This window comes from Nicotiana tomentosiformis, chromosome 8, assembly GCF_000390325.3.
Source record: "Nicotiana tomentosiformis chromosome 8, ASM39032v3, whole genome shotgun sequence".
Lineage (NCBI taxonomy): Eukaryota > Viridiplantae > Streptophyta > Magnoliopsida > Solanales > Solanaceae > Nicotiana > Nicotiana tomentosiformis.
The window spans coordinates 4,248,462-4,392,640 of NC_090819.1; the positions used below are offsets into that span (position 1 = coordinate 4,248,462).

The 144,179-nt window shown below is 36.8% G+C and overlaps 11 protein-coding genes across 12 annotated transcripts in view; 4 read left to right on the forward strand and 7 right to left on the reverse strand.

Annotated features, from left to right (window-relative positions):
• Window positions 1–12,401: 12,401 nt before the first annotated feature.
• Window positions 12,402–16,973, reverse strand: LOC104099499 (TPR repeat-containing thioredoxin TTL1). The gene is made up of 7 exons (XM_009606512.4): window positions 15,732–16,973; window positions 14,617–14,812; window positions 14,345–14,526; window positions 13,928–14,261; window positions 13,394–13,598; window positions 13,206–13,312; window positions 12,402–13,105 (listed from the first exon to the last, which is right to left on the reverse strand). Exons 1-7 carry the CDS (start codon window positions 16,658–16,660, stop codon window positions 12,953–12,955), a joined length of 2,106 nt encoding a protein of 701 aa, XP_009604807.1. The 5' UTR covers window positions 16,661–16,973; the 3' UTR covers window positions 12,402–12,952.
• Window positions 16,974–34,265: 17,292 nt separating this feature from the next.
• On the reverse strand, window positions 34,266–39,715 carry LOC104099500 (probable beta-1,3-galactosyltransferase 14). Its single transcript, XM_009606513.3, has 7 exons — window positions 39,265–39,715; window positions 37,936–38,088; window positions 37,781–37,863; window positions 37,584–37,683; window positions 36,018–36,131; window positions 35,236–35,378; window positions 34,266–34,647 (listed from the first exon to the last, which is right to left on the reverse strand). Exons 1-7 carry the CDS (start codon window positions 39,618–39,620, stop codon window positions 34,559–34,561), a joined length of 1,038 nt encoding a protein of 345 aa, XP_009604808.1. The 5' UTR covers window positions 39,621–39,715; the 3' UTR covers window positions 34,266–34,558.
• A 7,756-nt stretch (window positions 39,716–47,471) lies between these two features.
• On the forward strand, window positions 47,472–50,201 carry LOC104094472 (uncharacterized). Its single transcript, XM_009600409.4, has 2 exons — window positions 47,472–47,788; window positions 49,048–50,201. Exons 1-2 carry the CDS (start codon window positions 47,567–47,569, stop codon window positions 49,891–49,893), a joined length of 1,068 nt encoding a protein of 355 aa, XP_009598704.1. The 5' UTR covers window positions 47,472–47,566; the 3' UTR covers window positions 49,894–50,201.
• Window positions 50,202–56,469: 6,268 nt separating this feature from the next.
• LOC104105820 (extensin-2-like) lies at window positions 56,470–60,034 on the forward strand. The gene is made up of 3 exons (XM_070181972.1): window positions 56,470–57,898; window positions 58,172–59,601; window positions 59,709–60,034. The coding sequence occupies exons 1-2, from the start codon at window positions 56,512–56,514 to the stop codon at window positions 59,560–59,562; spliced, it is 2,778 nt and encodes a 925-aa protein (XP_070038073.1). The 5' UTR covers window positions 56,470–56,511; the 3' UTR covers window positions 59,563–59,601; window positions 59,709–60,034.
• Window positions 60,035–72,034: 12,000 nt separating this feature from the next.
• Window positions 72,035–75,431, reverse strand: LOC104096933 (extensin-2-like). The gene is made up of 3 exons (XM_070181973.1): window positions 74,123–75,431; window positions 72,468–73,846; window positions 72,035–72,360 (listed from the first exon to the last, which is right to left on the reverse strand). Exons 1-2 carry the CDS (start codon window positions 75,411–75,413, stop codon window positions 72,507–72,509), a joined length of 2,631 nt encoding a protein of 876 aa, XP_070038074.1. The 5' UTR covers window positions 75,414–75,431; the 3' UTR covers window positions 72,035–72,360; window positions 72,468–72,506.
• Window positions 75,432–78,077: 2,646 nt separating this feature from the next.
• On the reverse strand, window positions 78,078–81,544 carry LOC104094473 (extensin-2-like). Its single transcript, XM_070181974.1, has 3 exons — window positions 80,152–81,544; window positions 78,511–79,877; window positions 78,078–78,403 (listed from the first exon to the last, which is right to left on the reverse strand). The coding sequence occupies exons 1-2, from the start codon at window positions 81,446–81,448 to the stop codon at window positions 78,550–78,552; spliced, it is 2,625 nt and encodes an 874-aa protein (XP_070038075.1). The 5' UTR covers window positions 81,449–81,544; the 3' UTR covers window positions 78,078–78,403; window positions 78,511–78,549.
• Window positions 81,545–87,103: 5,559 nt separating this feature from the next.
• LOC138897003 (uncharacterized) lies at window positions 87,104–90,612 on the reverse strand. The gene is made up of 2 exons (XM_070182954.1): window positions 89,965–90,612; window positions 87,104–87,163 (listed from the first exon to the last, which is right to left on the reverse strand). Exons 1-2 carry the CDS (start codon window positions 90,610–90,612, stop codon window positions 87,104–87,106), a joined length of 708 nt encoding a protein of 235 aa, XP_070039055.1.
• Window positions 90,613–91,399: 787 nt separating this feature from the next.
• LOC138897004 (uncharacterized) lies at window positions 91,400–96,008 on the reverse strand. The gene is made up of 5 exons (XM_070182955.1): window positions 95,735–96,008; window positions 95,206–95,575; window positions 92,419–94,743; window positions 91,980–92,230; window positions 91,400–91,536 (listed from the first exon to the last, which is right to left on the reverse strand). Exons 1-5 carry the CDS (start codon window positions 96,006–96,008, stop codon window positions 91,400–91,402), a joined length of 3,357 nt encoding a protein of 1,118 aa, XP_070039056.1.
• Window positions 96,009–127,928: 31,920 nt separating this feature from the next.
• LOC104090175 (multiple organellar RNA editing factor 8, chloroplastic/mitochondrial) lies at window positions 127,929–131,219 on the forward strand. Its single transcript, XM_009595230.4, has 4 exons — window positions 127,929–128,420; window positions 129,311–129,408; window positions 129,529–129,594; window positions 130,463–131,219. Exons 1-4 carry the CDS (start codon window positions 128,038–128,040, stop codon window positions 131,059–131,061), a joined length of 1,146 nt encoding a protein of 381 aa, XP_009593525.1. The 5' UTR covers window positions 127,929–128,037; the 3' UTR covers window positions 131,062–131,219.
• A 6,464-nt stretch (window positions 131,220–137,683) lies between these two features.
• On the forward strand, window positions 137,684–141,944 carry LOC104090176 (malate dehydrogenase, mitochondrial). The gene is made up of 7 exons (XM_009595231.4): window positions 137,684–138,012; window positions 139,180–139,353; window positions 139,469–139,637; window positions 139,746–139,807; window positions 139,936–140,057; window positions 140,604–140,721; window positions 141,589–141,944. The coding sequence occupies exons 1-7, from the start codon at window positions 137,758–137,760 to the stop codon at window positions 141,727–141,729; spliced, it is 1,041 nt and encodes a 346-aa protein (XP_009593526.1). The 5' UTR covers window positions 137,684–137,757; the 3' UTR covers window positions 141,730–141,944.
• A 1,279-nt stretch (window positions 141,945–143,223) lies between these two features.
• The window catches only part of LOC104090177 (transcription factor GTE4-like), a 4,684-nt gene continuing 3,728 nt past the window's right edge, over window positions 143,224–144,179 (reverse strand). Inside the window, exon 5 of one of the 2 annotated variants that reach the window (XM_009595232.4) lies at window positions 143,224–143,672. The gene's annotated coding sequence lies outside the window, so the exon portion shown is untranslated. The remainder of the gene's footprint in view (window positions 143,673–144,179) is intronic. The other variant, XM_009595233.4, reaches the window with a different exon arrangement.

Genomic DNA, 144,179 nt, shown 5'->3' on the forward strand with positions numbered 1-144,179 from the left:
TTACTGAATCATCTTGTAAGTATCCTTACTGTTAATGGAATTTCAGCATAAGATGAGTGTTCTTCACGCATAAAAATAATTCAAGATAAAAGGACACATCTACTCAATTTTTTATTTTAGTTTAAATTTGCGATCAAAGATAAAAACGAGACTTTTTTAATGGGTAATATTAGATCAAAAGTTTAACGATTATCAAAAATATTCAATTTCAAATAGTAGAATGACAATTTTGACATTTTTCTTTTTCTTTATGTGGGCTGATAAGGTTTCTGAGGCCCATTTAAGCAGTATCAGTATCCGAAGTATACTATGGTACGAAAAATTTTAGAATCGCTTTTATGCTTTAACTTCACTGATTTGGTCAAACATCTTTGTCCTATAGGCCTAAACCAATAATGCACATCTAATTCCTAGTGCAGTTACTCCTCTTACTTGTCTTCCTCAACTCATTGTGCTTCTTAATTCTTTTGATGATAAGCCACTACATAATTATTCTAAGCTTCAAGTAATTTACCATATTAAGAAAGTCTTACGGTCCGTTGTTTGTTTCGAATATTTTTGAATGTTATAGCGAAATATTGTTATATAGAACATATATTATAATATAACATAAAAAATAATTCCGAAAAAATTTAGTTTTTATAGAGAAATGTTGTTATATAGGGATATTATATAGAGGTCTGACTGTACAACGAAATGACTAGTTGTATTCCCTTTGTGACTCATGATCTTTCCCCTAGGTCATACATCAAGTTTAGGTTCATTTTCAACAGCATACCCAGTACAATCTCACGAGTACGATCTTGGGAGGTAGGGGTGTATGCACCTTATACTATGCGGTGTCACGGGACACCACTTGGTTGAAATTTTTCAGTAGATATTTATAGAAAAAATAAAAATATTGGGGATATATATAGAAAATGACACTTGTTATTACAGTGATTTTTTCATTTGTCCATCTTTTCAAATTATGATACCGTTATGTAAAATCCTACGTACGCCACTATTGGAAGGGTAGTGTGTGCGCAGACCTACCTTCTAAAGGTAGAGAGACTGTTTTCGATAGACCCTTAACTCAAGAAAATCATAATCACAGCAGTTTTGGAAAAGAAATACAGTATTAGAGATGCCATGAGAAAAAAAGCAGTGACAATAGCAAGATAATAAGTTAAGCGAAGTAATAAAAATAACATGTAGTAATAGAAATCTAAAAAACTACGAGGATAATACTAATACAGTAATACTATTTGGAAAAGAAATACTCTCGACTACTTACTAATTTTTTTTACCCTAATTCTCTACTTTCACACCCTCCTATTAAGGTTTATGAAGATATGTCATGTCCTGCCTAATCTAACTACAGTCAAACCTTTCTATAATAGTATCGTTTGTTCCGAATATTTTTGGATGTTATAGCGAAGTGCTGTTATAGAGAATATATATTATAACTGTTAGCATAAATTTTAATTGCATACCAGGATCTTGAACATGATAATCTTACACAAAATCGTACAGAAAATATACCTAAATCGTAAGTCATCTTCGTGAAGCGGAAGCGTTAATTTAAATCGGTTTCTCGCCCATTGCCCTAGCTTTCGTTACCGCCGACTTTAGTGATGGAAGAGAGAAAATAAAATATGGTAACCCTATTGGGTGGGGAGAGGACCAATTTATAGAGGTTCTCATTTAATCCGGTACGTCCATCAAGTAATCGATCGGACAGATGAGATTTGCTCATTAATTAAATATTAATTATGGACCTTAAACTTATTGGGCTACCAAAACATAAGAAAATCTTACATTCTCCCACTTGCCCCAATAATCACATAATATTAATATTTAATATAGGAACATTAGTTGCGCATAAACAAATCTCTTCTATAATGTCCACCATAAATACCACAATACGATAAACTAGTAAATGTGAGTTATGGCGGTTATATATAATTTGTCTACATACTCCCTTCCATATACTACAACATTAGTAATTTATCGTATCAGGTTCATAAGCTATAAAATATTAAGGTCCACAATAATGTCCCATTGAGACTTATCCTGTAACATCTCAAAACAATAATGTGTACACCATTATGAGAAACATGAAATCATTAATGTATATCAGAAACACGTAAATGAGCTTAGAGTGTCAAAAATCATAAATACATCCAAGACCCATTCTATGTACATATTCCTTAAATGTATTTGGCTGTAAACCTTTCGTTAACGGATCTGCAATCATGAGATTAGTTCTAATATGCTCAAGTGACACTCTTTGTTTCTGAACTTCCTCCTTGACGGTAAAGTACTTTAATTCCATATGCTTGGCACTTTAGGAGTACTTATCATTCTTGGAGAAGAATACTACTGCAAAATTATCACAGTAAATTTTTAGCGGCTTGGTAATGGTGTCGACAACCCCAAGTCCTGAAATAAAGTTTCGCAACCATAATGCATGAATTGTGGCTTCAAAACATGCCACAAATTCTGCTTCCATCGTGGATGTAGCAATGACAGACTATTTGGCACTCTTCCACGATATTGCTCCTTCAGCTAATTGGAACAAATAACAAAATGTGGATTTTTTAGTGTCAATATATCCAGCGAAATCTGAATCCGAGTATCCAACAACTTCCAAATGCTTGGATCTCCTATACATGAGCATGTAATCCTTTGTTCCTTTCAGGTACCTCAAAACTTTCTTTGCAGCTTTCCAGTAATCAATTCCTGAGTTACTATGATATCTTCCTAGCATTTTGACCGCAAAACTAATATCCGATCTTGTGCAAGTATGAGCATACATCAGACTACCAACAATTGAAGAGTAAGGAATTGATTCTATTTCCTTTCGTTCTACATCATTCTTAGGGCATTGCATGAGACTAAATTTGTCCCCTATTTAAATTGGAATAATTCCTGCTGAACAATTGTTCATATTAAATCTCTCTAGAATTCTTTCGATATAGCCTTTCTGAGACAATCCCAATAATCCTTGTGATCTATCACGGAATATTTCTATTCCTATCATATAGGATGCCTCACCTATATCTTTCATTTCAAAATTCTTAGAGAGAAAATCTTTAGTCTTAAGAAATATGCCTAAATCATTAGCAGCAAGTAGAATATCATCAACATATAGGACTAAAAATATAAACTTACTCCCACTGATCTTTTGGTACATACACTGATCAACGGTATTTTTCACAAATTCAAAAGATGTTATGGTATTATTAAACTTTATATACCATTTTCGTGAGGCTTGTTTAAGTCCATATATTGACTTCTTCAGTTTACACACCATTTGACCTTTTTCTTTAGTTTCGAAACCCTCTGGTTGGTCCATATAAACTTCCTCCTCGAGGTCTCCATTAAGAAAAATAGTTTTTACATCCATTTGGTGTAACTCTAAATCATAATGAGCCACCAAAACCATAATAATTCTTAAGGAGTCTTTCTTTGAGACCGGTCAAAAGATCTCTTTATAATCAATGCCTCCTTTTTGAGTATAACCCTTGGCTACAAGTCTGGCTTTGTATCGTTCAATATTGCCATTTCAATCACGTTTGGTCTCAAAGACCCATCTGCACCCGATTCTCTTAGAACTTTCTGGCAATTCAACGAGATCCCAGACTTTATTGTATTCCATGGATTTTAGCTCTTCCTTCATGGAATCAATCCATTTGCCAGACTCATTACTTTCTATGGCTTGTAAAAATAAAACCGGATCCTTATTAAGACCAATGTCAAAATCTGACTCTTGCAAATAAACCATGTAATCATCCGAAATAGCCAATTTTTTAACTCTTAGAGATTTTCTTAATGGAATTTCTTGTGATTCATTTGTGTCAGATATTTGTGAGTCAGTTTCTTCAAGAAGTGTTTCATTCAAATATTGCTCAGTGTTATCAAAGTGTTCTTCAACAACTGGAACAATATTTGGTATTTGTGTGGAAGTAGGCACATTCGTGGGTAATAGAATATTGGCCCTCACCTATTTTATTTCCACACTTTGCTTTTCAACACTCCCACTAACTTCATCATTCTCAATGAATCTTGCATTACCGGTTTCAACAATTCTCGAACTATGATTTGGACAGTAAAACACATACCCTTTAGATTTCTCTGGGTAACCAATAAAGTAACCACTTACTATTCGAGAATCTAATTTCTTTTATTGTGGATTATAAACTCTAGCTTCCGCTGGGCAACCCCAAACATGCAAGTGTCTTAAACTAGGTTTCCTTCTTGTCCATAGTTAAAAAAGGGGTCTTTGGAACTGCCTTACTAGGAACTCTGTTTAATAAATATACAGTGATTTTAAGAGCATACATCCACAATAATTTGGATAATGAGAAATTACTCATCATACTCCTAACCATATCCATAAGTATTCGATTACGCCTTTCTGCAATACCATTTTGTTGAGGTGTTCCTAGCATAGTATATTGTGCACATATGCCGTGTTCCCCGAGGAACTTTGCAAATGGACCTGGACATTGTCCCGATTTATTATATTTTTCATAACATTCACCACCTCTATCTTGCCTAATAATTTTCACCTTTTTATCTAATTACTTTTCAACCTCATTAACAAACACCTTGAGAGCATCTGTTGCTTGAGATTTTTCTTTTAGCAAATAGATGTATCCATAACGTGAAAAATCATCGATAAAAGTGATAAAATATTTTTCTTCACCAAAAGATGGAACATCAAAGGGTCCACAAATATCTGTGTGTATAATTTCAAGAAGTTGGGTGCTTCTTGTGGCACCTTTCTTACTATGCTTGGTTTGTTTTCCCTTAATGCAATCCAAACATATAGTAAAATAAGTAAAATTTAGATTCGGAAAAATCTCATTCTTTACTAATCTTTCTAACCTTTCTTTGGATATATGACCCCAAATGTATATGCCACAAGTAAGCAGAACTTTCATCTAGTGAACTACATTTAATTCCAACATTATGTTGAACATTAAGAATGGATTCAGAAAAACCAATATCGAGTTTCAATTTATATAAACCATCACTAAGAAAACCATAACCATAAAAAATAGCATTCTTATATAAATTAAAACATCCATTTCCAAACTTTAAATCAAATCCAGAAACATCAAGTCTTGAAAAAAAAATCAAATTCCTAGAAACTGAAGGTACATAAAGAGTTTGTAATAGATCAAGGTCACGTCCAGTCTCCATGATCAAACAATAAGTCCCTATGCCTTCAATTGGATCCTTCATGCAATTTTCCATGAACAAGAAATCATTATTTGAATTTATAGTTTGGATCGTAAAGAATCCCTACAAAGTAGTAGATACATGAGCAGTTGTACCAGAATCAAGCCACCAAGTATTATTAGGAACTTCTATTAAATTTGATTTGAAACATACAAAAGCACTAATTGTACCTTTCTTTTCGAACCAAGCTTTACGTTTCAGGCAATCTTTCTGATAGTGTCCTTTCTTGTTACAGAAATGACACGTATCTGCCTTATATTCCTTCTTAGCATCCTGTGGAGCTTTAAGTCCTTTACCAGCTCCTTGACCCATGAAGTTAATTGAATGACTTCCTTGTTTCTTAAGTCTTGACTCCTCCTGAGTAAGCATACCGGACAATTCACTAGCATTCCACTTATTCTTAATAGTGTTATAGTTAATTTGAAAAGGTCCATACTCATGAAGCAACGAGTTCAGAATAAACTGAACCAAGAAGGAATAATCCACTTTCATCCCCGAGGTCTGAAGTCTTGCTACAATGTTAGTCATCTCGATGATATGGTTTTGCATACTACGCGACCCATCAAACTTCATGGTCGTGAGTTCAGCCATTAGTGTACCAGCGAGAGACTTATCTGCAGAACGAAAATATTCTTCCACAAACTTTATGTATTCCCTGGCACTTTCTGTTTGTGGAATAGTACTCTTAATGTTGTTGGCAATATTCATTCGCATAAACATAAGGCTTAGTCTGTTAGAGCGTTCCCATGCTTTATGGAAAGACTTCTCATCCGCACTGCTCGAATCAGTAATGGCAGTGGGCTTATCATTCAGCAGAGCCAAGACAAGATCCATCATACCTAAATGGAACTAGACTTGTTTACGCCATTCAGAGAAGTTCAATCTGTTGAACACAGTAACAGACGAATAAGCGAATGAAAAGGAATAGATGCAAAATAGATAATACATGCTCACAAATCAATATGGATTCAACAAAACAGTTAAAGCATATCACAATTCTCCTTTGGGTAAATACTACGATACACTATCATAATTTAAATACCATTTAGTCTTTAATAGGTAGTTAAATATTTTTAACCAAATATATATATCATCTTTGGACAGACAATATATATTTGACTAAGAATATTAATTTACCTCATCATATTCACTATTCATAGAATAATTGATTCACCTTTGGGTAAATCCTCAAGTTCTAGCAATAGTGAAAATTAATTTATCCACTAATTTTTAATTATAGGCATTTCGTTAATTTCATGAATAAATTATAATTTTATGTATGCATATTTTCATAAACAAACTAGTTTAGCTACTTTGGTGACTAACAAACTATATAGCATAAGTGCACACACAAAATAGAGATCGTAAGATTTTATGCATGTGAATACTTTAAACAATATAGTTTGATCACTTTGGTGACTAACAAACTATATACACATTAATCACATACATAAAATAAACAATAAATAGTTTCACCAACCTAATAGTACATAACAGATTACTATACGGCCCAAAAAATAAATAACTAGTTTCAAATCAACTTATGACATTAAGGCATCATTAACGTTACTCCTGAATCATCAAATTCTTGCACATCATTATAACTGTAACTTCTAATATCACAATTTATATAATACAAAAATCTATTCAAGTACAGAGAAATACTTTTGTCATATTCTTACACAGAAATCAGTACTTAAATAAGTTAAATCAATAAACTGTTACAAATAATCATGGTTTGGCCTTTACTATTATTAGAATAAATAATAATATTAAATAATAGAGACTGCTAGCCTAAAAAATGATTATAAGGCAAACATAATTGAATAATTCTAGTCTCAAGTTAAACATAATGAAACCAGTAAAATTGTTAATTTTAACTGATGCATAGAGCTAATGGGGTCGAACACCAACCTAATTTAGTAAGACCCTCACAATCTTTCTGTTCCCGACTTTAATAATGTCTTTGGACTTAACTAAAATGGCAGATGATTCATGTTGTCATCCCAATTGATTGTATTTTGCCCATTATAACTTATTCATACCAAACATAATAACCAGAAGGCTTGCTTTCGAGATTGAATCTCAATTTTCTAGATCTGCTAGAAATTAAAATCTAATTATGTTGGTTTTCAGAAAACTTAAGGCTCAATTTTCTGAAGCGGAAGAGGCAATAAATATTTTCATAGAAGAAGATTATCAGTTCTAGTTCCAGACTCATAATACCACATGTTAGCATAAACTTTAATTGCATATCAGGATCTTGAACATGATAATTTACACAAAATCGTACAGAAAGCATACCTGAATCATAAGCCATCATCGTGAAGCGGAAGCGTTAATTTAAATTGGTTTCTCGCCCCTTGCCCTAGCTTTCGTTATCGACGACTTTAGTGATGGAAGAGAGAAAATAAAATACGGTAACCCTAATGGGTGGGGAGATGACCAATTTATAGAGGTTCTCATTTAATCTAGTACGTCCATCAAGTAACCGATCGGACGGATGAGATTTGCTTATTAATTAAATATTAATTATGGGCCTTAAACTTATTGGGCCACCAAAACATAAAAAAAATTTACAATAACATAACATAAAAATTGGTTCCGAAAAAGTTTGACTTTTATAAAGAAGTGTTATTATATAGGGATGTTATACAGAAGTTAAATTGTATTTTCAATACTTTTTTCGTTAATGAAAATGGATGGTTGATATGCCATCAAAAATGTGTTGGATGATTGAAATCATTCTAGCCGCAACTCTATCTTTAACTAGATGTTCTGAGTCCGAGTTTAGGAAATGAGCTTTTCGATAGATAATGTTTTATTTGTCATGAATTTTAATTAATTAAGTCATTAAATTTCAAATATTGTATAATTAATTAAATCGAAAGAATACAATGCAATGCACCAGTCAAAATATAAAAGCTAGACAGTCAAAATCTTAGTGATATATGCAAGTCATGCCACGTCAAGAATTACAGTGGCCAATGTGACCTTGAAAATTGCCATTGCTCGCAATAGGAGGAAATAGAAATGACCAAAGAGTTAAAAAGAATAAGGCATTGGGATTTGTAGCACTAGTCACAATTGACATGACTATTGGAAAAAGTGTATACGAAATTCAGGACAAGACGATTGATAAATATATGGATCTTTGTCTTTTTTTTATAATCGTAATATCCGAGCTAGCTTGCAATATAGATATTGAATAACCCGATCTACTAAAATTTGAACGTATAAAAAGAGATATAATATTTTTGTCTTCGCTGTAATTTTGAACCCAATTGTTTGTCTTCGTTGTGTTTTTCAAATCAATATTATTATTATTATCATTGTATTATCTTAGCCTTCGATCTCTATTAGTACTAAATTACTAGATGGAGAGAATATGTTACTACTGAAAAGTAGAGAATTAAAATTTTTAGATCAAAACATTATGTATGGAAGGTATGAACTGCCTAAATAAAAAATTTTGAACAACACAAAACAAGTTCAGATATTCACAACCAAGAAGCAGTGGATTCTCTTTCGAATAGGCCCCGAAAGGAGAAAAAAGACTGGAATGCTAATAGACGTCTATTATATTGAATTTATCTAATAGTCTCTATTATGAAATGCCCAGTGCTAAAGTCACTGAATGGATAAACCGTCAATCTCTGGATTATGTAATGTACTTTATATGTTGGTTTCCTTGTTTCACCTTTCTTATTGCGTTATTATTTTGTTATTGTTACTGTTCTTGCCATTATTATTTTCAGCATGACTTCTTCATTACTGTTTTTCTTTTTCAAATCTAATATGAATTGCTTTTCTTATGCATAGAGTTGACTGAAAACAGCTCATCTACCTTCACAACATAAGGATAAGGTCTGCATACACATTACCTTCTCAGATCCTACATTATGAAAATACACTAAATATATTATTATTATTTAAATCCGAAATCTCATGATTCTGAACCTAATTCATTGATCACAAAGCCACAATTTTTAGTGCAATAGATAGATAGATAGATCTATAACGGCTACAATATTGAATGATGATCTGATTCCATTGACTGATCATATATTTCCTTTTGAAGTGTTCATTACACATCAATCTCGAAAATCTTTTCCCCCTATTCTCTGTAACGTAATTCGTACGGCAAACACTGCTACGCTATGAGTTGTGAGTGGTAACAATGACTTGAAGTGTCATTTAGCAACGTATCTTTATTCTTTTATATCCAAAACCCAATTTTTTCTTCTAACTTTATTAGATTCCTTTAATTTCGCTGCCTGTGTATTTTGGACTTTCTAGCGTTTAGTCCTTTTCCATACATTGTCGTCTTCTTCATTCTCACTCATTTCGACTCCAATTTTACTTAAGTGGGGTTTGTTTCTTTAGAGTTTGAAGTTTGTCCATAAAGTTTTAGGGTTTGTTTGTCACTTGAAAAATATTTTCTTAATTTTCTTACTTATTTTTTTTTTTGTGTTTGGTTAGATATCAGTAAATATCTTTTAAAAATATATAGTACAATTTATGCAGACAGACGAAATGAATAAGAGGAAGGGAAGGTGGTAGGCCGGGGTTTAGGGGCCGAGATGACGAAGACACTGTTCGGGGTGGGGGTGGCCGAGGGTTAGCGGGGGCGAGGGGAGAGGAATGGGAGGTTGGGGTGGTTGGGGAGTGTGGTGGGTGGAGTGGAGAATAGGGTGGGAAAGGTTGAGAAAGAGTTTTGGAAAATATTCTCCTTTTGGTAAGGAAGTCACTTTCCGCCAATTGGAGTAAAATGAGTTCATAAGGAAAAAGTTTTCGAAAATATTTAAGCTAATCAAACATGAAAAAATTAAAAAATATTTTTCAAAATATATTTTCCTTTGTACCAAACACACCCTTAGATTTGAAATTTGAATTTAAGTAATTAGTTGAAGGTGTATATTTCAAGTGAAAGTTATTCAAATCTTAGAATTAGTAGCCTGTTTGGCCAGACCGGAGAAAATAACTTATTTTGAGAAATGTTTTTTTTAAAAGTACTTTTGAAAAAAATACTTTTGCAGAAAAGCAGTTTGTGTTTGGCTAATCACTCTGAAAAGCACTTTTGAACAATAATTTGTATTTGGCCAAACTTTTAAGAAAGTGCTTTTAAGTATCAAATTACGAATAAGGACATGAATAGATTTGCTTAATAGTTAATATTATAAGTAAATAAATAATCTTAAAAATTTGTTATTACAGGCAATAATTAAATCTTTTTATTTTATTTAAGTAAATTATGAAAATAAAATTTAAAAGTACTTAATTCTTTTAATATAAGTTAAATATATTAAAAATTATTCAACAAATATAAAAGTATTCACCCCTAAAGTCATTATATACTAGAAAGTTATCCTAAAAATAATAAGAAATATTTATACATTAATATCCTAAGTATTAGGTTTAACGATTATCTTGGTATATACTATATTTTGGTAAAAGTATTTTTGGTAAGAAGAAAAGTCAAAACCTTATGCTTTTGGGAAGAAGTGATTTTTTTTTGCTTATCAGAAAATGATTCTGCTTCTTCCCAAAAGTATTTTTTTTCCCAAAAAGCTTGGCCAAATACCTCAAGTGAGAAAAAAAAAATGCTTATGAGATGAAAAACACTTTCTCTCTCTTGAAAACTTGGCAAAACAGGCTATAGGCCGCATTGTTTGCCACAATCAAAGAAATGATGTTTCCAATGAAAAGACCAGGCACAATAGGGCTCTTTTTTGAAAAAACAGAGGGAGTATAAAAAGATACATAAAGATAATCAATTATTTTGAAACGAATGGAGTATTATTTATTAGTCATTATTTTAAAAGTTTGTTAGGTTAATATTTCATCTTATCTTTCTGTATCTTTGGTGTATCTTTTCTGTTGTAACTTATAGCTCTATATAAAGAGCTATTCTTCATAAATAATATTCCGCTCCTTTAATTCATTCTGCAACATATGTTCTTAATGGTATTAAAGAAAGGGTCAAAAGTAAGTTACGTGCCTATAGTCATTCCTCTCTCTGGTAGCAATCCGGTCTCCAATCGATGGTACTATTTAAACGAGAATGTCGTGTCGTCCAGCGCACTTGACCACTGCGATCGATCCGATAAACCAAAAGCATCCTGGCCAACCGACTAACCATTGAAAATGGAACAAATAGGGGAGATTGAATACTTCTCTCTTGTCTTTCAACCCTTGCTCTTGCCCCGGCTTCGCCTTCCACCTTATTAAGCTTTGGACTTCCACCTTCACTAACCCGTGGGACGGGACCAACCTTCTCTTTTATTTGCTATACTCTTTATGGTATAGCATGTAGACTCACTATTCGACCCGTCTTGAAACAAAACAACCATTCCGGTATTTCTTCTACCGAACTTAAGACGAAAGCCCTCCACCCCACCAAAAAGTATAGAACCCGCAGTGCCTGCTTGCAACAATAGCTGCCTAAGAGATATACCAGTTTGCTGTAAAACTAAGATAGAAATGAGAAACTCACCCCAAAACAACTGACCTTCTCCCTCTTTAAAGTTAAGAGCAATCATGTTACTCATTTTGCCACATTCAAGATATATTAGGTTTGAGGGACCATAGCATATACACACACAATGAATGTGCACAGGTACCATATCACCAAATGGTCCATAATATTGGTAAATTAATGAGAAAAAGTTTGGAGAGGAGTGACAAGTTAAGAAAGGGACAGCTACAATCATATACTTATGAAATTTACCAAAGTACAAAACCCAAATATCAAGCGGTCCACATAACCAGCCATCTATTAAGAACCAAACATCAATTATAAACTTGAGGGGGCGACCAATTATCTGCCTGAGTTTCGAACAGTGCGTCAATTCACACGCAGAGATTTCTCAACAACACAAAAAAAAACTAGTGAGTTCCACAAGTGGGGTATGGGGACGTTAATGTGTACGCAGACCTTACCCCTACCCTGGGAGGGTAGAGAGGCTATTTCCCATAGACCCTTGGCTAGACAATACACTCAGAGATTTCTCTATCGGAAAAAAATACACATCCCTTATAATTGAGATTGAAATGGCAAGATTATCCCTACTCAAATCAACAGTACACAGCCTACCATTCAGAAGGCATTCAAACTAGAAATGCAACTTATAGATCATGAATGAGTTAAATGTTACCAAGACAGAAAGAGGGAAAAGAAATGGAATTTTATTGATAGAATGCTAGAGCTAAGAAACATAATCATATTCATCTTTTTTTCACTAAACCAATAACTACCCACTAGACATCGAATATCCCTTCCTCGGCCTCCAACGGTTTGTGTATGATCGTATATGTACACATTGTGATCCTCATCTAACACCATCCAGCCAGCGGCTTCTATTCTCTCTAAAAATCAATTCTACATGGATTATCCTAGGGGAGGCAAGGCTAAAAATTTTAAAAATACAAATGGAAGAGAATGCCGGAGACGGGAAAAGAAGTTAAACAGAAATGAGGAATGAATGAATGAATAAACAAGGGTAAAAATAAGGAGACTAAATTTTCCCTCTGCAGGCAATAGGCACAGCTGAATTGGCTCATAAAAGCATTTTGTGGTAGCTCTGATTATGTCACATGTATATATGGAATCCTTCTATGTGGGAGTGGAGACGGTTTTCAGAGTGATCAGGCAATTGGAATTGCAAGAGAATGCAAGGCAATAGGCAAAAAAGCACAATGAAAAATGGCAATCGCACTCTTAAATGCTGTAATGCCTCACCGATGACTCCAACACCTCTGGACTTGGGCAAACCATCTCCTTCACGCGGCTACCATTTTTGTAAATCTTAAATGTAGGTACTATTCTAATATTCTCTGCTGTAGCGATTGTTGGGCTCTCTTCCACATCCACCTTAAGTAGAAAACAGAAGACAAATGTAAGTTAATATGAGTTCTCTTCGTTCCTCTGTTGTACATGTAAAAGTTCTGAATTCGGGCCTATGACTGTTTACCTTGAGAAAACTTATTGAAGGGAATTTGGTGCTTAAGGTGTCCAAGAAAGAGGATATCTGCTTGCATTGTAGGTTGGATGCCGCTTTAAAATGGACCACAGATGCACCTACAGTTTCCAACTGCAGTTGTTGAGTTATATAGTAAATGATAGAAGGAAGGTTAAGATAATAGATGCAGGAAAACTTACCAGATGATGAAATCGCAGCCCGGAACTGCTGGAGACCCGACACCAGCTCCACCTCCCCACCAAATTTCATATTGTAAACATCTTCTCCATGTGACTTCTTTAATGCAACTTGGGCATGGAACAATGATTCCGCAACCTCATTGTCATTTGGAAGTTCCCTCCTCAAAACCTCGTAATCTCTCACAGCTTCCGCCCATCTTTCCAGCTATAATTAATTGTATTAGGTCAAATTTATGATTTTTTTTTTTCTCAAACAGCATATTCTAGGAAAACAGAGTAGTGGACCCAAAGGTGTGGCCTATTGGTCGATAAAGTGGGTTGAGAACCATAATGATGCCTCAGGTTCAAATCTCAGCGGAGACAAAATACACTAGGTTTCTTCCCATCTGTCCATGCCTTGGTGGACAGAATTACCCGATTCCTATTGGGAGGTAATAACAAGCATCCTGTGGCGCGCAAGCTGGCCCGGACACCACGGTTATCAAAAAAAGAACATAGAGTAGTACTAACTAAGATTTGAAGGTGGCATGTCACCTTAGCATTTGAGGCAGCTCGTCGAAGTAGAGCTTTAGTATAATTTGGCTGGATAATGAGAGCTTGGTTGCAATCATCCAGAGATTTTTCCCACTGCCCGAGTTTATACCAGCAAGCTGCTCTATTGCAGTAGAGAACCGAATTTGAAGAATCGCGCATGAGCCCTTCCCCATAAGCAGCACAAGCTTCTGTATATCTTTCAGATTTAAATAGATTGTTGCCGCGACCACGAGCTTGCCCCACCAGCCTCACATTGTTGAGTAAAACAGAAACATCAATACTTCGAGGGTCAACTTGTGCAGCTCTCTCAATGGAAGTAAGTGCATTTTCAAACCTGCAGATATTCATGATCCATTCTCTCAACTCCTGCTGAACCTCTTATTTCTATTACAGCATATGTTATACTCATATACTCACCTTCCCCGAGCCATCTCAATCTGAGCCTGAACAAAGAATACGTATGCTTCAGAGAGCATCCCAAAAAATTTTGATTGGCAAGCTACAACAGATGGTTCGAACTTGTTAATTTTTGATAGGCACAATTCAGCATCCTCCAATTTGTGTAACTTCAAATAAGCTTCCGCTCTACATGCAAATAGCTGCGATTTCAATATCAGCAATTCAGTACCAGCACTTGAAATTTTCATTAACCAATTTGTCACGGAACTGAACCATTAGAAATGCTTTACCTGAGGAGATGCATCAGCTCCAGAAGCGGTTGCTGCCTCAGCTTCTCTTAATGTACTTTTCCAATCTCTAACTCTCCGGGCATCAGTGCATTTGCTGATATGTTTCTCCACCGCTTGCAACTTCTGCAACTCCGCTTGATCTGGCTTATGACCTAGGGAAAAAAAGTGACTCCTTGCATTTTCAACCTGTCCTAAACTGTAAGTTTTACAGGAAATGAGATTGCTTACAGTTCTAGGCAAAATAAGCAAGCAAACTCCAATAATCTAATTCAGATAAGGAATTCTGAGAATGCTGTCGCAAGTGTAATTACAATCCGCGAAGAAACTAAAAAGTGAAAGGGGAACAACAATAAAATGCATGAAACTATAGCCCTATAAGAAAGGGACAAACATAGGAACAAGTAGCAGAAACAATGACCACAAAAATCCAAACAGACAAAACCATTAACTTTTGTTCATTCAAAACAATCAGATCTGGTTAATCAAAAAGTGCATCCACCCACCAATCAACACATTTCCTGCATCCCATTTGACATTTGTTGGGTAAAATACACACACTATCAAGCATCAATCAAGAAAGTTTTGCATTAGCAAATAACTAGGCCAGAAAAGACAATCAAAATAACGAATTTAACAGCCACACTTCCAAGATTTGTTGATAACCAATACGACCATACACAGCAAGCATCAATCAAGAAAGTTATATATTAGCAAATAACTTAGCCACCAACATTAATCAAAATAACACATTTGACACTTGCTCTCGAATACAGAAATTTCACCACATTACCAAGATTTTGATAACCAATACGCAAACACACATATAGGTTCTGAAAATTTGATCTTTTTTATATCACATACACCGTACACAAACTTCAGCACATTACCAAAATACAAACACGCATATAGATTCTAAAATTTTGATCCTTTTTATATCACATACACCGTTCACAAACTTCACCATATTACCAATATGCGAACAACACGCATATAGATTCTAAGAATTTGATCTTTTCTATATCCATACACCATACACAAACTTCACCACATTACCAGTACACGCATACTGGTTATGGATAGATTCTAAAGATTCAAACTTTTTATAAATCACTTACCTAAGTAACAAAGATCCTAATCGTTGGTGTGCTCTAACATACGATGGATCCAGCCTAATGGCTTCCTCACATTCCTTCACTGCCTCCCCTAGCCGGTTCAAAGCCATTAAGGCAGCAGCTCGATTACAATGTAATGCAGCATTGCCCGGAGAAATAGCAATGGCTTTATCATAAATATTCAAAGCTTCAATAAAATTACCCTTCTTGTAATTCTCATTCCCTATTCTTTTCAACTCATCTGAATCATTAGTAAAACTCCCTCTTTTTACTGTCTCACCAACAGTAAATCCTCTTGAATTCATAGTATGGCCAGAACCGCCATCGACGGCGGATTTTGGACCCGCACCGCCGCGCATTATGCTGCCATGGCCGTAATTAGCCGTTCCGGTCCCTAAAACATCAGTCTTTGTGGATTTACAAGCCATGCCGGTTTTCAAAATCTTGCCGGACGGGCAAATATTGCCAGCCGGAAGCGCATTACCGACAGGGGAAGTGACGGAGCATCCGCCGGAGTAAATTAACGGATGTGTATTTCCCGAATCGGACCGCCCATGACCCGGTTTGAGCCCACGTACTGTAGGCGAGCTCTCGGCTGAACCCGAACCCGAAAGTTCGCCGGAATGGCTCGAATCAGACCTTTTAGGACCCGAATATGACACATTTCGACCCGACCCGGATCCAGATGATGAGCTAGATCTGCTACTTGTAGTAGTAGTAGTAGTGGTGGTGGTGGTGGAGGTACTGAGTCGACTCGTTCGGGTTATTAATGGTGAAACGGGTGAACCCAGATCCAGTTCTCGAAAATCGGGCTTGTTATCGTTCTTCTCCTCCTCTTCGTTAATATTACAACTACTCAGTAATGAGTTTCTCAACCGATCAGCTAACGAGTCAAAACCCATTTCCGATATGGGCTTTCCAGAATGCGACATTTTTTTTAAATATAAATTTAGCAATGTGTATATCTTAAAGTCTCAAATCTTGAACTGGGTTTGGGTTTTCCTCTTATTTGTAAGTGTAATGGTGGATTGACTAAGAAATTTTTACAATGTTAAGAGTAACAAAGAAAGAAAAAAAGGGAAATGGGGGATCTCGTGAATTTAAAGGTAAAAGCAAAGAATTAATGTGAGTTGCGTAGAGAGAGAGAGAAAGGGGTTGGGGTTTACAGAGAGAGGAGAGAAGAAGAAGAAGAAGAAGGAAAGAAAATGAACGGAACTCTTTTTTTCTCCTTATACTGTACTTTGAATAATTTTCATGCTTCACGAGACAGTCATATATGTACCTGAATTTCTGAATTTAAAATATATTTTTATCTTAACTCATTATCGAACTATAATTAATTAAAGGATCGTTTGTTAGGATATATTAGGTAAAATAATACAAGTTTTACTTTGGTATTATTAATTTCTTCTTTGATTATGTTTTTCAACTTATGTATAATTAATCTTATTCAGTGTTATTCTTATACATAGCAAACCATGATATCAGCAATATCATGGTTTTTATACATGAATAAGTATGTATAAAGACAGAACTCCCCTTTCAAAACCTTTAATATACCAAACCAGACAGCCGATTAGAAGTAATTCCAATATACCTAATTCAATACTACATCCGGTCCACAATAAATATTTTTTTTTGTCTTTGTCACGTCCCTTAATAAAATACTAACTTCTAGAAAATAAATAAGTATTTTGACTAAATTACTCTTAATTAAAATTTGCATATTGTTAACTTGACACATTGGGATATGTATATAAGGGCAAATTTAAAAAACTATAGTTAATTCATTCTTGATTATGTAAAAAGAATAAGAACCAAAATAAAACGGCAAAAAGGTCACTTATTATGCACCGGAGGGAGTACTATTCTTATATACTTCCTCTTTCTCAAATTATCTGTCGTGTTACTCTTTTACACGCCCCTTATAAAACATTAATTAGAAGGAGTATTGGACTATTTTACCCTTGTTTATGTCTTAAGATATAATTCTCTCCATTGAATATTTACTCTATTTATGTTATATCTCCATTTTCAAGAATAATTACTATCAAATATAAAATGGAAAAACTATAATTAATTTTGTCTTGAACTTCTAAAATAACAAATAATTCAAGACAATTATATTTAAAAATCACGACAGATAATATGAGACGGAGGAATACCTTATAGAATAATAGTTTGATTGAGTTTTAACTCCTTATATATAAACCTGCTCGTATTATCGATTTCAAACCTGAATTAAAAAGGAAGGTTGCATAGAATGACAACCAACTAAATATTATTGGAATATGTTCACCTAAGGACACTTTACAGTTTAAGATGATGTTACGTGACAAAGTCCCGTTTAGCCATAGAATTTGAGAGTTTTAAAAAGAAAAAAAAAATTATTGTCAAATATCTGTTTGTTTATAGATTTAAACTATTTTTTGACAGATTCTAAAAACAAAATTTTTAAATCCCAAAAACAACTCTAGAATAATTTTGATGATTAGTGAAGATTCATCTAACCTGATTTTAACTTATTTGAGATTAAGTTTGATTAAGTTTTAGTTGGCTTCATCCTTTACGTTTCCCACAAATAGTTGCTTCCCTGTATTTTAATCTTTCTTTTATTTGTCCCTATAAATTATTTGAGAGTAGTGCTATTACTTTTGGAAGATGAAGCAGCACTTCTCTAATTATTTCAATTTTTTTTTCTTGTCAGGAAATATAAAAGAGTTTATTAGTGTCAAAAAATTGAACATATAATACTCTGACATCAAATAGCATAATATATAAATATATAAATCCCAATTTGATAGGCGATATCACGAGCAAGTCGTCATTCAAATTTTCTTTTTCAGATAAAAAGAGTTTACTAGAATCAAAATATTGAACATATAATTCGTTACAGATTCTAAATTTCAGCTCAATCAAATATGCTTTTTCCGAACATTTTTTTAAAAAAAATTAACACAAAATGGTGATTTGTATTCTCCACGTCATGTGTATACTACTTTTTAAAAAACTTACAGCTGGATTTTTTAAGGACCCTTTCATATATCCAATAATTCTCCCTTTCCATTATGTTCTTTCTCTTCTCTTTATTCTTTTTTAGGTAATACGTGAGTCATTTATAAAACTTGTGTTTTTTTATCTTTAGACGTAAAAGATTTGTAAAGTTTGACATCTTGCAATTCCACAAATTTGGAAATTGGAATGCAACAAATTACTAGTTCATAAAAATACTTTTGTTCGTAAAGTAGGAGATTATAACACAAAATTATATAAATGTATATTGGTCTTATGATCTGCAAGCAAATCTAAGGTAATCAGATAAACTAAATATTTGATAATTATAGTCGGTCAATTTAACACTTTAAGTGGTGGAAATCTTATGCTAATTATTAATTATCATGACTATATAATATGTGATAGTTAAAAGTATATGCTATATATATGCCGTTTGTTTTCTATTAGACAAATTAAACCAAATTTGTTTTTTTTTTAATTAGTAATAATATATAACGTGTGTACGCCCTCTTTAACGGAGAATTTGTAATTATTCAGTTAAGTATCAAAATTGAATACTAATGGCATGTTCTAACTCTCTAACCATTAATTAGTGGCGTGTTTAGAAGAGAAGAGGGAACTTAAATAAAGATTTTGGCATGCTTCTTTTATATGTCTTTTTCATTTAGTGTAGAAAATTAATTAGAATTAATATGTTAGGTATATAGTGGCTGGCTCCTCCAATTATTACGTATTAATTGGATATCAATTGTACTTAATAATTTGACCATTTCATTGTATTTCTAAGAGTACATGTTACATTTCAAAACTTATGCTAATATGCAATATTAATTTCCCATGTAAATTTGATCTAATGGTATAAAAATCTCTTATACAGATGATGTATACAATTTAAACTCGTCATGTAAGATCCTCCGGACGGTATTATAATTAATTCAGTTAAGGCCAAAAAGATTTGAAAAATTATATAAAGTTAAATGTAAAAGTAATCACATTTAAAATGGCACCCAAATTAAAGAAACACATTGTATAGACAAATGATGAGATCCGTTTTGGCGTGTTTTAGACGTCTAAAAGATTAGTTGAAAACGAAATCTATACTTATAATTGAAGAATCATTAGTTTATTATGAGAGGCAAAAAAGTTTTAAAATAAATGATGTAAATTACTTGCATAGGCACATTAGTTAACCTTCTTACTACCAGTGTTTAGTTTTGATAATTTGTTTAGCATTTCTCAATGTAATACCATTTTAGAGTATCATGTAAACTCTAAAGTGGTGTTAGTTTTAGATTTTTTATTTATTTTATAGCTAGCTCTTATATTTATATTCAATATGAATATAAGATTACACATATACAATAAAGTCTTTAAATATTAACCAGGGGTGGAACTAGAGTGCTGGGAGCGAGTTTGATCGAACCCGGTAACTTTGATTCGAACCTTGTATATTTGTCATTAAAAATCCATTAAATATGTACTATAAATTATTTATTTCGAACTCATTAACTTAAAATGATTATAATAACGAACCTATAAACTTGAAATCTCTCTAATACTAACCATATGATAACAGTCATAAAGGTGTTGTACTTGTTCCTCTTTAATCTTGAATTTTATTATATTACAAATATTGTTTTAGTTAAACAACACTTTTCAAATGAAATCGATAAACTATACTATATAATACAATAGAACAGTAATAAAATACAGAAATTTTCTTAAGATCCTTTTCTTCTACTAAAATTATAGCATCACTCCTTTAAACGGAGAGAGAGCGATATTGCATCTTACATAATTAAAAAAGAAAAAAGAAAGAGAGAGAGAGAGAGAAAATGGTACTCTTTGCTTATAGATCAGTATCTAATATTACTCTTTGCTTCTAGATTTATGCCATATAACAAAAGAACTTCTCTCTTTAACCTTTGAACTAATTCAACACAACCCATTCAGAAAAATAATATAATAATATTTGAATTATAGATAAATACTAAATAAAAATAATTAAAATATTATAGTACAAAAATTAATGTATAAAGAGAAGAATAGATACAATGTAACTCTACCAACACTTTAAATTTATTTGATAAAATTAAATAAATAAATAATACTCAATAATATTGTTGATAAATTTAAATATCAAAATAATCATGGGAAAGTCATTCAGGATAAAGTCAAGTTAAATTTTAAGACTAACACAAAATAATATTCATTGTATTATATTAAATTGACAATTTATTAAAAAATCATATATTAATTTAATAATATTAAGTAATGGATAATACAATTAGATAAGCAAACAACAACAACAACTCAGTATAATCCCACTAGTGGGGTCTTGGGAGAGTAGTGTGTACGTAGACCTTACCCATACCCTAGGATAGAGAGGATGTTTCCGATAGACCCTCGGCTCCCTCCCTCCAATAACTCTCACCTTGCTCTTGGGGTGACTCGAACTCACAACCTCTTGGTTGGAAGTGGGGTGCTTACCACTAGAGCAACGCATTCTTGTCAATTAGATAAGCAAAGAACAAAAAAAATTATGAAAAAATATAAAAATATAAGACTTATAATTAGAAGTATGGTGAGAAAATCGTGCATATACTCATAACTAAAATCATAATAAATAAATAATCATAAAGGAAGAATACTTAAAAAAATAATTTCAAGAGATAACGTAAAAATATACTCCACATATATATATAGATAGAGAGAATAAATAGAACTAAATTAATCATGTTGTAAGTTTTAGTTAATAAATTGAACTCATAATTTCATAATAAAAACACTAAATTATAAAGATACTATTAGGATATTATAATTAATATCAATATATTAATAACATAAATTAATAATTATTAAAAATATTGATAGGTTTTTTTATAAAAATAATAAATGGCTTATATCTTTATACTTTTGATGAATTAAAAATTATAATTTAGTGAAAAATATTACATTATTAATAATTTTCAGTAAAATACAAACTGAGAAAACTAATCAAATATTAAATTAGAAAAGGATGTACGAAAAGAGGAGGATAAAGATAATATTATGATATTTATATTTTGAATTAATTAATAATTAAAATATAAATACATAATACTCAGGAAAATTATTGATAAATTTAGACAATTTAATAATTTTGAATACATAAGTTTTAAAAAAATATTTTCAGAATAAGAAAATATATACTTATGTTATATTGAAAGAGAAATAGAAATATTAAGCCAATTGACAAGTTAATCAAAAATTATATTAGTAAATGTGTAGTATTAAGTACTTGCTAATTTAATAAAGAATAAATAAGGAATAAATAATTAATTTAATTACTATACGAAGTGTATCCTTTTATTTTGTATAGATTTTGTTACATTTCTGTATATTATAGTATTAAATAATAAAATAACAACTAATATTTATTAAAATATTATATATATATATATATATATATATATATATATATATATATATATATAATCATAATTTTATAAAATTAATATTCTGTCAAATTATTCGCTTATCACGCGGGTTCTAATATATATTGAAAAAGGCGGGTTGCTACGTGATAGTGGATTGTCAAAAGTTCAAAAATAATGCGTCAGTTAATTGTAGTTATTAACAGAAACCTTTCGTGATACTCTATCTCAGGACCCACATGTTGGTTAAACCCACAAATCTCCCTTTATAAGTTGGTTAAGGAAAAAACGAAGAAGCTTAGGTTGGAGTTTTTTTTTCTTTCCCTTCCCTTACTTGGTGTCTTGAAATTTATTTTGTGGCATTGACTAATTAAAATTCTCGTCATGTATTCAAATCTTGTTAAAGCATTGAATCCTATTTATTCCAGCATAACCCAATGTACGGTGGTAGTTAAGTTGGAGTTGAAGCACCATGGATATAGGTTACAGCTATATGCAGGAGCGAAATTACGGCAAGAATTGTCAACGGAACACTCTTTATCGAAAAATTATACTGTGAATAAAATAAAATATATAACTTGTAATTGATGAAAAATAGATTTGGACTATTTTTGCATAGCTAGTGATACCTTTATCGAATATGTGGTTATAATTCACAGTGGTGGGTACATTATGTGATTGCATGAAACGTTGCTTGAGAATGAAAAACATCCACATGACCACAAACTTTACAAGTAGATGATTATGACTGGTGATTTGGCTACAAGATGGCAGCCATGTGTTCACAGTTCACCATTTTGCTTTTGTGCCACATGGTCAATAGGTGGCATCTACATAGACTTCACTTGTTGTATTTTCAATCTTTCTCAAAGAAAATATATTATGCCATTAAAGCTGGAGAAGGATTTAAGGTGAAACTACAAGATATTTTTATGAGATTTTACTAATAGAACTTGAAATTTCATGACAATAACAACTTTTTAATTACAGAGCTGAAAAGTGATTAGCCCATATTATTAGAACATTAAAGTCCGGGACGGCTCCAAAGCATTACGTATGGTTCGCTGGAATCCAATAGTTTTCCTCCCACCTTGTATATATATTATAAAATTTATTAAATATTTATAAAGATTAAACTGTAAATCAGTTGTTACAATAACAACAATAACAACAAATTAGTATATTAGAGGTGGATCCAGGATTTTGGCAGGATGTGTGCACTATTAAGAAGATGTGGATTCAGAATATAAATTCTACGGGTTTAACCTTTAGTTTTTACGATTGCGTACCCATTGCACTTTTGGAATTATAAGTTTATTTTTTTGTTTTATTACATAGTAATTTTCATACATCTATATCTATTTTCCATGTTGAAAATATTGAGATCAGTTGAACCCATTGACTATATGCTACATCATATATTGCTACTAGTTTTAATATACACATTTTGTTTAATCATATAAGATTTTACCGCGACAAAAGAAGAATAGGAATTTCAATGTGTGAAGAGTTTGAAAGAATTAACCGAACAAAAAAAAGAAATAAAAATAAAAAGTACTTAATTAATACGCAAAAAATAACACCAGACACGTCCATCTCCCATGGACATCTACTTCTAGAAAGAAAAAAAGGAAAAAAAACAAGATTGACATAAGATTTGAACTCACAACCTCACCTAGAGAGGTACACTCAATAATCATCACATCATATAATACTTTGAGCATGGGTGCACACACATATATTTAAATATTTTTTGTAAAAATATAACATTACTATACATGATTTAGGGCGGAGAGCATGAGTTCGTGTATCCCATGACCCCCCCCCCCCCCCCAAATACGCCCCTGCAATATATTCCCACAAGTGGAGTATGAGGAGGGTATTGTACTGTACGCAGACTTTACCCCTACCTTTAAAAAGGCATAAATATTGTTTTCGGTAGAAGTCCATCATCAAATAAATAATTAAGATTTAAACTCGTGACACTGAATTTGCCTTCAAATTATATATTCTTCGCCATGAAACCGTCGAGTCTAGCGTTTGATAAGACGGTAATGGATACGTTAAGCAAATTAATATTGTTATATATGAGTTAAGAGGGAGAAAAGGATTCTGTTATTGACTTACGTGTCACTTTTACAAATAAAAAGGAATTTGATTTTCCATTAAATTGAATCAATATCACAATATCTTTTTTTCTTTTTCGAGAGAAATAAAGGAGTTAGGTGGATTTGAAATCAATAAAAATAGTTTATCAGATGGAGTTATCCCTTAATTGTATTTAATCGCGTAACATAAATGAAAACTTACCAACTATTAGTAGGGCCATTCTACCTAGTTTATACAGCTATATAAAGAACTAAGGACATTCACATGTACAAAATATGTTGGTTGGAGAGACCTTTTAATGACCTAAATATATATAGGCTACAACAACCTAAAAAGACTAACGCAGCATAAATTAGCTAATATGAATTCTTGGACTAATTTAACGTAGGCATTAAAAACGGTAGCTCATCACACAAAATATCTCATATTTACATTGGGTCCGGCCCGGACCGTTCGCGGAAAGACTGCACCCTAAGAGGTGTGATGTAGACAAACTACCATAATTAATGGAAGCATTAATGAATGTTATTCCCGCCAATATTGCTGTATTTATAAATAATAATTCTGCAAAATATAAGTTAACGTTATGAAACAATAATAAATTCGAGCCCACTGAATTCACAGTGTTTCCTTAAAGAATTTAATCTCCTCCTAGTACCCAAGGTAATGGATTATTTCCTCCCAGGATAGAACGAATAACATACTGGTGTAGCGGTACTTCAAACCCCAGTGTTTCAGCGAACACAAAGTTCGGTAGCAAACCACACTTACAGTTGCTTTGTTTGAAGTTAAAAACAATGCAGAACGAAGGAGTATATACTCAAAAAATCGTATGGAAATGCTGAGAGGAAGGAGTGCAATGTATAGCTAATTTGTTGAGCGAATTTTATGTTGTGTGTTGAGTATCTTTCTTCAACATCTGCTGCACATATATATAGCAGAAAAAATGTTGAAGAAGACCAAACGTCCACCCTCCATGGTGGAGCAAGCATTACATGTTTGTGGAGCAAGCACTTCATGTTTGTGGAGCAAGCACTTCATGGTGGGAAGAGCATTAGGCGGCTGCCAAATGGTCAATACACGGATTGAAAAATATCCGTTACAAATGCGGATAATCTTACGTTAATATTTACTATTAACAAATAAATTTGGTCCAAAAAATTAATCAATCAATCGATCATTTGACCAATCCCAATCTGAAGCCGAAGCCGAAGCCGCGGATTGGAAAATATCCGTTATAAATGCGGATAATCTTACGTTAAATATTTACTATTAACAAATAAATTTGGTCCAAAAAATTAATCAATCAATCATTTGAAGCCCAAGCCGAGCGAGCGACGACGACGGCGCGAGGCTTGCTTTCTTCTTAACTCTTTAAGAGCTACAAGAAGAGCAATTATATATATACCCACCAAAAATGTCTTCCTCTTCCAATATGGGACAATGTCTCATTGTTAAGAGGGGGAAACTTAAAATTTTACTCAAAATTTTATTTTCCCTCCATTTCCCATTCACCCTCATTTTAAGAATATTTCATCTTAAAAAACAAAAACCTCAACAATGAATATTCTATATGGCTCGAACATATGAAATATACGTCACACGAAGACAACGTTAACGTCCAAGATTCCCTTCCATTCAAAGTATGCATTAGAAGTCAAAATTGTTGCTTAGATTACAAGTAACTAATATGTTTCTAACTGATGTATTTTGACTCTTTGCTAACTTAATTATGGCTTTTGGAAGTTTTTTCAAACAATAATTGAAACTTGTTCCCTAATAGAAAGGCCGTGATGCAAAGGGACAAATTCATAGGACGAAAAAGAGTTGAAATTTAGAGGAAAAATGTTTGGAACGTTCTTATAGTTAAAGACTAATGTAACGGCTCGAAAAACAAACAGACAAGGTCTTGTTTTCTTAAGTTAGGACTTAGGTCTTGTTTAAAACACTCACGAGGATCGTCGGTGTAACAAACATAGGAAAGAGACCAAAGGTTGTGATTCCCTTTTAATTTGGACTTGAATCATACTATAAAACTTTCAAGGTTCAGAATTCAGGTTTAAGGTTTAGGGGTCGAGATTAAAGGTTCATAGTTTAGAGTTCAGGATTCCAAGTTTAGGTATTGGGATGTTGATTTTAATTAGTTTAAATCGATTTACAAGGTAGATTGTTTAGGTATTGGGATGTTTAAATGTTAGATTGTTTCAATAAATATTAGATTCCAAGGTATACCTCATAAGTTTTCCTCCTCAAGTTTGTATGGACTTTTAGTTAAATATCGTGATTATATAGAGTTAAGCCATATATATAGATAGTGTAATTTTTTTTCTATGTTTTCGATATAGTTTAACACTTTAACTGATGATATAATTTACTTACTTTATTTACTATCTCATATTTTTAAGAGATAGCAACTAAATACTATAAACAATAACGGTAGTTAGCTTTTATATGCCCTAATACTGTGAAAATAAATTTCATAGAATATATAAAATTAAAGCCATTGGATATTATTACCGTACTAAGAAGGAATTAATACAAATACCTGAAAAGCGAAATCGTTAATTAAAAAAAAACACTTTCTTGTAGTTTGTACTTAGAATATGATATATATGCAGTATACTTTCTTATGATTGGTAACTTCAGGAGATTATTAATTAATGGCATTAGACATCGGACATTTCTTACCTGTTATCTGAATTTAAAGTTTATGAATTCGATTTTTAGTTCTTTTAAATTACAGAATTCAAAATTAATAATTTATACATATTTATTGAGTTTTTGTAAGACAAATATATGATAATTAAATTTTCATGATAAGTATTAATTGATAATCGATTAAAAAATTTAAATAGCTACTTTTATAGTCGGTTTGGTTCGGTTTTTTCGGCTATTTTTTTTATTAAAACTAAAATCAAACCAAATTTGATCGATTTTTAAAATTTAAAACCAAAACCAAATCAAACCTAAAAAGTATCGATTTTTTTAGTCGGTTTGGTTCGGATTTTCGGATTTTTATGAACACCCCTATTTGCTGCGATCGTTGTTTTAAAATTTCCAACTCTAAAATCTAACTACTGAATCCGCCTCTAATTATAATACTATACCACATGAATATACCATTCTGCGGTCGCTGTTTTGAAGCCTTAATCATCATTAGCCCACAGATTATAATCTACTGATTAGGCAGAAGAATAAATTAAAAGGGGTTTAAAAAACAAAATAAAAAAAGAAAGGTCAAGAAAATAGCGGCAGCAGCATCATAGTGGAAAAGGTTTTGATATTTGAAACTTTCAAAGCTAAGGTCTGAGTTTGCCATGTGATTGACATGAAGCAAAAGGTAAGGGGAACTGAGAAATAAACTTAAGAATGTCTCGAGTTGAGCAAACCTATGGGAAAGAGTACAACTATTTCACTATTTTAATTTTAATACTAAGAAAAATCTGTCTCTTTTTATTGCAGAGCCAATAAGAATTGGAAGTGAGCCTAGCCGAGCTAGTGTATTAGGTACGAGTTTAGATAAATTTATAGTTTTTCTTAGATCCTATATTTATTTAAAAATTTATAAATATTTGTAAAGTATACTTATCTAACGGCATAAGTGGATCCAGGACAAGTTGCATAAATTTAACTAAACTCATTGATTTTAATTGAACAATGTGGATCTAGGATAGTTATAAATTCTATTAAATTCATTGCTTTAGGTTGGAATTACGTATACGTATACAAAAAGTTTAAAATATTTATATATAATAAAATCATACTCATTTTTTAATTCATTCATTTTAGATCGCGAATTAGCTTTTGCATGCATGTGCATTGTCTTATCACTCCTTGTACCTAAACTACTGAAACGGAAGGGGAGCCTGCTGAATGTGGTCCTTTATCGGACTTTGCGTGAACGAAAAATATTTTGTGCACTGAACGATTTTATTTTATTTTATAAACTATTGAAACTCATTACTATAAGTTGGAGTATAATTTACTATGCAATATACGAGTTTTACGTTTGAAATTTTCTTCCTCAAAATGATCTAAATACCTATTCCAATAACAAGACAGAAATCAAGAAAGAAGATTAGAGATGTTGGATATGATCAGAGATGCCGTTTAACATCACTATCTGTTTGTGGATAAGAACTTCAGATAGATCGAGGATGTGGATGGTTCTGAAAGGGCACGTGATAAACACATGGCCAATGAAGAAGAGCAAAAAAAATCCCATGATTTGTTTTTGAAATCTGTGACTGTGGAGATTACTGGAGCTGAGATATGGAACTCATTTCCATTTTGCAGAGAATGGAATCCTTCATATAAAGCTTCTTTCTGTGTAGCCTATGGCTAACCTGACGTTTCCCTTTCTTTCATTTATCCTTTATATGTCTTTTTTGTTTTTTTTAAATCCGTTGTTCGGTACTTATTTTGATGTCGGACTAAGTTGGATTTGCGCTGAAAAGTCCCATTTTGGGAAAATAGCGTGCCCTCCTAATCGGCGCGACTTCATACTAAGGGCTCAAATCCGAAACATCTGATTAAGAATTGAAAAAGACTTAGTAGTCTATTATAACCTTTGATGGTGTTCTTTATATCTCTTTTCTTCAAATGTGTTACATTCGTTTCATTTTATACAACGGTACCGGACCGAATACAAAATTTGAGAAAGGTAGATATTAGAACTTGTGGTCTTAATTAAATATGTCATGATCAATGGTAGAGTATCAGAAATTTCAGTAAAAGGATTCAAAATATAATGAAGTAAGCATATGAAAAAGTCAAGAGAATTTAATATCTAACATATGTGTATATTATATATATTTTAACTTCGTATATATAGTGTAAATTTTTAGCGAAGGGGTGCAATGAACCCCTGCCGCCCCTAGGCTTTGCCCATGATCATGATCACATATTATGTGGTTATAAAATAATAACATCAAGTGCAAAATAAAAAATTTAAGGTTCTAAAGTTTTAAATTTAGAATAATATCATTCTTTTTAAAATAAAAATAAATAAAAAAGAATGTCAAATAAAGTAAAACCTCAATTATACCTTTTAATTTCTTTCCTTAGCGGTGGATTTAGAGTGAGTTTTGAATATATTATTTTGGGCTCAAACTATTTATGTATAAAATAAAATGGAATGCACCATAATTTGACCATACTCCATTACTACAATCTGGTAATTAATGGCATGCAATTGACTAGTCTTTTGAACTCCGATTAAAAGTAACATTCCTCTTACTCTTTCAAAGGGCGCCTTAGAACAACGATAAAATTGTATTTGTGTGATTTATAGGTCGTGATAGAGATGAATACAGAATTTTAAGAGAATGAGTGCACTATTATAAAAAGGAGGATCTAGAATTTATATTTGGATGGTTTAACTTTATTCTCTTACCATGACCCACTACACTTTAAAATTATAGGTTTATAATTATATTCTTTTTGAAATTTTAGTAATTTTCACGCACACATATACTCCGTGCCGAAAACAAGATCGTTCACAGTGGGATTTAAACTGTCAATTTCACTTGTAGAGATGCACCCAATAATAATTGCACCATAATAGTCTTTGAGCATGCATCCACGCACATATATTTAAGTAATTTTAAAAAAATATAACATTGTTATACATGGTTTATGAGAGGAGTACGAGTTCATGTGAACCCATATCCCTCAACTTGGATACGCCTTTGGGTCACGGGTTCGAACCGTGAAAGCAGCCGGCAATATTAGCATTAGAGTAAGTTGTCTACATCACATCACTTGACCTTTAGTGTGCGACCGTTTTCTGTACTCGCGAGATACCTTATGCACCATCATTTAATTTACATTCATCTTACTCTTTATTTTTCTCTCTAATAACTTTTTTTTTAATGCTTTCAAGAACTGCAATGGCACATGAAAGACAGAAGGGTGCTCTAATTTAGGGTTGTATTTAAAGACAAAAAGCTCGAAATAGAATGGTGAGGGATAAGAGGTACGGTCTCACAAAGTTATACTAAGAGAAAACTCCAAACACAAAGATCATCATTTGTCAGATTTTCCTCTGAAAAAACTACTTGATTGGCTCCCTTCCTTCACAGATTCCCTTGCAAATTTGGAATACATGAAACTCATAATATATTTTTTTATATATCTTTATTTTATTTTTATCTTTCACCTATGTCCGATCAGTGGTGGAACCAGCTTACAGGAAGGGGAGTCAAACGATATCCCTTTGCGGAAAAAATATATTGTATAGATAGGTAGGTAAATTTTTTTTTATATGTATATATATCATGTATTGACTCCCTTTAATTTTTTGGTATATTTACTTTTTTATATTTTAACACCCTTAATAAAAATTCTGAATCTGCCACTATATCTGATACCCTAATTAATCCATATCTGCGTCGCATAAGTTTATTAAGAAAAACAACCTCTGATAATTTTAACTTGAAAGCTCAAAATGGAAAGATTCTATCCAACTTACCACAACTCATGCATTTTTATCGTATTATTATTGTTTTAACCTTTATTGATTTATCCTACGTTTCTTTTCACATGTCCATGCAATTTATATATTTTACAAATATTCTCAATGACTGTCATGTAGAGTGAGAGTTAGGCAAAAAAATTGCTTTTGCAAAATTTAATTTAAAACATGGCATCTGAGCAGTTAACGGAAATCAAACCTTTGAAAATGTCAAAGCTTCTATATATATATATATATCCTGTGTCTCATATTTAACTAACCAGTTTAACTTCTATGAAGTAATAACATAAATTTTTTTTACTTTATTTGATCCTAAAAGATAATTACATGTAACTGCTAAAAAGATAGAATTAGTTTTCTAAAAACTAAGATAAGTTACTTGCTATACAGAATAAAATAAAATATTATTTTCAATGTTCATTATACTATTGATATTGGAAAATATAAGCAATAGATTCCATTCCAAATATCCAAGTCTTGAAAATCTCTAATTGGTAGCTTAACCAGGCTAGCAATAAGAACTCTGTCCTTTATCCTCCATGAGATATTATTATCTATTGGAAAAACCACATGACCAAATATAAAATATAAGCTAATAATATTGTTTTTTTTTCTCTTTTCCACCGAGTACTCGGTATTCGTAATGGGACTCCGACTAATCTGAATTTGAACCATATAGGTCTATTAAAGGCAAAAGTTTTTTATATTATATTGTTTTTATTCTTCAAGCTCGAACTCGATACCTTTTATTACGAGTGAAGAGATCTTATCCATCGATCCCGATTCTTTGATGGTATATATATGGTATTAATCTTAGTTGTCAGCTCATGGGGTTCATTGGATTCCTTGTATTTAGGAAAATCTGAAAAAATAAAAGAAAAAGAAAGAGAAAAGGGTATGGGCATATTCAGAAATCAGAGTAATTAAAAGTTACTCAAGAAAGAGAGTTTTCCTCATGTCTTGGCCAGTGAATATTTTGTCGTTAAGTTCTTCACTGGCCATTTCTGTTACATTGATATTTTTCTTAGTTTTCAATTCATATGCATCTGAATCTTTGTTGTTCAGAAAAGAAACTTTTTTTTGGGTTTCTCACCCGGTGTCCGGTACCTGCATTGGAGCTCGATTATATTTAGATTCGTGTCGGGTAGGGTCCCATTCGGAGGGTAGCGCTCCCTACCAAGAATTTTTCCATACCCAAGGCTCAAACTCGAGACATCTGGTCAAGGGAGGACCAACCACATCCACTGCACCACATCCTTTGATAGTCAGAAAAGAAACTTTGGCACAACCTTAGGTTAGATTTGTTTATATAATTTTCTGTTCAGTCGTCACCTATAATGATAGTCATATAAAATTTTGTGTTTGACATATGTACCTAGAATAATGTCATGTAGATCAAAGGACACAAAAGGGTATGTCAAATAGTGCTATTATTGAATTCAGAATTTTAAGTTTATGAGTTCCTACAACGATCTCAAGTTAATATACATAATAATTGGATTAATGAAATGGGTTCCAAGCTAAATATTCTTATACTTTGAATGAAGTTTTTAGTATAAATACAGGATCTACGCAAAAATTACCGAGTTCACGAAAATCCGTAAACCTTGCATTAGATCCACCCTTGATCTTGGACCTGTATTTATGTTGCGCGAACTTTCTAAAATGTTGCCGCACCTATATTGGATCCTTAAAAAATGTACTACTTTTGAAGGATTTGACAAGCGCACGATAATATTTTCAGAGAGTTCGAGTAACATAAACCTGTATACAAGTCATGTACTCATACTTACGTTTCAATTTACGTGAACATATTTTTTTAATTGCTTTGTTTAAAAAAGAATAACTTTTTTTCTAAATTTAAAAATAATTTAACTTAAATTTCTTATTTTACCCTTAAAAGCAAGTGTTTATAGCCATACAAATGTTATAGCATGTTTTAATACCGCAAGTTTTAAAATTTTTAAAACAGGTATTCAAGTAATTGAGTTGTTTGTGTATTAATTTTGATAATAATTAAAACAAATTACAGTAACATAAAGCTATGTGTAATCCTTCTCCAAGAAACTAAGTACCTGTTTAGCCAGCCCAATATTCAGTTTGCTTAGCCCAATAACCAAATTTAGAGCCCAATAATTCACTAGAGGATGAAAGGTCCACTTCATAAGAAGCCCAATCTTGGAAGTTTCCGTGGGCTTGGCACATTTTGGATCGGGATTGTTACACAAATAATCGGTCAGATTCACTGTTTACGTTGTCTAACCGGTATACATAGATTATACATAATTATACACATATTATATATGAATTATACATATCTTATATATCTACGGGTCATTTTTAGTTTAAAAGATTAGGTGCGCGGCTATTTGGGTTAATTCTTCTTTTGGATCTTGGGTGATTTGCACAAATAGGACATTTCGGTACAACTATTGATTTTTCGATCCGCTTGTCCCATAAGCAGAACTTCAAGTTTAACTACTATTGCCCCTCGCTTTCTCCATGGATAACACGTTTGACTTTTGACCTTAAGGGCTCGTTTGGTATGAGGGATAAAGAATAATTAATCCCGGGACTAAATTTAAGAAGAGTTTATCCCATGTTTGGTTGGAAGAAAATTGTAATATAATTAATCCCGGTATTAGTTATCCCGATATTGTAGTATTTTTTTATCCCCATGGAAAGGTGGAATAATTAATCTCGGGATAACTAATCCCGGGATAACTAATCCTGGGATAACTTCTTTCCAACCAAACGACCCCTAAAGGTTTACCCATGGGGCAAGCGGGGGGTCAAAAATTCAAGACCATCCATTTTCAATGTTTCTGGGTGTAATTTCCTCTTGGATCTTTAGGCAACTTGGTTAGAGTGTCTGGAATGGAATATAAAGGTGGCTGATCAATTTCTCATTAAAGAAAGAGGTTAAGTTATATACACTGTCAGTTTTATAGCTTTATAGCATGGTTGTTCTAGTATTCACACTTCTATTTGCAGATTTTTTTTGTTCAATCTTGGCTAATAATACATATAAATATCAAGTAAACTTTTTACATTATAATTTCATTTCTCATTGACCTCTAAGTCTACAAACTTCTTGACAAAATGCATGCCTATGGGTAAATCATCACCAACATGTCAAGACATGAGACTAAGCACATTCCACATTAGATTATACATACATAAGAACGACGTTAAAATGCATCATCATCATGGTCTAAGACTTGTTTTCTTATATACCTAGCATCTTCCTCTTGTTTTGTCGAATTTTCCTAGAATGTTACATATCGGTCATGACTCTCATTGTAACATATAATAGCCCAACAACCTGATTTTGTTGGTCAATGCTATGAAATGTTATACTAAGTTATCATACAAACATCTTAGTCACTTAATGTAAGATACACTGAAACTCTTTGGCATGACTAATGTGGTTTTGAACTCACATAATTGCAGTTAATAGTTGATTAACACGACAGAGAATCAAGGTAGAGAATCTCTTACTCCTAAACCAAGCACAAACAGTTGCAATAGAAAATCTTCTTTACTAGTATTAAAATTCTGTTCGCTCTGTGCAACATAAGTACAACAACAACTACACCTCAATCCCAAGCAAGTTGAGGTCAGCTATAATGCTATATGAATCATTGATCACTGTTCATAAAACTCCCTTTAAGTTTTGTGCACATCAGTGGAAAAATATATTTCTTATATCTACCTCATATGTAGCTTACAAAATGAATATGTGACTTTCAGTGGAGACAAAAATCCAGCAGTAACATTGACTACGCTCATTAGTCCGAGAGAACAGGATAGATCTACTCATCATCTGATGGTAGAGTGGGACTCTTTGAGCAGATGTCGTTTGCATGAAGTTCCAACATTTTCTTCTCGGGATTACACAGACCTAAAGGATACAATCAATGAAAGAATGCTATCAGATAGTTGGAAAGAACAGGAAGAAATATAGTCAATATCTGAAATCTTATCAAATTACTTGCTAAGTCATCTAGCTGGTTCAGAGGTGCGCTAATCGCACCAGATACCAGGGAAAGTAGTGCTTATGGAAAAGGAGTTATGCTACCTTGTTGGTTAACCATACTAAACGAATTTCGGGCATCTTATAGAAACATCATTTAGTGTTTCATAGAATTTCGAGACGAGACAATGTGCAAACAGAACACAGAGATCAATGATAAAGAAACCAAGTGTCAAAATAGTCAATATATTTGTACATTATAAGATTGTTATTTCCACCATCACTAATATAGTTTATTAGCTAATAGTACATGTTGGATATTCTTTGTAGCAATATGTGTACCGTGTATAGGAAATAGACAAAATCAAACAGTTTTTCATCTGCATTGCTAAACGTTCGAATTTCATCATCCAGGATGTACCAAAGCAAAAACATATTTGCTATGTGTTCCAACACAATTGATGACTGCGAGAGCTTATTGGAATGGTTCTCTTAATGAAAGATTAGAGGACAAACCTGAACACTTTGGGATATCCCACACAGCAATGGACGACGGCGTACACTCTGGTTCACATAATTGCTTATTATTCTCATGATTGACGTTCATTGCAAGCATCCAGGCTCCAATGGTAACGTCCTCATTGCTAAACATTCGGAAACTGAGAATTCATAGAAAAAAGGAATAACTGATTAGTTATCACTCCCTTTGACTAGAAACAAGCAGAGGCAGAAGGCTCAATAAAATAAAGAAATGTATCCCAAAAACAGTGTGATTGAGATGATAGGCAAAAAAGTGTATTTAAAAGGATATACCCAGATTTTTACAAATAAAGAACTCGTGTTAAATCTAGTTTTGTGATCTTCCAAATGTCCATATATATTCTCAACTTAAGAGTTATAACTGCAACTTCTCGTTGCTAAAATGTACTGAAAAAATGTCTGTTTTTGATAATTCTAGTTTTACAGCAAAATCATCTAATCATGTCAAAAAATTGCCAGCAGATCCTCTTTCTTCCCTATATTTTAACAATGCTCGACTTCCGATCAATAACCTTAGCTCAGATGAAACAAGCTACTTCATTAGTTACATCTTTTAAAATTTCATGTTACCATTACTCAAGTTGGAGAAAAAGAGAAGCATCAATTTGTGAATAGTTAGCAGATGCTCTTGAATTAAGTCTTACATCATACACAGGAAAAGCTTCCTCCTACTGCTATAGACAGAACAAATTTTTCTGATGACAAAAATCACTTCAGAACAGATGAGTGACAGAAATATTTGAATAAATCACACTTGCCTGTTGTTCCTCAGGGCAACCAAACTTGCAACAACATCAGCAGAGAGAGCATAAATAGGACCATAAGCATGCAGAAAATACTCCTTCCCCAGAATAGATGAAAGTGGTTCATACCTGTAATAGTTGTACAGATTCATTGAGACAAATCAGACAATACTGAGGATAAGAACAACAATAATCCTGATAATAGACAACACAACAACACATTTTTTATTCACATTTAGTCATTGGTAAGTATTTATCTACATCTTCTTTTTCTCATCATTGTCACAAGCTCCACAGCATCTATTAACAGGCATAAACTGCTAATGATCATATTTTGGGTTGGTTGCTAATGATCAAAAATAAATGAATAAGTAAATAAGAGGGGGAGAATACCTAAAACGAGAATCATAACTTCAGAAATACAATTTTGGGAATGAGCTTGGGCATCTTGTTTTAGGACATCACATTTGTTAATAATATTTACGCAGTTTGTATGCCGAATTGGGAGGCGAGAATCACATCTAAGTCCAACAAGCTTAAGCTTTCGTGTCTTGATTGTCACTGTTGACTTTAGCCCTCAAAGGAAAAAGAAAAAAAAGAAGTGGAAAAGGAAAAGTGAGAAGAAGATAATTCATTCTGAACAAAGAAAATACCCACACATCAATAAAAATAGAAAAACCAAAATAGAAAAAGGAAGAAAAGCTTCTTTCCTATTTCTCTCACTCTATTTTGTTACCTCAGTTCGTTCTGATATTTCCCTGAGCAAGAGAAATATCTTCGTCCTTTACTCAAAATTTAGACAGGAAACCTTTTTGCGTATATTAACGTTTTCATCTCTCAGTCTAAAAGAAGATAATTAAGCTTCTTTCCTGTTTGTCTAACTGTATTTTATTGCTTTAATCGGTTCTAAGTTGCGGTTCAGCCAGAGAAATATCTTTGACATGTACTCAGAACTTTTGCCAGGAAACTAGTGTTGATCTTTCCCAAAGAATGCTTCTCTCAGTATCAGTCAGTGTACTGATACTGACATGGAAGTTGATGTTAATATACGAAGCGAGAACAAGACTTGAAATTGACATCACACTAATAAAGAACACAAAAATGATCCACTGGATTTCATGCAGTCCATTAAATAATCGAGTAGCATAAAACATTAAAGGAGTTCTGAAATTTCGAAGATGGTTTAATTTATTTGCTGCCTGGAATTTATCTTCGTTTAGTGCAGTCTTAATTAGTGCATTTAATATCCTATTCACCAGCTTTCTTCATTTTACTTTCAGAAGGCCAATAATGCATCCTAGTCTGTTTAGGAATCGAGTTGTAGTTTAGGATAAGTGGAGTTTGTTTAGTAGCTCTCTAGCTACTTCAACATTGGTAAACTCCCAAAACACAAGTACTCTTTCCTCTGAGATCTGTTGTGTCATGTGTGTACAAAACTCACTAGCAGTAAAAATCTTCAGCCATCAAAATACAACAAAATTCCCACTTCTTGGAATGCCCTTCGCGCGTTTAGAGCAAATAAACATGAAAACAGTATCTTGCCGATTGTCTCAGCATGTAGGAAACTCGTATCAGACTAACCATTTGAGCTTGGGGTCAGTGAAAACTGGACCTTTTTTCATGCAACCAAGGTACGTCTGTGAGTGAGACCGCTCTTTGGCCAAGAGCAGTGAAAGCCGATCTGTTCATAGAATATCAAAACAACATTATGTTAATCATTTCATTCAGACCTCAAGTAAAGAACAAGAAGAATAACAAAGCATCATAATTCTAGCTACCTGGCCGTAAATATATGTCATCATCAGCTTTGACATAGAACTCGGAATCGTAAAGTGCATAGGCTGCTTTGAAGAAAGCTAAGCTGTAAAAGCATCATGCGTAAGTGTAAATCACGAACGGAAGGAAGTAGTGAAAAATAAATGTTAGAACTAACGTTTTGTATGGGAGCTTACTGTACTCTTCTTCAATATCTAATAGTATAAAATCATCATATTCTGCTACCTCTCTCCTGAGCGCTGACATCTTCGATTTATCACTTGTTCTACCAATAACAAATCTAAAAGCCAAGCCAGTGGCTTCTTCTAACCTGAATCATTCAGCCGATTCAGCAAAATACAGTCAAGCAGATTTCACGAATACGGGGTAGTAACAACTACATATACAAGTAGTTGACAGGTCAATGCATATACACATAGGCAAGGTTATTGGAAAAGGCTAGAGTGAATGTTTCAAAAATTCAAGAGGAAGAGCTGAATAGGAGAATTTACTATAGAAATCTTTGGAAATTTATCAGGATTTCAATCAACCATGCTTCAAGTGTCTGTTGAAGTTCTTAGTGAAAAAATAAAATAACTTTCAAAGAAGTGCCTGATGAATTTATTCTCTCAAGTTCTTCCAGCCAGTAAGCTCCTTCCCTCTCTTTTGTTCTTGAGCTTAGTGACTCTACTATAAGTGTTATGTCTCATTCCATCCCATTTTCGCATGCTTTATTTAAGCTAATAATCTACAACATATTGGTAAACTTCACATAAGTTCTTGTCGGTCAAGTTTCAGGACACAGTCAGATAAAATAGCCAGCACATGACAAATGATTCAAAGAACATGAAATTGTTTGAAATAGATTTTCATTTTGGTTAGAAAGAAAACAAACTTTGTAGTAAGTAGTACCACCATATCTTGCTGATATTCAAAAATTATTTAAGGTATACTGTAAGTATACCTACTGCATCTTTGTCCCTAAAGCTACATAAACGCAAAGAACCTGCCTTTTTTGTTTTCAAAAAGAAAATGTAGCTACCCCAAGGCTTTCAAAAGTAAATAGATAAACTGAAATTGGAGTAGAGAGAGTTAAAATCTATTAATCAAACAACTATGCCTCAATCCAAACTAGTTGGGGTCGGTTAATGAATCAATTCTGCTCCATTCGCGTCCAAAGAGCAAGTTAACATGTGAAACCAAAATCTAACACCATAACCTACCAACAAAAAACCCTGTGTAATCCTATAAGGGGGTCTAGGAAGTATATTGTGCACGCATAATTACCCCTACCTTATATAAAGTTAGAGACGCTATTTCCGATAGATTCGGCTCAAGTAACAGTGAAAACAAAGCAACAAACAATAGTAATAACCTACCGAGATGTTAAAATCTTTACACTATCAACCTACAGAGCAAGTTAAGATGTTAAAATCTTTACACCATTAACCTATACAACTTAGTCCATTAAAAAATATTAACATTTGGATATAGAAAAAGGCAATACTTTTGAAGCCCTTGATGATCGGAGGGAAACCAAGTCTGCCTTAACGAACGCCGGCGAGCAACCGATCCAAACCCGGTCTGAATACCAACAAAGCCCATAACTTTTTGCCTCTTATATTCTCCATCAGAAAGCCCATTTCCTTTACTCACAGTTCCATCCCAAAGAACAGAAACAGATCTGGGCTTAGCATATTTACAGTTGTATCCTAAACCCCGCCTCAAAATTACAATAAACACAGAAAAAAAGCCAGTAAAAATGAGAAGAAAACATAGGATTAAGATTGTTGATCTACGGGAGTTGTGGAAGTAGTACGAGGAGGATGTTCGGGCATTAAAGTTTTTTGGATATGACGGCATTTTGAGGTAAAGGATTTTTTTTGAGAAATGAAATTTAGAAGTTAATGTAAAAATAAAATGGTTATCTGATATTTGGTTTTAAACACTATTACGTGGAGAGTCAAAATCTTGAAGCAGATGTTGCATAATAATATTGGCTTCAAATTGAAGTTAGCTCTGAGCTCTTCCTTTTGTCAGTTAGTTTGTTGATATGTCCTTTTCTTTTCTCTCTCTTTTATATTACACTTTGAATGAAGCCATGGATTAAGTATAAAGTTATTTAGTCCATAAAAGTAGTTACTAATACTTGCATTAGTATATGTTTTATATATATATATATGTGTATGTTATAAGAAAAATCAAATTATGGTGGATGTCTACTCTTCCTCCATGATCTTCTCAAATGCTTAATGGCATATTCAATGACATATTTTTATGCTTAATGACATATTCAGTGACATATTTTTCTTCACTTTTTATGCCTATATAAAGGTCTTGTAATAGATAGGAAAATACACACAATTGAAGAAAAAAATCTCTTCCTTCTCTCTATCTCTATTTCTTGTTCATATTTTACTAAATTGCTTTTATTTCATAACATGTCTTCATGTTTTACTAAATTGCTTTTATTTTATAACACGTTATCAGCACGAATTGCTCATTTCATGATCTTCTACGTCAAGACTATGTAAATTATAAGCAGACAATGAGATCAAGTACAATAAAAAATATCTTGGATGATAATACAAAGATAAGTTTTACATCCATCTAAACTCATTCATACTTTCATATCTTTGCATTAACTTTATGTGCAGTATTTAGTTAAAATATTTTTTTCAATTGTATCCACTGAAATAAAGAACTGGAAAGATATGTCTTTATTTGCTACATCTCTTATAGGGCAAATATAATATTCCAACGTATATATATGTTCTAACCTTTTACATACTATGATAGATAATTATTAAGGTAATTTAATAATAATATTTTTACCATCACACGATGTATTTCATTGAAAGCAAAATTATCAAATATGTAGGCGATTTTACAGTACCTTGCAAATTTAGCATTCGAATATACAATCAATATAAATTATAATTTATAATAGTCACAGTTATGCATTAAGCCTTAAATATTTTTGCTAGAAACATAAGGCTCATTCCTCCGTATTGGATTTTTTTGGTGAAGTTCTTATAATCTTTGAAATATAAGTGGTTATAGGTTATCTGCACATTTCCCCTAATTAATTTATTAAAATGTAAAAGTGATTGTATCATTTGAAAAAAAATGGCATATATCCTAACTAGCATTTTTGTTGCAGAGGAACTGTTTCAAGATTGAAATAGTTATATATGTCTTCTTGAAAGTTAATTTACTTATGCCTATAATTATGAAGTAATAATATTTTAAAGGCTCGAGTGCGAGTCCTAGTGAATTTTGGCCCATTATGCCAAAGATTGAGGGTAAGACAATGGGTTCAAGTCCCAACGCACTATATTGATAAAAAGACGTTGGATTCAAGTTCCAACGTATTATGGCCTAGCATGCCTTTATATGGGTAAGGCATTGGGTTTGAGTCCTAATGCACCATATTGATAATAATAATAACTAAAGAAAAAATAATGTAATTTTCATGAAAAAGCATGAAGCTTGTCCCACTTGATTTGCTCCATTCTTGAAGTGAATGTGATAGCAGTGCATGATAAGTCTAAATAAAGACAAGTGGTTGACCAATGAATGTGGGCGTGCGAAAGGCCAAAATAATAATAGTTATCACTATGGTAATTATAAAAAGGGAGAAATTCTTTGAAGAGAATGTGACTTGTGATAAACATTGAGATTGCATACTCATTCCGGAAAGTGAATATGAAAATATATATATGATAAAGATTATGCATAATAATGTACTTGTGCATAGTTGGATAAATACTACAACTCGCCTCTAAGGGAGGTTTGAGAAAAAGAAAGATAATGAACATTATTGTGTAGTTACATGAATATATCATTGGTCGCATGCATATGATACGCCAAAAATATTTTGTCATGCCTTATGAAAGTTATTAAAAGCAAAATTAAAGCAAGAAATTATTTTGCTTGTGATGATTTTGAACATGACAATTATTATGATATGATTCTTTTTGTGAAGGAGACATTCATTATATGGATAGTGTGACAAAAGATCTTGTAGTACAAAAGCAGTTAAGAACTCTGAAAGAACTAATTTGTTATTACCCGGATGAATGAAATTGTTCATGACATTAATATTGTAGTAAATCTCAATAGAAATATTTTGATTTACAAATATATTAGCCAAAGTGGTTGGCATATTGAGACTATAAATGAAAAGAAGATTGAATATCTTTATATTACTATAATCATACCGGGTAAATATGAAAGGTTACCTGACTTTTCTTCTATTTGTACTACACAAGTATAAGCATGATGATGCAATCATAAGCCACAAGTAAACTAGAGGTTTACTGAAATAAATATTAGTTGGCATGACCGGTTGACCATCTAGGTTCAATTATGATGCGAAAAAATTAATTGAGAATTACATTGGCATATATTGAAGAAATATAAGATTCTTCAAGAATTCTCTTGTGCTGCTTATTCTCATGATATACCAATTAAGGTTGAGATTGAATCCCTTGATTTATGAAACGAATAAAAGGTGATAAATATATGGGCCCAGTCACCTTCCATGTGGACCGTTTACTATTATATAATTTTAATAGATGCATTTATTCTATGGTCACATATGCATTTGTTATCAACTTGTAGTTTGGCTTTTGCAAGATTGATTGCTCAAATTATTAGAGCACAGTTCCAGAATATAAATTATGATGATTTATCTTGATAATACTGGTTTAAATCCAAGTTGGTTTAGCAGAAATTGTATACCTCCAATTATATCTAAACCATTGGTTATGAGAACAAAATTACCAAAATAAAATTTGGTATGTGATGTATTATTTAATATACAACAACACTTGTACGCATCTAGCCAAGTTATGATAAGTTCTCCCTATCACAATCGGTTCAGGGTCAGGAACCAAATAATTTCTATCTAGAAATATGAATGTGCTATATGATTTAATTGTTCCACCACAATGCACAAAGATGGATCCCAAAATAAGGCTAGGGATATGTGTTGGTGATCCCAACAATAGGGGGATAAAATGGGCAGCTGAAAAAGTAATGCATGTAATGAATTATTATGAGTATATCGAGATCCTCGTACGAGAAAATGTGAACTTGAAGTTCAAGTGATAATTCATTTGCAAAATATTGCCAGGCGTATTTGCTGACCCAAAGCTAAATGTCATATTCAGTTGCTAATGCTCCAAATAAAATAAAGTTCATAATGAATAGAGTCTATGGTATGCATAAAGCATAATAGACTAATCGGTTCCAAAGATAAAACTCTTTGAAAAATGAGAAGAGCAAATGTTCAAGATGGTCATAATAAGGAGGCAAGTGCTCTAGAAGAGCACCACGACATAATACTTCATAAGACCTCATGGGAGAGGCTCGGGTACCTGAAAATAATAAGATAACGAGATCTCAATAAGTTATGTCTTTATTGGGTAATAGTAGAACCGATATAAAATGATTGTCGACGATATTGTTAATATAATGTAGCGCTCAATATTATTTATATTGACGAGGATCTTGAGCTCAAATCTGTCATGAAATTTGGACAGATAAATGATTAGCCAAATAAAAAATACGCAATGAAAATTGATTTCACATGAAAAATATGAAGTTGGACGGATAGTCCCAACACCTGAAAGTATAAAGTCAGTGGAGGTATAAATGTGTTCTTGTGCGAAAAAAAAAAGGGTCAAGTCGATAGACATAAAGACGACTTGTGTCACAAGAAGATTTATAAATATCCTGGCATTGATTATATAGAGACATGTTCTCCTGTGGTGGATGTCGCCATTTTAGGTTTTAATCTGGCAATACAAGAGAAACATGATATGCGTATAATGGAAATCATTGAAGGATTTAAATTGTTCTGAAGTATATTAAGGTTTCCAAGAAATTTATTAAACAAATCTTCAAAAATCCTTATACGGATTGAAACAATCAGGGTGCATATGGTATAATCGTCTGAGTGAGTACCTGTTGAAAGAAGGGTATAAGAATGATTCAATTTGTCCTTGTGTATTTATAAAAAGATCTGGATCTAAATTTATTATAATCACCGTGTATGTTAAATATCATTGGAACTCATAGGGAGCTTCCTAAAGCAGTAGAGCTTCCTAAAGTAGTAGACTATTTAAAGAAAGAATTTGAAATGAAAGATCTTGGAAAGACAAAATTTTATCTTGGTCTACGAATTGAGTATATGAAAGATAATTTTTTTGTCCATCAATCAACATACACTAAAATGATTTTAAAGCGATTTTATATGGATAAAGTACATCCATTCCGACCTCATGAAAATAATGAAGAGCTTCTTGATCCCGACGTACCATATCTTAGTGCAATTGATGCACTAATGTATCTTTCTAGCATTATAAGGTCTGACATAACTTTTTCAGTTAATGTCTTAACAAGATATAGCTCTGCTCCTACAAGGAGACATTGGAATGGAATCAAACACATATTGCGGTATCTAAAAGGGACTACCGGTATGGGATTATTTTATGACAATGATTGCAGTCCTGATCTTGTTGGTTATGTCGATACTGGGTATTTATATGACCCACAAAAGATCTCAAACAGGCTATGTGTTTACATATGGAGGCACTGCTATATCTTGGCGATCGACTAAGCAATCAATCGTGGCTACTTCATCTAATCATGCTGAGATAATTGCTATTCATGAAGCAAGTCGAGAATGTGTATGGTTGAGGTCTATAATACACCTTATTCAATACAAATGTGGTTTGAAGTGTAACAAACTACCGACAATTTTGTATGAAGACAATGCAGCATGCATAGCCCAGTTGAAGGGAGGATTCATAAAAGGGGAAAGGACAAAGCACATTTCACCAAAATTATTTTTCACACATGATCTTCAAAAGAATGGTGATATCAATGTGCCACAGATCCGTTCAAGTGATAATATGGTTGATTTGTTCACCAAATCTCTACCGACGTCAACCTTCAAGAAACTAGTGTACAAGATTGGGATGCGACGACTCAAGGATGTGAATTGATGCTCTCATCAGGGGGAGTTAATACGCGTTGTACTCTTTTTTTCTTACAAGGTTTTGTCCCACTGGGTTTTCCTTGCAAGGTTTTTAACGAGGCAACCAAAATGCGTATTTCTAAACATGTGTACTCTTTTTCCTTCACTAGGATTTTTTTTTCCATAGGGTTTTTTCCTAATAAGGTTTTAACGAGGCACATTATCTATGGACATCCAAGGGGGAGTGTTATAAGAAAAATCAAATTATGGTAGATGTCTACTCTTCCTCCATGATCTTCTCAAATGCTTAATGACATATTCAATGACATATTTTTATGCTTAATGACATATTCAGTGACATATTTTTATTCACTTTTTATGCCTATATAAAGGTCTTGTAATAGATAGAAAAATACACACAATTGAAGAAGAAAATCTCTTCCTTCTCTCTATCTCTATTTCTTGTTCATGTTTTGCTAAATTGCTTTTATTTCATAATATGTCTTCATGTTTTACTAAATTGCTTTTATTTTATAACAAAAATAATTAATAAAGGAGATAAATCAATATATATATATATATATATATATATATATATATATATATGAGGTTTTGACCAATATTGTCCCTTATTTTTGAGGGTAGGTCTATTTTGGTCTCTCAAATATAACCCTAAGCATATTTAGTCCCTTAAGTATGCTAAATTGGAGCACCTTTAGTCTCACTAACACAATATATTCAAAAACTAACGGTGTTACCCAACTCTGATTCATGAAGTAAATCTTCTGCTCTAAAGCAAAATATTTCCTCTCATTTTATTGGATAACGCAAATTATTACTTTAATTCCTCATTTTTAGATAATGTCTTCTAAAATTTTGATCTTGAAAATATCTCATTCTGTGTCAGTTTTCAATGAGAAAATGACACTTTATAGCCGCTGTTAAAATAATAGCCGAAAAATATATAAAATTTATAAATTATTTTGTATATATATATATATATACATTTAAAATTTTCGGTTGATTTTTCCAAAAAGAAAAGTTAAAATTTGAAAAAAATAGAGCTGACAAGATCACTTCTAGGCATATTATTGAAGCAAACGAATAACCAGGTTGTATTATCATTTTTAGCTCGTGCCAAAAATTATTTACATCTGGTAGCGGAATAAATATATAAAGTTGGTATATTTTTTGTATATTAACATACAAAAAAAAAATTAAAAAGAAATATATATATATATATATATATATATATATATACAAAATATACAAATTATATATATTTTTTCGGCTATTATTTTTATAGCGGCTATACAGTGTCATTTTTTCATTGAAAACTAGCACAAAAAGAGATATTTTCGAGGTCAAAATTTTAGAAGACATTATCTAAAAATGAGAAATTAAAGTGATAATTTGCGTTATCCAATAAAAAAAGAGACAACTTTTGCTTCAGAGCAGAAAATTTGCTTCATGAATCAGAGTTGGGTAACACCGTTAGTTTTTTAACACATTGTGTCAGTTAGACTAAAGGTGCTCCACTTTAGCATACTTAAGGGACTAAATATGCTCAGGGCTATATTTGAGAGACCAAAATTGATCTACCCTCAAAGATAAGAGACAATATTGGTCAAAACATTTGTCAGTGAGACTAAAGATGCTCCACTTTAGCATACTTAAGGGACTAAATATGCTCACGATTATATTTGAGGGACCAAAATAGACCTACCCTAAAAGATAAAAGACAATATTGGTCAAAACCTTTTATATATGTATCATATACCCCTAGTTATGATAGTCCTTTGGACCCCTACCTAAATGCATGATACTTTATGTGACGAGCTGCCCTTTTCCATTGTATTATAGTTTTCTGTTCTTTGTTCTCCAAAGATCAAGGAGGACTTTCAGTTGACCAACCAAAGGGTACATTGGTCTTATATTGTGTTAATAATGAGAAAGTTACATGGTGAGAAACAGACGTGTGCAAAGAAAATCGACAAATCATATCAAATTAATAATTTTAGTTATCTGTTTATTGATTCGATTTAATTTTGTTTAGTATTGAAAAAGAACGCGACCAGAATGTTACATTCGCAGTGTGTACTTCACTGATTAACCTTATTATATTTAGAATAGTGTACGAGCTTTTGGGAGTTACATTCGTAACTTAATTAATGTAATCTTAACTTCACCCTTACTTACCTCTCCTCCAAATCTTCTTTGAGCTCTCTAACAACGCGAATGTGCGCTACTTTCTTAATAAGATCCATTGTTCTAACACTTATTAAAATGAATATAACATGGTAGATAGGAAAAATGAAATATTGAAATACTATTTCTGTTCACAAATTTTCAACTTCACTAATTTTATTTTCAAGTGAATTTCATAGTCAAATACAACTTTACTTTCACAAACTTTTTTCAAACCTCAATTCAATATTCGTCCAAATGCCTACTTAACCTTTTTTTTTTAAGTACGTGGAAATAAATTTGCTAACTCAATTTTACGTGCATTCAAATTCTTCTATTTTTTACAACTATAAGATTTAAAGACTAAAAAAGGTCTGTTCGATACACAAAGCATCATGTTGACAGTATACTCTAATACAATCATTAATTACTGTTTTCACGACTCAAACTCGTAACCTATAAATCAGTCGAAGATATTTTATCGTGGCTCCAAACTCTCCTTCGAGGTTTAAAAGATTTTCTCCTTACCAATTGATTTTGAAGAATGTTGTGCAACATTTTATCGTACTGAGGCCCTCAACTAAGAATGGGCGAGCCGGGCCAGCACGACCAGGCCCGAATTTAAGGCCCAATTATGGATTCGTTTAGCTCTCTCCGAGCCCATTTGGGCCCGTTTCCAGTTCGCACTTCTTCGATCCTCCATTCTACTAAGGTCTCCAACGCCCGATTTTCAATTCCTTTCGCTTCTAGTTGTCTTCCTATGGCGTCCCCACCAAACCCTAACAGCTCGCAAACCGCCGCCGTTGACCAGCGCCGCCTGCAATTTGTTCCGGTTGATTTACCTCTCTCTTCTCCGGTAAGTATCCTTCCTCGCTATTGCACATCGATTTTTGTGAGCATTTTGAAGAGAAGTTCTCTATTTATTGAACGAGTCGATGTTGGAAAAAAAAAGTTGCTGTGTTTATGCTTAGTGTAGCTTCAGTTCGTTTGATTTATCTCTGTGCAATCTTTAGAATTCAAACTATGAATTAGCTAATTAGGACACTGATGATTCATGAAAGTTAGCTTAAATTTAAATTCAGCTGGTTTTGGAGATTACAGTAATGGATTTGGGATCATATTTTGAGCCTATTCGGACTTTGATTGCAAAGAAAAAAAGTCATGGACTTTAAAAATAAGTAACTTTGAATGGTCAGTTTGTCGTAGCCGGTGAAATGATAAATGGAAATGAATTTTTTTTTTTGTTTAACTTTTTTATTTAACCATCCAGTATCTGAAACACACACGGGTCCGACTTATCCATATTCGCGCCGTATAGGCCACTATGGGGGTAAAGTGCGTTGTACGAAGAAGTTCTCCATTCCCCCTGAAAAAGGGAACGAATAACAAAATAAGTTTAGAAATGGAGCGTGGAAAACTTTTGCAAAATTTTCTTCCAGGAAACTACTATAATACACGTTTGATACGATATTTTTGTTTATGATTTCCATCTTGCTGAACCGTGGGAATTATATGAAGTGAAACATTTATGAATATTAGCACAAGTTAGACATCATCAAGCAGTCCATAAATCAGATCGCTGATGAAGACTGACGAAGTAAGTTAAAAAGAAATGCTTATGTCTGAGAAGTACTAAAGAAAGCAATGTGCAACTAGTGACATGTCAAGCTTGATCCTTGCTTAGATAAAACTTCAAGCCCAACTCTTTAAAGTACACTGTAATAGTCAATTTAGTGCCTCACAAGGTATTATGGATTCTCAAATAGGCGATGGTTGGCCACATGGTTTGTGATAGCATATATTATCCTCTTTAAAATATGTGTGCAGCTTCCATTTTTTGTATATGAGGTTGAATTATAGAATCTTCTTTGAGGCTCATTTTCATAATAATTTAGCCAAAAATAGTGACCTGTTGTAACTGATATTTTGTTAAATGAAGTTATACATGTTTTCAACATGCAGTGAAAGTTATTGAGACATGTAAAGAGGTTGGGAGATACACTTACTTTTGTAATTAACCATCTTGTGTGCTTGCGTGTTAAATGCTTAACGTGCAGCAGCTGCTTTGGATTTCCCTTGTTGATTCATATTTGTAATGTGGTTGCTTTTATTTAGATGGTAGATGCAAGTCCTGAGGGCATAGTGGATATAACCAGTCTGACTGAAGCAAACACAGGTGAGAAACGAAAAAGAGAAGGAAGATTAAGATCTATAGTTTGGCAACACTTCACGAAGCTAATAAAGGAGGATGGAACTTGTGAGAAATGCAAGTGTAATCATTGCCATAAACTTTTTACTTCTTCAACCCGAAGTGGAACTACTCATTTGCTTCGTCATATAAGTGAAGGAATATGTCCTGTATTTAAGAAAGTCAAAAAGGAAAACTCGCCAACAGTTTTCAGCTATATGAGTGGTAGCATAGACCGAAAAATTGGTATTAACCCTTGGAAGTTTGATCAAGAACTGGGTCAAGCATCCATTGAACAGTCAATTGATGCACATGATGATTTGTTGTCGGTGGGATTAGATGATATTGAACGTCAAACATGCACTACATCAGAAGGTAACTATGGTGGCCAAACGTCAGTGCATGTATCTTATAAACTTCCTCAGCAACCTGCCGTGAAGTCTCAGCCTATTGCAGCATCATGGATGAGTGAGTTGAGGACTTGTGTAGGTAAACTCGTTGAACTCACAAATGAACGAGTGTCAAAGCCTAGCGTGGATAAGACTTGTGTGACTGTTAGTACACCCGATTTATCTATAGCTTCTGTTGTGAAGTGCTTGAATGAGATGGAGGATATCCCACAATCAAGTGCAATGTATTTAGATGCATTGGATATCGTAAGGGATCCAGAAGAAAGAGAGTGTTTCATTTGTTTAAACCCAGACCCGCGTAGGAGATGGCTGCAAAGGATGTTACATCGTCGTTTTCCCTTGCGCTATAGCACCGATGTTTGACCAACTGTAACTACTCAACAACCAATTGCTAAAAACAATCAGCTTGTGGAGGATATCATCAGTTTCCAAAGTACCAAGAAGGAAATATCATTTGATAACCGTGGACGGCCTTTTCATGACAGTTTTATTTGTTAAAAAGAATGTGAAAATTACTTGACCTTTGGTTCTTGACATATATTGTCATGATCTACGGTACTGTACAATTTCTGTTGTTTCAAATGAGAATACATACTAGAAAAACTGAAAATATTTGGAAGCTTATTGATTGTGCTATCTGAATATCAAGAATAAAGAAGATTTATTACCTATATCTAATGCTAGGCCCTTAGTTCTTCTTGTTCTTGGTATGAACTCAGTAGCGAGGCTTAGGCTACCAACGATCGATCTAGTATGGCTACTTCATTAGTCCATTAACGTTCGTACAATAATAGCTTTGGGAAAATTACACTGTATAACCGCTATAACAAAAAAAAAATAATTTATATATATATATATACACACACACAAATTCTATCAGGGCGGCTCGACAGATCTCGTGGCTTAAGGCGAAACCATATTGAGAGGGCCTTAAATTTATTTTATAAAATATTTACACTAACAACAAAATTTACTTTTTAAATAACAAATTAGTCATTTAAGACAAAAAAAAGCGAATTTAAAAAAAAAGAAGTAGGAAGAACATAAAAAATAAAGTGGTGGACTATCGGATGTTGAGGTCTAGAACTCAAAGGGAAAATTTTGATTTGGCTATCATCACAAACAAGAAAAAGAAATAAACGTACATAACAAAATAGCTTAAGTTTTGAGCATTGACGGTATCAAAAATATTTACTCCTTCTGATTAATTTAAACGATGATTATAGTTTATTCTATTAAGTAACACTTATATATTGGTAAATATCTAATTGTAAATAACCTAATATAATATGTCTAATGACACTAAAAGAAAACTAGTGCATGAATGCTTTTGTGTTCATGCAGTTTTAGAGAATATTGTAAAATAAATTCATTATGTTGTCGATATATATAACTTTATTCCTATATAAAAAAGATAAAATTAAAATTGAAAAGTGAAGCGATTATACTAATTAACGAGGGAAGAAAATTATCATAATTTATAATTTATTGTATAAAATGGCCTCAATCAAGTAACAAAAAATATACTATAGCTCTTTTCTTTATACTAATTATTTATATAAATTATATAGTATATAGTAATAATAATAATAATAATAATAATAATAATAATAATAATAATAATAATAATAATAATAATTTAAAATAAATTTGGGCCCTTCAAATTTTGGGGCCTAAGGCAATGGCCTCACTGTCCAAAGCCTTAGAGCCGCCCCTGCATTCTATATGTTATATATAAAAAATTATACAAATTTTATATACTTTTTTCGGCAATAAAATGTAAATAGTTTTTGGCGCAGACTAAAAATGTTAATACCCCGTTATCTTTCTTATGATTACCTAGAACAACTCTGATTAACTAGTTAGGATAAAATATTGAACTGTGTGTAACTTTGAATTTGACCTTTTCTCTTATATTTTTGTTTTCTTTTAAAATAATACGATGATGACGTCGGAAATCGCGTAAATTCTCGTAGTGAAATATTATTAGCTTCGCTAATGAGAACAACATAAGAGTTAGTAAGATGAATAGAATTTATCACTCTTTAACTAAAGTTTCGATTCGAACCTAGAAACAGAAAAATATGATTGGGAGCTGCTTTACAAATACCAAATGGTAAACAAAAAAACGTGTCATTACATGGTGTAAAAGAAAGGGAGTGCTATTTTTTAATAATTCCACTCTTTTGCCATTTTTTTTCGTTGTGTTGCCCTTTGATTCTTTATTCTATTTTGTAGGATGATAAGTTTATCACGTTATAGTACAATAAAAGGCTGATAATTTAATTTCAAGAAGAAATAATAGTGCTAAGCATTGTGTAATATTGAATTATGCGGGTGTTTACATTTACAAATAATTACATCAAATTTAGCTTATTAGCCCCAAAAAAGGCGTTCCAATTGCATTGCTTTTTGTTCATTCATTTATCATCCTCTCCTTTGTCTGTCTGTTGCTTTGTACCAAAGCCAGAATGTTCAACTTTGAAAAATAAGTAACGTCGTTAACTCAAACAAGTACCCCATCCGTTTTAATTTATATTCCATCCGTTCATTTTTATTTGTCCACTATATTAAAAATATATTTTTATTTTTACTTATCCATTTTAATAAATCAAGAGAAAGACAATCTTTTTTTTTTTTTACCCTTACCATTAACTACTTATTCCTCAAATCATTTCCCAAGATTTTTTGAAATGTATTCATTATTATGGGTAATACCGTAAAATATATACTCTATTTTTTTTCTTAAAGGGAGTACAAAGTCAAAAGTGGACAACTAAAAGTGAACGGAGAGAGTATTATGTGGTAGTAGTTTGCTCACTACGGAGTTTAAAAAAAACAAATGAAGAAGACTTTTAAAACAACGGCAGCTCGACGTACGTGGAGGCCTAAAGCCAAAATATATTAAAAGGCACTTAAACTTCTTTCACAAGAACCATAAAATAATGAGACACAAAAGTGGTGAGAGCATAACTATGATTTTGTGGTGAGAGCGTAACACGTGATGTATGGGTTAAGCGCACACTACGAAATCGAACTCTCCCCTACACAAAAATATCATATTTAAATAGAAAAAAATAGAAAGGTAAGCCCATTATACATCAAACGTTACGATCCTTGGATTCTTAGTTAAAGAAGACGAGACACGAATAATTAAACTTTTTTTTAATTATGTATGAAACACTCAAATGTGACAAAAGGTATTATAGTTAGGAGTAACTATGAGCAGAACATAAGTTCATTTGTTTATTCATTTGACATTGTTCCAATAATGTTACGTCTCTTTTTTCAAAAAGCTTTTAATGTTTTATAATGCCGTACGAAGTACTTCGAAATAATTTCTTTTATTGTTCTTCATTTCAATTTTTGTTACTGCTTTTCCACGTCTTAATCTTTTATATGTATTTCCTTAATCAATTGTCAATTCCGATCAAAACACCGAGGAATATTAGACGTGGACTGATTAACTTTTTAGACATAATATTTACACTTAAAGAAACTACAAGACAACTATTGAAAATTATTGTCTAATTAATATTATTTTCTTAAATTCGTAAAGTCACAATCTCTTTAGAATATACAAGCGTGTTTTACTTATTTCTTGAACTTCTTCTGTATCAAAACTAAGAAAAAAATTCTTAAACAAGTGATCAGTAGATGTAATCATTTTTTAATGGCTCATCTTAACTAGGTTTGAACGTGTACTTGGTAGGAGTTTTTTTTTTTTTTTTTTTTTGTGATTTATTTTGGAGGAGAGTTGACTCACTTGTTTTTTGAAGAAAAATGCAGTTAACTTATTGACCATAATCGCTCTTTCCCTTTTCTTTCGTTTTTTTTAAGAATTAACCTAAATAGTCGTCAACCCAACCTTATATTAAAAATAGCCTGCATATATATAATATAAGTATAATTCATATATAATATATGTATAACTGTCTTTAATCAATACATAATTTATATATACCGACTAGAAAAAATAAACAATGAACCTGTCCGGTTATTTGGGTAAAGACACCCCCCTTTTTTTTCTTTCTTTTGTGATCCACTGTTCCTCTACTAAGGAAGACTTGTCATTGTAATAATATTTCTTGAAAATTCATGTGAATTCTCAATTATGAGATCAACTGCATGTGGAGGCAATAATTATAATTCTTTTGGAGCTTTATCTGCTGATCGTGTTGGAAAATAGAGGAACACCTAGGGTGTGTTTGGTACGAAAGAAAAATATTTTCGAAAAAAGTTTTTCAACTTTTTTATTTTTGGTGGCTTAAATGTTTTGGAAAATATTTTCCTCATGAACTCATTTTGCTCTAATTGGAATAAAATATTTTTCCTATCAAGAGAAGGGAAAACATTTTCTAAAACCCCTCCTCAACCTTCCCCGCCCTATTCTCCATCTCCACCAAACCCCACGGTTGAGTTACCAAATTTCCACATGCCAAACTCAAGATCGGATCTCAGTCCCAAGCTGGTGTTTATTTCTCCTCGTCGTCCCAATTGCTCCTCTTTTTTAATTCCTTCTATTTTCTTCATTTTTGTATTTCTTCTCTCTTAGTACAACCTCATTATTATTATTATTATTATTATTTATTTTGAATTATATATTTGCTTCCTTTTTCTCATTCTAGATCTTTAAATTTTATTTGAATGTGATTTTAATTATTTTTTTAATCATCTAATGTTATATTTTTCTTGATTTTTTAAAAAGTGATGGCATCAATAAACGCAATACTATCTAGCTATATATTGGTTGATAGATATATTTGCTAACTTAAATTTTATTTATGTTTTTTAATCATAATAAATAGAATTTGTATTGAGAGAATTAGATCGAATTGGACAATTATTTTGGTGATCACATATTTATTTATGTACTAAAAATCTAGTAAACTGATTGAATTATTTCATAATGGATCGGATCGAACCGAACCGAACTAATTCAAAATGGGTTGAACCGGCAGAATGTACACCCTAATTCAATCTCTTTCGCTAGTGGTAGGTTTATATTAAAAATAATAGCACCCGTCGTCATCAAATCCTGGATCCGCCTCTGAGTTCAGAATAAATTATCAACACATTTAAGTAATTTTTTAATATAAAAATAAAATCTGAGACGAAACTATTAGGTTTTGCCGAATTCATAGCCATACTTATAGCTCCTCCCTTGATATATAGTCACCAATCATCATCGACTCAATTTGAAGAAAGTGTTAAAAATATTTTATCCACCGTCCACAATTTTTTTCTTTTAATTTTTTAAAGTTGGGTTGAAAAGACAAATGCCACATCAGCATGTCCACGTAGAAAGTTACTGCTTCTACTTAGGTGATGTTTGATTGGTGCTAGGCATTAATATAATGGAGAAAATAATCTCCACATAAAACTTAACATTATTAATACGAGTATTGGTTTCACTTTTCTACCAGTAACTCTCCATAACCATAACATTATTAAGTAAAGTATCCTCTCTCTTTAATTATAGGTCTTGAATTCGAGCTCGGAGAATAAACTCACATGTAGAGAGTGTTTTACCCAAAAAATGAGACTTTCCAATATAAATCCGGATTAGTCGAGCTCTCCAGATTATCGAGTCATGAGATACCAAACAAAAACAAAAGAAAAAATCCCTCTCCATACAAGGTAGATTTATAATCTTAAAAATTAGACAAGTTATTACTACAATGCGTAAATATACTATGATAATATAAAAATTCCTTAAACACTGTATATTTATATAAGTTAAACTCATTACAAAATCACATGGTAATGAGGTATTTTCCTCATTATTTAGCATCTCGATCACATTATTTAGCATCTAGTTTCTCACAAACAATCATTCTCTTATTTAAGATAGGAATTTTGGCCAAAAAAATTAAAAAACTAACATATGAATCTACTAATTAGAAGGTGCTTCTGACACGGTATGAACTGCTGAAACATATCAATATTAAATAAAATGTTCATTTCCAGTTGGCAACAAGTAATTTCTTTAACCATCACCAGTGACCCTAAAACAAAAATTCCATGTAGTTTGCAAAAGAAAAGTACTTAGTAGTATTTTACTTGGCTTGATGAAAATGAAGGGAGAAAAAAAGTTCTTAATATTACTACAAGAAAACTTGCATTGTTTAATTTTCCTTCTTCGCATCCAAATTGATAGTAAGGCGTGAATGTCGAGAATTAGGATAGAAGGCTAGGTAGTCGAGTATTTTCCTTGTCCGTACCAGTAGTAGCAGTGTTAGTCTTGTATTTTCTTATTCGTAGATTTTTATAACTATTTGTTATTTCTTTCGCTTCGGTTTTTATGCTGGATTGCTACGGTTTCTTTTTTCATCTTTTCTTGAGCCGATGGTCTATCAGAAACAACCTCTCTACCTTTCCAAGGTAGGAGTAAGGTCTCTATACACATCGACCATAGATCTCACTTGTGGGATTACACTGAGTTTGTTGTTGTTGTTGTCGTAAATCGAAAGTCAACCACAATACTCTACTAGTTAGGGGTGTAAATAGAAATAACGAGGAAACAAACAAAACGACCAATAATTGTATGATATCTCAATGTTCATGAAAACTAATACATATGGTAAGAGAGTGGAAATATTTAAAAATAACAATCACTTTGCTTTACTCCATTTTCTGTGTAGCAGGTAACAACTACTTGCTAAAAAGAAACTATGGAAATATTCAAAGTGATCCAGAAATGAACTTTAATTAATAAGATGATAATTGGTAGATCCAGCTGTTAAGAGTTGTTAATAATTTTTAGTCTTTGATTATCAATCAGACCAATTGAATTGGTCCTTTAAACAGCTCTTTACAAGCAATTACTTCCCTAGGAACGTTACTATAAATACATTGGCCACTGAATCCCTCTAAGGCATCACCTTTCAACACTACTTCCTTTCTTCTTCCACCCCTTCAAAGTTTTTCGAGATTTCACTAGCCATATTTGGGAGGCTAGTGCAGCAATTTTCCGGCAAAATGAGTCGGTTTCACGGTGGCGGCCCCGCCAAGGGTCGTCGATATTTGCCACAAATCTTAGTGGCATTGGCCATATTGGCAGTTGCTAATGTAGTGTCAGCAGATCCTTATATATATTCTTCTCCACCACCTCCAGCATACGAGTACAAGTCACCACCACCTCCGTCTCCTTCTCCGCCACCACCTTATGTGTACAAATCTCCACCTCCTCCATCACCTTCTCCCCCGCCACCATATGTGTATAAATCACCACCTCCTCCTTCGCCATCTCCCCCGCCTCCATATGTGTATAAGTCTCCTCCACCTCCATCACCTTTACCCCCACCGCCTTATGTGTATAAATCACCACCTCCTCCTTCGCCATCTCCCCCGCCTCCATATGTGTATAAGTCTCCTCCACCTCCATCACCTTTACCCCCACCGCCTTATGTGTATAAATCACCACCTCCTCCTTCGCCATCTCCCCCGCCTCCGTATGTGTACAAATCTCCTCCTCCACCATCACCTTCGCCACCACCTCCATATTATTATAAGTCGCCACCTCCACCTTCACCATCACCTCCACCACCATATTATTATAAATCTCCGCCACCACCCTTGCCATCTCCACCTCCACCTTACTATTATAAGTCTCCACCACCACCTTCTCCTTCACCTCCTCCACCATACTACTATAAATCTCCACCACCTCCTTCTCCTTCACCTCCGCCATCTTATTATTACAAGTCTCCGCCTCCTCCATCACCATCACCATCACCATCATACTATTATAAGTCCCCACCACCACCTGCTAAGTCACCTCCTCCCCCATACTATTATAGTTATCCACCACCACCAGTAAAGTCTCCTCCTCCACCATATTATTATTCCTCACCGCCACCACCAAAGAAATCACCCCCGCCACCATATCACTATACTTCCCCACCACCACCAGTTAAGTCTCCTCCTCCACCATATTACTATTCCTCACCACCACCACCCAAGAAATCACCTCCTCCCCCATATCACTATAGTTCCCCACCGCCACCAGTTAAGTCTCCTCCTCCACCATATTACTATTCCTCACCACCACCACCTAAGAAATCACCTCCTCCACCATATTACTACTCTTCTTCACCACCACCAAAGAAATCACCACCGCCACCATACCACTACTCTTCCCCACCACTACCAGTAAAGTCACCTCCAACTCCATACTACTACACCTCCCCACCACCACCAAAGAAGTCTTCTCCCCCATCATACTATTACACTTCACCGCCACCACCTACTCATTACTATCCTCCACATCATCATTTGGTGGTCAAGGTTGTCGGAAAGGTCTACTGTTTTAGATGCTATGATTTAAAATACCCAGAAAAGTCTCATGGCAAGAAACACCTGAAAGGTACCGTTTTTATACCATGCCCACTCTCTTTATTTACTTTTAACTTATCATCAAAAAATTATTTAACTATATATTTTCCTTTTTGTTGCTTTATTAATAAAAAGGAATAAGAATAGTTAAGTAAAGTTAGAAAAAATTAATTTTTATCATGTGATCGAAGAGTTAGTTTTATATTATGAAAAATAAATTTTGGTTCTAAGGTCGTGAAATATATGTTAGATGCTTAATTATTTTAGTGTTTATTAATATATTATTCTTTTTTACATGAATTAGGTGCCGTTGTTAAGGTAACTTGTAAGGCTGGTGACAAGAAAATTGTGAGTTATGGTATCACAAAGATCAACGGCAAATTTAGCATTACTGTTAAAGGATTTGAATATGCCAAATATGGAGCAAAGGCTTGCAAGGCTAAACTACACAATGCTCCAAAGGATTCAAATTGTGACATTCCTACAAATCTTCATTGGGGAGTAAAGGGTGCTAACCTTAAAGTGAAGTCAAAGAACCATTATGAAGTTGTACTTTATGCAAAACCATTTGCTTATGGCTCTAAGACACCTTATGCAAAATGCACAAAACCTATGCCTACGCCTACTCCATACTACTACAAATCTCCTCCACCTCCATCGCCGACTTATATTTACAAGTCACCACCTCCCCCAACCCCGACATACGTTTACAAATCTTCGCCGCCACCAACCCCGACATACGTTTACAAATCTTCGCCGCCACCAACTAAGTCTCCACCATCTCCTTATTACTACAAGTCTCCACCTCCACCATCACCAAAACATGCCCATGTATACTATTATAAATCACCACCGCCTCCATCTTCATCGCCTCCACCTTCTTACTATTATAAATCCCCTCCACCACCATCACCTTCTCCTCCTCCTCCATATTACTACAAGTCGCCACCACTCCCATCACCATCACCTCCACCACCATACTACTATAAGTCACCACCACCGCCATCCCCATCACCACCCCCACCTTATTATTACAAGTCTCCACCTCCACCATCACCAAAACCTGCACATGTATACTATTATAAATCACCACCACCCCCATCGCCATCACCTCCACCTCCTTACTATTACAAATCTCCTCCACCGCCATCACATTCTCCTCCTCCTCCTCCATATTACTACAAGTCACCACCACCCCCATCACCATCACCCCCACCACCGTACTACTATAAGTCACTACCACCACCTTCCCCATCACCACCCCCACCTTATTACTATAAGTCTCCTCCACCACCATCACCATCTCCTCCACCACCCTATTACTATAAATCACCACCACCTCCATCGCCATCACCGCCACCACCCTATTACTATAAATCACCACCACCTCCATCGCCATCACCGCCACCACCCTATTATTACAAGTCTCCACCACCGCCATCTCCATCACCGCCACCACCCTATTATTACAAGTCTCCACCACCGCCATCTCCATCACCGCCACCACCCTATTACTACAAGTCCCTTCCTCCACCGTCGTCTTCTCCTCCACCTCCATACTATTACCACTCTCCACCTCCACCAGTAAAGTCTCCTCCTCCTCCCTATTACTACAGCTCACCTCCTCCACCCGTAAAATCACCACCTCCGCCAGTATACATTTATGCTTCTCCGCCACCTCCAATCCACTACTAAATATTTCTAGGAGCTCAGCCATTCTCCATAATCAATCAAGTGAGTAGCCGTTTAAATTGAATATTTCTTTTCCATATGAAATCAACTTTTGATTTTTCTTTTCTTTGAATTAAGTTCTAATCTTATATTTCATTGTTTGTTTTCAGATTTTAATTTGAAGGACAAAATAAATGCTGGCTTCTTGAGCAAAAGATTCAAACATCAATGGCACAAAGCAATTAATTTATGGAATAAGATATTCAATTTTTCAGTTGAAGGATTGATTCTTATTGCACATTGTTCTCTAGTGCATTCACGGGGACAAGGCTACAATAACTTTGATTCTTCATATATAGAGTTTGTTTTTTCGTAATTTATTGTTGTATTGAGGATGTCCTCGTTTTATTCATTTCCTATTAGTTATTGCAAGTTGTTTTCTTGTAATACCTTGGTGTACTTTGTGCACAAATCAATAAGAAGATCAATTTCGTTATATTCTCTGTTTTTTCTTTTTGCTTTTTCCACTCGGTAAACAAATAAATAAGTCTTATCCTTATATATAAAAAATGAAAATACCAATAATTTTTTTAAGATCTTTAAAATAGTTTAAAGGTAAAAGAAGTTCAAGACATATATAAGTGATACACGTACCTCTCGTGTACTTTTTATATTCGGGAAGGGTCAAAAATGCTACTAAACTATTGAAAAAGGTCTAAAAATATCTCATCCACCTATTGGACTAAAAATACCCTCCGTCCACTTTTTTTGTTCACTTATACCCTTTGACCGTTAGGTCAATGCTGAATTTAAATAATTATTTAAATTCCATGTGGCAACTTCTTATTCGCCGAAATTAAAATATCTAACCTATTAGAAAGACACACGCCATATCTACCCGTATTTTCGGAAACACCCACCCCAAACACTAATCTAACCCGAATAAAAAGTTCAAATAAAAAAATGATACTCCACTTCCATCTAACCTATGGATTTACATATGTTTATTTTCTTGATTAATCTTATGTATAGCACTATCATCGAATAAAAGTTCATGAACAAATTAAACAAATAAGAAAAGCCTAGCATGAATGAGCCAACGATTTTCTTGACAATAATGTGAGACGAAAAACTAGGGGTAGTCCAACGGTTTATGATATCTTCCAAACAATCACTTTGAGATCTTTCCATTATGTGAAAATGATTAAATTAAACTCATCTTGAATATAATACAATTTGTGTCTATCATGCAAATTGAACTGGATGACATAACAAGAAAAAGAAAATCACGTAGTAAATTTGCATCTATATATTTGGTGCAACTTCCATGGAGCTTTTGTTCTACGGAGTTTGATAGAAGTAGGGCCTCTTTTTTTTAGTTGAACTTTTTGTTCGAGTCGGGTTAGTATTTAAAGTGGGTTAGTATGAAAAACTGTTAGATATGGATGGGTCTTCCTTATGGGTTAAATGTTTTAATTTTGGCCAATAAGAAGTTGTCACGAGAAATTTAAATAATAATTATTTTTAATTCAGTATTGACCTAATGGTCAAAGGGCAAACGTGAACCATAAAGGTGGATGAAGGGTATTTTTAAACTTTATCTAATAGTTTAGGGCATTTTTAACCCCTTTCCTTTTTATATTTAAGATTTTTTAAAATAAAGCAAAATACTTTACATTTTTTAAATTTGTAAAAGTTGGGTTGAAAGACAAATGCCACACCAGCATGTCCACGTAGAAAGTTACTGCTTCTACTTAGGTGATGTTTGATTGGTTCTCTACATTAATATAATGGAGAAAATAATATCCACATAAAACTTAACATTATTAATACGAGTATTGGTTTCACTTTTCTACCAGTATCTCTCCATAATTATCCACGGTTGTGATGGGTGGAAAATAAAGTGCCTTCTATTCTTAAGTAAAGTATTTTTTCTCTTTAATTATAGGTCTTGAATTCGAGCTCGAAAAATAAACTTACAAAAGTGTTTTGCCCAAAAATTGGGACTTTACAATTTAAATCCGGATTAGTCGAGCTCACCGGAACATCGAGTCATGAGATACCAAACAAAAACAAAAGAAAAAAACCCTCTCCATACAAGGTAGATTTATAGTCTTGAAAATAAAACAAGTTATTGCTACAATGCGCAAATATACTATGTCAATATAAAATTTTATTAAACACTGTATATTCATATAAGTTAAACTCATTATGAAATCACGTTAGTTACCTCAAAATAGGACTTTAAAAACTCATCTAGTTTCTCACAAACAATCATTCTCTTATTTAAGATAGGAATTTTGGCCAAAAAAAACTAAAAACTAACATATGAATCTACAAATTAGAAGGTTCTTCTGACACGGTATTAACTGCTGAAACCTATCAATATTAAATAAAATGTTCATTTCCAGTTGGCAACAAGTAATTTCTTTAGCCATCACCGGTGACCCTAAAACAAAAATTCCATGCAAAAGAAAAGTACTTAGTAGTATTTTACTTTGCTTGATGAAAATGAAGGGGAAAAAATTCTTAATATTACAAGAAAACATGCATTGTTTAATTTTCCTTCTTCACATCCAAATTGATAGGAAGGCGTGGAGGTCGAGAACTAGGATAGAAGTCTAGGTAGTCGAGTGTTTTCCTTATTCGTACCAGTAGTTGCAGTGTTAGTCTTGTATTTTGTTATTCGTATATTTCTATAACTATTTGTTGTTTCTTTCGCTTCGGTTTTTTTGTTGGATTGCTGGTGTTACTACTTGTTTTTACGGTTTCTTTTTTCATCTTTCCTTGAGCTGAAAGTTTATTGAAAATAGTCTTTCTACTTTTCCAAGGTAGGGGTAAGGTCTCGGTACATACTGTGAGCACATGATTTTTGCCCGACTAAAATATTCCTACAAAAATTCACAAATAGAGAGTTTCTTAATTGTTTTAGGTTTTACAGAATTTGTAGGGATTTTTGGTTAATTGTTGCTTGCATTTATTTGCATATTTAATATTTTTAAATCATGAGAAAATACCAAAATGTCTAAAGTATTTCATGCATAACATTTTAGGTCTTAATTGCACTTAGGATTTAATTACATAAGTTAATTGTATTATTAAACAGAAAATCACAAAATATGGGTCATTTTTGAATTTTTAGCTTTTAATTGCAAATTAAGTAATTTTTCCTTCATTAGTCTAAATTAATTAATTATGTTAAAATAGCTAACTAGGTTTATTTCTACAAATTAGATTAATTTAAGACTTAATTTAGGTTTTAATTATTCAATTAGAATTCAAAATCAAGAAAAAGAAAAGAGAAGGAAATTCGGTTTGGGTTTAAATCCGGGCCAAAATAATTTGGCCCAAACAACCACCTGAATTCCGCCAGGCCCAACCCCTCACCCGGTCCAGTCTCACAACTAAGTGCGAACGACGCCGTTTTGGATGGATCGATCTCGACCATTGAATCCCTCTCCATCCAACGGGTGCAGTCCACTCTCACCCCCATATAAAAGGGCCATTATAACTCCTCCCCCCCAGAACACTAAACCTAAATGCAGAGCTAAGCGGCGCCCACCTCTTTTTCTCTTTCTCCGTCGACCGAACTCGCTTGAACTCAAGTGAGTTCACCCTCCCTCCAACTCACGCACGTGGTTCCTTCACCCTCCCTCCTCCACGTCACCTATCCCGTAACGACCTCTGACAGAAAAGATTCTTCTCTCCCTTAGGCTTCACGCACTTTTTGTATTGAGAACAATCTCGGATGAATGGTGGTCGTAGGATCTGAGAGATTCAAGATCCTAGACCTCCATTTGTCCGATTTGGTTCACAAGAAAGAGAATCGGATTCTCGCAGATTTTTCGGACGGAAAGAGGAATTTTAGGGCACAACTTGAAGAAAATAGGTATGAAAATTTCTGGTTTGGGTATATATAGGGAGGTTAAGGGATTTCTCAGGGGTCTCTTTTTTTGGGAACAAAAATTTTTCAGAGAGAAAAATCGGAAAGAAAAGCTAGGGTTTTAAAAACGTTCTTTTCCTTCTTAGTGGTGGATCTTCTTTTTGATTATTTTGTTTAGTTTCAGAACAAAAAAAAATACAAAAAAAAACATGTTCAGTCTTCTTCTTTTCCATTTTATTTCAATTACTGTCTAAAAATTCGAAAAAAAATTCCGTCCCTTCTTTTCCAATCTGGATTTTGAGTTGAAAACTGGAGTTCGATTGGGAAGTTGTTGAGTTCGCTGCTGCTCAAGAAGGTTTTTGCTGAAGTCCTTGTTCGGACGTCATTTTCTTCATTGTAGTTCTACTTATCATTTAAGAGGTCACATTTCGAATTCTATCCTTCTTTTCTGCAGATTCTGTGTCATGAATGTTGGCGTTATTTGCTTATTTTCTCTTATTTCTATATCTTGGCGTATATAATGATGTCTTGAATGTTTTTGAACTTTAAATGAATGGGGTTATTTTCAACAGTCATGCCGTAGATTTGGATTTCTCTTATCGACATGTTTCTGTTGTTCATTCTGAACTAACATATTATAATGGGTTATTACTGTAAAATGACTTGATTCTTTATATGAATGTTCATCCCTCTTCCTGTTATGTTTCCTCACCAAAGTTTGCGTCATTTTTGTTTTGATTTTATTTGCTTGGATATGATTGAGTCCAGTCTCTGAGTTATCTCGGATCTTGAGCAATACCACGTTGAATATGTTTCATGTTTAGCTCATTACTTTTCGGCTGTCGTATGGTGAGTCGTATGATTATCTCTCTTAAGTGGCTAAATTTCTCTATAGAGAACAGACCCCCCCTCCATTCATATACCCAGATTTTTCTGATTTGGATCCTGGATATGTCTTCTAAGAGACATGCTGTTTGCCCTTCAGCTTCACGTAAATGTGTTATGCCTCTTCTCCCGGTGAGCACTCTCAATCTCTAGAATAATCGTCTACAAAATAAAGAAAAAGAATTAGAGCTTACGAAAGAAATCAAAGCATAAGGAAAGGAACATACAATAGTCGGACTTACCCGGAGAGCAAAACTAGCAATGTTATTCGATAGAGTACTATCATTTATCATCTCGAGGGCCATACCCTCGATCTTAGAACAAAGAGGACCGAGGGCAGGGACTATTTCCTCAGTATCTACAAGAAGATTACGATCCATTGAAATCGCAATAATCCTGAAGCCTCCTTCCAACCTCACTTCGAGTTGAGTGAGCCCCTCATCGATCATCCTCAACTCGTCCATGTCCATATCAGAGTCGGATCCAATGTCCTCCTCAGTAACGGCCTTCTCTCTGTCATTAGCCGCAGAGGGGACATCTATTGCGACCCTAGAAGACGAGGCCTCCTATTGCCTCGAAAGTGCGAGGCCGTCATTCTGCATCGCGTCCTTGACCATCTCCCCCACGGGACGCATTGATGCACTCATTTTCATCTCCTCTAAGTGCGGGACCTCTGAACCTTCCTAGAGGCTCTCTCTAACATGAACTGTGGCCATCTATCAAAGAACAAAGTCATATTCTTCCAAGTCGATGGCTATTGGCTTTTCTCCTCCCACCCAAAACTCTCCTCTTACGAGGCATTAGACTACCGTCATCACAAGAGATATCATCGTCCTCATCAATCAGTGAAAGGCGTTGATGAGTATAAATAGAGGACGGAACGTGTTCTTGGACTGCAGCGGCCGAAGAAGGAGTCGGCACAAAAGCGGAAGTAATCACAAATAGGGGTAGAAACCAAAGGGGCATTAGCCTTCCTCCAAAAGGATGGCACCGGTTCCCGGCTCCTTCTAGAAGACCCCCTGCCTGAGAAATAAGTATACGTCGAAGTCAGCAAAACGAGTCGGCGTACAATGAAAAATGAAACGACCACGGCCAATAAGAAAAGTTACATGTCAAAGTAAGAGCCGGTTTGAACTTCTTGATGAAGCTTGGCTAGTCACGGATCCCTATGATGTGGGGGAGGATTTGCTTGACCCAGTCAGAGATGCGCGTGACTAGAAGGGGAGGCTAAGTGTTGACTACAAAGAAAGAAAAAATCCTTCAATTAACTCCAAGTAAGTAAAAGAATGCGCACAAAAACAAGAAGAAAAGAAAAAGAGAAAAGAAAATAGCACTTACGTGTGTAATTCCAAGCCTCTGGAAAGCCATCAACATTAGCCACCACGTCCTCGGTCTTAACGAAGAAAATATTGAGCCAGAATAACGACTGGTCTTATCGTCCGTCTTCACCACCAAACACTTACTTCCAGGATGGCGAAGATTCAACATCGTTCCCTGTAAAAGCTATGAACGAAGAGATGAACCAAATACTGCAACGTCAGCTCAACCTCAGGCAGCTCGGCAAATTTGGTCAGCATTCTTATAATTTTGTAGACATACGGCGCAAACTGAGCAGGACAGACGCCGTAGTGACGACACAATTCCTCCACCAATAGAAGGAGGGGGAACGAATAACCGATGAGGAAAGGATAAGCGTATAAAGTATAGTATTCGGGGCGATGAACCTGTACCACATTCCCACCAGTCGGGATCAGTTTGACATGGTTTGGAAGGCCGAATTTGGCCTTAAGTTCCACCAACTCCTTAAGAATCATCATCGATTGAAAGACTCCAGGCACGGCGTCAGGTAATTTGGTGAGGTCGAACCTGGAGTCAGGATTGTAGGGGATTATCTCCTCCACTGACGGGAATGCTTCGTCATCAACAATGGCGGAAACACCCTCCCCATGAGGGGGAAACACAACTGCTAAAGGAGGAATACAATTCCCTTTACCAACATTTGATGGCAAATCAGACATGGTGCAAAATAGTAGAGAAGAATAACGAGCGGGAAAGAATAGAAATGGAATAAGACAGCAAAGTGAAGAGGGAAGTCTAAAGAAGAAAATGGCAAGAAGGATAAAGCTCTGGAAAGTTGAGAGAAGCAAACTTCAAACCCAAGTACAAAAACCTCAATTTATATAGATCATGGCACCAAACCCAAAAACGGCTCGTCACCATTGGCACCAGAATCGAAACGGCAGATCCAATCAAGGGTCACGCGTGAATCGAGGCAATATATAAGAAATATGTGTCATAATGACGTTTGATGCCATGGCGTCTTTATGTTCCTTGGACATGATAACTCCAACAAATCGCCCGGGAAACAAGAGATATTTGAATTTTGCGGCCCACAGAGAGCCATGTGTCCCCATCGGAATAACGATTACGACTCTTGTAGCTAACTCGATAAGTTCAACCAAAACGATAATTTTCCGCTCATTAAGTTCACCTGCTAGGACGACCTCAATAAGCGGAGTGACTAACTGCATAAGTTAAAAATTATCTCTAATATGATTAAGTCATGTTAGCATTAATGAGGCATTCACAGGCCACCAAGTGTCATCAATGCGACTCTAATAGACAACTGCCCAGGGTCAAAGTGGCTCTAGAAACAATGAAGGTTGCGGTCAAAGAGTTAGTAAGGATTAAGGTCGAGGAGTCATCAAAGATCAAGGTCGTTGTCGAACATCCTTGACAGAGTTATAACAGCTAGTTTCAAGATAGGACACTAAAGTTAATATTTTAGTGGATATTCTCTACACTTGTACTATTAGAGTTTGTAGAAATATATTCCCTAAAAATAGAAAGAGACACAAAGATAGGGGCATGAGATATTCATTTGTAAAAAATACATTGACTTTATAGAGAGAATCTGGTCCTATTGCAAGCATACAAAAATAACCTTTTTACTAAGATTCTTATCTAGTATTGTAACGACTCGACTTGTCATTTCAAGAATTTAAGTCCCGTTTGGGGGCATAAGGCCCTGAGCAGCTTCGTATTATGTGTATTAACTTGCGTGCGTGGTTGAATTCAGTTACCGAATGATTCAGAGTGATTTGGGACACTTAGTCCCTAAAATGAAAGCTTAAGTCTTAGGATTTTGACCGTAGTCGGAATTATGTGAAGACGACTCCGGAATGGAATTCTGTCAGTTCTGTTAGCTCCGTTGGGTGATTTTGAACTTAGAAGCGTGCCCGGACTGTGAATTGGAGGTTTGTAGCTGATTTAGGCTTGAAATGGCAAAAGTTAATATTTTTGGAGATTTGGACCGGAAGTGGACTTTTTTGATATCGGGGTCGGAATGCTATTCCGAGAGTTGGAACAGCTTCGTTATGTTATTTGGGACTTGCCTGCAAAATTTGACATCATTCCGGGTTGGTTTGATAGGTTCCGGCACGAGTTTTCGAAGTTGGAAAATTTGAAAGTTCTTAAGTTCGATTCATAGTGCGATTCTTATTTTCGGCGTTGTTCGATGTGATTTGAGACCTAGAGCAAGTCCATGTTAGGTTATGGAACTTGTTTGTATGTTTAGATGGGGTCCCGAGGGCCTCGGGTGTGTTTCGGATGGGACTCGTGCCAATTTCTTCTAATTTTAGATTGCTGGTTTCTGGTGTCTAGTGCTCTCTTTCACGATCGCGTAGTGTTCTGTTGATCTGCCCCATTTTTCTTCATCGCGTTCGCATAGTACCTCATGCGATCGTGAAGGTCTGCTTTCTTCTACTTCGCGTTCACATCAGTTCCCTCACGTCCGCGTTGTTGGCTATTTCTTCTTCGCGTTCGCATCATTTGCCCCGCGTTCGCGTAAGCTCCTGCCCACTGTTCATCGCGTTCGCGTCCCTCCACTCGCAATCGCGAAGGGTCTTTCTTGGCAGCCTCAATTTTCTTCTCCGCGATCTCGATCACGACTCAATCTCCGCGATCTCGATGCATAGTCATCTCGGCAGAATATAAGTTTTCCAAATCGAGGGTTAGGCCATTTTCACCATATTTTGACTTGTAGAGCTCGGTTTTGAGCGATCCTTTGTGGATTTTTCAAGCAATTCGATTGGGTAAGTGTTCTTCACCTAGTATTTAATATATTCCATGATTTTATCTTCATTTTATCATTTAATTTGTGTTTTGAGTTGAAGAAAATGGTGATTTTTAAAGAAAATTTTAAAAATGAAAAATCACGATTTGAGGGACGAAATGGTATCGGATTTTGATGATTTTAGTATGGTTGAACTCGTGAGTGAATGCGTGTTCGTATTTCGTAACCTTTGCCGGATTCCGAGACGTGGGTCCCGCGGACAAAATTTTGAGTTAATTTCGGTTTTTATTGAAAAATATAGTATTTTCTTATGGAATTGATTCTAAATTTTTTTTTTGTTTGTTGACTGTATCGAATTAATTATAACTAGATTCAAGTCGATCGGAGTTGAAAAATAATCGAGAAAAAGGCATACTACTTGATTAAATTGGAGCAAGTCGAGGTAAGTGTTTTGCTTAACCTCGAGTGGGGGAATTACCCCTTAGGCATCGAGTCTTATGTGTCATTTGTGAAATGTGAAAAACCGTGTACGCGAGGTGACGAGTATGTATACGGGCTTATATGTGCAAAATTTATTGAGTTAAAGTCTTAGGCATATTGTGTATTAAATTGGATATTTGTTGACATTTATTGAATCATCTGTTGCCATGCCTCAATTCGCATTTATTCAACTTGTTTTTATATGACGATTTGATGTGAATGTTACGTGTATATCTTTTTGAATTCTGTGAGTTTGATGGTTTGATATTCTTGGAATTTAATTTCATGATGAATTATTTCTATTAAAATAAGTAATTAAGCAAGCCTAAGAAGATGTGCTAATATAATTATCTAAATTTGGATTTAATGAAGGCTTTGTTTTATGCTAAATAATTTCTATCTATGTTGATTATTTTTGTGGTATTATATACATTGCGTGGAGCCTTCGGCTATTTGTTGTGAAATTAATTGATTTGGTTGTATCTTTGAAATTTGGTTGTGGCCATTGGGCAATTGTGATATAAATTAATTTTGTTATGTTGTCGTGATAATTTCCCGTATAAATTATTGTGTTGTGTGAGTTGTTACTTTGAGGATATAAGGGTGGCATTCCACTGTTGATATTATGTGGGTATAAGGGTGGCATTTCACTATTGTTGTATTTATTGAAATATTGTTTGGGCAGAGTGATAAGGGTGGTTATCGGAGAGATAAGGGTGGCAATATGAGCGATAAGGGTGGCTATTGATATTGTCAGGGCGGAGGGATAAAGGTGGCTATTATAAGAGTGATTAGGGTGGCTATCGGAGAGATAAGGGTAGCTATTGTCAGGGATGATATGTGATGATGTGGAGTGGTTGCATTGGTGATTTTATATGATGTTATGATTTCCTTGTGTTTATTTTTATACCTTGTGCAGTTTGTCTTGTTGTTGGTAAATTGATAACAATCTGATTTATGTTGAAATTGAGAGCCTGTGGCTATTGCCATGCGGATTATAAAATAAAATGTGGGCACGAGGTGCCGTGAGTAAATAATAAGGATATTGGCACGTGAATTGTCCGTGCAGTTGTGATATGAAATGTGGCACGTGGTGCTGTGATTAAATGATAATGATATTTGGCACGTGAATTGTCCATTCAGTTGTGATATGAAATGAGGGCACGAGGTGCCGGAAAAATATGATGATTTAATTATGGGCACGAGGTGCCGTGGAAATATGAAAAATGGGCTGAGAACCGTATTTACGAAAAATATGAAAAATGGGCTGAGAACCGTGTTTATGAAAAATATGAAAATGGGCTAAGACCCATGGTTGAATGATTATGAAATGAAGTGTCACATGGTGACTTTTTAATTTAAAGAATTATATTCAAAATATTTAATTGGAAAGAATTACATTCGAAAGATATTTATTTAAAGAAATTATATTTGAGAGAAATTTATTTAAAGGAAGTATATTTGAAAAATGTTTATTTGAAGAAATTATATTTGAAAGAGAGTTATTTGGAAGAATTAAATGTGAAAGATATTTATTTGAAGGATTTGATTTAATTGTGTGTAATTGTAATTATTAATTGTTGAGCGATATTAATGGTGTTCTTATTGTCTGCTGTACATATCACTGATTGTTTTATGTTGCCATTATTGTTATTTGTTTCCTTATATTTTGTATATTATGTTGCACAGGCTTTTAGACTAGTGAGTGTCTTGACTGTACCTCGTCTCTACTCCACTGAAGTTAGTCTTGATACTTACTAGGTACCGATCGTGGTGTACTCATACTACACTTCTGCACATTTTTTGTGCAGAGCCAGGTATTGGAGATATTGGACTTGAGCAGAGTTAAAGCGGGATTGTAAGGATTCAAGGTAGAGCTGCTTGGTCGTCGCAGTCCCTTGGAGTCTTTTCATTTCATTGTACTGTTAATTTTTAATCAAACAGTATTGTATATTCGGACCTCGTGATCATTCCATGTATTCAGTTAGAGTTCGTGACTCAGTACTACCAGTCTTGAGAGGTTGTATATTCATATTTGTTCCGCTGTTAGTTTTGATTACTTATTTAATTTTTTTTTTTTAAAATGGCTTCAAAATATAATTGAAATCGGCTTACCTAGTCTTAGAGACTAGGTGCCATCACGATGCCTGTGGTGGGATTTTGGGTCGTGACAAACATTTCCATCGGATGAAAGAACAACTTAAGTGTTCAAAGGCTTATCAATCATTCATCATTGTCAGAAAGAATATCATTTGATCTCATCTCTTTTCGGGTGACTCACACGTTTTATTTAATTAAATGTCATTTATTATTTTTTATTACTATTTAATATCATATTCTATTTTTTTGGATTATTGAATACTGTTATTATTGCTTATATTCGTTGCCATCCAGACAAATGCACTAGTTATTTGTCACAACACCAATAGATTATCTTTAGGATATTATTTTTAACCAAGATTAACTCATCTTTATATAAATCTAATTGGTTGAACCGAGATCTATAATTTTGGTCAAACAGTATAGCATTTGGTTTGATTTTGCTCCTCCTTATACATAATACACGCATAAAAATCATTCGATTCGACAGAACCCGCATTGAATAAGCTAGCTTCACACATGTTCCTACATAACTAATACTCCTCTACATAATCCCTGCGTAACTCATCTCCAAACCAAACGCCCCCTTAATTAGTGTATGTAAACTAATTAGGTCAAGTCTGCTCAATTTCAAGGAATATTAAACTACGTACTTTGTCTAGTGTTCAGGTAGTTTATTGGAAAATCTACACAATATAGTTGTAAAATATAATTTTAGTATATTAATGTTAATCAAATGCCAACTTTGAACAGATAATGCTATAATCATCAGATGATCATTCGTCAACTTGTAAACATAAAGTTTACATACTTTCAAACAACAATGAGACAATTCAATACTACAGAATCTCATAGGAATAATATAATGGATTTTGCTTTATTTAAAAAATCTTAAATATTAAAAGTACACGAGAGGTACGTGTATTACTTATATATGTCTTGAACTTCTTTTACCTTAAAACTATTTTAAAGATCTTAAAATAATTATTGGTATTTTCATTTTTTATATATAAGGATAAGATTTATTTATTTGTTTACCGAGTGGAAAAAGCAAAAAGAAAAAACAGAGAAAATAACGAAATTGATCTTCTTATTGATTTGTGCACAAAGTACACCGAGGTATTACAAGAAAACAACTTGCAATAACTAATAGGAAATGAATAAAACGAGGACATCCTCAATACAACAATAAATTACGAAAAAACAAACTCTATCTATGAAGAATCAAAGTTATTGTAGCCTTGTCCACGTGAATGCACTAGAGAACAATGTGCAATAAGAATCAATCCTTCAACTGAAAAATTGAATATCTTATTCCATAAATTAATTGCTTTGTGCCATTGATGTTTGAATCTTTTGCTCAAGAAGCCAGCATTTATTTTGTCCTTCAAATTAAAATCTGAAAACAAACAATGAAATATAAGATTAGAACTTAATTCAAAGAAAAGAAAAATCAAAAGTTGATTTCATATGGAAAAGAAATATTCAATTTAAACGGCTACTCACTTGATTGATTATGGAGAATGGCTGAGCTCCTAGAAATATTTAGTAGTGGATTGGAGGTGGCGGAGAAGCATAAATGTATACTGGCGGAGGTGGTGATTTCACGGGTGGAGGAGGTGAGCTGTAGTAATAGGGAGGAGGAGGAGACTTTACTGGTGGAGGTGGAGAGTGGTAATAGTATGGAGGTGGAGGAGAAGACGACGGTGGAGGAAGGGACTTGTAGTAATAGGGTGGTGGCGGTGATGGAGATGGCGGTGGTGGAGACTTGTAATAATAGGGTGATGGCGGTGATGGCGATGGAGGTGGTAGTGATTTATAGTAATAGGGTGGTGGAGGAGATGGTGATGGTGGTGGAGGAGACTTGTAGTAATAGGTCGGGGGTGGTGATGGAGATGGTGGAGGAGGAGACTTATAGTAATAAGGTGGGGGTGGTGATGGGGAAGGTGGTGGTGGTGACTTATAGTAGTACGGTGGTGGGGGTGATGGTGATGGGGGTGGTGGCGACTTGTAGTAATATGGAGGAGGAGGAGAATGTGATGGCGGTGGAGGAGATTTATAATAGTAAGGAGGTGGAGGTGATGGCGATGGGGGTGGTGGTGATTTATAATAGTATACATGTGCAGGTTTTGGTGATGGTGGAGGTGGAGACTTGTAATAATAAGGTGGGGGTGGTGATGGGGATGGCGGTGGTGGTGACTTATAGTAGTATGGTGGTGGAGGTGATGGTGATGGGGGTGGTGGCGACTTGTAGTAATATGGAGGAGGAGGAGAAGGTGATGGTGGTGGAGGGGATTTATAATAGTAAGGAGGTGAAGGCGATGAAGATGGAGGTGGTGGTGATTTATAATAGTATACAGGGACATGTTTTGGTGATGGTGGAGGTGGAGACTTGTAGTAATAAGGAGATGGTGGAGACTTAGTTGGTGGCGGCGAAGATTTGTAAACGTATGTCGGAGTTGGGGGAGGTGGTGACTTGTAAACATATGTTGGTGATGGAGGAGGTGGTGACTTGTAAATATAAGTCGGCGATGGAGGTGGAGGAGATTTGTAGTAGTATGGAATAGGCGTAGGCATAGGTTTTGTGCATTTGGCATAAGGTGTCTTAGAGCCATAAGCAAATGGTTTTGCATAAAGTACAACTTCATAATGGTTCTTTGACTTCACTTTAAGGTTAGCACCCTTTACTCCCCAATGAAGATTTGTAGGAATGTCACAATTTGAATCCTTTGGAGCACTGTGTAGTTTAGCCTTGCAAGCCTTTGCTCCATATTTGGCATATTCAAATCCTTTAACAGTAATACTGAATTTGCCGTTGATCTTTGTGGTACCATAACTCACAATTTTCTTGTCACCAGTCTTACAAGTTACCTTAACAATGGCACCTAATTCATGTAAAAAAAAAGAATAATATATTAATAAACACTAAAATAATTAAGCATCTAACATATATTTCCCGACCTTAGAACCAAAATTTATTTTTCATAATATAAAACTAACTCTTCGATCACATGATAAAAACTAATTTTTTCTAACTTTACTTAATTATTCTTATTCCTTTTTATTAATAAAGCAACAAAAAGGAAAATATATAGTTAAATAAATTTTTGATGATAAGTTAAAAGTAAATAAAGAGAGTGGGCATGGTATAAAAACGGTACCTGTTAGGTGTTTCTTGTCATGAGACTTTTCTGGGTATTTTAAATTATAGCATCTAAAACAGTAGACTTTTCCGACAACCTTGACCACCAAATGATGATGTGGAGGATAGTAATGAGTAGGTGGTGGCGGTGAAGTGTAATAGTATGATGGGGGAGAAGACTTCTTTGGTGGTGGTGGGGAGGTGTAGTAGTATGGAGTTGGAGGTGACTTTACTGGTGGTGGTGAGGAAGAGTAGTGGTATGGTGGCGGTGGTGATTTCTTTGGTGGTGGTGGAGAAGAGTAGTAATATGGTGGAGGAGGTGATTTCTTGGGTGGTGGTGGTGAGGAATAGTAATATGGTGGAGGAGGAGACTTAACTGGTGGCGGTGGGGAACTATAGTGATATGGGGGAGGAGGTGATTTCTTGGGTGGTGGTGGTGAGGAATAGTAATATGGTGGAGGAGGAGACTTAACTGGTGGTGGTGGGGAAGTATAGTGATATGGTGGCGGGGGTGATTTCTTTGGTGGTGGCGGTGAGGAATAATAATATGGTGGAAGAGGAGACTTTACTGGTGGTGGTGGAGAACTGTAATAGTATGGGGGAGGAGGTGACTTAGCAGGTGGTGGTGGAGACTTATAGTAGTATGGTGATGGTGGTGGTGGTGATGGAGGAGGCGGAGACTTGTAATAGTAAGGTGGCGGAGGTGAAGGTGAAGGAGTTGGTGGAGATTTATAGTAGTATGGTGGAGGAGGTAAAGGAGAAGGTGGTGGTGGAGACTTAAAATAGTAAGGTGGAGGTGGTGATGGCAAGGGTGGTGGCGGAGATTTATAATAATATGGTGGTGAAGGTGATGGTGAAGGTGGAGGTGGCGACTTATAATAATATAGAGGTGGTGACGAAGGTGATGGTGGAGGAGGAGATTTGTACACATACGGGGGCGGGGGAGATGGCGAAGGAGGAGGTGGTGATTTATACACATAAGGCAGTGGGGGTGAAGGTGATGGAGGTGGAGGAGACTTATACACATATGGTGGCGGGGGAGATGGCGAAGGAGGAGGTGGTGATTTATACACATATGGTGGCGGGGGAGAAGGTGATGGAGGAGGTGGAGATTTGTACACATAAGGTGGTGGCAGAGAAGAAGATGGAGGTGGTGGTGACTTGTACTCGTATACTGGAGGTGGTGGAGAAGAATATATATAAGGATCTGCTGACACTACATTAGCAACCGCCAATATGGCCAATGCCACTAAGATTTGTGGCAAATATCGACGACCCTTGGCGGGGCCGCCACCGTGAAACCGACTCATTTTGCCGGAAAATTGCTGCACTAGCCTCCCAAATATGGCTAGTGAAATCTCGAAAAACTTTGAAGGGGTAGAAGAAGAAAGGAAGTAGTGTTGAAAGCTGATGCCTTAAAGGGATTCAGTGGCCAATGTATTTATAGTAACGTCCCTAGGGAAGTAATTGCTTGTAAAGAGCTGTTTAAAGGACCAATTCAATTGGTCTGATTGATAACCAAAGACTAAAAATTATTAACAACTCTTAACAGCTGGATCTACCAATTATCATCTTATTAATTAAAGTCCATTTCTGGATCACTTTGAATATTTCCATAGTTTCTTTTTAGCAAGTAGTACCTGCTACACAGAAAATGGAGGAAAGCCAAGTGATTGCTATTTTTAAATATTTCCACCCTCTTGGCATTTTGGTTTTCATGAACACTGAGATATCATACAATTATTGGTCGTTTTGTGAGTTTCCTTGTTATTTCTATATACAGCTCTAACTAGTGTAATCTAATAAGTAAGGTATGGAGGACAGTATGTACCGAGACCTTACCCTACCTTGGGAAAGTAGAGAGACTATTTTCAATAGACCTTCGGCTCAATGAAAGATAAAAAAAAGAAATCGTAAACAACAAGTAGTAACACCAGCAATCCAACAAAAAAATCGAAGCGAAAGAAACATCAAATAGTTATAGAAATCTATTTATAACAAAATACAAGACAAACACTGCTACTACTGGTACGAATAAGGAAAACACTCGACTACCTAGCCTTCTATCTTAGTTTTCGACCTCCACACCTTCCTATCAATTTGGATGTGAAGAAGGAAAATTAAACAATGCATGTTTTCTTGTAATATTAAGAATTTTTTCCCCTTCATTTTCATCAAGCAAAGTAAAATACTACTAAGTACTTTTCTTTTGCATGGAATTTTTGTTTTAGGGTCACCGGTGATGGCTAAAGAAATTACTTGTTGCCAACTGGAAATGAACATTTTATTTAATATTGATATGTTTCAGCAGTTAATACCGTGTCAGAAGAACCTTCTAATTTGTAGATTCATATGTTAGTTTTTAGTTTTTTTTGGCCAAAATTCCTATCTTAAATAAGAGAATGATTGTTTGTGAGAAACTAGATGAGTTTTTAAAGTCCTATTTTGAGGTAACTAACGTGATTTCATAATGAGTTTAACTTATATGAATATACAGTGTTTAATAAAATTTTATATTGACATAGTATATTTGCGCATTGTAGCAATAACTTGTTTTATTTTCAAGACTATAAATCTACCTTGTATGGAGAGGGTTTTTTTCTTTTGTTTTTGTTTGGTATCTCATGACTCGATGTTCCGGTGAGCTCGACTAATCCGGATTTAAATTGTAAAGTCCCAAATTTTGGGTAAAACACTCTCTACATGTGAGTTTATTTTCCGAGCTCGAATTCAAGACCTATAATTAAAGAGAGAGGATATTTTACTTAAGAATAGAAGGCACTTTATTTTCCACCCCATCACAACCGTGGATAATTATGGAAAGTTACTGGTAGAAAAGTGAAACCAATACTCCTATTAAGTATTATGTGGATATTATTTTCTCACAAGTGGGGTTCACGTATACCCTTTGACCGTTAGGTCAATACTGAATTAAAAATAATTATTATTTAAATTTCACGTGGTAACTTCTTATTGACCAAAATTAAAATATCTAACCCATAAGAAAGGCCCATCCATATCTAACATTTTTTGTACTAACCCACTTTAAACACTAACCCGATTCGAACAAAAAGTTCAACTAAAAAAAAGAGGCCCCACTTCTATTAAACTCCGTAGAACAAAAGCTCCATGGAAGTTGCAGCAAATATATAGACGCAAACTTACTATGTGGTTTTTTTTTTTTCTATTTATGGCATCCAGTTCAATTTGCATGATAGACACAAATTACATTATATTCAAGATGAGTTTAATTTAATCATTTTCACATAACAGAATGATCTCAAAGTGATTGTTTGGAAGATATCATAAACCGTTGGACTACCCCTAGTTTTCCGTCCCACATTATTGTCAAAAAATTCATTGGCTCATTCATGCTAGGCTTTTCTTGTTTGTTTAATTTTTTCATGAACCTTTATTTAATGATAATGTTATACATGAGATTAATCAAGAAAATGAACACATGTAAATCCATGGTTTAGATGGAAGTGGGGCGTCATTTTTTTATTTAAACTTTTTATTCGGGTCAGATTAATGTTTGGGGTGGATAAGTCCGAAAAACGGGTAGATATGGGTGGGTCTTTCTAATAGGTTAGATGTTTTAATTTCGACGAATAAGAAGTTGCCACATGAAATTTAAATAATTATTTTTAAATTCAGCATTGACCTAACGGTTAAAGGGTATAAGTGAACAAAAAAGGTGGATGGAAGATATTTTTAGCCCAATAAGTGAATGGGGGAGGTATTTTTTGACCTTTTTCAATAGTTTCACTAGCATTTTTGACCCTTCCCGAATATAAAAAGTACACGAGAGGTACGTGTATTACTTATATATGTCTTGAACTTCTTTTACCTTAAAACTATTAAAGGTCTTAAAATAATTATTGGTATTTTCATTTTCAATTTTTTTTATATAAGGATAAGACTTATTTATTTGTTTACCGAGTGGAAAAAGCAAAAAGAAAAAACAGTGAATATAACGAAATTGATCTTCTTATTGATTTGTGCACAAAGTACACCAAGGTATTACAAGAAAACAACTTGCAATAACTAATAGGAAATGAATAAAACGAGGACATCCTCAATACAACAATAAATTACGAAAAAACAAACTCTATCTATGAAGAATCAAAGTTATTGTAGCCTTTTCCACGTGGATGCACTAGAGAACAATGTGCAATAAGAATCAATCCTTCAACTGAAAAATTGAATATCTTATTCCATAAATTAATTGCTTTGTGCCATTGATGTTTGAATCTTTTGCTCAAGAAGCCAGCATTTATTTTGTCCTTCAAATTAAAATCTGAAAACAAACAATGAAATATAAGATTAGAACTTAATTCAAAGAAAAGGAAAAGAAAAAGTTGATTTCATATGGAAAAGAAATACTCAATTTAAACGGCTACTCACTTGATTGATTATGGAGAATGGCTGAGCTCCTAGAAATATTTAGTAGTGCATTGGAGGTGGCGGAGAAGCATAAATGTATACTGGCGGAGGTGGTGATTTCACGGGTGGAAGAGGTGAGCTGTAGTAATAGGGAGGAGGAGGAGACTTTACTGGTGGAGGTGAAGAGTGGTAATAGTATGGAGGTGGAGGAGAAGACGACGGTGGAGGAGGGGACTTGTAGTAATAGGGTGGTGGCGGTGATGGAGATGGTGGTGGTGGAGACTTGTAATAATAGGGTGGTGGCGGTGATGGCGATGGAGGTGGTGGTGATTTATAGTAATAGGGTGGTGGAGGAGATGGTGATGGTGGTGGAGGAGACTTGTAGTAATAGGTCGGGGGTGGTGATGGAGATGGTGGAGGAGGAGACTTATAGTAATAAGGTGGGGGTGGTGATGGGGAAGATGGTGGTGGTGACTTATAGTAGTACGGTAGTGGGGGTGATGGTGATGGGGATGGTGGCGACTTGTAGTAATATAGAGGAGGAGGAGAATGTGATGGCGGTGGAGGAGATTTGTAATAGTAAGGAAATGGAGGTGACGGCGATGGGGGTGGTGGTAATTTATAATAGTATACATGTGCAGGTTTTGGTGATGGTGGAGGTGGAGACTTGTAATAATAAGGTGGGGGTGGTGATGGGGATGGCGGTGGTAGTGACTTATAGTAGTATGGTGGTGGAGGTGATGGCGATAGGGGTGGTGGCGACTTGTAGTAATATGGAGGAGGAGGAGAAGATGATGGTGGTGGAGGGGATTTATAATAGTAAGGAGGTGGAGGCGGTGGTGATTTATAATAGTATACAGGGGCAGGTTTTGGTGATGGTGGAGGTGGAGACTTGTAGTAGTAATAAGGAGATGGTGGAGACTTAGTTGGTGGTGGCGAAGATTTGTAAACGTATGTCGGGGTTGGGGGAGGTGGTGACTTGTAAACATATGTTGGTGATGGAGGAGGTGGTGACTTGTAAATATAAGTCGGCGATGGAGGTGGAGGAGATTTGTAGTAGTATGGAGTAGGCGTAGGCATAGGTTTTGTGCATTTTGCATAAGGTGTCTTAGAGCCATAAGCAAATGGTTTTGCATAAAGTACAACTTCATAATGGTTCTTTGACTTCACTTTAAGGTTAGCACCTTTTACTCCCCAATGAAGATTTGTAGGAATGTCACAATTTGAATCCTTTGGAGCATTGTGTAGTTTAGCCTTGCAAGCCTTTGCTCCGTATTTGGCATATTCAAATCCTTTAACAGTAATGTTGAATTTGCCGTTGATCTTTGTGGTACCATAACTCACAATATTCTTGTCACCAGCCTTACAAGTTACCTTAACAACGGCACCTAATTCATGTAAAAAAAGAATAATATATTAATAAACAATAAAATAATTAAGCATCTAACATATATTTCCCGACCTTAGAACCAAAATTTATTTTTCATAATATAAAACTAACTCTTCGATCACATGTTAAAAACTATTTTTTTCTAACTTTACTTAATTATTCTTATTCCTTTTTATTAATAAAGCAACAAAAAGGAAAATATATAGTTAAATAATTTTTTGATTATAAGTTAAAAGTAAATAAAGAGAGTGGGCATGGTATAAAAATGGTACCTTTTAGGTGTTTCTTGTTATGAGACTTTTCTGGGTATTTTAAATCATAGCATCTAAAACAATAGACCTTTCCGACAACCTTGACCACCAAATGATGATGTGGAGGATAGTAATGAGTAGGTGGTGGCGGTGAAGTGTAATAGTATGATGGGGGAGAAGACTTCTTTGGTGGTGGTGGGGAGGTGTAGTAGTATGGAGTTGGAGGTGACTTTACTGGTGGTGGTGGGGAAGAGTAGTGGTATGGTGGCGGTGGTGATTTATTTGGTGGTGGTGGAGAAGAGTAGTAATATGGTGGAGGAGGTGATTTCTTGGGTGGTGGTGGTGAGAAATAGTAATATGGTGGAGGAGGAGACTTAACTGGTGGCGGTGGGGAACTATAGTGATATGGGGGAGGAGGTGATTTCTTGGGTGGTGGTGGTGAGGAATAGTAATATGGTGGAGGAGGAGACTTAACTGGTGGTGGTGGGGAAGTATAGTGATATGGTGGCGGGGGTGATTTCTTTGGTGGTGGCGGTGAGGAATAATAATATGGTGGAGGAGGAGACTTTACTGATGGTGGTGGAGAACTGTAATAGTATGGGGGAGGAGGTGACTTAGCAGGTGGTGGTGGAGACTTATAGTAGTATGGTGATGGTGGTGGTGGTGATGGAGGAGGCGGAGACTTGTAATAGTAAGGTGGCGGAGGTGAAGGTGAAGGTGAAGGAGTTGGTGGAGATTTATAGTAGTATGGTGGAGGAGGTGAAGGAGAAGGTGGTGGTGGAGACTTATAATAGTAAGGTGGAGGTGGTGATGGCAAGGGTGGTGGCGGAGATTTATAATAATATGGTGGTGGAGGTGATGGTGAAGGTGGAGGTGGCGACTTATAATAATATAGAGGTGGTGGCGAATGTGATGGTGGAGGAGGAGATTTGTACACATACGGGGGCGGGGGAGATGGCGAAGGAGGAGGTGGTGATTTATACACATAAGGCAGTGGGGGTGAAGGTGATGGAGGTGGAGGAGACTTATACACATATGGTGGCGGGGGAGATGGCGAAGGAGGAGGTGGTGATTTATACACATATGGTGGCGGGGGAGAAGGTGATGGAGGAGGTGTAGATTTGTACACATAAGGTGGTGGCGGAGAAGGAGACGGAGGTGGTGGTGACTTGTACTCGTATGCTGGAGGTGGTGGAGAAGAATATATATAAGGATCTGCTGACACTACATTAGCAACCGCCAATATGGCCAATGCCACTAAGATTTGTGGCAAATATCGACGACCCTTGGCGGGGCCGCCACCGTGAAACCGACTCATTTTGCCGGAAAGTTTCTGCACTAGCCTCCCAAATATGGCTAGTGAAATCTCGAAAAACTTTGAAGGGGTAGAAGAAGAAAGGAAGTAGTGTTGAAAGGTGATGCCTTAAAAGGGATTCAGTGGCCAATGTATTTATAGTAACGTTCCTAGGGAAGTAATTGCTTGTAAAGAGCTGTTTAAAGGACCAATTCAATTGGTCTGATTGATAATCAAAGACTAAAAATTATTAACAACTCTTAACAGCGGGATCTTCCAATTATCATCTTATGAATTAAAGTCCATTTCTCGATCACTTTGAATATTTCCATAGTTTCTTTTTAGCAAGTAGTTGTTACCTGCTACACAGAAAATGGAGGAAAGAGTGATTGCTATTTTTAAATATTTACACACTCTTGGCATTTTGGTTTTCATGAACACTGAGATATCATACAGTTATTGGTCGTTTTGTGAGTTTCCTTGTTATTTCTATATACAGCTCTAACTAGTAGAGTACTTTGGTTGACTTTCGATTTATTACAACAACAACAAACCTAGTGTAATCTCATAAGTAGAGTATGGATGACAGTGTGTGTCACACCTCCTTTTTCCCGAGGGGGAGATTGAGGAGTTTTTCCAATTAAAGTGACATTAATCGAAATGAGATTATTTATTTATTTCAGAGTCGCCACTTGGAATAATTTATGGTGTCCCAAGTCACCGGTTTATTTTAAATCCCAAATCGAGGAAATTGACTCTTATTTATGGTCTGCGAACACAGAAAACCGGGTAAGGAATTTTGTTAACCCGGGAGAAGGTGTGAGGCACTCCTGAGTTCCGTGGTTTTAGCACGGTCGCTCAACTATTAATAATTGGCCTAATTATCTGATTTATTACATATTTAAAGCCTATTGTGCATTTTTACTTTTTAACCGCTTTTAATTATTTATGAAATTATTTCTGGAACAAGTCACGATGTCGTACACTTGTCATTTTGGCACACATTGTGAATCACGTCACATGAAACGCACCCGCGACTTACAACATGTTTATTTTTATTATTATTTGAAGTTATGGTCGAGTCACGTGAAACGCACACTCGAATTGGGGAATTGTGTATCATGACTATGTCATGGGAACCGTACCCATAGTCACGATGATTTATTAATCGCGCCTAAAGCAACTAGCGCGTGTTCGTGAGTTATTCAACTTTTCCTAAAATTTGCGATTTTCATGTGAAAGTATATAACTATAGGGTTATTTGGAGATAAAGTACACCAACCAGGGTAAATTTGGAAGCTGACATACGTGGGCTGTCAGAATATTGAAGACTTAAGAATCTTTCTTCGATTGAATTAACCTAATGAGTGGGTTGCTTTCTTATCTATTTCAATGAGAATTCTTCTCAAGATAACATTACCGTGGATTAAGATCAATCGGCCTCCAACATTTTCAAACACAAACAAAATTGGGTTTAGAAATGCAGCCTAAGACGTGATAGCCTTTTAGAAATGGCCAAAATCCATCCGGGGCCTAGGAATGGCTCTCTCATGTCTATTTCCTTTCAAACCAAAGGTCAATTAAGCCACACATGGAGAAGGAAAATCACGAAATGCATGAAAGTCAATACAAACAAAAGCTAAACCCAATGCATAATATTTCAATTCTGTCAAAACACATAGCCAAAGAGATTACATCTATTGTATTATGGCCTTAGATTACATGAATTACAGCAGTAGCTAATCTAAGACACTTGCCAAATTAGTTTGCTGTCCAAAGTGTTAGAATCACAGTTTTCTCACTACTTGGGGCTAACTTCGCATTACAAGCATATACAAGGAAAGATGACAGAATCACAAACTGAATTCAACATAAACTCATGTAATTTTAACAAAACAAGTTAAGTAAACTCAGAAATCAATAGGCCAAATGACATATCCAGGATCCAAATCAGAAAAATCTGGGTATATGAATAAATGGAGGGGGGGGGTCTGTTCTCTATAGAGAAATTTAGCCACTTAAGAGAGATAATCATACGACTCACCATACGACAGCCGAAAAATAATGAGCTAAACATGAAACATATTCAACGTGGTATTGCTCAAGATCCGAGATAACTCAGAGACTGGACTCAATCATATCCAAGCAAATAGAATCAAAACAAAAATGACGCAAACTTTGGTGAAGAAACATAACAGGAAGAGGGATGAACATTCATATAAAGAATCAAGTCATTTTACAGTAATAACCTATTATAATATGCTAGTTCAGAATGAACAATAGAAACATGTCGATAAGAGAAATCCAAATCTACGGCATGACTGTTGAAAATAACCCCATTCATTTAAAGTTCAAAAATATTCAAGACATCATTATATACGCCAAGATATAGAAATAAGAGAAAATAAGCAAATAACGCCAACATTCATGACACAGAATCTGCAGAAAAGAAGGATAGAATTCGAAATGTGACCTCTTAAATGATAAGCAGAACTACAATGAAGAAAATGACGTCCGAACAAGGACTTCAGCAAAAACCTTCTTGAGCAGCAGCGAACTCAACAACTTCCCAATCGAACTCCAGTTTTCAACTCAAAATCCAGATTGGAAAAGAAGGGACGGAATTTTTTTTCGAATTTTTAGACAGTAATTGAAATAAAATGGAAAAGAAGAAGACTGAACATGTTTTTTTTTGTATTTTTTTTTGTTCTGAAACTAAACAAAATAATCAAAAAGAAGATCCACCGCTAAGAAGGAAAAGAACGTTTTTAAAACCCTAGCTTTTCTTTCCGATTTTTCTCTTTGAAAAATTTTTGTTCCCAAAAAAAGAGACCCCTAAGAAATCCCTTAACCTCCCTATATATACCCAAACCAGAAATTTTCATACCTATTTTCTTCAAGTTGTGCCCTAAAATTCCTCTTTCCGTCTGAAAAATCCGCGAGAATCCGATTCTCTTTCTTGTGAACCAAATCGGACAAATGGAGGTCTAGGATCTTGAATCTCTCAGATCCTACGACCACCATTCATCCGAGATTGTTCTCAATACAAAAAGCGTATAAAGCCTAAGGGAGAGAAGAATCTTTTCTGTCAGAGGTCGTTACGGGACGGGTGACGTGGAGGAGGGAGGGTGAAGGAACCACGTGCGTGAGTTGGAGGGAGAGTGAACTCGCTTGAGTTCAAGCGAGTTCGGTCGACGGAGGAAGAGAAAAAGAGGTGGGCGCCGCTTAGCTCTGAATTTAGGTTTAGGGTTCTGGGGGGGAGGCATTATAATGGCCCTTTTATATGGGGGGTGAGAGTGGACTGCACCCGTTGGATGGAGAGGGATTGAATGGTCGAGATCGATCCGTCCAAAACGACGTCGTTCGCACTTAGTTGTGAGACTGGACCGGGTGAGGGGTTGGGCCTGGCGGAATTCAGGTGGTTGTTTGGGCCAAATTGTTTTGGCCAAGATTTAAACCCAAACCGAATTTCCTTCTCTTTTCTTTTTCTTGATTTTGAATTCTAATTGATTAATTAAAACCTAAATTAAGTCTTAAATTAATCTAATTTGTAGAAATAATCCTAGTTAGCTATTTTACCATAATTAATTAATTTAGACTAATGAAGGAAAAATTACTTAATTTGCAATTAAAAGCTAAAAATTCAAAAATGACCCATATTTTGTGATTTTCTGTTTAATAATGCAATTAACTTATGTAATTAAATCCTAAGTGCAATTAAGACCTAAAATGTTATGCATGAAATACTTTAGACTTTTTGGTATTTTCTCATGATTTAAAAATGTTAAATATGCAAATAAATGCAAGCAACAATTAACCAAAAATCCCTACAAATTGTGTAAAACCTAAAACAATTAAGAAACTCTCTATTTGTGAATTTTTGTAGGAATATTTTAGTCGGGCAAAAATCATGTGCTCACAGCTGCCCCTCTTTTCTTGGAAACACGAAGAGTTTTCGGGCAAAGATACATTGAGCAAACACGAGCGATTTTTGACCGCTTGCATACTCCATAGAAGCATTTTGAAAGCGTTTGACCGAACCTTGCTTCCGAGGTTGCCTACATATCCTCGGCTATGGAGGAATCAGGTCAGTGTAGTTCTGGAAATTTTGGTAGCTGGAATTACCGAGAAGCTGTGTTTCACTGTTGCTGCTGCTGCTGCTCTTTCTTGCTGAGCTCCTTATTACACCAAAGTCAAAATGAAAAAGAAACTAAGTAAGCCTATCAGCTACGAGTTACAAGATTCCTATCTATGAGTCTTCTGAAGCTTGATCTTGAATCTTGAATGGTTATTCATGCGGACTTTTGACTTGAACCTTGATGTTTGCTAGCTGCAGGTGCTAGTTCTCTCTTCTTCAGCTTTTCGGATCAAGACGGGACATGCAAAGCTTGTGACTTCAGCCATGTCTTGAGCAGTTCACATCTTTCATCGGCTTCTGCATTTTGGATTCACCCTTTTTCTTTTATTCTGGATTGAGACTTCTTCCTTTGGTTATCTCGGACTGTCAGCTCGCATTCTTGAGGCGAACTTTTGCTACTTCTAACTTGAATTGAATTCTTAAGTGACTTCCCTCGTTCTCCAGGTGGGCGCCTGATGACTTTAAACTGAAATGAATTCCCTCGTTCTCCAGGTGGGCGCCTGATGACCTAAAAACTTGAAATATATTCCCTCATTCTCCAGGTGGGCGCCTGATGACTTAAAAACTTTGAAATAAATTCCCTCATTCTCCAGATGGGCGCCTGATGACCTAAAAACTTGAAATATATTCCCTCATTCTCCAGGTGGGCGCCTGATGACTTAAAAACTTGAAATAAATTCCCTCATTCTCCAGGTGGGCGCCTGATGACTTAAAAACTTGAGATAAATTCCCTCATTCTCCAGGTGGGCGCCTGATGACTTAAAAACTTAAAATAAATTTCCTCATTCTCCAGGTGGGCGCCTGATGACCTAAAAACTTGAAATATATTCCTCATTCTCTAGGTGGGCGCCTGATGACTTAAAAACTTAAAATAAATTCCCTCATTCTCCAGGTGGGCGCCTGATGACCTAAAAACTTGAAATATATTCCCTCATTCTCCAGGTGGGCGCCTGATGACTTAGAAACTTGAAATAAATTCCCTCATTCTCCAGGTGGGCGCCTGATGACTTAAAAACTCGAAATAAATTCCCTCATTCTCCAGGTGGGCGCCTGATGTTGACTTAAAGCTAAAATGAATTCCCTCATTCTCCAGGTGGGCGCCTGATGCTGACTTAAAACTTGAAATAAATTCCCTCATTTTTCAGGTGGGTGCCTGCTGACTTAAAACTGAAATGAATTCCCTCGTTCTCCAGGTGGGCACCTGATGCTGACTTAAGACTTGAAATAAATTCCCTCATTTTCCAGGTGGGTGCCTGCTGACTTAAAACTGAAATGAATTCCCTCGTTCTCCAGGTGGGCGCCTGCAATCATGACAACACAGACAAAATAGAGAAAAGTTTTTGCCCCAGTTTGTACCAGGAACATTCATTGATTGTTAGTTGCATCCCATTATCCAGGAGGGTCCTGAAAACTTAAAACTAGATCCCATTATCCAGGAGGGTCCTGAAAATTTGAAATTAAATCCCATTATCCAGGAGGGTCCTGAAAAGTTAAAATTAACTCCCATTATCCAGGAGGGTCCCGGAAACTTAAAACTGAACTTATCTTGAACATGCTTTCTCATGGAGGACTCTTGGCAAAGCAAACAAGATTTCTTGCCCCTGCTTGAAACAAAGAAAATTTTGTCAGTTTGAAACTGTGGCAGTTAGTTTGTGGCATCCTTGCTGAAGGTGTCTACTTCTGTCACTATCCCGCTTCATTCTGATTAGCTGCTTCGGGCTACAAAGAATTGTTTGACCTTTCAATCGGACCTCGAACACAAAATCTCTGAATGACTTGAATCCCTTACACTCAACTCGCCGTATGGTACTTTCATTCTGACAACTGTCGAACCTTTGCATTTCCTACAAATTCACGAATCACTTGACCACCTGAACTTCAGTTACCACCGCACTGCTAATTCTACATCATATCACTTGGGATGTGCCTGGCCGAATTTCTCTTAGTGCAAATAAAAAGCTGGTAATGGGCTTTGAAGTCCTTTCTTGCTTGCTTAACAACAGACTAATTTGACTGAGACTTAGAAAAATAGACCCAAAAGAAACGAAGCGAAGTGACTTCGAGAATTAGGAATAAAATAAAAGAAAAAAATAGAGATGACTATTTGAAGAAAAATGGAAAAGAGACTTATCTGAATGAAGCAACTAGCTCCAATGATCATGACATGCATTTCGGACTGATCAGCCTAATCCATCCAACTAATCACATTTCAGTTCATGCCATGTCTTCATACTTCAAAACCGGGTTTTCCATAATTCAATTTCTTTGTAAAGTCATGAACCTGATTCAGCTTGTAATGCCCCGAGGGGTTTTCACCAGCAAACCTCTCTCATTTGCTCCTCTCTCAACTCATTGTCGCCTTACAGTGCCCGTAAGGATTTTTACCAATAAGACTCTCTCATTTGAATTTTCTCTCAACTCGTCATCGCCCTATGGTGCTTGTGAGGGTTTTCACCAATAAGACTCTCTCATTTGAATTTTCTCTTGACTCACCATCGCCCTATGGTGCCCGTGAGGGTTTTCACCAATAAGACTCTCTCATTTATTCATTTTTCCTTGTGCCCATGAACCAAGGTGTTACCCGTGATGTAAATCGCACCTCTATCTCATTTGGCTTGGCATCCTCAAAGTTGATCAGAAGGTCTTTCTTTGGACTGTAGTGTAGGGTTTGGACAGGGTTAGAAAGAAAGGGTAGCATGCGGGCTCAAAATAATTCAAGATGAAGGGGTTCAAAATTACAACTTTTGGAATCAGATCTTTTTACAAAACTAAAACTTCTGCCCCAGTTTCTTCGAATCTGGGGAATTTTGGATTTTTATTTTGATGGGACCGAACCGTGTAAGGATGCCTACGTATCCTTAAAAGGAATCAGGTCGAACGTAGTTCAAACATAAGAGTTTTATTTTTGTTACTTTGCTTTTCTTTTTCTCCTTTCTTTTCTTTTTCTTTCTTTGCTTTTCTCTTTTCCTTCTTTTTTTCTTCTTCTTCTTCTTTTTTTTTTCCTCTTTTTTATTCTTTTATATTTCTAGCACTTCTTCTGATTCCAAAAGAGGGGTATGAAAGAAAATAAATAAGGCTCAAAAAGGTGTAACAAATGATAAAAGTGTTTGGGATAGCAGAATAAAATACCTTCGTCATTCCAACTTTGAACGTGTCTAGTACAAAATGCGATTGAAGATGAGCAAAGAAATCATACATAATATCTCTTGACTGCATCAGAATTGATAGCCATATCCACACATTTACCTTCTATGTCTGTTAAATACAAAGCGTCATTGGGCAACACCTTTGTCACAATGAAAGGCCCCTTCCAGTTTGGGGCGAACTTGCCTTTAGCTTCAGCCTGATGTGGAAGGATGCGTTTCAATACCAGCTGACCCACTTCAAATTTTCGGGGCCTAACCTTCTTGTTGTATGCTCTTGCCATTCTTTTTTGATACAATTGACCATGACATACTGCTGCCAATCTTTTTTCATCAATCAAACTCAATTGCTCTAGCCGGGTTTTGACCCACTCATCATTATCAATTTCAGTTTCAACAACGAACCGCAGGGATGGAATCTCAACTTCCGCAAGTATCACTACCTCGGTTCCATATACCAGCAAATAGGGGGTTGCACCTATTGAAGTGCGGACAGTAGTGCGATAACCTAGCAAAGCAAACGGTAACTTTTCATGCCATTGCCTCGAACCTTGCACCATTTTACGAAGTATCTTCTTTATGTTCTTGTTAGCAGCCTCAACAGCTCCGTTTGCCTTAGGACGATATGGAGTGGAGTTTCGATGCGTAATCTTGAACTGTTGGCATACCTCTTTCATCAAATGACTGTTGAGGTTAGCAGCATTATCTGTGATGATTACCTTGGGAATTCCGAACCGGCAAATGATGTTTGAATGAACAAAATCTACCACTGCCTTCTTGGTCACGGACTTGAAAGTTACAGCTTCGACCCACTTGGTAAAGTAATCAATGGCCACCAGAATAAACCTATGCCCGTTTGACGCTGCCGGCTCAATCGGTCCAATGACATCCATGCCCCAAGCAACAAAGGGCCAAGGTGCCGACATTGTGTGCAGCTCAGATGGCGGGGAATGAATCAAATCACCGTGCACCTGGCATTGATGACATTTGCGAACAAAGCTGATGCAATCACGTTCCATGGTGAGCCAATAATAACCTGCTCGAAGAATCTTCTTCGCCAAGACATACCCACTCATATGTGGCCCGCAAACCCCGGAATGCACTTCGGCCATGATAGTCGAGGCTTGTTTAGCATCTATACACCTTAGTAATCCTAGATCTGGAGTTCTCTTGTACAATATTCCCCCACTTAAGAAAAATCCACTAGCCAGACGTCGAATGGTTCTCTTTTGATCGCCTGTGGCATGTGTCGGATATACCCCTGATTTGATGTATTCCTTGACATCATGGAACCAAGGCTCACCATCAAGTTCCTCCTCAACTACATTGCAATAGGCATGCTGATCACGGATTTGGATTTGCAGAGGGTCGACATAAATCTCATCTGGATGGTGTAACATTGATGCCAGAGTAGCTAAGGCGTCGACAATCTCATTATGAATCCTGGGAATATGCCTGAATTCTACCGACCTGAATCGTTCACAAAGATCATGCAGACATTGTCGATACGGTATGAGCTTCAAATCACGGGTCTCCCATTCTCCCTGAATCTGGTGAACCAGCAAATCTGAGTCTCCCAAAACCAATATTTCTTGAACTCCCATATCTATAGCTAGCCTCAAACCCAGAATGCATGCCTCATATTCAGCCATGTTGTTAGTGCAATAAAATCGAAGTCGAACTATTACAGGGTAGTGATGCCTTGTTTCAGAAATGAGTACAGCCCCTATTCCGTCACCTTTCATGTTAGCAGCTCCATCAAAGAAGAGTTTCCAACCTGGCTTTTCATCATGATCAACCCCGTCAACATACATCACTTCTTCATCAGGAAAATAAGTGTTCAGTGGCTCATATACTTCATCCACTGGATTCTCGGCCAAGTGATCGGCTAGGGCTTGGGCTTTCATCGCGGTTTGAGTCACATAGATGATGTCAAATTTTGTGAGTAAAATCTGCCACTTTGCCAACCTCCCTGTGGGCATAGGCTTCTGAAAGATATACCTTAGAGGATCCATGCGAGAAATGAGGTAAGTAGTGTAGGATGACAGATAATGCTTCAACTTTTGCGCCACCCAAGTCAGGGCGCAACACGTCCTTTCAAGAAGAATATACTTAACCTCATAAGGAGTGAACTTCTTGCTGAGGTAATAAATGGCTTGCTCTTTCTTGCCCGTGATGTCGTGTTGACCCAACACACAACCAAAAGAATTATCCGTGACTGTCAAATAGAGGATTAAAGGTCTCCCAGGTTCTGGCGGGACCAACACAGGGGGGTTCAGCAGGTAATTCTTGATCTTATCAAATGCTTCCTGACACTCATCGGTCCACTTAACCGCAGCATTCTTCTTTAGTAACTTAAATATGGGCTCACAAGTCGTCGTGAGTTGAGCAATAAACATGCTGATGTAGTTTAACCTCCCGAGCAGGCTCATCACCTCAGTTTTATTCTTTGGTGGTGGTAGTTCTTGGATGGCCTTAATCTTTGATGGATCCAACTCGATGCCGCGTCGACTGACTATGAATCCCAACAGTTTCCCCGACGGGACACCAAATGCACATTTCGCCGGATTGAGCTTGAGGTTGTACCTGCGGAGCCTTTGGAAAAACTTTCTCAAATCCCCAACATGGTCGGACTGCTTCTTTGACTTTATGATCACATCATCTACATAAACCTCAATTTCCTTGTGTATCATGTCATGAAATATAGTAGTCATTGCCCTCATGTAAGTTGCCCCAGCATTCTTTAAACCGAATGGCATTACCCGGTAGCAATACGTCCCCCATGGCGTGATGAATGCTGTCTTTTCTGCGTCTTCCTCGTCCATCAGGATCTGATGATATCCCGCATAACAATCCACGAAAGACCCGATCTCGTGCTTGGCACAATTATCAATCAGAATGTGGATATTCGGCAATGGAAAGTTATCCTTTGGACTTGCCTTGTTGAGATCACGATAATCAACACACACCCTCGTCTTACCATCCTTCTTTGGTACTGGTACCACATTAGCTAACCAAGTGGGATACTGAGTGACCCGAATGACCTTTGCCTCCAGTTGCTTTGTGATTTCTTCTTTAATCTTCACACTCATATCAGTATTGAACTTTCTTAACTTTTGCTTGACAGGAGGGAATGTAGGGTCGGTTGACAATTTATGAGCTACCAAATCAGTACTCAAGCCCGGCATGTCGTCATACGACCATGCAAAGACATCTTTGTATGCAAATAGTGTTTTGATTATTTCTTCCTTGATTTGCGGTTCCAGATGCACACTTATCTTGGTTTCTCTGACATTATTTTGATCCCCTAAATTGATTGCTTCGGTTTCATTCAAATTAGGCTTGGGTTTTTCTTCGAAGTGTTTTAGTTCTCTACTGACTTCCTCAAATGCCGCCTCTTCATCGTATTCTGTTTCATCATCACCCTCTACTTCTTGGATCGTTATTTCAGAATTAGATTGGCTTTTAAGATTTGGCTGAAAATTCCTCATACATGTCATGTCATTGAAACCAGCATAAAAGGAACTGTACAGAAAGAAAAGCAAAAACAAAAATGAAACGCTATCAGGATTAATGGAAAAACTGGAAATTGTATTTCATTGAAAATAAAAGGATAGAAGGGTTTGTACATTGAAACAAGCAAAAACTAAGAAAAATCTGGGTTACAACCCTGGAATAACCCAGATGACAGAAAGGAAAACAAAGCAAACTACCAAAACTCCTTCCGGATGGGGAGAGGAGTAGCTTTCCAATTGCTAAGCTTCACGTTTGGCCCGACAAACTGCACATCGGCATTACTGGAACCTTCCCCAATTTCGACCATATTGACCTCATCAAACAGACTCTGGAACCTCTTGATCAAATCTTCATCAAAGTCGACCACAAGTTTTGGGACCACTGACATTGGGCGTTTGGCGACCCCTGACTTGACGAAAGACTTGGAGATATGCGGAACAGGTTTAGGGAGTGACCATGCCTTTCCTTTCAAACTTTTAGCCCTTTTCACGTCTTTCCCTGTGAGTGTGAATCCCAAACCAAATGTACCAAAACTTTCACGTGGGCACAACGGGTGCACGATACCTTGCAGAGATGAACCCAGACCTTTGCCCGGTAGAAAACCATTCTTCAACATTTCATTTGCTACCATGACGGACGCGGATGGTATCTTCGGACCTGGAGTGCATTTCCCTTCGGGAATTTTCTCGACAGACACTGTTTCGAACATTTGGTAAACCCAAGGCCCTTTGTCATCTTCAACTTCAATAAATGGAACGATTGTGTCGTTGTAAGCAGATAAGTTCTCATCACCGTGGACAACTATTTCCTGCCTGTCCCATTCGAACTTTACCATTTGATGCAGAGAAGACGGGATTGCCTTGGCTGCATGTATCCAGGGCCTGCCCAACAGCAAGTTGTAGGAGACAGTCACATCTAGCACTTGGAACTCCATAGTGAACTCAACTAGCCCTATTGACAATTTGAGCATTATATCACTGACAGAATCTTTCCCTCCTCCATCGAAACCTCGAACGCATACATTATTAGTGTGGATCATTTCAGTGCCAATTTTCAACTTTTGCAAAGTGGACAGAGGGCAGATATTTGCACTGGAACCGTTATCCACCAGTACCCTTGAGACAACAGAATCCTCGCACTTTACTGTGAGATAAAGAGCTCGATTGTGTTCTGTACCCTCTATAGGAAGTTCATCATCTGAGAAAGTGATCCTGTTTGCCTCAAAAATCTTGTTAGCAATCTTTTCCAAGTGGTTCACCGTGATCTTGTCAGGAACATGGGCCTCATTCAAAATCTTCATCAAGGCTTTGCGGTGTTCATCTGAATGTATCAGCAAAGACAAAAGAGAGATCTGAGCTGGTGTCTTCCTCAACTGTTCTACAATGGAATAGTCTTGCATTTTCATCTTTTTCAGGAATTCCTCGGCCTCTTCCTCGGTGACCGGCTTTTTTACTGGGATGTGGCCGTCCTTGAATGGCTTGGTTTTCCTCAGTTCTTCTGGGGCAAAACATCTCCCAGAACGAGTTAGTCCTCCGGTTTCATTGATTTCTTCTTCTACTTCTTTCCCTTTGTATGTTATTACCACCTGTTTGTAATTCCATGGGACGGCCTTTGTGTCAACCATCGGTAACTGGGTTACTGGCTTAATGATAACGGGGGTAACACGAACCCCTTCCACGATTATGACCGGCTTGCCCGGGACCCCTGGCACGATCACTTTTTGCCTTTCCTGGTTCGCTTCAACATCAACCGGAGGCCCTTTCACAACCAATATAGAAGGCTTCACATTGAGCGTGCTTGGCTTCTCTGACACCCCTTTAATCGTCAAGGATATTGCTTTTGCAGGATCTAGAGCTTTGATTGGATTACTCTCGCTAGCCCGGATCATCATGACAGACTTGGAAGAGTTTTTGGGCTCCCCATCCTTATGAACTATCTCGATCATGTGTGTCTCTGCATGGGCCGGCAAAGGATTTTGGTTGATGTTTGGCGCCTCCGGGCTCTGGACCACAATTTGATTTGTATCAATGAGCTCTTGGATCGCCCTCTTCAAATGCCAGCACTTCTCTGTGTCGTGCCCCGGGGCATCAGAACAATATGCGCATCTGAGGGAATAGTCAAGGTTCCTTGGAGGCGGATTTGGTATCTTGGGCTCAATCGGCCTCAAAACGTCCAACTGCCTCAACCTCTGAAACAAACTGGTATAGGACTCTCCAAGAGGGGTGAAGGTTTCTTTTCGTTGTTGCCTCTCTTTTCTGTAATCTGGCTTCGGTCGAAAACTTGGACCAATAGGGTTTTGGTATGGTTGTGGGGGTGTATAAAGATTTTGTGGAGTTGGAGCATGCCATTGCGGGTAAGGAGGGGGTTGAGCATATGACTGTGCGTGGTGAACATGGTATTGGGGTAGCTCGACAGAATATCGAGGGTCTTGTGGCGGGAGATAGTGCTGAGATGGATTATATGGAGCTTGGGTGTAGGCTTGAGGTTGGGGTCGAGTTTGGGTGTACTGGTGAGGCGGACCCCTTGGGCCACGCCATGATCCAGAGACAAACATAGCGACATCTTCTTTCTTCTTTTTGCCTAACAGGCTTCCGGTGCCACTTTGAATTGCCTGTGTGGTCGCTTTTATGGCAGAGTAGCTCATGATCTTGCTTGACTTGAGTCCCTCTTCCACCATTCCTCCCATCTTTACCACATCGTTGAAGGACTTACCTATGGCTGAGATCAAATGGCCAAAGTAAGTGGGCTCTAGGGCTTGAAGAAAGTACTCGACCATCTCATCTTCCTCCATTGGAGGGTAGGCTCGTGCAGCTTGTTCTCTCCATCTGAAACCATATTCCCTAAAGCTTTCATTGGGCCTCTTCTCTACCTTGGTCAAAGATAGGCGATCCGGGATAATGTCTATATTGTACTGAAAGTGCCGAGCAAAAGCCTGAGCCAAGTCATCCCATGTGTACCACCTGCTAGTGTCTTGGCGGGTGTACCATTCTAAAGCTGCCCCACTCAGACTCTGACTGAAATATGCTATTAATAATTCATCTTTCCCACTGGCGCCTCTCATATTGCTGCAGAAGCCTCTCAAATGGGCCACGGGATCTCCATGTCCATCGTACGGGTCAAACTTGGGCATCTTGAACCCAGCGGGCAGTTGAACATCCAGAAATAGGCATAAATCCTTGTAAGCCACACTTACTTGGCTTCTTATCCCTTGTATGTTCTTCAAAGATTGCTCTAGGCTCTTCACTTTCCTGAACATCTCGTCCTGCTCCACATTCCGGGATGGTTTCTCAGTTTCGACAAGAGGTTCAAAGCGAGGGGCATGGGAATAAGGATCCGCGACTTTGAAAGTTGGTTCTGGAACATAATATTAGGTATCTGGAGCTTGGAATGCGGGTTCACTAGAAGATCTGTGAAGGGTAGCTCGCGGAGGGGCTACGAAAATAGGAGCGGATGTCGGAGCAGGGTATGCGGTTGTTTTGGCTGGTGGAGCATGAAAGGTTTGGGACGAGGTGCCAGGGTAGTGGTGATAAGGGGTAAAGCCTGGTGCGTGCTGAGGGGAAAGATCAATGGTAATGGGATCTTGGGCTTGTGACAGTGGTGGGATGAAAACGGGATTTTCTGGGTAGTTAGCGGGGAATGAAGGTGGAGGATGCCCCCTGACCCAGGCTTGATGCATTTCTGCCATTTGATGCTTCAACCTGTAGACCTCCTCTTTCAATTCAGACTCCGATTCTACAATCTCCCTTGGCGGGTCGACAACACCCGTGTCCAATTCTTTGCTAGTCATGACTGCCTTGCACTTTGATCTGGTGTTATAAGGGTGACTTGCCAGGATGCCAACAAACTAACCACCTAAAACAAAACCTGTCTATGCGCACACAAAAACTTGGTCAGTTTTAAAAGCAATTTACAGATAGTTAATCGCACATTGGGTATGCAATGCACCTGAGCAGTTTAACGTTCCTAGATGCTTTGCGACGGCTCGTATGATTCATCCCGGCTTTTCCAAATTCTCCAAATCCTGACTTTTCCCTCTCACCTCCTGCTGTGTTTCGCTCTTTTAATTCTTATTCTTTCCTCTTTTTTTTAGTTTGGCCCCTCTTTTCTTTCTTCCTCTCTCTTCTTTTTCCCTCTCTTCTTTTAAGAATATGATCGCATCTTATGGGGATTGCCTACGTATCATGACGCCGCATGAATCAGATTATTACGTAGTTCAGAGCAATAGATGCAAAATAATTTATTTCATTAATAAAAGACAATCTTTTTGGATTTTCTATTACAAGGACTAAAGTAGAGATGACTGCAAAAAAGGAAAATCTACAGACTCGGCATAAAGTAATAGACAACTTTGACAAAGGCAAACAAGACTCGGAGAAAGTAAAACACAGACTACTAAAGGAAATCAAAAATACATAAGAGCCTCTACTGGTACTCCGGAGGCTTGCGGGACATCAGCCGGTCTCCGTACAGGCCTGCGGGCAATATCTTCTTGAAGGCGGTCTAGGTCAACCATCACTTGTCGGACAAATGTCATTACAGAAGCAAAAAACATAGACTTGGTCATGTCTTCACATTCATGACATTTCATTACAACATAATCAGCTATCTCTTCAATCCTCATTCTGATGACACCCTTTTCTTGAAGCAAACGTCCAATCTGCTGGGCCCGAGCCTCTAGTACTTGTGTATCTGTGTTGCTTTGGTCTTGCAACTGCTTCAGGCTTTCTTGTAGTTGGTAAATCAGTGCATAGCAATGCTCTCTTTCTGTCTTGAAATCCTTTGTTTGCTTGATCATTTCATTTTTCAGGGCAACCAACTTCTTCTGTAAAATCGCTACTTCTTTGTCATATTTCTGCTTCAACTGGTAGGCTAATCTAGCGTGTTCTTCCGCACCTTTGGCCAGCTTCGCTTGAGCGTTGAACAAGTCCCTTTCGACCTTTATCAAGTCAAAATCGTAATCATGCACTTTCCGCCTCAGGTTGGTTATAATTTTCTCATCTCTCTCACTTCTTGCTGGTGTCTCGGCGGCTATTTTCATTCTCTGAATTTGGGCCCGAAGGGCTTCATTTTCCTTGGTCAACCTCTTCTTTTCCCCTTCATCTTCAGCTGTCTGCAAACTACTATCAAATTTGATTTTTTTGATTTGTTCTTCTAGCTTGCTTATGGTGGTCCGGTACTCCCTTTCTTTGGCTAACCAAGCCCACTGCTCCTGCGATGCGTCAACAAATTCTTGGATATGAGGTCTTTTAGTTGGTCGTTCGGGTTCACCACTCGTCGCGACTCTCTTTCCATACCAGGCAACATAACTAGGTAAGACCTCACCTTTAGACAAATCACGTACTCGGGTGTTTGCCCCCAAATACTGGCATTCGCTCCAAATTTGGCGAACCGCTTCTTCGAGAAATTGGGCATCAGGACGGATTTCGACCACATAAGTGCTAAGATCTTCATCTCTAGGAACTGTCTGGCATCTTCCAAGCTGTCTCAAAACCCGGTACGGAGCATAGGGTTGGATGCTTCGGAGACCCATTAGCAAGAAGTAGGGACCAGTGGCGGGCATATAAACAATCTCATCAACGGGAAGCCAACCCAATGTCCATTCTACCTGATCTGCGGTCGTAGATTGAAGGCGGGTAATCCAATCTTTGACCCCTTTCGGCATCTCGAATCCTGTTACTCGTGCACTAAACTCTTCAATGCAGTTTTTTCCCGTAGACCCATAGTTCATGTATCGAGGACGATGACAGAGATGTTCGATCATCCATATTTGCAACAACAGGTTGCATCCCTCGAAAAAACTGGCTCCGGCCTTACAGAATGTGAGGGATCGGAATATATCTGATACGATCATGGGTGCGAGAGTACTCTTGGCCTGAGTAGTCAGAACGTGGACAACCCCGGCTGTCCACAAATCAATGTGCCCGTCCTCCCTTGGAAACACCATCCTAAAAATGCCACCATGAAGGCAAAACATCTATGGGTCTCCCATTTTGATCGGTTTCCTTTACTGCAGAGTCCATTTTCAGGGTCTTCGAATCCCCCTAGATGCCCGTATCGCTGATATAGAAAATGAAAAGTGGAAATTCCCCGTGCTAGACTTCCCGTCTTGATTTGTCTGCTTATCTTTAGTAAGTCCAGAAACTTGTGGGGAGTAACAGTCCTTGGAGATACCAGGTACTTGTGTCTCAGTCCTTCCGTGCTCCCAGTATAAATCTGAGAAGTGTAAAACATTATGAGCGGGGTCCCAGAATGCCACTAATGCCTCTATCAAGTCCCTTCTAGGTTGAATTTTCAATAGTCCAGTGAGCGCCCCTAGGTATTGGTTGACCATGTCTCGTCCTTGTTTTCCCAAATCCTCCCACCACATGTGGAGTGCCAGTGGAATCTGATCCATAACCTTCACAGGTAAGTTCTGAACGGTGCTCATTCTGCATATTTTAAATTAGGGTGACTAGATTAAAATTTTGTACAAAACTGACCATGAAAAGATTACTATCATTATAATTTTTTGAAAAATATAACCGAAAACAAATCACGGCCACTTTTGCAAATACGACCTTTCATCACTTCGGAGGAGAAGATTTTAGGGCTGTGTTTGCGAAGTGGTCAATTTTTTTTTAAAAAAATAAAGACTTGTAAAAAGAAAGAAAATATTTTTGGAATTTGATTATTCTGTTTTTTTTTTTAATTTTTGAAAAAGCAAGACTTCTAAAGAAAAAAGAATATATATTTTTTTTGAATTTTGATTTTATATTTTTTTCCGGAATTTCGAAAGAAAAACTTCTAAAAACAGGAAAAGGGAAATATTTTTGGATTTATGGACTTTTATTTTGAATTTATGAAAGAAAGACTTCTAAAGAATCTTGAATTTTCTTTTCAATTTTCGAAAGAAGAATGAAAATATTTTTGGATTTTAATTTCATTTGTTTTCTTTTTCTAATGAAAGACTCCTACAAATAAAATATATATTTGTTTTGGTTTAAAATTATTTTTTAATCTCTTATTTGTTTGGGATTTTCTATAAAAAAAAAAAAAACTCCTATAAGAAGGAATTAAAGGAAATACTTTTGGATTTTTTTAAAAATGGGGTCTCAAAGAAAGACTTTCTAAACAAGAAAATAAAGGAAAATATTTTAGATTTTTGAAAATTGGGGGCCGGAACCGATGAGGTTTGCCTACGTATCTCACATCCGGTGAGAATCAGACCCGCGTAGTTCAGTCATTTTGATGCACAGAAAAATATGATTTGTTTTGGAATGATTCTCTCTTTGTTTTTGAAATTTCGACAGAGTAACGGGATTTTTGAATACCGAAATTATCAAAACCAGGTGTTTTTCTATCTTACCTCACTCTTGGTTTTTCTCTTCTTCTTTTTTTTTTTGGATTTTTTTTTTTTTTATTTTTAGTCACGAAGCCGGTCAACATACAAGCCAAGCAAATTAATGCGCAAGTAGCACGTAAAGAATGCATCAGGATGGTCCTTTAATTTTGAGTACACCTGTCCTAGACGGACCCAACCCCTGTGTTGAGTCCCCTAAGTCAAATGCACGTGATGCAAGCAAACGTACCTACTAGGGATCCGGCATGAGGCTATGTTATTCTAAGTTTAAATCCTGGGTGTATTGTTCTAGACCTGGCTTACCCGAGCGGACAACTCGAGCCGAGGGGGGCAACGTACCGGTAACCAAAAGGCCATCCGGCTTTGTAACTGATCCGATCCTCGTTCTAAATTAGGATATGACACTAACAGAAAAGAAGTCACGCCAGCGTGCACTTCCCAGAAGATTTAGAAGACTCAGAGAGGAGAATGGTTTCGTGACAGTTTATATACAGTCCAAACAATATCAAAGCAGTAAAAATAGGCATTTAACACATTAGGCTCAAACACGTAAAAAATCAGGATAATAAGTAAAAGCCAAGTATAACAGTCATCTAAGCTCGAATTCTGAACCCTGAACCAGAGATTCTGGCTTCGATCCCCAGCAGAGTCGCCAGAGCTGTCACACCTCCTTTTTTCCGAGGGGGCGATTGAGGAGTTTTTTTAATTAAAGTGACATTAATCGAAATGGGATTATTTATTTATTTGAGAGTCGCCACTTGGAATAATTTATGGTGTCCCAAGTCACCGGTTTATTTTAAATCCCAAATCGAGGAAATTGACTCTTATTTATGGTCTGCGAACACAGAAAACCGGGTAAGGAATTCTGTTAATCCGGGAGAAGGTGTGAGGCACTCCTGAGTTTCATGATTTTAGCACAGTCGCTCAACTTGAGAAGTACTGGGAGCTCCAGTGTCGGCTTCGCGAGGAAAGCAACGTACGGGTCTTGAGGGAGGGCTTGAAGAAGAGTGACGAGAAGTTGATGCGGGTCGTGGAGAAATGTTGCGTCCATGAAGGGACGTTGAGGAGCAAAGAGGAGGAGCTTGAGCTTATCAGGGTCATAGAGGCCCAATGGAGTGATCTCTAAGCCCAAGTGGTATTGCTCGGTCGGAGGCTCAGTTGAGGGTGGAGTTCCTTGAAGTGGCGAACTGAACCCTTCATTCTGAGTGAGAAAATGACTTGTCGGCGGCGAGGCTTAAAGAAGAAAAACTTTATGAATGGATTGGGGATTTGGAGAAAGAGACCTTCGATATTTATTGTTACATCCCGTATTTTCGTACGTTAAAGTTTCGTCGTAAGTTAATCGACGTAGACTCGGGAATGAGATTATTTTTGAGGTTATAAGCATTTATGCTATTTCAAACAAGGGATAAGTAAATTCGTGAAGGTGAGAGTTAAACATATCAAAGAAAATGAGTTCTGTTGAAGGTTGTCATATTGAGATAAAATACGGTCCAAGCTACAATACCCCGTATTTATGGACTAGTGTCATACAAGGTACCACATGACCATGATAGCAAGATGTATAAAGTGTGTTAAAAGTGAGTAGTATTATAAGTAATTTGAGATAATTCTTAATTATGTGAATAATTGGATAATTATTGGTCAGTGGGAGATTAATAAGTTAATCAAGAGATTAGTGAATAATTAATGATAAACTTTAGATAAAGTTAAAGAACCTCACGTGGCAGCCAAGAGCCTTAGTAAATGTGACACTTAAAATCACATAAAAGGTGGCAAAATTTGGAGAAGTCTTTGGCCAACTAAGCCACAAATTTGGTCCCACTCCCAAAGGTTAAGAGAACCTCTCTAATTCATTTGTGAATCTCTACATGTCAAAGAATGCTTCAGCAAACTCATTCAAAGTGTTAGCAACGTAATTTGCTACAAAGTTCATACAAGAATATGATCAATTCACAAAAGAGAGATGTATCTATCTTCATAGCAACGTGAATAGCTTCAGCAAGAGATTCATACGAAATTTCATAGCATCTTAAGCAACGTGAGATCTTGCAATTATAAGGGAGTACAGTGCAATCTTTCTCAAGAACATCATACGGATTTTTTCCTAATCTGATCTTGACGTCACGTGTTTTGTCGCAATTAACATGTGTTAGAGGGATTGTCAAGATAATCGGCTCAGGTATGTTAAGACTATCCCTTCTTTCCTTTTGGCATGATCCATACGACACAAACGAAACGAGTAAACGCACAATTTTCATAAATGACTCTATTCATAGAAGTACTAAGGGTGTCTATATTCTTGATTCCCCATGTGAATTATTATTATATCTTTTGTTCATGGGTCTCAGGAAAATACGTATTTGATAAAGTTTATCCGAAAGGCATATTGATCTTATGATATTCCGAGAAATCTTATTAACGTATTTCTTATGCATTTTATTCATTTATACATGCACATTGACCCATGACCAGACGACGTTATATATGCATATATATATGTATATATATGTATATGGGATATGGCAAAAGGTTACGGCGTTATATACGCACCACCACCTGATCAACTGGTATACGTTGATAATTTTGCCCACAGTGGCCGAGATGATATGATGGGATGCCCTCAAAGGCTTGATGATGTTATGAACGTATGGTATGGCATTTATACACATATGCATGACATTATAAGTATTAAATTATTCGCAGAGCTATTCAGACTCACATGCCGAGTCTTTTACTCCATGTTTCTCTCATGCCGAGTTTTTCATTCCTTACATACTCGGTACATTATTTGTACTGACGTCCCTTTTGCCTGGGGATGCTGCATTTTATGCCCGCAGGTCCCGATAGATAGGTCGAGAGTCCTCCAAGTTGGCTATCATCTCAGCGGAAGATGTTGGTGCGCTCCATTCGCTCCGCAGTTGCTTATTTGGTCAGTATGATTAGGACGTGTATTAATTAGTATGGCGGGGCCCTGTCCTGGCCTTTATGGTATTGATCTGCTCTTATAGGCTTGTAGACATATGTCATGTATATGAAATATAGTATGGCCTTGTCGGCCTATGTTCAGTGTACGAGTGTTCATTTTGGCCTTATAGGCCCGTATGTCACATGTATAAGTTTTATATCAGCTTGGGTCATCCTATATTGAGTATTCCCTTATGTTTATTCTGGTTAGCCCATGACGGCTCGTTTGGCCCATTTGCCAATGATAGTATGATAAGAAAGATATGTTACATTGGTACTCAGTTGAGTAAGGCACCGGGTGCCCATCGCGGCCCATCGGTTTGGGTCGTGACATTTATGATCAAGTTGCCGCTCTGAAGGCCTAGAAGGACAAACTACTTGCACAACTTTCTTCATCTACAACTTCTTGCTTCCCTAATATTCCTTGTGAGCTGTATAAAGAGAGGATTTATACCAACGCCCGATTGGATATGCTTCGTGAGTTGCATGTGGCGGGTTCTGTTCGTGCCGCGAACTTTGATGATGCTCGGGTCAAGGCTCGGGAGGCTCGAGTTACTTGTGGTTACGACCCGACTGCGGCTCGTCCTGGTACAGAAGATAAGGACAGTGAGGATGCTATAGATTGCCTTGAAGATAAGGCCTGGTATGATTCTATATACCCTCCGGGCGAGGAGGGAGAGAGCATTAAAGGTCAGGCCGGTGATGATATCATAGGTCGTGATGGCGGTAGCCAGCAGAAGCTTTTTATTTTTTCCTATTATTTTTGTATATTTTTGTTGGCATTTTCAAGAGCCTTTGTAAGAAACCTTTATTTTTAAATATCAAAGTTGGTTTTTGCTTTCATTTGCACCTTTCTTATTTGCTACGATTTGTTTATGTACTTTGCGTGTTTTCCTCCTTCATACTTTTGTTGTCGTTCTTGTAAATATCAAAGTCTTCGGGTTGAATAGTTGTGAGCCGAATTATCCCTTTGCCAGCATAGGTTGAGTTTGTATACGGACCGATCGGTTAGGTTTGAACTTGGTCGGACTTTGTTTCTTGTTTGGTTATGTTTAACCTTCTATTAAAACGTGGTCGAGGGCCGATAGGTGTTCTTTGAACTTGGTCAAATTTTAACCTCTTTAAATTGCGGTTGAGGGACTGTAAGTGTTATTCGAACTTGGTCAAATTTAACCTATAGTTAGGGTGTGGCCAAGGGCCGATAGGTGTTATTCGAATTTGGTTGAATTTTAAAATCTTTAAATCGCGAGCGAGGGCCGGTAGTTGTTATTCGAACTTGGTCAAATTTTAACCTATCATTAGGGTGTGGCCGAGGGCCGATAGGTGTCATTCGAACTTGGTCGAATTATAACCTCTTTAAATTGCGAGGGACGATAAGTGTTATTCGAACTTGGTCGTATTTTAACCTATCCTTAGGGTATGGTTGAGGATCGATAGGTGTTATTCGAACTTGGTCGAATTTAAACCACTTTAAATCGCAGTCGAGGGTCGATAGGTGTTGTTCGAACTTGACCAATTTTAACCTATCGTTAGGGTGTGGCCGAGGGCCGATAACTTGGTCGAGTTAGGTCGAACTTAACCTTATTTAGTTACGGCCGAGGGCCGATAGGTATTGTTCGAGCGGGGCCAAACTTAAACTTTTGATAGTCACGACCGAGTGTTGATAGGTGTTGTTCGATCGTGGTCGAACATAACCTTTTGTTAATCGCGGTCGAGGGCCGATAGGTATTGTTCGATCGTGGTCAAACATAACTTTTTGTTAATCGCGACCGAGGGCCGATAGGTGTTATACGATCGTGGTCGAACATAACCCTTTGTTAATCGTGGCCAAGGGTCGATAGGTATTTCTGATAAATGTAAGCTTCTTATTACTTTGACGTTATTGCTCTGATTATATGATTGGAGAAAATTATAAATTTTGGGCATTGGTTGACGTTTCAGTCCCAGTCCCAGTCTATCTAGTCCCTTCATTGCTTGACTTGGAGAGTAGGAGTCGGGAAATAAAAGACAAACACAGTCCCTATGTCGCATACTTTGACTCAGAGTGTGCCCTTTGTCGCCTTGTTAAAAACCTCCTTGATAAAACCCAAATGGGACAAAACTTAAGTGAGGGAAAAAGAGTACGACTTGGGGACACTTCTTCCTTTTAGAAGTTGAAGTACTTGAGGTGGTTGATGTTCCAATTGTTCGGTAATTGCTTTCCTTCCATTGTCTCTAATTGGAACGGACCCTTGTTTGCTTTGGCTTTAATTTTGTATGGGTCGTTCCAGTTTGTTCCCAGCTTGTCTTCCCATAAGTCTTTGCTCGCTCGAGTTTTGGATTTCCTGACTTTGAGCGGTCGGCCTTTGCTTTCTTGTTATAATAATATTCCGCTTGCTGCTTTTGGGCGACCATCCTTATGTACGTTTTATCTCTTCGTTCGTTCGTCGATATCATAGAGTTCTTGCCTCCTACCCTCATCATTACTAGTACTGCTTTCATGGGAGTACCTTAGGCTGGGTTCTCTGACTTCGACTGGTATAACTGCCTCGGTCCCATAGACCAAAGAGTAGGGTGTCTCTCATGTGCTTGTCTTCGGGGTAGTTCTATACGCCCATAATACTTCTGGGAGTATCTCTGGCCACAATCCCTTGGCATCTTTGAGTTTTATTTTCATGATGTATAATATGGACTTGTTGGAGGATTCTGCCTGTCTGTTACCCGCCTGGTGATACGGGGTTGAAAGTATCCTCTTAATATGACATTTCTTGAAGAATTCACCGGTTTTCTTTCCCATGAACTGGGGTCCATTATCGTAGCTGATCTCCTTGGGTAGGCCGAAACGGCAGATGATGTTTCTCCATATAAAGGTGATTACCTTTTGTTTGTGTATGTGGGCGAACGCTCATGATTCTACCCATTTAGACAAATAGTCAGTTAAAATCGAAAGAAATCGTATACTACCTCGCCCTACTAGGAGGGGGCCCACAATGTTCATTCCCCACTTGATGAACGGCTATTGGGAGGTGAGTGAATGGAAATGTTTGCCTTTTTGGTGAATTATTGGGGCGTATTTCTGATATTGTTCACATTTCTTCATGAACTCTAAGGTGTCCTTTTTCATGGTGGGCCAAATAGTATCCTGCCCGTATAAGACACCTAACGAGTGCTCGAATGCCGGAGTGAGCGTCGCAATGGCCTTCATGGACTTCTTCTAGGATGCGTGAGGTTTGATTTGGGCCCAAGCATTTCGCCAAAGGGCTGCCATATGTCCTCTTGTACAGGTCGCTATGGAGGAGATTGTATCTGGCATCTTGCATTCTTAATCATTTTGGCTTCCTATTTGTCGTTTGGGAGTGCACCGACCTGCAAAAAGGCGATAATGCGATTGCTCCAATCCTAATTTAAACTTACAGATCTTACCTCGATTTGGTCTAGCGATGAGTTGAGGAGATAGACCACACTTTTATCCCCGGTCGTGACGTTTTTGGTAGCTGCGACCAATTTGGCGAGGCCATTTGCTTCAGCATTCTGTGCAAGCGGGATCTGGTCAAGCTGGCATTTGTCGAACTCGGGCAGCAGCTTACAGATCTCGGTTTGATGTTTTTGTAACATTTGTTTTTTTATTTGGAAAGTCCATGTGACTTGGTTGACTACGAGTGTGAATCCCAATGGAGTTTCAACCTCTTTTCCCCATGCTTGAGTGCTAACCTCAATCCTATAATTGCGGCCTCATACTCGGCCTCCTATAAGTATGAGTCCCAGTCCGGATCTGGAGGCGTTGGATGCTTCGTCGGTGTATAAGACCCAGAGGTCTTATATTTTTAGGGAATCTTGGACGGCTTCCTTCTCGACTTCAGGCATTATTTTTGCACTGAAGTCTACGACGAAGTCGGTGAGCACTTGTGACTTTATCGCCATTCGCGACTGATACGTGATATTGTGCTCGCTTAGCTCGATGGCCCACTTGGCCAGCCTTCCTGATAGCTAGGGTTTATGTAAGATACCTCTTAGGTAAAAAGGTGGTAACGTTCGAGATAGGGTGGCACTGGAAATAGGGTCTAAGCTTTCGTGAATCTATGACTAGTGCCAGGGCTAGATTCTCGAGGTGCGGGTACCTCATATCGGCATCGACGAGGGTTTTGCTAATGTAATAAATGGGAGATTGCGTACCTTTAGTTTCTCGAATCAGGACTGCACTTACTGCTGCTTCGGAGACGGCCAGGTAGACGAGGAGATGTTCCCCGGGTTTGGACTTTGAGAGCAGAGGTGGTGCTGAAAGATACGCCTTCAGTTCTCATAGAGCTTGTACGCACTCGGGTGTCCACTCGAGGTCATTGTCCTTTTTGAGTACGCCGAAAAATTTGTGGCATCTGTCACACGACCACGAGATGAACCTCGATAGGGCGATGATTCGACCAGTGAACCTTTGGACTTGCCTCTTGGTAGTTAAGAGCTCCGGTATCCCTTCGATGGCTTTGATTTGGTCTGGTTTGACCTCAATTCCCCGTTGTGATACTAAGAAGCCCAATAATTTCCCATAGGTTGCGCCAAACATGCATTTTTCCGGGTTTAGTTTCATTTCGCACAGTTTTAGTATGTCGAAAGCTTCCTTTAAATGGTTGATATAGTCCTCTGCCTTTACGGATTTGACCAGCATGTCGTCGATATATACTTCCATGGTCTTTCTGAGATGATCTTTAAACATTTTCGTGACCAATCTTTGATATGTAGCCCCTGCATTCTTCAGCCCAAATGGCATGACCCTATAGCAATATGTTCCTCGGTAAGTGATAAATGTGGTTTTATCTTGGTCCTCTTCTTCCATAAGTATCTGGTTATAGCCTGAGTACGCATCTAAAAAACTCAACAACTCGTGCCCGGCCGTTGCGTCGATGAGTTGGTCGATATGTGGTAACGGGAACGAATTCTTCGGGCAAGCTTTGTTCAAGTCCGTGAAATCTACGCATATCCGCCATTTCCCATTTTTCTTTTTTACCATAACTACGTTGGCGATCTATTTGGGGTACTTCGACTCCCTGATAGAGCCATTTTCTAATAGTTTCTCCACCTCCTTGTGGACGACATCGTTGATAGCTGGATTGAACTTACGTCTGACCTGCCTTACCGGGGGGTAGAACGGGTCGACGTTTAATTTGTGTATGGAAATCCCCTAAGGGATGCCCGCCATATCTGCATGGCAGAAGGCAAATAAATCTGCAATAGTTATTAAGAATTGACTACATTTACCTGGTTCTCGAAGTTTGCAGCCGATGTAGGCCTTTTTTCTATAATCGCTGGGGTCTAATTAAATGGGGTCGAGGTCCTCTACAGTCGAGTCTGCGGCTTCGGCCATTTCAGGATCCATAATGACGTCCATGGCTCCTTCTTGTATCAACATTGCCCCTGTTGATTGTTATGCCTCTTTTTCCTTGTCTTTTTTCTGTTGGGTTGTCTTGATGTCTAAGGCGATGCGGTAGCACTCCCGGGACATGCGTTGTTCTCAACGTATGATAAATATCCCCCAAGGTGTTGGAAATTCGATTACTTGGTATAGGCTAGAGGGGATGTCTCTCATTGGATGTATCCATGGTCGTCCTATTATAACATTGTAGACGGTGGCTTGGTTCAAGATGTGGAATGTCGTCTCTAGCGTTACGCCACCGACCAAGACGAGAAGTGTAATTTCTACCGATGTCCATTCAATTACATTATTAAAATCGATTAGTGTGATGCAGTGTGACACTATGTTGTCCTCGAGTCTCATCTGGGCAAGGACTCGGTGATGGATAATACACGTTCCACTTCCACTGTCTACTATGATATGTTTGACATTAGAATCTAAAATGCGCAAAGTAATGACTAGAGCATCATTATGAGGGAAAGTCAAACCGTCGGCATCTGACTCATCGAAGATATACTTTCTTTGAGTCCGTCATACCGTTCGCGGGTGATAGTTTGTTTGAGTTTGTGAGTAGTGGTGAATTTAACGTTGTTGATGGAGGCATCGTCGCTACCGCTGATGATCATGTTGACAGTACGAGTTAGTGATGGCGGCTTCAACAGGCCTTGGTGTTCACGTCCTCTGGCGAAGTTATTTCTCCCCTTGTCGCTCAACAACTCTTTGAGGTGTCCCTGCCGCAACATGTTTACAAATTTTTGCCTGAGGGCGATGCAATCTTTTGTTTTGTGTCCACGCTTTTGGTGGAACTCGCATAAGGCGACCAATTTTCTGGTGCTCGGATCGGACCTCATCTTTGGCGGCCACTTCACTTTCGTTTCGAGTTTCTCCAGGGCATAAACTATTTATGTAGGTGATACACAAAAATTGTGAGCAGACAATAAGGGGGCATACTTCTCTCATTCCGGTGAGTCCCCGTTCTCGGCCTGGATGGGCCTTCCTCATGGCAGAGAAGGTGGGGCGGGGGCTCTAATGTATGGATGGTGTCATTCCCTGTTGGGTCATGAGACCGGGCGATATCTCCTGATGTTGTCTCTTCGTTCTTTCCTGGACTCGGCTTGTACCGAGATGAGCCGATGAGTTGGTCTGTTGAGGTCCTCCCCATCTGCCCGGACTTCGGCACAGTAAGTGCTATGGATCTCGTCCCAAGTGGTTGGAGGATATTTCATCAATCGGTTCAACAATTTCCTAGTCACTCTTGAACCATTCTACTCAACCCATTTTGAAAAGCCACGACCGCCATCCCCTTGGACACGTTTGGTAGGGGCATCCTTACCTAGTTGAATCGGGTAAGAAATTCCCTCAGTCCCTCTCCTAAGGACAGCTTGATGGTGAATATATCATTTACTCTTATCTCGGCTTTCCTGGCACCGACATGCGCCGTTACGAACTTCGGCCATTTCCTCGAAGGTTTTTATGGAGTGGGATGGTAGCTGTGAGTACCATGTTAATACCCCTCCCGTAAGAGTTTCGCCAAATTTCTTCGAAGACACTTGTTCCTTGGTGAGGTCATTGCCTTTTACGGTGGTGACATAATGAGTCACGTGGTCTTCGGGATCAGTCATTCTGTCGTATATTCTGAGATACAATGGCATTTTGAAGGTCTTTGGTATGGATGTGGGGCTGCTTCTTCATTGTACGACTGCTCTACAAACCTGCCGGCGTTCCTCTTTGGCAATAGCTTAGGGGCGCCTGATATCTTATCGATTCGTTCTTGGTTCTCTTTCATTTGATCTCTTAGTGATTTATTTTCATTCTCTATTTCTTCCATCCTCTTTAGAACAATGGCGAGGGCGATGTCACCTGCATTGTTAGTAACATTATGAGTTATACCTCGTGTTAGAAGGTCTGGTAAGTCGCTGTGTTCGTCTGCTCGTTGTACTGTGTAGGTTCTTGCAGTATTTGTAGTCATTCATGGAGTGGGCTTGCTGAGCAAACTTACTAGCGTATCAGCCAACCATGCTTTGAGGGGCTTTTTCACGGTCGGTGGCGTCCCTTATTCCATGGACGTGGAGGCCCCTTTTTCATTTGATTTTGTTATGCTACAATGAAAGGGATGCAACCTCCCGTGCCTGGGGAAGGCAGTGGGCGTCACGTCCTCGCCTAATATTTCATAGCTCTTGTTGATAGCGTTCATGAGGTACCTAGAGAAATCGCTTGTTACTTCTGTCCTCTCTCCTTGGTTACCTGTCATGTAGGTTTTTGTACGTGCAAAGAAAGAGAACGATCTTAGGGTTTCTGAGGTTAATGACTCACGTTAGCTGTAGATCTAAAGGAAGCTACAAAATTAACTAAGAAATCCCCACAAATTACGCCAAACTATTTGACCAAAAATATAGATCTCCGTTCAACCAGTTTGATTTTATATAAATAATCTTAGTTAAAAATAATATCCTAAAGATAAAGCTATCGGTGTTGTGACAAATAACTAGTGTATTTGTCTGGATGGCAATGAATATAAGCAATAATAACAGTATTCAATGATGCAAAAAGATGGAATATGACATTAAATAGTAATAAATGGCAATAAATGACATTTAAGCAAATAAAACGTGTGAGTCACCCGAAAAGGGATGAGATCAATGGATATTATTTCTGACAATGATGAATGATTGATAAGCCTTTGAACACTTAAGTTGTTCTTGGATCCGGTAGAAATGATAGACAAGAATCTTAGTAAAAATGTTGTTTTTGTATGTTTGCAATAGGACCAGATTCTCTCTATAAAGTCAATGTGTTTTTTTACATATGAATATCTCATGTCCCCTATCTTTGTGTTTCTTTTTATTTATAGGGAATATATTCCTAGAAACCCTAATAGTACAAGTACAGAGAATATTCACTAGAATATCATCTTTAGTGTCCTATCTTGAAACTAGCCGTTATAACTCTGTCAAGGATGTTCGACCTCGACGTTGATCTTTGATGACTCTTCGACCTTAATCCTTGCCAATTTTTCATTAACAACTTTCATTGTTTCTAGAGCCACTTTGACACTGACAGTTCTCCATTAGATTTGCATTGATGACACATGGCGGCATGTGAATGACTCGCTAATGAGACTTAATCATATTAGAGATAATTTTTGACTCGTACACATACAAGCTGTGCAATATTTTATAAGGAGATCAAAATACCAACCAAATATTATATAAGTTGTGCAAGAATTTTAATCTTGTTATAAAATAAAGACTGTAAAGTAAAGACAAGTATAGAGAGAAACTGATATATTATTCAAACTTCAAACTTCTGTACATAATGAACTGAAAACTCCTCTATTTATAGAAGAAAAGAAGTTGTTGTGTAAGCTGCTTGTAAGCTGCTGTGTAAGTTGCGTGTAAGCTGCTACTGCAAGTTGTTGTGTAAGTTGCTTGTAAGCTGAGCTGCTATTGCAAGCTGCTTGTAAGCTGCTACTGCAAGCTGCTGTGTAAGTTGCTTGTAAGTTGCTTGTAAGCTGCTTGTAAGTTGCTTGTAAGCTGCTACTGTACCAAATATAGATAATCTTCTACCGGGGGTAATATTTATCCATAACGGAGTACCAAAATGATAAGCTTCTTCAGGAGGCTTATTTCCAATAGAGTACTAAATAGATAAACATATTTACGGCGAAGTCTCATATGGATAAACTTCTTCAGGAAGCTTATTTAAACGGAGTACTAAATGAACATCCATAATGTAATATATTTATAACACTCCCCCTTGGATGTTCATTAAAAGATAATGTGCCTCATTAAAACCTTACTAGAAAAAACCCCGTGGGAAAAAAATCCTAGTGAAGGAAAAAGAGTACATATATTTAGTAATACGCATTGCTAGTTGCCTCATTAAAAACCTTATAAGGAAAACCATGTGGTAAAAAACCTTAGTAAGGAGAAAGAGAGTACATCGCGTATTTTACTCTCCCTAATGAAAACCTTGTTTCAAATATTTGAGTCTACGCATTCCAATCTTGTATACCATCTTCTCAAAAGTTGAAGTTGTTAAAGATTTAGTGAATAAATCTGTCGGATTGTCACTTGAACGGATTTGTTACACATCAATGTTGCCATTTTTCTGAAGATCGTGTGTGTAGAATAATTTTGGTGAAAAGTGCTTTGTTCTATCTCCTTTTATAAATCCTCCCTTCAAATGGGCTATGCATGCAACATTGTCTTCGTATAAAATTGTGGATCTTTTATCACATTCCAAACCACATTTTTCTTGAATAAAATGAATCATTGATCTCAACCCTACGCATTCCCTACTTGCTTCATGAATAGTTATTATCTCAACATGATTTGAATAAGTAGCAACAATAGATTGCTTTGTGGAGCGCCATAATATGACAGTACCTCCACATATAAACACGTACCCGATTTGAGATCGAGCTTTATGGGGATCAGATAAATAACTTGCATCTGCATAACCAATTAGATTTGATTCTGCACTACCTTTGTTAGCATAAAACAAACCCATATCAAGAGTTCCCTTTAAATATCGCAAAATATGCTTAATCTCATTCCAATGTTTCTTTGTAGGAGAAGAGCTATATCTTGCTAGTAAATTAACAAAAAATGCTATGTCAGGCCTTGTAGCATTAGCAAGATACATAAGTGCACCAATTGCACTGAGATATGGTGTTTCAGGACCAAGGAGTTCCTCTTCCTCTTCTGGAGGTCGGAACAAGTCCTTATTCACATTAAGTGATCGAACAACCATTGGTGTACTCAATAGGTGCGCTTTGTCCATGTAAAAGTGTTTTAAGACCCTTTCTGTGTAGGCAGATTGATGGATAAAGATCATGTCTGCTAAATGTTCAATTTGGAGACCAAGACAAGGTTTTGTCTTTCCAAGATCTTTCATCTCAAATTCTTTCTTAAGATATTCAATTGCCTTTTGGAGCTCTTCTGGAGTTCCAACAAGATTTATGTCATCAACATAAACAACAAGTATAACAAATTCAAATGCCATTTTCTTTAATAAAATACATGGACAAATAACATCATTTATGTAACCCTCTTTCAGCAAATATTCACTGAGGCGATTATATCACATGCGCCCAGATTGCTTTAAACCGTACAAAGATCTTTTTAATCTGATTGAGTACATTTCCCGAGATTTTGAATATGCTTCATGCATTTTAAATCCTTCAGGGATTTTCATGTAAATTTCACTATCAAGTGACCCGTACAGATAAGCTGTAACCACATCTATTAGATATATTTCAAGCCTTTCACGTAAGGCTAAACTGATGAGATATCGAAATGTCATGGCATCCATAACGGGTGAATATGTTTCTTCATAATCGACTCCAGGTCGTTGTGAGAATCCTTGTACGATAAGTCGAGCCTTGTATCTTTCAACTTCATTTTTGTCATTCCTTTTTCGCACAAAAACCCATTTATGACCAACTGGTTTTATACCAGCATGTGTTTGGACTACTGGTCCAAAAACCTCTCTTTTAGCAAGTGCGTTCAATTCTGATTGAATTGCCCCTTGCCATTTTGGCCAATCAGATCTTTGTCGACATTCTTCAACAAATCGGGGTTCAAAATCCTCATTATCTTTCATAATGTTAAGTGCAGCATTATATGCAAAAATATTATTCACCACTATTTTAGATCGATTTAAATTAATCCCATCACCAGTAGAACTTATTAAAAGTTTCTCGCTCACTTGAGTCTTGGGTTCATTGATTTTTTCAGGAATCTCAGAACTAATCAGATCTTGGGTCTCTTCAGGAGATCCCTTCATAGTATCATTATCATTTGTCGATTTTCTTTTTCGAGGATTTCGATCCTTAGAACACAAAGGCCTACCACGCTTCAGGCGTGCTTTAGGTTCGCTAGCTCTGATGCTAGTAGATGGTCCTGCTGGGACATCAATTCGGATAGGCATATTCTTTGCAGGGATATGTGACTTAGTTATCCTATTCAAATCATTAAATACGTCTGGCATTTGATTTGCTATATTTTGTAAATGGATGATCTTCTGGACCTCCTGATTACATATAGGGGTACGTGGATCAAAATAAGATAACGATGAAACTTTCCACACAATTTCTCTTTTGATTTCCTTTTTCTCTCCCCCTAATTGTTGGAAATTTATTTCATTAAACCGACAATCTGCAAATCGAGCAGTAGAGAAATCTCCCGTCAATGGTTCAAGATAGCAAATAATAGAGGGTGATTCAAACCCAACATATATTCCTAACCTTCTCTGTGGGCCCATCTTACTGCGATGTGGTGGTGCTACTGGTACATATACAGCACATCCAAAAATTCGTAGATGGGAAATATCTGGTTCATGACCAAAAACTAATTGTGACGGAGAATATTTATTATAATGTGTCGGTCTGAGACGGATAAGTGATGTTGCATGCAAGATAGCATGGCCCCAAACAGTAGTGGGCAATTTTGTTTTCATAAGTAGTTGTCTTGATTTCAATTGCAAGAGTTTAATAAATGACTCTGCAAGGCCATTTTGAGTATGAACATAAGCTGCAGGATGTTCTACTTTTATCCCAACTGATAGACAATAATCATTAAAAGCTTGAGATGAGAATTCTCCAGCATTATCAAGGCAAATAGCCTTTATGGGATAATCTGGGAATTGTGCCCTTAATTGAATTATTTGGGCTAATAGCTTTGCAAATGCCAGGTTGCGAGATGATAGTAGGCACACATGAGACCATCTTGAAGATGCATCTATTAGGACCATAAAATATCTAAACAGCCCACTTGGTGGGTTAATAGGTCCACATATATCCTCATGCATAAGTTCTAAAAAGGCACGGGATTCAATGCCAACCTTCATTGGTGATGGTATCACGACCCAAAATCTCACCCGTCGTGATGGCGCCTATCTCAATACTAGGCAAGCAGAAAATTTCAATAAACCACAATTTCTCTCAAGATTGAAAATATAATAATTAAATACAATACAAACACTCCCCAAAACCTGGTGTCACTGAGTACATGAGCATCTAATATGAATACAAGTTTGGAAAATATAGTCTATAATAGTCTGAGACCAAATACAGTGAACAAAGAGATAGATAAGGAGAGACAAGGTCTGCGGAATACGGCAGCTACCTCAAAATCTCCTGAAAATCAACCGCGCGAAAGGATCAACACCCGCTATGTCCGGGAACACCTGGATCTGCACACGAAGTGCAAGGTTTAGTATGAGTACAACCAACTCAGCAAGTAACAATAATAAATAAGGAACTGAAGATAGTAACGAGCTACACAGTTATGGTTCATATCTAGTAATTCCAGCAAAAGAATAGACATACTATCAAATCTGGCAGTTTAATGTCAAATCAATTTTTATACAGTTCCTGTTCATGTAATCCGTATATCAACAATCTTTCGGAGATTTCATAACAATGACAGATAGTAACTAAGTGCAACAACAAATGGAAATCAAGTACAACCTTTTAGGACAACAATCACTCACTGGGCTCCCAGCCCTCGTCACTTCCTGGGCTCCCAACCCTCATCACTCACTCTCAATGGGTACCCGCGCTCACTGGGGGCATACAGACTCCAGAGGGGCTCCTACAGCCCAAGCGCTATAATCTGCACGGACAACTCACTTGCTGCACGGACAACTCATGTGCCATAATATAAATATCTGGATCCGCACGGCCAACTCACGTGCTGCACGGCCAATTCACGTGCTATAGTATAATATAAGGATCTACACGGCCAACTCACGTGCTATAGTATAATATAAGGATCCGCACGGCCAACTCATGTGCTGCACGGACAACTCATGTGCCATAGTATCAATATCACACAATCAAGCCCTCGGCCTCACTCAGTCATAAATCTCTCCAGTCTCTCGGGCTCTCAATAATCATGAAATTAGCCCAAACAATAATGATATGATATATCAATAATAATAACAGAGACTGAGATAAAATGTACAAGTAAAAACTGAGACTGAGCAAATATAGCATTTAGCAGGCAATTCAACAAGTACACGACCTATGTGGGTCCCAACAGTACTATCACATAGCCTAAGCATGATTTCTATCATGATTTACAGTCAAATTTTATCAACACATAAAGAGCATATAGCTAACAATAAATTATTCAACTTTACGATTTCCCGGGACGGACCAAGTCACAATCCCCTCGGCGCACGCCCACACGCCCGTCACCTAGCATGTGCGTCACATCCAAAATAATCATATGATACCAAAATCCGGGGTTTAATACCCTCAGGACCAGATTTAAAACTATTACTTACATCAAGCCGTGAAATTCTTATTTTGCAATGTCCTTTCCTCGTGAATTGGTCTCCAAACGCCTCGAATCTGGTCATAAATAATTCGTTTCAGTAAATAAAATTTATTGGAATTAATTCCATAAGAAAATAATAATTTTCCATAAAAATCCGAAAATTAGCTCAAAAATCGCCCCACGTCTCGGAACCTGACAAAAGTTACAAAATCCAAAAGCTCATTCCACTACGAGTCTAACCATACTAATTTTACCAAAATCCGACATCAACTCGACCTCCAATTCATCAAATCTTATTTCAAATCCCTAAGTTCAAAACTTCCGATTTATACCTCAAAAACATGTAATCTAGTCAGATTATTCAATGATAATTCAATATTATGGAGTAGAAATGATCACAAGGGACTTACCTCAAGTTTTCCCGTGAAAACCTTGCTCAAAATCGCCCAACCCAAGCTTGAAATGCCCAAAAATGGCAAAAGCTCGGAACCCCTCTGCTTTTGTACTGCCCAGAGGTTTTCGCACTTGCGGCAACTTGGTCGCTTCTGGCCAACCGCATGTGCGGAAAAACTCCCGTATCTGCACCTTTGCCCGCATCTGCGCACCTATTTGCGCTCTTGCGCAAGCCGCTTCTGCTCGCGTCCCTCCGCATCTGCGCTCACGCAGGTGCGGAATTTCCCTTGCACCTGTGACCACTGCCCCACAGTCCATTTGCGCATCTGCGCTTGCTAGGCTCGCTTCTACGAACTCGCACCTGCGATGGAATTTTCGCAGGTGCGATTGCAGCAGAGGGCAGAAACTTCAGCTATTTCTTCTAAGTCCGAATTTGATCCGTTAACCATTCGAGACTCACCCGAGGCCCCCGGGACCTCAACCAAATGTACAAACAAGTCCTAAAACATCATACGAACTTAGTCGAGCCTTCAAATCACATCCAACAACACTAAAACATAAATCACACATAGATTCAAGCCTAATGAACTTTGAAATTTCTAATTTCTACAACGACTTCGGAACCTATCAAATCACGTCCGATTGACCTCAAATTTTGCAAACAAGTCATAAATGACATAACTGAAGTATTCAAATTTTCAGAATCGGATTTCGACCCCGATATCAAAAAGTCAACCTCCCGGTCAAACTTCCCAAAAATTTAACTTTCGGCATTTCAAGCCTAATTCCACTATGGACCTCTAAATAATATTTCGGACATGTTCCTAAGCCCAAAATCACCATACGGAGCTATTGGAATTATCAAAATTCAAATCTGAGGTCGCTTACACATAGGTCCATATCCGGTCTATTTTTTCTAACTTAAATTTTCAATTATAAGACTAAGCGTCTTATTTCATTCTGAATTCCTTCTGGACCCGAACCAACTAACCCGATAAGTCATAAATCTATTGCAAGACATAATTTGAGCAGTAAATGGGGGAACGGGGTTATAATATTCAAAACGATCGGCCGGGTCGTTACATTCTCCCCCTCTTAAACAAACGTTCGTCCTCGAACGGGTTTAGAATAATACCTGGAGTCTCAAATAAGTGTATATATTTGTTTCACATCTCCTGCTCAGTCTCCCAAGTATCGTCTCCGATTGGCTGGCCTCTCTACTGCACCTTCACTGATGCTATGTTCTTTGACCTCAGCTTTCGAACCTGCCGGTCTAAAATAGCCACCAGCTCCACATCATAAGTCAAATTACTGTCCAGTTGTACTGTACTGAAATCCAGAATGTGAGACGGATCCCCGCCATACTTTCGGAGCATGGATATATAGAATACTGGATGAACACCTGATAGACTAGGTGGCAAAGCAAGTTCATAAGCCACCTCCCAAATTTTATTAAGTATCTCAAAAGGCCCAATATACCAAGGGCTCAACTTCCCCTTTTTTCCGAACCTCAACACACCCTTCATGGGTGAAATCTTGAGCATAACCTTCTCCCCAACCATGTGAACAACATCACGAACCTTCCTGTCGACATAACTTTTCTGTCTAGACTGTGCCGTGCGAAGCCGTTCCTGAATCACTTTGACCTTCTCTAAAGTATCCTGAACCAAGTCAGTACCCAATAGTCTAACCTCACCCGGCTCAAACCAACCCACCGGAGACCGACACCATCTCCCATATAAAGCTCCATACGGAGCCATCTGAATGCTTGACTGGTAACTATGATTGTAAGCAAACTCTGCGAGTGGCAGAAATTGATCCCATAAACCCCCAAAATCAATGACACAAACGCGTAGCATATCCTCCAATATCTAAATAGTGTGCTCGGACTGTCCGTCCGTTTGAGGGTGAAATGTTGTACTCAACTGAACCTGTGTGCCCAATTCTCATTGCACTGACCTCCAAAATTGTGAGGTAAACTGCGTACCCCGATCTGAAATAATGGACACCGGCACACCGTGTAGGCGAACAATCTAGCGAATATAAATCCCAGCCAACCGCTCCGAAGAATAATTAGTACCGACTGGAATAAAATGTGCGGACTTGGTCAACCGATCTACTATCACCCAAACAACATCAAACTTTCTCAAAGTCTGTGGGAGTCCAACTACGAAGTCCATGGTAATACGCTCCCACTTCCACTCCGAAATTTCAAGTCTCTGTAGCAATCCGCCCGGTCTCTGGTACTCGTACTTTACCTGTTGACAATTTAAACACCGAGATACAAACCCAACTATATCTTTCTTCATCCGCCTCCACCAATAGTGCTGTCTTAAATCCTTATACATCTTCGCGGCGCCTGGATGAATAGAGTACCGCAAACTGTGAGCTTCCTGGAGAATCAGCTCACGCAAACCATCTACATTATGTACACATAGCCTGCCCTGCATCCGTAATACACCGTCATCTCCAATAGTGACTTCCTTGGCATTACCGTGTTGAACTATGTCCTTAAGGACAAGCAGATGTGGATCATCATACTGGCGCTCTCTAATGCGATCATATAAAGAAGACCGAGAAACCACATAGGCCAAAACTCGATTCGGCTCGGAAACATCCAATCTAACAAGCTGATTAGCCAAGGCCTGAACCTCCAAGGCTAAAGGCCTCTCTGCTACCGGTAAGTATGCTAAGCTGCCCAAACTCTCTGCCTTACGACTCAAGGCATCGGCCACCACATTGGCCTTTCCGGGATGATAGAGAATGGTGATATCATAATCCTTAAGCAACTCCAACCACCTTCGCTGCCGCAAGTTAAGATCCTTCTATTTAAACAAATATTGTAGACTCCGATGATCGGTATATACCTCACACTGGACACCGTACAAGTAATGCCGCCAAATTTTCAAGGCATGAACAATAGCTGCTAACTCAAGATCGTGGACTGGATAATTCTTCTCATGTACCTTTAACTGTCTGGACGCATAGGTAATCACCCTACCATCTTGCATAAGTGCTGCGCCGAGACTAATCCGCGGCGCATCACAATACACAGTATAAGACTCTGAACATGTAGGCAACACCAATACTGAAGCTGTAGTCAAAGCTGTCTTGAGCATCTAAAAGCTCTCTTCACACTCATCCGACCACCAGGACGGAGCACCTTTCTGGGTCAATTTAGTCATAGGCGATGCAAAAGACGAGAAACCCCCCACGAAATGACGATAATAACCGGCCAAGCCGAGAAAACTCCGAATCTCAGTAATTGAGGATGGTCTGGGCCAATTCTGAACTGCCTCTATTTTCTTCGGATCCACCTTAATTCCTTCACTAGACACTATATGTCCCAAGAATGCCACCGAACTAAGCCAGAACTCACACTTAGAGAATTTGGCATAAAGTTTCTCCTCTCTCAATCTCTGTAATACAATATCCAAGTGTTGTGCATGCTCCTCCTGGCTACATGAGTACACCAGAATATCATCAATGAATAACACGACAAATAAATCAAGATATGGCTGAAATACACTATTCATCAAATGCATAAATGCTGTTGGGGCATTGGTTAGCCCAAAAGACATCACAAGAAATTCATAGTGGCCATAACGAGTCCTGAATGCCGTCTTTAGAATATCTGAATCCCAAATTTTCAACAGGTGATACCCAGACCTCAAATCAATTTTGGAGAACACCCTCGCTCCCTGAAGCTGGTCAAATAAATCATCAATACGCGGCAATGGATATTTATTCTTGATTGTAACCTTGTTCAACTGCCTATAATCAATGCACATCCGCATAGTACCATCTTTCTATTTCACAAATAGAACCGGTGCACCCCAAGGTGACACACTAGGCCTAATAAACCCCTTTTCAAGGAGTTCTTGAAGTTGCTCTTTCAATTATTTTAACTCAACTGGTGCCATACGATACGGAGGAATAGAAATGGGCTGAGTGCCCTGTACCAAGTCAATACCGAAATTAATATCCCTGTCGGGTGGCATACTCGGCAGGTCTACAGGAAATACATCCGGAAAGTCTCGCACGACCGGTACTGAATCAATAATAGGAGTATCTGCATCAACATCTCTCACAAAGGCCAAATATGACAAGCATCCCGTTCCAACCATACGTTGGGACTTCAGATAAGAAATTACCCTTCTAGGAACAAGGTCTAGAGAACCCCTCCATTCAACCTTTGGCAACCCCGACATCGTCAAAGTCACGATTTTTGCGTGACAGTCCAGAATAACATGACATGGAGACAACCAATCCATACCCAAGATTACATCGAAATCAACCATACCGAGTAATAAGAGATCAACTCTAGTCTCCAGTTCCCCAATAGTTACCATACACGGCCGATACACACGATCCACAGTAATAATATCGCCCACAGTGTAGATACACAAACAGATGAAACTAAGAACTCACAGGGCATATCCAGATAATGAGCAAAATACGATGATACATATGAATAAGTGGAACCAGGGTCAAATAATATAGAAGCCTCATTGTGGCACACTGAAACAATACCCGTGATCACTGCGTCAGAGGCAACAACATCTGGCCTGGAAGGAAAAGCATAGAATCGAGCCTGCCCGCCACCTGATCGGCCTCCCCCTCTTGGGCGACCCCTAGCTGCCTGACCCCCACCTCGAGATGGTAGTGTGGGTGGTGTAACTGCTGGTGCTGGTGCCGTTGGTCGAGAACTCTGTTGTGAAACCCCACTCAACAACCTAGGACACTCTCTCTTGAAATGACCAAATTCTCCGCACTCGAAGCAACCCCTCCTCTGACGGAACTGCTGCTCCTGATAACCCGAGGAATGACCTGCAGAAGCCTGTGCGGACGTGGCATGATGAGAACTCTGTGCTGGTAGTGCACTGAATGAAGACTGGCCTGAGTGAGCATTGTAAGAACCATGGCTAGCTAATGCACCACGATGAGCTGGATGACCTGTCTGAGCGTGTCTATAAGAACGACCCCTACCACGGTAAAACTGACCCCCTGAAGGAACACCGCTGTAATCACCCGGACCACGAGGCCTCTTAGCCTCTCTCTCTCTCCACGTTCCTAGCTACGAACCATCTCTATCTGCCGAGCAATGTCCACTACCTTATCAAAATTAGCACCAGATACTCTCTCCCTAGTCATAAGTAATCGCAGTTGATATGTGAGGCCATCAATGAACCTCCTAATCCTCTCCCTATCAATGGGAACCAACCAAAATGCGTGATGAGCCAACTCAGAAAATCTCATCTCATATCGCGTCACGGACATATCACCCTGGCGAAGCTGCTCAAACTGTCTGCGCAACTCTTCTCTGCGGGACTGAGGTACGAACTTCTCCAAAAAGACCACAGAGAACTGATGCCAAGTAATGGGTGTTGCGCCAACAGGCCTACGTCTCTTGTAAGTCTCCCACCATCTAAGCGTAGACCCAGAAAACTAAAAAGTAGTGAATAAGACCCCACTGGTCTCCAGAATACCTGCTGTCTGAAGCATCCGTTGACACCTATCCAGAAAATCCTGAGCATCCTCTGACTCAGTACCGCTAAATGGTGGAGGTTGAAGCTTCTCAAATCTCTCAAGCCTCCTCTGCTCATCATCTGCCATAACAGGAACTACCGGGGCCTGAGCAACTACAGCTGGCTGGGCTGGTAGCGCTCCCGATATCTGAAGTCCCTGTACCACCTGGTCTGGAGTACGGGCAACAGGGGTGTGAGTACTTCCCCCAGCCTGAGAAGTGGAAGGTGCGGCCTGAGCCGAAACCACCCGAGCAAGACCAGTGCAGGCTGCCAATATCTGGGCCAAAGTCTCCTGAATGCCTGCAATCTCAATTAGCACAGTTGGTGCCTGAGCTGACCCTGTCGGCTCAACTATATCTGGAATCTGCTCCTGTGCTGGAATAACTGGTGGTACTACAGGTGCTGTTCCAACTGTGGTACGAGCTACACGTCGACCTCTATCTTGGCCCCGGCCTCTCGCGGCCCTAACTAGTGGCACTGGTGGCTGACCGTCCGATCCGGTAGTACGTGTCCTCACCATCTGTGAGAGAATAGAATAGCACAAATTTAGTTTCCAGAATTAACAAATTCGCACGACAGAATACAAGAAAGTAAAATTTTCCTAAGGGTTCTGCAGCCTCTCGAAGATAAGTACAGACGTCTCTGTACCGATCTGCAAGACTCTACTAAACCTGCTCATGACTCGTGAGACCTATGTAACCTAGGCTCTGATACCAACTTGTCACGATCAAAAATCTCACCCGTCGTGATGGCGCCTATCTCAATACTAGGCAAGCCGAAAATCTCAATAAACCATAATTTCTCTCAAGATTAAAAATATAATATTTAAATACAATACAAACACTCCCCAAAACCTGGTGTCACTAAGTACATGAGCATCTAATATGAATACAAGTCTAGAAAATATAGTCTATAATAGTCTGAGACCAAATACAGTGAACAAAGAGATAGAGAAGGAGAGACAAGGTATGCGAAACACGACAGCTACCTCAAAATCTCTTGAAAATCAACTGCGCGAAAGGATCAACACCCGCTATGTCTGGGAATACCTGGATTTGCACACGAAGTGCAGGGTGTAGTATGAGTACAACCAACTCAGCAAGTAACAATAATAAATAAGGAACTGAAGATAGTAACGAGCTACACAGTTATGGTTCATTTCCAGTAATTCCAGCAAAAGAATAGACATGCTATCAAATCTGGCAGTTTAATGTCAAATCAATTTTTATACAGTTCATGTTCATGTAATCCGTATATCAACAATCTTTCAGAGATTTCATAACAATGACAGATAGTAACTAAGTGCAACAACAAATGGAAATCAAGTATAACCTTTTAGGACAACAATCACTTACTGGGCTCCTAGCCCTCGTCACTTCCTGGGCTCCCAGCCCTCATCACTCACTCTCAATGGGTACCCGCGCTCACTGGGGGTATACAGACTCCGGAGGGGCTCCTACAACCCAAGCGCTATAATCTGCACGGACAACTCACGTGCCATAATATAAATATCTGGATTTGCACGACCAACTCACGTGATGCACGGCCAACTCACTTGCTGCACGGCCAACTCACGTGCTATAGTATAATATAAGGATCCGCACGGCCAACTCACGTGCTATAGTATAATATAAGGATCCGCACAGCCAACTCACGTGTTGCACGGACAATTCACGTGCCATAGTATCAATATCTCACAATCAGGCCCTCGGCCTCACTCAGTCATTAATCTCTCTAGTCTCTCGGGCTCTCAATAATCATGAAATCAGCCCAAACAATAATGATATGATATATCAATAATAATAATAATAATAATAGAGACTGAGATAAAATGTACAAGTAAAAACTGAGACTGAGCAAATATAGCATTTAGCAGGCAATTCAACAAGTACACGACCTCTGTGGGTCCCAACAGTACTATCATATAGCCTAAGCATGATTTCTAACATGATTTACAGTCAAATTTTATCAACACATAGAGAGCATATAGCTAACAACAAATTATTCAACTTTACGGTTTCCCAGGATGGACCAAGTCACAATCCCCTCGGCGCACGCCCACACGACCATCACCTAGCATGTACGTCACCTCCAAAATAATCACATGATACCAAAATTCGGGGTTTAATACACTCAGGATCAGATTTAAATTTGTTACTTACATCAAGCCATGGAATTCTTATTTTGCAATGTCCTTTCCTCGTGAATTGGTCTCCAAACGCCTCGAATGTGGTCATAAATAATTCGTTTCAGTCAATAAAATTTATTGGAATTAATTCCATAAGAAAATAATAATTTTCATAAAAATCGGCAAATTAGCTCAAAAATTGCCTGTGGGGCCCACGTCTCGGAACCCAACAAAAGTTACAAAATCCGAAAGCTCATTATACCACGAGTCTAACCATACTAATTTTACCAAAATCCGACATCAACTCGACCTCTAATTCATCAAATCTTATTTCAAATCCCTAAGCTCAAAACCCCTGATTTATACCTCAAAAACATGTAATCTAGTCGGATTATTTGATGATAATTCAATATTATGAAGTAGAAATGATCACAGGGGACTTACCTCAAGTTTTTCCGTGAAAACCTTGCTCAAAATCGCCCAACCCGAGCTTGAAATGCCCAAAAATGGCAAAAACTCGGAACCCCTCTATTTTTGTATTGCCCAGAGGTTTTCACACCTGCGGCAACTTGGCCGCTTCTACGCCAACCGCATGTGCAGAAAAACTCCCGCATCTGCGCCTTTGCCCGCATCTGCGTGCCTATTTGCGCTCTTGCGCAAGCCGCTTCTGCGCACGTCCCTCCGCATCTGCGCTCACGCAGGTTCGGAATTTCCCTCGCACCTGCAACCACTGCCCCGCAGTCCATTTGCGCATCTGCGCTTGCCAGGCTCGTTTCTACGAGCTTGCACCTGCGATGGAATTTCCGCAGGTGCGATTGCAGCAGAGGGCAGAAACTTCAGCTATTTCCTCCAAGTCTGAATTTGATCCGTTAACCATCCGAGACTCACCCGATGCCCCCGGAACCTCAACCAAATGTACCAACAAGTCCTAAAACATCATACGAACTTAGTCGAGCCTTCAAATCACATCCAACAACACTAAAACACGAATCACACATAGATTCAAGCCTAATGAACTTTGAAAATTTTAATTTCTACAACGACTTCGGAACCTATCAAATCACGTCCGATTGACCTCAAAATTTGCACACAAGTCATAAATGACATAACGGAAGTATTCAAATTTTCAGAATCAGATTTCGACCCCGATATCAAAAAGTCAACCCCCCGGTCAAACCTCCCAAAAATTTAACTTTCGGTATTTCAAACCTAATTCTACTATGGACCTCCAAATAATATTTCGGACATGCTCCTAAGCACAAAATCACCATACGAAGCTATTGGAATTATCAAAATTCAAATCCGAGGTCCTTTACACATAGGTCCATATCCGGTCCATTTTTTCTAACTTAAATTTTTAATTATGAGACTAAGTGTCTTATTTCATTCCGAATTTCTTCCGGACCCGAACCAACTAACCCGATAAGTCATAAATCAATTGCAAGACATAATTTGAGCAGTAAATGTTGGGAACGGGATTATAATATTCAAAACGACCGGTCATGTCGTTACAGATGGTCTAGTGATCATTTTGCCTTGATAACAAGCATCACAAGAAAATTCATTATTTGTAAGAATCTTCAGGTTCTTTAATGGATGCCCACTCAGTTTTTTAGTAATTCGTCTCATCATTATTGATCCAGGATAGCCCAAACGGCCATGCCAAAGCACAAACTATTTGAATCAGTAAACTTCTGGTTTACAATAGAGTGTGCTTCAACTGTACTAATATTTGAATAGTATAAGCCAGCAGATAGAGTTGGTAACTTTTCTACAATGCACTTCTGGCCAGAAATATTCTTTGTAATACAAAGATATTCCATATTCATTTCATCTATCGTCTCAACATGATACCCATTTCGGCAGATATCTATAAAACTCAACAAGTTTCTTCGGGACTTGGAGGAGAATAATGCATTGTCTATTATAAGTTTCGTCCCCATAGACAGAAATATAGTGGCTCTTCCGGAGCCTTCAATTAAACTTATATTACCACAAATTGTTGAAACATTTACTTTTTCCTTATGCAAATAAGAAAAGTATTTCTAATCTTTGAATATGGCATGAGTTGTTCCACTATCAATTACACAAATATCTTCATGATTGGTGTTTGATCCAAACATAATTTGAGGATTATCCATATTCTTCAAAATGACATAAACAAAATAAATATGATAGTAAACATCATTATCAAAGCATAACTTTTATTTATGTACAACAATTACATAACCATACTATTTACTATAAACAACAAAAATTAAAATATTTATATCACCGATCACATGACGTGTTTCTCCTTCCGGAAGTGCAAAGTAATCAGCTACATCCAAAAGCATGAAGTCTAAATTATCTTCAAAAATAAAATTTGCTTCAACATTTTTCTCTGTCTTCTTCAGGGAGGCTTGATAAAGCTCAACCAGGTGCTTTGGCGTACGACAGGTACGTGACAAGTGCCCTTTTCCTCCACATCTATAGCATGCATTTTCTGGCTTTGCTGCTTGCACCGCTGCATGCTTTTGTTCCTTCCTTTTCCACTGCCCGTGGTAGGAGGGTTCTTTGGTGCATTATTATTACCATGACTAGAGTTTCTTCCCCGACCACGGCTGGAGCCACGTCCTTTTCCACGCTTAGCTTGGTGGAAGTTTGTCTCATTCACTTCAGGGAATGGACAAGAACCAGTAGGTCGGCTTTCATGATTTTTTATTAATAGCCCATTATGTTACTCGGCTACAAGAAGATGTGAGATAAGTTCAGAATACTTTTTGAATCCTATCTCTCGATATTGCTGCTGCAGGAGCATATTCGAGGCATGATAAGTGGTGAAAGTTTTCTCCAACATATCATGATGAGTAATAATATCACCACATAATTTCAATTAGGAAATAATTCTGAACATAGCAGAATTATACTCACTGATAGATTTAAAATCTTGTAGCCTTAGATGAGTCAAATCATAATGTGCATGTGGAAGAACGACCATCTTCAGGTGGTCATATCTATCTTTCAAATTATTCCACAGTATGACTGGATCTTTAATAGTGAGATATTCCATTTTCGAGCCTTCGTTAAGGTGATGGCGAAGGAATATCATTGCTTTGGCACGGTCTTAGTTTGATGCTTGATTTTTGTCCATGATGGTGTCTGTCAGACCCATCGCATCAAGATGAATTTCAGCATCAAGCACCCAAAACATATAGCTTTTGCCCGATATATCCAGGGCTACAAATTCAAGTTCAGAAAGATTTGACATTACTTAGAAAAAAAAAGTTCGTACCTCTGATACTTTCAAAGTATTTGCTCGAGATGGCAGAGTCTCGTGCTAATAACGTGTTATAAAATAAAGACTGTAAAGTAAAGACAAGTATAGAGAGAAACTGATATATTATTCAAACTTCAAACTTCAAACTTCTGTACATAATGAACTGAAAATTCCTCTATTTATAGAAGAAAGGAAGTTGTTGTGTAAGCTACTTGTAAGCTGCTACTGTACCAGATATAAATAATCTTCTATCGGGGTAATGTTTATCCATAACGGATTATCAAAATGATAAATAGAGTACTAAATAGATAAACATATTTACGACGGAGTATCATATGGATAAACTTTTTCAGGAAACTTATATTCAACGGAGTACTAAATGAACATCCATAATATAATATATTTATAACAAATCTGAATTTATACAACAAAGAATTAAATTTATAGCTTTTGAACCTATTGCTCACTGCCTCACTCTACATAAACCCTCCCCCTCATCTCTCGTCTCTCTCACCTTAGGGTTTTGCAGAAATGGCGACTCGTTATCTGACTCGTTCCTTATTCACTGCTCTCTCTCGCTCATACACTTCTCTTTCTCTCTCTACACCTCCTCCCTCTCTCTCTTCTTTTTCTCTCCTCCGTCTTCGACCGCTTATTGCCGTCACAGCTGTCAACCTCCGCAGCGTCTCTCCGGCGGTAGCAACCTCCTTTCGAGGGTTTGCGACTCGGCAAACGTCGTCGTCTTTAAATGACCCGAACCCGAACTGGTCCAACCGTCCCCCGAAGGAGACGATCCTACTTGATGGATGTGATTTTGAGCACTGGCTTGTTGTGATGGAGAAACCTGAGGGTGATCCTACCAGAGATGAAATCATCGATAGCTACATCAAAACTCTGGCTAAAGTTGTTGGAAGGTTCGAATTGAAATGCTCTACTTTTTTTATTAATATTTTCTTCTTTACATCAATTTAATCTTAAAAATAATAACCTTTATATTTTGGTCAGAAATGGAAGTGATAAGAGAAGGAAAAGAATTTGTATGTCTGGAAAATGTAGAGAATTTGAGAATCTCTAATTAGTTTTAGAAGACAAGTTATGCAATTTAAGAAAAAAAAGAAATAAATTCATTCATAATGTTTTCCTTAAACTGAACTTCTTATTTGCCGATTACATTTGTTGTTTAGTACCTCTACATTCAAGATAGAATGAGTGTGAACGCCTTAGTGCGTTGCTTACGACTGAAACTCAGCTTAAGTGAGGCAAAGCGACCTCTACCGGCTTTTCTGAGCTTAAGGACCTAAGCGTGCCTTAAATGAGCCTTTGACAATACTGTTGCAAATGGAGGAAAATGGATGTTGAGGGATCATATAGCTAATCCCTACTAGCTGAGATTGAGGGATAGTTGTTACTGTTGCTGTTGTTTGCTCTTAATAGTTTGCCTGAATAATAAAAGTGGTACTTTTTGATGGGATACACTCTAACTGTTGAACTGCTTGGGCTAGCGGCAGAGTCGGGAATTTATACAAGGGTATTCAAAAAAAAATATAATGTCACACTTAGGATGTGAACCTGTGATCTAAATCAACTTTTTAACCCTTTGCTGCTACACTAGAAATTTTTCCTTATATGAAGGGGATTCAACAGTTTATCTTTTTCCTTATTTGCACAGTGCAGTTTTCGACGTAGGGGACTCAATTGAAGCGCTTTAATACCTAGCTCTGCCCCTGGCTTGGGCATGCAAAAAGCTTCCAAAGAAGTATAGTTAATTGTTGTGGATGACTTATGTGATTAATTTACCTTGCAGCGAGGAAGAAGCAAGAATGAAGATATACTCTGTCTCGACAAGACATTACTATGCATTTGGAGCTCTTGTATCCGAAGAACTTCATTACAAGCTAAAAGGTGACATATTTTTATAGTTCTCTTTTCTTTAATCTTTTTTGGTTTTTTCTTGATCTTATAAACGTATTTCTTAAAATTAAAGAGGTGAAACTAAACCTTCATTTCTTCATCCATGTGCAGAACTGCCCAGGGTTAGCTGGGTGCTTCCTGATTCCTTCCTGGATGTTAAGAATAAAGATTACGGAGGTAGGTAGTGAGTGGTTTTTTATTGTCACACTTCTGGTGAAATCATAATATGATTATTTTTTCTTTTAAGTGAGTAATATGCTAGGCATTTGCTCCTGGCGTATAGACTTCGGAGTGATGTCTCTCTTCTATTATGTTCTCTGCCTTAATTAGCTTCCAGTCTGCTGTGGATTTGCTTTGCTATCCAGTCCCTTTACATATGTGATCTTTGGGTGATCCCATTTTGTTTAACATATTTTGATTGGTATGGAGATTTTAAAATGTCAATTTGACTTGTATATGACATGATCTTAGTGAAGAGTTAAAGTACTAGCTAAAGGAAATACTAAAACTGAAGCAAAGGTTTGATAGGGAAAATGTATTATTAATTGTCAAAATGAAGTTGAATCCCTGAAATTTGTGTAAGTTACATAAGGTAGTATTATGGTTGAAGTATGTCAGGAATGTACCAAGATAGAAAATGTCATTTTGAATGAGACAAGGGGGAGTATTAGAAAAAATGCGATTGAAATATGAAGTGCTTGATTCTGAACAATAAACTCATTTATGATTTAATACAGTGGTCAATTAATTTCGACCATTAACCTTGGATGAGTCTGCAGTATTGTCTCAGGAATGAGAAGCAAAAAGCTTTAGGATAATTGTTTTTATGTAATTGCACAAAATCAGTTTATGACGATATGACTTATCAATAGCTCTTTTCGTTGCTACAGCTTATGTTGCATTCAGGCTTTTTTATGTTTTCTGTGTCTGCACATTGTTGATTGCATGAAGAGCTGCCATACATGTCTATCTTGCCCCTTGTGGATATAAAAAGGTTCTTTCTTGTACACCAGTATTGTATGACCATTGTGGTACATGTTGCCAGGGGAACCTTTTATCAATGGGCAGGCTGTACCATACGACCCAAAGTACCACGAGGAGTGGGTAAGAAACAATGCCCGAGCTAATGAGAGGAACAGGCGCAATGACCGACCTCGTAACTTTGATAGGTCCAGAAATTTTGAGAGAAGAAGAGAGATGCAGAACACTGGATCCAACATGGGTGGTGGACCTCCCAATATGACGAATGCGCCAACCCCAAACATGGGTGGGATGCAGCAGCCTAACATGGGTGGGAGGCATCAGCCTAGCATGGGAGGACCACAGCAGCCCAATATGGGAGGTGCACCTCATAACTACGGTGGAGCGCCTCCCAATAACTATGGTGGAGCGCCAAACAATCCAAATAATTTTCAATACAATAGTGGACAAAGCAACGGAGGCATGCCTTACCAAACAGGTCCAGGACCAAACCAGAATTATGCTTCAAATACATCTGGTGGAAACCCTTATCAGAATCCAAACATGCCTGGAAGAGATATGCCCCCTCCAAATCAGAACTATGCTCCGAATACGGCTGGTGGAAACCCTTATCAGAATCAAAACATGCCTGGAAGAGATATGCCCCCTCGAAATTATCAATAGGCTGATATAGATAAGTATGAACTTTGTATTTCCAGAGTTCTGTTTCACGAAATGAGAACATAGCTATGGTGTGCTTGATAGGATGTTGCTGCGTGTAATAGTTGAATGTGCAAAACTTATATGCTTTGTGAGTATGCAATGTCAAGGTGTTCTCATCCTATTGCATCCTCTATGTTGACATGCTCTCTGTCAATTCTCCTGATGAGTTTACTAGCCTGACCAAGAATATGTTATGCTTTACCATGTTGAATGCTTGAAATTTCAGGGCCTCATTGCAGGTACTGTTCACAGATGTTTTCAAAAAGACAATGCAGATCTATTTTGCTAGAAAGCCTTGTGTACTCATGCTTATCCTTGTATCCATTAAGCCTGAACAGATTATGCATGATATTCAACTACTTCGAGCATAATATACAACAGTGCTAGAAATGCAGAGATCGTATACTTGAAGGCAATTCATTGGTGTGTCATGTGTGGATGTCAAACTGCATCCAAAGGGATTCCTCTTTCAAGTTTCACCCAGTGTTGTCAAAATGTCCCATATATGCTCACATTTAGAAACTTGATCTGTTGCGTGCAGAAAGATACCCGGCTAAGAGTTTGAAGTAGCTGTTATCTTTCTCCTCTGTAACGGTGCATGACGGAGAAAGTGCCTGGATTTCAATTGGATATGCTCTGTTCTGGGAATCAAGTTGAATTTCAAAAGATAATCCAGTGTTAGAAGTATTCAATTCTATATGTTCACTGAACTTTAGGGGGTCATGTAGTTGACTGTAGCATTTTCTTTGTCCCAGTCGCATAACTAATTGCCAGTCTAACCCTCTACGCCAAATTCTCATCCACTTGTGTGAAAAAAAAGCATGATTCAGGGGATGACCAAAGATAGGTGCGGATATGGTCTTTTTTTTCTCTTGTTTTTTCAAAGAAGAATGTTCAAGTCAACTTGAAAGCGTCTATGTTATTTCCTACACAAAAATTCTCCCACCAACACAAATATCGAGTAACTCTACACAAAAAGACTTAGTAATATTAAAAGAAATCACCTATTATCAATACCATATACTCCATACGTCCCAAAATACTTGTCATATTTCGCTTCTCTGGGGTCAATTTGACTAATTTTTAAGCTAATTGGATCAGATTAATTCATTCTTTTAAAATTTAAATTTAGATATTCAAAAATTATACGAAAGATACTACTATTTAAAATGTTTGTCAAAGTTCATTTATCGTGACTACTAATTATACGAAAGATACTATACTAATTATACGAAAGATATTAAAATGTTTGTCAAAGTTCATTTTTCGCGACTCTCGCAAAGCAAAACATGAGAAGTATTGAGGGATGAAAGGAGTATTATCTATATTATCTATATCTATATCTATATTATTATAAAAGCACGAATAATTTACGTTAAATATTGAGCGACAAAACGGGTATAGGTTAAATATTGAGCGACAAAACGGGTATAGGTTAAAAAGTGACCCAAAAATCGGGTATAAATGCAAATCCCCCCATTTTAATGGGCTATTAATTAATTGTTAGCGTATTTTTACAGGCAAAGATCACTTTTAGCCCGTGGTCGAAACTATTTATATCATATAGCCATAAAAGTGTATATAATACACATTATGATTTGTAAGTGAAGTGATAAAGTTTATATGTAAAAAAAAAAAATTACCCCGTAATATTGATAGACTCTTATGCCCTTAAAAAATTAAAATATTTGTTAATGAACCAAGTTAAAAATGGATGTAATTATAAATTTCAAAATATTATATTTGAAATTTACACGGAAACTTCTTATTCGATTTAAACTACACATGGATGTAAAATTCTAATTGGTTTTGGACTGCTATTGTACTTACCGCCAATATGCATATGGTTCAAAGGATAGTATCATTATTCTTTATGGATAGCAATATGCATGTTGTACGCTTGATTTTTGGTTCTCCAATTTGTATGAAAATTAAATATATTACATCAATTCATGTAGAAAAAGGATAAGCCAAGTACTTTTTAAAAACAAATATTATTCCACACTATTCATCACCAATCTTTTTAGGGAGTTTCAGACAAAACACGGCAAAGTTCTTGAAGTTATTTTTAGTTCTCGTTTGCTTTTTGTTTTCCTTTTTTGATATTGATTTGGTTTAGGGTCAACGAATTTGACGTTAATGAATAATTTTGTATGTTTCTTAGTTATTGTGTTTGGTCTGCTTCCTGGCCTATATTGTTGGGAAACAAATTAAACAATATAGTTTTTTTATTCAAGCTTTCAAAATTTACTTATTTTGGACAGTGTTTTTTTTATTTTATTAAAAGAACTTTTTGGTAAAGTATTTTTGAATAAAAATAATTTATGTTTAGCTTGGTATGAAAAGTATTTTTTCCAATATTAGAGCATCAAATTGTGTTTGGCTAAGTTTTAAAGATGATCCCCCCCCACCCCCCAAAGCTTGGTCAAATAACTCAATTCTCTTAAATAAGCACTTTTTAAAGAAAATTGGCTTTCCAAAAATTTGGCCAAATAAGTTATAAATTTGAATGATCAAAGAGCTTATAATTACTCCTATGCTTTATGCTTTTATCGTTCAATAGATATTTATTTAATGTTGAAACTATAGTAATATAAATTAAATTAAAAAATTCGTAAAAACATATATCACGCGGATCGATTTTTATGTGTTTTCAAAGCTTAGTTCCCTCTAAAGACAATTCCATGTTGGATAAGATTGTCTTATTAAAAGTTTATCCAATATTTACGACTTTAAATTCAACTAAAGATTATCTTTTAATTACTTAAGTGAAATTAGAAATCTAAGATTAAATATACTAAACTTTCCTCTAGGTAAACGTAGAGTACATACATTCCAATTCAGTGGAAGTTAATTCAATTTTATATAGTCAGATATTTTCAAAAATACTGAAGTTAAATTTATTAGGAGTAGTTACAAAATTGAAGCAAAATAAGATCTTTATAAGTTGGATTTTAAAGTGATTTTACTACTTTTAGCATAACTTTCATAATGTTTAGCTCCATTTTGTCCTAATATTGTTGTCAAAATTTTATTAATGAGTTGTTCGAATTATAAAACATTTTTTTTTTTGAGGAACTAAGTATTAAACTTTATACATATTCAGTAACAAGTACCTAGGTTAACTAGAATTTTTAGGTAAGTGAAAGTTTATAATTTTGTTACGCGTTTTGTAATATGACATAAAATATTTCGTGCGAGGTACGGACATAGAGACTAGTTATATTAAAAACACGAAGGCCATTAGCGAAATATATTTCGCCTTTTTACCCTTTAAAATAGATTTTGTATTGGACAAATTTATAATTTAATTACTTTCCTAATAGTTAGTACTTTAAAATCAACTAAATTTTGGTTATTAGCCAAAACATGATAAGTATTGAGGAATGAACGGAGTATTATCTATATTATATTAAAAGCACGAAGGCCATTAGCGAAATATCGTTCGTCTTTTTTACCCTTTAAAATAGATTTTGTATTGGACAAATTTGTAATTTAATTACTTTTTTAATATTTATTTAGGACTTTAAAATCAACTAAATTTTTAAAATGTGTATAAAACATATTTTATCACCTATATCTCACGCGAAGGGAGGAAATCAACCCGTTTTGCCTTCAGAACCAATTTATCATGTGCGCAAGACCACTCCCTTTTATTAGCTTTTTACAAGCCCAACAAAGAGCAATTCAATATAAAGAGAGGAAAAGATTTTCCACCACCAATGAGGGATATTTTGTCTTTCATAAAAGATAAAGAAGTAAAGAAAGAAAAGGGATCACAAAGAAATCTTTGGCTTTGCATTAACAAGATTAATAATACCAACAACCTATTTATACAAATAGTAGAAAATATTTTGCAATAGTCACAAGACATTAATTACAAATCTAATTACAATGTGTATTCCTATTGAAGTGCATTCTATGCTGCCTACGTAGGAATACGAGCTCAAGTACATAAATTGTGTATAAATATATTTTGAAAAAGTAAAAAATGAATACAATAAAATGAAAAAAATATATATATTCACTGAATATAAGTTGGAGTAAAATGTGCATTGTAAATAATGAAGCAACAAGAAATACATAATTGTAATAAATAAACCATTGTATATGACTATGTAATAATCAAAAGTTGAAAAATACTTTATTTAAAAGTTATTTTTCGTCTTTTTCTTTTTCTCACGTGCCTAATAGTGAATGTATCCATACTCTTTGTCATGTTAATATCACAGGGGTAATTAAATAATATAACAAATAGTCAAGCCTAGGGGTAACTAAGACAACATAAAATTTATGTCTACACTGAATAAAAGTAGCAAGTTTAGGGGATTCTTAAGTATTCTATCTTTCAACAAATGACTCCCCATCATGTTTTATATATTAAGTAATTTGAAAGACCTTATTTGCTTTCTCTCAATAGCTATTTGTGTATATAAAAAAGTATTTGTAGAATTTTAGGAGAGTCATCTTACCTAAGTTAGATGTCTTTTCAAGATAAGAATTTTGTTATTTATAATTCTTGACAGTTCTTCTTCTCATTATTGAATATCATTTCATTGTTTTGAGATTTTGTCTCTTCTTTTAATTTTATTTCATCATTTTGACATTATCTCTTCCACTCAAAATAAGTTTTTCAATCATTAACACATTGTCAAATGCGACCAGTTTATGACCAAAATGGAATTAATTGTTCTATTACGGAAGTAGGGATTCCACACGCTGGGTTAATCACTAAGGTCTTATACAATTTTATGTTGGATGATTTAAACAGCTATACCCTAGTCTTTCTTATTATCGTTACTTGGCTGACTGTTACATATTATTTTCATTGTTTAGTCTCCAAAGCGAGCAGCAGTGTAAAGAAGAAATGAATAGTATCTTCTTAGAGTTAGATCTTGATGGGGATATCACAACTATTCTACCTGGTGGGGTTGCCCATGTGACTTTCAATATTTACATTTGTTAATTGTTGTTAATTTCTTTTGATTTTTTAGGATTTTTTTTTTCAACTTGCGTCGTTCTGATTATTCAGTTGTGTAATTGACCCAATAAGCCAGGAAACCAATACTATCAGCAAGAAATTTTCTGTTTGAATTTAAACACCGTGAATCCTTATATAAATTTTATTTGGATTGACAAGAACTTAAAAGATAAAAGAATAGAGCTAAAGGCCGAATGATAGGAGCTTATTTGATGAAAGTAAATAATAGGAGCAAACTAGGCAAGGAACCGACAACAACAACATACTAAGTATAGTCCTACAAGTGAGGTCTGAGAAGGGTAGAATGTATGCAGACTTTAACCCTACCTTTAAAAGGGCAGAAAGATTGTTTCCGGTAGACTCTCAGCTAAATGATAAATGAAATGGGCAATTGGAGTAAATTAAAAGTTCTAAACATGACCAACATTTATTAGTTTAGGAATTTCATTTTTTGTTATTTAATTTTATAATTCAACCACATATTTTGAGTATTTATTGATATTATTTTCAAAAAGTTTGTTCTTATTGATACGGGCTACACGTGTAACGCGCGTACCCTAAGACTAGTTATATTAAAAGCACGAAATCCATTAGCGACATGCATTCACCTTTTTTACCCTTTGAAAGCAAAATAGTAATTTAATTATTTTTCTAATAGTTAAAAGTTTAAAATTAACTAAAATATAGGCTACTAAACATTTTCCTATTTTAACTATGTACGAGTCCTAATTTATTTTATAAAAAGATTTATTATCATTTCCTTATATTCATTAATTAATTAATACTTCTAAGTTTTATACAAGGAAGTTGATTGATTGTTACGCAAGTCAAATCTCCTACTCCTAATAATCGTCTAACAAAGTAGAAACAAGTTATATAAAGAAAATATGTTTCTGCACAACTCATTCATTCATTAATTAATACTTTTAAGTATTTGATATAGATTTTTGTTATCCAACTTATGAATTTGTTTTTTCCAATTGATCTACGTATTTTACTTGCTTGTGGATGTAATCGACAGGTCTTTCAGTTGCTTCGCAATACTAAAGTAGAATTCACGCACCTAAGATCAAGATAAGGACTTGCAAGTTAAATTTACGTGATTCCAATCTATTTTGCAGTTTTGTTTCGTTTATTGGTACCAAAAGAGAATTGTGATTTGCAGGTATAATTCTGCATCTATTTAGATTTTTGATTTATATTTTTAAAAGTTTGTACTCACCGAAACAAATTGTACCCTAAAACTAGTATAATTTAAAAGTTTTGAAAGCATGAGTGAAAAAAGAGAAATTCTATCAACAACAAAACTTATTTTGGTCCGGAGAAAGCACTAAAACTTCAAGTTGAAGATTAAGTACATACTCCATATGTTCCAATTATATCGTGGCATTTCAATGAGCACGTAATTTAAAAATATATTAATTTTATGTACTAAAATAAATCATATATATTTGTATGTTAATAAATAATTTTGTTAACAATAAAATAAACATTTTAAAACTAAATATATTTAAATAGAAAATATCATTCTTTTTCGTCAAATTATTTTCCTCCCCCCCCCCATTTCCTTCCTTTTTCACATCCCCAATATAAATATACTGTCAGCTTCACTTCTTTCGCTGCTCGACGCTGTGACCCCTCACACTTCCTCCATTTCAATTCATAAACTATTCCAAATGACTTTATCCATGTTGAGATCTGTCGTCCGGAGGACCTCAACTTCAGGCGCGTCTCGCCTCACGCGCCGCCAATTCGCATCGGAATCCGCACCGGAGAGGAAAGTCGCAATTTTGGGAGCAGCAGGAGGAATCGGGCAGCCTCTTTCACTTCTGATGAAGCTTAACCCTTTAGTATCCAGCCTTTCACTATACGATATAGCCGGCACTCCTGGTGTTGCCGCTGATGTTAGCCACATCAATACCAGATCTCAGGTATACTTTCTATTTTTATCCTTTCCCGTTTCTATTTCGTAATTGTCATTTTTAATACTCCCTTTGTCCCAAATTTATGTGACACAGTAATAATTTAACTATTACAATTCTCAATTTACCTATAATAATGAGTTGTAGCTACACAAATGTCTATGGTTAATTTTAGACCACAAGTTTCAAAAGTTTTTTCTTATTTCTTCAATTCCATACCCTAGTCAATCACCATCACATAAATAAGAACGGAGGCGGTATGAATATATGTGAACGAAATGAGATTGAGTGGAGTGGAATGGATGTAGAAGATTCATATAGTCAGTCAATTTCTAACTTGTTTAGGATTGAGATGTAATTGATTGATTGACGTATATGGAGTTTCAGATGGTTTGATGCCATTCAATGTGACTCTGTTTTGTGTATTGTATATTGATCTGATAGTACTCCTTACTTAACTTGCTGAATTTTTTTTTTTTTTTTTTTTGTATGCGTGTGTGTGTATGTGCGGCCTAGGACTATCTCAAGCTCTAGAATTTCAAGCGCTCTGATGCAGCAGTAACTCTTATTAGTTGTTGAATTGTATTGACCTGTTTCGGACACGCCTATTATTTGCTTTAGGTCTGCAACACGCCTTCACATGCACATTATTGTTCTTTTATTCATGAATTAATTTGTTGATGGGTGCTAGGTCTCTTGTCTACGATGATACCGTATAGATTGTGCTTTTTGTCTAGTTCTTTTTTTTATTTTTATTTTTTATGAAAACATCTTGTTAATGGATGATGATGAGAGTTGAGCACATATAGACATTGAGGACCGCAGTGCCAGAAGGTTCCTGGCCGGGCCGACTCAGGGAAGGCGAATATGCCGGTTTCAAAATTTGAACCTTGGTCACCTGTAAAAGCTCAGAGCTTCACTGTTGCTGGAAGGCTGCCGTCTATCTATTTTGATATCATATTGAATGTTCTTATAGATGATATGATCATGCAATTCAACACTTATTTTTTGAGGACTTGGATCTCATTTGCCTTTTTGAAAAATTTCTATGCATTTTATCACTTTTGTTAATTATCTGTTATTGTTATTTTTCACTTTAGGTTTGGTTGTCCTCCCAGCTTATGGTCCTCTTCTCTTCGGTTCCTTGACCCTAGACATTTTTACTGGACTTTGCAGGTTGCTGGGTTTGCAGGAGAAGACCAGCTAGGGCAGGCTCTGGAAGGATCTGACGTGGTCATCATTCCTGCTGGTGTGCCCCGCAAACCGGGTATGACCCGTGATGATCTGTTCAACATTAACGCTGGCATTGTTAAATCACTATGCACAGCTATCGCAAAGTATTGCCCTAATGTAAGTATCCTTGTGCATGACCTCTTGTTATTGGCTTAAAATATGAGTTAAGTCATTGGAGTAGCAGCTACTGATTCTCCTCTTTCCTCTGCTGCCTCTCCTCAATCCATAAAAGGCCCTTGTCAATATGATCAGCAACCCTGTGAACTCCACTGTGCCAATTGCGGCTGAGGTGTTCAAGAAGGCCGGGACCTATGATGAAAAGAGGCTCTTTGGAGTCACCACGCTTGATGTGGTTAGGGCAAAGACTTTCTATGCTGGAAAAGCTAAAGTCAATGTCTCCGGTGCGTCTCCTACTATACTTCATGCTTTGAAATTGCTTCTATTTCACCTTGTTAGATTTTTTCACATAATATAATCATCCCGACTTGTGTTTTGGTACTTTATTCCAGATGTCATTGTCCCCGTGGTTGGCGGTCATGCTGGCATAACCATCCTCCCGCTGTTGTCCCAAGTAATTTTTCATTTCTCATGTTTCTTTTTTCTGATGAAGTTTTCTCATGTTTCTTCGAGCTATTATAAGTGACTTCCACTTTGTAACTTAACTGAGTTTTTCCTTTTATCTCGAAATTTACGAAATAGGCCACTCCAAAGGCAAATTTGTCAGATGAAGAAATCGTTGCACTCACCAAGCGAACCCAGGACGGTGGCACAGAAGTTGTTGAGGCCAAAGCTGGAAAGGGTTCAGCCACACTCTCAATGGCGTATGTTTCTATTCGCCCTCTTTTAATTATCTTACTTTTTGAGTGTTTTCTGAACTTCTTGGAGTTGGGCAATGGAATGATTCCCCCCCCCCCCGAGATTTTGGTAAAGAATACTTGCTATAGTGCCTGCTGCTGGCTGGAATTAAATCGTCGGACATTGCACTACAGATGCTCCTGAATTAGGCTATGCTTCTACATGTTCTCGCAATTGTAGTATGTGTCATGACGATAACTTGAAAGTACAAACCTGCTTTTGCATGTTTCCTCATATGTCTACAAATGTAACATTATGCATGGTGGCCAGCATCAACACTCTTGAGTAGGTTTTAGCTTGAATATGAAATTTTGGTGCATATAATGTTACTGAGAACTTGCTTCACCTACAAAACCGTTAGAAGAGTTGGTGATGCAAAAGAAACAACCAGAAACATTTTTCATTTTGTTACCTCTAAATCAACTTATTTGGGACTGAAGCGTAGTTGTTGTTTATCTGTGTAGCTTACGTCTTTGATAACTTCATCTGAACAATTAGTATTGCTTTTGCAGCTATGCTGGGGCTATTTTTGCTGATGCTTGCTTAAAGGGCCTGAATGGGGTTCCAGATGTTGTTGAGTGTTCGTTTGTGCAGTCAAATGTCACAGAGCTACCTTTCTTTGCATCCAAGGTAATAATCCTCTACTGATCCTTCAAAGATGTTTGTGCATGTTTGTGGTAGACCTGTGCTGAGTCTTGCACCTAGTGTTAGTTTTGTATTTTCGCTTCGGTTTTCGGATTGGTTTGCTTGTTATTGCCCCTTCCATTTATCTTTCCTACGCGGAGGGTCTACCAGAAACGGCCTCTTTGCCTTCTTAAATGTAGGGGTAAGGTCTGCGTACACACTATCTTCTCCGGACCCCACTTGTGGGATGGGTATGTTGTTGTTGTTGTTGTTGTGCTGAGTCTTGCCATAACTCTTCTGTTCCTGTCTCTAAGAAAATTTTCCCTTTTATGTCAGATGCCACTATTTGAAGTATCTGAATAATTTGGTGATCCCTTTCTCATAGTGTGGATTTTTTAAGAGCAAATTAAGTTCAACTTTCTGTTCTTGGGCATGGTGTAGGTGTAGATCTGTCTATTTGATCCGTGGGTTTTATCACACTTCACACCTAAACCTTTCAAACAGAGTTCTCAATCCAAAACGTTTTATTGAATTAGTCTGTCATTTGTTGAGGGAGCAGTGGATCTTAGTTATGCTCGTACAAAATATAGATACCTGTTGAGCTGGGCTGCTGTTATCAAATAGGGGTTGCAAAAGTTAATATTCCGCTCTTATGAAATTAACAAATGGAGTTTTCATTATAGAAGTTTCTTTGGTCTTTGTCCAGTAATACAATCTCCAAAGAAGCTATGAACTTTGGCTTTCGCTCAGCATTTTCTTGTTAATCTTTACTTATGATCTTGTCATGCTATACAACTATATCTTCTTGCTCATGAACTGGTCTATTGCTGGGTTTTACGATTCTGAGTTGGTAATCGGTTCTGCCTATTTCAGGTGAGACTTGGGAAGAACGGCGTGGAGGAAGTCCTAGGGTTGGGCCCACTTTCAGACTACGAGAAGAAAGGCCTCGAAGCTCTTCTACCTGAGCTGAAATCCTCCATTGAGAAAGGAATCAAGTTTGCCAACTCAAATTAAAAGAAATATTACCATCTAGTTTTTTCCAGAGTTACAATTTTGGGATTCTTTTAGGCAGTTTTGTTGTATCTTATGCGAGTTTCTTGCTGCCGGAGCATATTTAGCTCTTTCTGAGCGAGATGGACTTTAGATATACGCAACATCTCTGGAGAATAATGATCGGCAGAACTTGCATTTGCCTTTACATCCCAAAATAATGGTCTGCTACATGTCAACTAGTATTGTCACTTCCAACTGCAAATTAGTTGGATTGGTTATATACTTATATAGGATGAGTGAGGGACTCATATGAGAGATGAGACGCGACTATGCCTCAATCCCAAGCTACAAGCTAATTGAGTCGACTACATGAAATCTCCATGTCCCAAATGCTCTATTTGAACTCATAATATCAACACTCCATACTCAAAGATACCTGTACGAGAAGTTTTAGCATTAAGGCATACCCATGTCAAATATATAGCTGATTTGGGCGTTCTAGCCAAAACGACTCCTATTTTGGCTATTACCTTCTCCATTACTATGTTATCATACGCAGGAATATCCTTGTTATCCGGCTTTTGTAGCAATTTCTATTTGTTCTTTATTGCTTTGGGACAGCCCGGTGTACAAAGCATCGCGTGTTCACGCAGGGTTCGGGGAAGGGCCGTATCTCAAAGGGGTGTGATGTAGGCAACTTATCCTGATACAATCACTAGTGGTTGATTCCACGGCTCGAACACGTAACCTATATGCGACAATTTTTAAAAAATAATGTCGCTACAGCAATTATATATTTCATCATGCGAGAGATAATATGCAAAATCAGCGAACTATGCAAGTAAAAATGCAATATATAAACTTATCAGGTAGCTATGAGTTGAAGACAACTCCACAAGGACATTGTATAACAAGCAACGGGGCTGGACTTTTGAGATCAAAATAACACCTGGATTTTTATAAAATCTCATCAGTCCTGATATATACCTGCTGAAAGAAGTAAACGTGACATACAAACTATCTAACAAATGATGCATAACAACAAAAAATGGCTACATATATACAGTCAAAAGGTAATTTCACTTTACAGTTTATAGTCTAAATTGCTCGGACTCTTTACTTTAAATGCCGCACCTATGTCGACACGACGTGAATGTGGGTGTGAATAAGGGATCCATACCGGATCTGGTCAACCGATTTTGGATACTTTGATCAAAATTGACAGCAAAATTCGAGACATTGAAGAAAATGAAATACCTTGTATATAGAAATTTCTCAGTCCTTTTCCTTTCTATCTCCTTCTAGGATTCTCCTCTTGTTTAATATTTTTGAATACCTAATAAATTTTCCACATAATGTCTCATAATTTAGACATTTCTATAACTCTATTTTTAAATATTTGAATTGTTTCAGCCGAATCCCCGCATCTGTATCCGTATCCCTGACACCTCTAGATCCGCACCCATATCGGACACCCACACACGAGTCCGAGCAACTTATGTTTATACCATACAATATGATAATACATATTATCCTACCATTAACTGCACATGTTTTTTGTACACCCAGGCAGTTGCAGGAACTCACACAATCATGCCTAGTAGCTCTAGCAGCAGTGTAATCAAATGAATAAAATCCCAACACAAGATTTTTCCACTCAAACTGGTCAAGCAATCTTGGCTATTTACAGGTGCTGCATTTCTCCCATCATCACCGTAACCAATCTGATTTAGAATTCAGTTTCGAAACAGATACCACCTTGTATAGATACAGATCTACAAGTTAAACGATGGTAAAAATGAATGATCCCTTTATGCCTTTCCAGTATCATCAAGGACCAGCACTTCATGACTCAAACTTGAAGTTCTTGGAAGAACCATCGGCGAAGCAGAAATACAACACCCTTCAGACAAGGGATTACCAAGATGTCTGTCCCAACGCAGTCCTGAAGATCTCCTGCAAAACTAGAAAAGAACACTTCCTTGAATGATATGCAAGAGAGGGAGGGGGGGTTTGAGAGAGCAAATTATAACCAAAACGTTTCTGCAAATGGTCCAAGTCCTCGGCAATTCTTATATATTAGAATTAAAAATACCAGAGTTACAACCACGACACACTAAGGAAGTGTCTAGTAAAATAAAGAAGTTATAAGATGAAGAAATGGATCAGTATCAACTTTTAGAAGATTAACACAAATAGAGCATACAAGAATAAGTCAAGTTGATATCCCATAACTATGTTTTATGCTTTCAGTCCGTAAGTGCAATGAGACTGCAAAAAGATGGTTCTACCATTCTTTAGCTCCATTCCTTTTGCTTCTTGACTATTAGCATCAAGGAAAAAATATCACTCCCCTCCCTACACCAGAAACTAGGAGTTATATACTCGGCAACATTCACTTGTAATTTCTGTCTGTCATTTCATTTGGGGAAGGACACAATAGTGATCAAGTCTAGATTATAGACGTGACT

Coding starts and splice junctions, on each gene's coding strand:
- LOC104094473 (XM_070181974.1), bottom strand. CDS start 81,448: ATGAGTCGGTTTCACGGTGGCGGCCCCGCCAAGGGTCGTCGATATTTG. Junction 79,878..80,151: donor TAACAAGAAACACCTAAAAG/GTACCATTTTTA, acceptor TACATGAATTAG/GTGCCGTTGTTAAGGTAACT.
- LOC104090175 (XM_009595230.4), top strand. CDS start 128,038: ATGGCGACTCGTTATCTGACTCGTTCCTTATTCACTGCTCTCTCTCGC. Junction 128,421..129,310: donor CTGGCTAAAGTTGTTGGAAG/GTTCGAATTGAA, acceptor TTTACCTTGCAG/CGAGGAAGAAGCAAGAATGA. Junction 129,595..130,462: donor TAAGAATAAAGATTACGGAG/GTAGGTAGTGAG, acceptor ACATGTTGCCAG/GGGAACCTTTTATCAATGGG.
- LOC104105820 (XM_070181972.1), top strand. CDS start 56,512: ATGAGTCGGTTTCACGGTGGCGGCCCCGCCAAGGGTCGTCGATATTTG. Junction 57,899..58,171: donor TGGCAAGAAACACCTGAAAG/GTACCGTTTTTA, acceptor TACATGAATTAG/GTGCCGTTGTTAAGGTAACT.
- LOC104099500 (XM_009606513.3), bottom strand. CDS start 39,620: ATGCCGTCATATCCAAAAAACTTTAATGCCCGAACATCCTCCTCGTAC. Junction 35,379..36,017: donor GTTGCCCTGAGGAACAACAG/GCAAGTGTGATT, acceptor ATGAATTCTCAG/TTTCCGAATGTTTAGCAATG. Junction 34,648..35,235: donor GGATATCCCAAAGTGTTCAG/GTTTGTCCTCTA, acceptor TGTATCCTTTAG/GTCTGTGTAATCCCGAGAAG.
- LOC138897003 (XM_070182954.1), bottom strand. CDS start 90,612: ATGAAAGCCCAAGCCCTAGCCGATCACTTGGCCGAGAATCCAGTGGAT. Junction 87,164..89,964: donor AGGAATACATCAAATCAGGG/GTATATCCGACA, acceptor TGTTTCAAGCAG/GGGCAAGAAATCTTGTTTGC.
- LOC138897004 (XM_070182955.1), bottom strand. CDS start 96,008: ATGACTAGCAAAGAATTGGACACGGGTGTTGTCGACCCGCCAAGGGAG. Junction 95,576..95,734: donor CCCTTATCACCACTACCCTG/GCACCTCGTCCC, acceptor ATTATGTTCCAG/AACCAACTTTCAAAGTCGCG. Junction 92,231..92,418: donor CCCATCCGGAAGGAGTTTTG/GTAGTTTGCTTT, acceptor CTTTCTGTACAG/TTCCTTTTATGCTGGTTTCA.
- LOC104090176 (XM_009595231.4), top strand. CDS start 137,758: ATGACTTTATCCATGTTGAGATCTGTCGTCCGGAGGACCTCAACTTCA. Junction 139,638..139,745: donor AGCTAAAGTCAATGTCTCCG/GTGCGTCTCCTA, acceptor ACTTTATTCCAG/ATGTCATTGTCCCCGTGGTT. Junction 139,808..139,935: donor TCCTCCCGCTGTTGTCCCAA/GTAATTTTTCAT, acceptor TTTACGAAATAG/GCCACTCCAAAGGCAAATTT.
- LOC104099499 (XM_009606512.4), bottom strand. CDS start 16,660: ATGTCGCATTCTGGAAAGCCCATATCGGAAATGGGTTTTGACTCGTTA. Junction 14,527..14,616: donor GAGCTGATGCATCTCCTCAG/GTAAAGCATTTC, acceptor TTGAAATCGCAG/CTATTTGCATGTAGAGCGGA. Junction 13,313..13,393: donor GGCTGCGATTTCATCATCTG/GTAAGTTTTCCT, acceptor TGGAAACTGTAG/GTGCATCTGTGGTCCATTTT.
- LOC104096933 (XM_070181973.1), bottom strand. CDS start 75,413: ATGAGTCGGTTTCACGGTGGCGGCCCCGCCAAGGGTCGTCGATATTTG. Junction 73,847..74,122: donor TGACAAGAAACACCTAACAG/GTACCGTTTTTA, acceptor TACATGAATTAG/GTGCCATTGTTAAGGTAACT.
- LOC104094472 (XM_009600409.4), top strand. CDS start 47,567: ATGGATTCGTTTAGCTCTCTCCGAGCCCATTTGGGCCCGTTTCCAGTT. Junction 47,789..49,047: donor ATTTACCTCTCTCTTCTCCG/GTAAGTATCCTT, acceptor GCTTTTATTTAG/ATGGTAGATGCAAGTCCTGA.